The sequence below is a fragment of the Parus major genome, chromosome 2 (genome assembly GCF_001522545.3).
Source record: "Parus major isolate Abel chromosome 2, Parus_major1.1, whole genome shotgun sequence".
Taxonomy (NCBI): domain Eukaryota; kingdom Metazoa; phylum Chordata; class Aves; order Passeriformes; family Paridae; genus Parus; species Parus major.
Genome location: NC_031769.1, coordinates 72,773,388 through 72,917,566, shown reverse-complemented (window position 1 = coordinate 72,917,566; position 144,179 = coordinate 72,773,388). Strand labels below are relative to the sequence as shown.

Sequence of the window (144,179 nt, the reverse complement as noted above, 5' to 3'; positions counted from 1 at the left end):
GAGGTTTAAAAGCTATAATAGATGAGTGAGACTTAGCTGCTTTTAAACTTCACCAACAATTATTAGGAAAGAAAAAAACAAACATCACTCGGTAGATTCGAAGCAATTTTCTTGTTTTGTCTCTTCTAGGTTATGTGATTTTTTTTTTTACAATATCTGCCCTAGAGTTGTGAGGATTCTTCTACACTTGCATGTGTTGCTGCTCCAAAGAAATCTTATTAATCAGAATACTTGTTGAACTAGCAAGAGTGGAGTTTCCTCTGAAGTGTACTCATCTGAAGTTCATCTGATAAGATACTATATCTAACTATTCCAAAGTCCAGAAAGAGAGAAATCTGATCCACATTTTCATTCATTATTTGAAAGTTGCATATGCATTCTTGCATTTTGTTTACACCCAAAGTTATCATTCCTAGTTGTCTTTAAAAATTGCTTTAAAAATTGAGGACTGAGCTTTTTGGTAGTAAATATAAAGCATGGATATGTTAATATTTTCACAATTAAAAGAAAACATAATATACCATGAAATTTTTGAACAGAATTGGTAGCATTTAGACAACTTGGATTGCAGAGTTTCTACTAAGCTTTTCTTTGAAACAGCCATAGTATGAATACTTGGTTGACTACCAGAATCATAATGCCAGTTTTAGAAGTATTACAAAATTCTTCTAAGTTTTTTTATTTTATTTTATTAATAACTGCATGGTTAAAAGTGGCTATAAAAATACTTAGAGTTCCAGACAGGAAAATCTGCCAGTCTTTAATTCAATCTGTTATAGGATGGAGTAATTTTGTTCATAATCTCTGTGACTTAAAACAAGTCATCAAAAAGTGGAAAGAGATAGGATAGGTACCGGGTAGACTTTGTGTCCTCCTTATTTTAGTCAATAAACACTTGTGGCATCTGTTAACATCAGGTAGATCTGGTGTTCTTTGTTATGACTTAAACTGGTGCAGCTGTGAGTGAGAGACTGTCTTCAGAATGTTTGCTCATCTTGATACTTAGGTCAATGAACCTCAAAGAGAGAAAGAGTCATTAATTTTCTAGTTCTCAGCAATGTAAGTTTGAGCCTCTCCTTTCCTGTCAGAATGGACTGCTCAGCTCTTATTTTCTTTTCTTCTTAGGGGGGAAATTCTGTTTATCTTCCTCCCAGTTTCCCTGATTAGCACAGAAGTAAAAATAAGCTTCTGCTCTGTCTCTCAGAGACACACAAATGTGTCATAAGGGAGCAAGGTGCCCAAGAAAGAAAGCATGGAAACTGAAAGTGTCCATTTGCATACACTACGTAGGTCATAGCAAATCTCTTTTCAATGACTTTTATTCCGTAAAATTGCACAGATATTAAAGTAGGAAGAGAAAGAATTATCAAGCCTTTTCCCAGTTGAATGTGAGCACAGAGTATGGTTCACTAGTTATCCAGGCAAGGAAGATGAGCTTATTTTGACACCTGCTGGAAGCTTAGATGACACCTCAAAAATTATATTTACAATGTGATTAGCTACATGTGCCTTTGCGAACTTGGAAGTGTTGATGTGTGTGGAATTTTACCATTCTGCCACTATATTAGGTAGATTGGATTTTGGACTGGACTGGATTTCATTTTTTATGGATCCAAGTAGTACACATTTATGTGAGCATACATCAATACAAATGTGTATAACAAATATAGCTTCAAGTCTATTGCTTCGCACCTCATTTAAAAGCTAAACTCGGGTGTCATATTGTTAGATTTTGTTGACATCTAGTGGCCACTTGAGCACATGCAAGCTGTTTAATTTTATATATGCAGAAAGAAAGTTTGTGGCTAGAGCAAAAAATATCACAGCACTCTGTAATTATTATTTCATTTTTTTTACAATCCATAATTGACTTGAAAATACTTATGCTATTTTAACACTCCTTGTGATTGCTTGAGACCTTCTTTTACAGTTTGAATAGTTCTATTCTTCAGACTTGCTACTTTTTGAGAACTGAAAGATGGATTTTAAGTAATCAAAGCCTCTCTTAAATTCAATGCCCAGTAGAATTTCATCCTTCATGGTGTTTAGCTGTTTTAAAAATTTTTTTCATTGATATATTTTTCACTTCAGAGAAGATGTCATTAAAGCTCAGTTTTAGTTTTATCCCATTTCATTTTAACCATTCAACAAAAATGATTATCCAGAATTTTCCTCAGATTACCTGCAAGGCCCTTAGTAGGTGGCTGAAAGGACGCTCAGAGAAACTGCAGTTTATTAGATCACAGTCAGAGATATTGGTTGCTGTCTATACCTCTGAAACCACACCTAACATTTTTACTGTTGGGCATGATGAAATTTTTCTCAAAACATAACTGCAGTTGAAAATCCCTATTGCCTCTTTTTTACTTTGTTTTTGTGGTTTTAGCTACAGAAAGAACTGTTGGCTTCCTGTTTCTCTTATCTACAACTTACACTGTTAAGCTTTTAATGATTTCTAACCTTTAACAGTTTTAAGCAGTTGTGATCTTAAAAACTACCCCTGAATTATCATCTTAATATAAATATTTACTCCACGGTTATAAGAGATTTATGTCAGGGATCCCTTTCAAAAATTCAGATATCTCTATCATGTGGAGTCTCCATTCAGTCTTTCATGCTTTCATTTTAAATTTACTTCATAAGAATAAAGGTTATGCTTCCATACTCTTCAATGACATTGTAACAGCTATGGTAGAAAAGAGTAAAATTTTAAGTTGTTTCTTGTTACCCAACTGTCTTTGAAAAGCTGGGAAAAAAACCCAGTCTGGTTTATGTATTGCTGTCTTTCTGCCTCCATCAAAATATGAATTTATTTTATAATTAATTACTTCTTATATTTAAGACGACGGAATATCCAGGTTCTTTGGGAAATAACGTGTAGCAACCATATATGAGTTTTAAGTGCTTTTTACTTGAGTAAACAGTTTGATTATTCTGGCACTTCATATAGTCATGTAAAACTTAGTGATGAAGGGTTACCCTCGTTACAGAAATAGAAGCTGCAAAACTTCTGTTTGTGTATTTCAACCCTTTTTGGTTGTGTAACTTGCATTTATCTTAGCTCCTATGCTTAGCTGAGTATTTCACAGTTACTGTTTGCCTCATATTTAAATATTAGTCAAGCAGATAAGTAACACCTGTTTAGTATTGGAAAGGGAGTGATAATACCACTGTATAGAATATTTTGGGCCAGAACAGGTAGTATATGGTTTCATAAGAAACACTGTTTAAGCAATTAATTACTAAGTTTCATGTTTTTTGTTAGAGTAAGTTAAGCTGTGGTTTCTAGAAGGTTGTTTAAGGGAGTCATTGCTTCTTTAAGAGCTGAAGGACAAAACCACAGAGCTCATAAGAGAGTTGGAAGTCTCAGGAATGGTATTGTTTATTTAGAAGCAATCTGTGGAATATTTGTTATGATTATATATGCTGGAAATAATGGTGGTGATAGGCTGGTTCAAAAGGACCAGCCAAGTTATTACAATAAAGTCCTCAAAGGTCTGTGCAAGCAACTACTGAAAATTCACCAGTGTGTAGAACCTTTGAACTCAGATTTTTAATAGAGATTGCAAACTCCAGTTTTTCTGTGCTTTGTTTCTATCTTTCTTCACATTTTCTATTTTTTTATTATAATACAACCTAAATATGGAATACTATATACATAGTCATACTGACAATACCATCCTTCACTACACAAAGAAGCAAACAGACAAAATCCTGGTTTTGTTACAGCTCATAGACAATACCACATGCTCCTGATCATCCAGAATGGAAACCCTCCCCACATGTGTCATAGGCTTGAAGAAAGATGAAAGCAGCTTGTTCTCTGGATTAATATAAGTAATTTATATATAATGGGAAGTTAGGAAATAAATAAAAAAAAGTGTTTGAATAACTTGTGCTTTTGTAGGTGCCAATTAATCATTTGATTGCAGAACTCCACTAGTTCAGAAGTTTAGAGGTCAGTGCTTATCTTGAAATTAATGAGACTTAATATATTATTTAGTAAAACTATTTAAATAAATTTTTTCTTGCTTAAATACTTTTTTTTAAAAATCACATCTTTAGATGCAATTTAGTAAATGACAGGAATATTCATGTGCTTGATATTTTTTTTTCCTATCCTTTTAGAGCATTTTTGCTCTAAAGCAGAGGTTTTTCTGAATCCTTAGATATCTTTTGCAGCCTATTATCTATGAACTGGAAGGGAAATACTTGAGTCCATTTACATTGTTTTCTGTGATTTAAAAATATATGTATATATTGCTCTCTTGTTTTCTAACTCTGTTCAAATTAGGCCTTGGATGTGCACACATAGGCAACTAGGATCCTTCCCACAAGAAAATTACAGTGATCTAGCGTGTTGTCTTAATTTGTATTAGATTACAAGAGGTTTTTTTTAGTATGTCAGTGGACAGAATCCCATAACCAAGTAACCATTCTGTCAGCCATTACCTTTTTACTTTCTAAGGACCCCTCCCAAGCATTCTCTGTAAGAGAGTGGGCTGTGTGTTCTGAATCCAAAGTATTTAAAAGTTCTTCAAGCTCAGCATAAACTTATTTTTGTTACTATTTCAGTTGCTGGGCTTTCTTTCTCTATGACCCTCCAGAATTAATATGTTTCACATGTGGATCACAAGATCACAAGTGGCTTTCCACTTGTTACCTGAAATCATGCTGTTACAGCTGGCAGAAGTTTGCTGTGCTGTCCTGGAAATTCAGATCTGGCTTTAGTCAGACGGTCTTCTCCATAACAAGTCACATAATTTTTATTTATTTATTAATTTTTTTTTAAATTACCAATTTAATTTGGATCAGTAAGCTGGTTTGCTGAACTAAATACTTTTGAAGTTAGTTAAGAGCATATCCTTTACCATATGATGACACTTCTTGGTTATTGGGTTTTGGTAGTAAAATCTGATCTGTAATTTTTCTGACTCCCTTAGCTTTCTGACTTGTCAGACCAACTCTGTTTACTTTCTTTTGTCTTAACAGACACTGTACATTTAGGCTATAATTTCTGTTTTGAAGAACGTTCTGATGCTGTTTGATGTTGCTATAAGCTGAATGAAATTTCAGTGTAAACCTAGCTTCTTATCTTTATATTTTTAGTTACTGTAATTACCTGTGTCATTCATCTGTGACTATTCTGAAACTTCATAAACAAAACTATATGGTTTAATACAAGCTAAAATCATAAAGTTTATCTAGTATTGCTCTAAATCCCAGTATTCTGGAGATATTGGAGCAAAGCAGATGTCATCTAACATAAATACTTCACACCTCTGTTAAGAGATAAAGTAGGAGGACATAATCTCTGAAACTTCACATAGGGTCTTAATGTATGAAGAAAGACATATATATTATAAAGAGGCACATATAAGGAAAACGTGCAGTGGAGAACATGAGTCTGAAATAACAATAAAGCATTTCATTAAATGAACTGTTTTGCTGTAACTCTGATAGTATTTGAATAAGCACTTGATCACTAACTCCTGCAGAGAATGCAGTATATGAAGGAATATATTGAACTGTCAACCAGTAGGTACAGTGAAGATGTGTGTCGTCTAACTATACCTGATACTTGTACTTAACTAATCAACAAGCCAAACAATTTGTAAAAACATTTCATTTTGGAAGGGAAGGCATAAGAGCATTCTTCTTGAGAATTAATGGAACTTTCAGTGCAACAAATTTATTTATTGGATGGTAAATATAATAATAAAACTATAAAAGAAATGTAATTTTTCTGTAGTTCACCCCAGCAATGCTAAAGAAAGGAGTCTGAGACAAGAAAACTATAAGGCAAAACAAGATAAATCTATCCTCAAAAAAATGTTTTCCAGTCTTGTCTGTGGCAGTGACACTTCATTTCAAATACTTAGAGGCTGGTAGGGTGTGGTGTGAAATTTTAACTTTAAAGTACTCCTAATGGAGTTTATCAGTGGTTCAGAGATTTGGATTTTTTTAATCTTAAGTTATTTTAAGGTGTAATTCCCCTTTATTTTTAGTATTGAGGACAAAACCATACAGGAATATAGTATTATTACTTGTCTTAGCTTTTTTTAAGTTAAGAAAAGGCTTTTTTTTATATGCTTCTTACTCTAACCAGTAGACAGTGATTATGCTTCCAAGTTAAGGGCATACTTCTGCAACTATCAGACTACAGGCAGTTTCACATTAGGTGCCCTACCTAGTTTTCTTTGAACTCATTCCCTTACCTTTTAGTCAGTGTTTGTTCAGTTTTACTTAGTGTTTCTCTTCCTTCCTGGCACCACCATCGTCTTTGTGTTCATCAGCTAGTACCTAGTTTGTGCTTAACCTACAAGGACTTCCAGCAGAGACATCATGCTGTAAAAGAAATATTTGGCATCCTGGAGTCAGTAAAGCCACTTGGAAAACGGGTGGGCTAATTAACATTAGACAGTTTAGGCTTCTCCTTGTATACTGTAAAAGTTTTGTTAAACTTATCGGGTCTGGGAGAGAGGTGTGTGTTTTTATATGTTTTCTGTATTTTTTAGGTTGGGGGGGGTGGGGTTTGTGGAGTTTCTTTGGAGGGGAAAGGGGATGTAACTTAAGGAACATAAGGATACTTATTTTCATGATATAAGAAAAGGCTGCTGCACTACCTAATGACATCTCTGATTAAATGGTTGGTGGCAGATGAGGACAAAGCATAAGAAATGTTGCATCAAGATACATCAGTACTTCTTACTCTTTGTTATTACAAGAATGTATACAGATTTACTGAATAGAAGTACAGATATCTTGCATAAAATTATATCCTAAATACTTCAGCATTATGTTGATTTTTGGATTTAATTAGGATTCCCATAAATACTGACCAATTACTTCAATAATATGGCATTATCTGTGATTATATCACTGCCACAAAAATATAGGTCCTCTATTTCTCTTAAATAATATCACTTTGGCATTTCTGTACGTAGATACCTTGGTCATGTTTAACAATGAAAAAAAAAATTACCTTAAATTTAAGGACTAGCTTGATCTTATGTAAATGAAACCCTGACTGTCATTGTTTAAGCCCAGCCTGCAGTGCAGCCAAGCCCCAAGCAGCTGCTTGCTCAGTTCCCCACCAGTTGAAATGGGGAAGAATTCGAAGGGTACAGAACTCCTGGGTGGAGGTAAAAACAGTTTAAAAGGGAAAGCAAAAGCCATGCAAACAATCAAAGCAAAACAAGGAGTTAATTCACTGTGTCCCATGGGCAGGCAGGTATTCAGCCACCTTCAGGAGAGCAGGGCCCCATCACACGTGATGGTGATTTGGGAAGACAAACACCATCACTCCAACTGTCCCCCCTTTCCTGCTTCTTCCCCACACTTTATACACTGAACATAATATATGATACAGAATATCATTTTGGTCAGTTTGGGTCAGCTGCTCTGGCTGTGTCTCCCCCCAGCCTCCCTAGCACCCCCAACTTCCTCACCAGCAGGGCAGTATGAAAAGCAGAAAAGGCCTTGGCTCTGTGTGAGCCTTGCTCAGCAATAACAAAAAACATCTCAATTAACAACCTTGTGCTCAGCACAAGTACAAAACACAGCCCCATACTAGCCACTGTGAATGAAATTAACTCTACCCCAGCCAAAACCAGCACACTGACATTTCGACTCTGTTCAGCAAGTACTGACATGTTACCTGTCCTTTATCTAACTTTAATATCTCGGATGGAAGACAGCTATTTAAAATTACCATCTGAGAATGAGGTAGTGCTCAAAAGGATAGAGGTTTTTTTTTTCATTAGTAACTATGTCTCTAACAAGTAGACCATTCATTTCCTGCAGCAAGATCTGTGGTACAGCTCTAGTAAAGATCCTAAATGGTGCTATACCCTGAGTAATTCTAAAGAGAGGCTGCAATTGAAAAACTGTGTTTGGATTAAAGTATTCAGTAATATGAGTGGCACATCCTGTTCCCTACAGGAGAGACCTCCTCGTGCTCTCAACTAAATGAATTTCAGTAGAGTATGATTTTTTTCCCTATATGACATGTTCCAAAGCTTCAATGAGATTTGTTTTTCAGAAGAACTAGAGTATATACTGCATGTTTAATGTTAAGAGAAAGGATATATTGTATTCCTTGTAGCATGTTTGCTATATTACAGGATAGTATTACACACCTGCTTTGCTCTTCAGATCCTTTCTAACTATATCTGACATTCTAGAAAAAATTCACTTCATCATATGCATGTCAGCCTATATTGGGAACAAAGGAGCTACATCACCAAAACATAAGCAGTTAATTAGAAAGTTACAAGACAGAAATATGGATATTTTCCCAACACTATACACTTTGTAGCAGCGGCTAGGTCCCATGCTGAAACCTGGAGGCCAGTAACTGGTTGTTGCTATTGCTGCAACAACCAGTGGGGTATGTTTTGTTGTTGTTTTGGGGTTTTCTGAGGAATTTGTTTTTCTTTTTGTTGTTGGTTTGGTTTTGGAGGGATTCAGGAAAAGGTAGACCTTGTTAATCTACTATAGAGTATCTTCTCTGAAGAATTATTGATTCTATGTGCACCAAAATGTTTGATTCGTTGAGGTGTATATTGCAACAGTGAACACACCAACTTTCTGTTTAATTCTCAAAAATTGGTAATCTGGGACTTGTGCAGTTTTTGCAGCTGAATGTGTGCCTATCTCTATACATATCAAGGATCATTGTCTTTAGAATTTTTAAAAGACTGATAATTCAGGAGAGTTTCAAACTTCAGAACAAAAATAGACTGTCATTAATAAATAATACATACTGTTAATAATTAGTTCCTATGCAGTATCCATTACTGCCATTCCATATAGAACACAATTAGTCCTTTAAGACTTTGTCTGCAATGACATAAGAGTAAACTGCTTCAGGGAGTTGTTGTCATAAAGTTAACTCTGATGGCTGTGGTGCTTGGTGGATTTGGCTGTGGAGATAAAAGTAATGAGGCTTGAGAGCTCTCAATAAGGGAACTGCTGTGGGCTATTACTTTATTCCCCACCTTTCTTGTTTCATTGGTTTATGTTCCTCAGTTTCCTACAGAGAAAAATAAGGAGAATCTATCTGCTTCTGACATAGCTCATCTTAATCTTTTTGAAGAGGTACTCATTCTGGAGTCATTTGTCATTTGTCATTTATTTTCCTCTGTTCTGCAGGATCGTTTTGTTTGCCCCAGACAACATTCTACAGAATGTTTTACCACATATCTTTTCACTCATCCTTGTTTCTGATCTTGAAGATTTTAGTAGGTGCATGCTTTCCTGTACCTTGTTTGTACAACTATCCCACAAGTCCCTAATTGTTTTTGTGGTTGCCTACTGTTTATACTTAGTGGCATTACAGTGTTAATGAAAGCTTATGTACTGTCACCACTAATACATATTTCTTTGCCTTGGTTCAAGGAAAGTTGTGGTGGGTTAATCTTGGCTGCCTGTCAGATGTCCACCAACTTGCTCTTTTAATGCTTCCTCCTCATGCTGGGGAGAAAATACTTTGAAAACGTTCATGGATTCTGGAAGGACAGGGAGATTACTGTTTTGGATTAAAAAGATTCAGCTTGAGGAAATTAATTTAATTTAATGCCAGTTAATAATAGAGGCGTGAGAAACAAAAACACAACTAAAAGCACCTCTTCCCATCCTCCTTCTTCCCAGACTCAACTTCACTCCTAATTATCCTACCTTCTACTCCTCCCCAGGAAACACAGGGAAGGATTGGAGATTGTGGTTAGTTGTCAACACTTTGTCCCCATCACTCTTTCCTCCTCACACTGTTTCCCTCCATGTGGTGTCCCTCACACAGAGTACAGTGCTGATATCTGCTCTGACAGGGGCCTTCACAGGCTGCAGAGGGACAACTCAACACTGCCGTGTTCTCTGAGAGCTGCAGAGGAATCCCTGCCCCATGGAGAGGACTTTCTTCTCTTGCTCTTTCTCCACTCACCTCAGAGTCTACCCAGTTGTTTCTGTCATGTTTTTACCACTCTTCTTTTGTAGCAGTTGTACAGAATTTTTTACTCTTTCTTAAAAATATTTTTGTTGGGAAAAAGAAATTGTTACCACCACTGTTGATTAGCTCAGCTTTAGTTGTCCTCCTCTCACAGAAGTCACCCCTGCAGCTCTCTTCACTGTCAAAACCTTGCCACATAAACCTAATACAGAAGAAAATGTCAAATATAAAGTGCTTAATCTGCTTCTGCTTCAGGGGTGCACAATGCTTAACTGAGAAGATAGTCAGGACTCAAGACAGAAAGTCACTATTAAGTAGTTACTGAACGTTACATCAGAGAGCAGTGAGCTGACAGACCTGATTGATTTTCTTTGCCCTGAACTCAGACAAGAAATGTGAAGAAGTGTGGGAGCAAACATAAATACTGTGGCCTGCACTTAGTGTTCATTTTATTTCTGCTGAGGATCACTAAACTTTGCTTCTACCTATGGAAGTACAATAGCCAGTCTGTACAACATAAAAAAAAAACAACCAAAAAACCACAAAAAAACCAAACAAAAAAATCACATAAAGACAGAAAAATTGGATCATAGAGGTTATGGGAATTTTATCATCATTTTAATTATGTGATGGAAAACATATAGGACTTTCCAAATAGTAAGAAGTAAGATAAGAACTGCATGTAGGATTTGTTTGTAATTCTGCAAGATCTAAAAATTAAACTGTAGTAGCCTTTTCTGGCTACTGCTTTTCTGGCTATTCACTTTCATTCTATTGGGTATTTCTGACTAACATTGCTTGAAGTTTTCAAATTATTTTAAAATAAGTTGCACCGGGAATCAGTCATTTAAGAACAGAAAATCACACTAGATGAGGAATTGGGCTGTATGATGCAAATTCTGTGCTTATATTTATCATTGGCTGTCCAGCCTTTAAGTGATACGAATATATACACCAGTCAGATGTCACCACATGTCTACTTTATCTCTTCAATGCCATCTTAAAGTGATTTCATCTCTATTGTAATTAGGTATGTTATCCTATTTATTCACTAGTCTTCATATGGTGTTCGTGATTTCACTTGTACTGAACTGAAATAACTGAATTTCTTTTCTAGAACTTGGAAAAGCAAGAGTTTGCATAATCAGATGTCATACAGCACTCTTTCCTCTTTGGTGGCTGTGTGCCTTTACAGTTTGAGAAAAATCTGTTCCTTTGGGGACTTGTTCTTTTTGATGCAGCTGTTTATTCAGCCTTGAATTTACAACAGATATGCATCCAGGAGCTTTATTTTTATGCCACAGATAGAAACAAACCCCTCTAAATTTTTGCTCTATTATACACCAGTATTTTAACTCTTTTACCTTCAGATATTTTCAGACTTAGGAACTATTTGATTACATTGTAGTTGATAATTCAGTAGTATCTTCTGATTCTTGTTTACATTTTTTAACACCTTAACGGAATTTGTAGGGAAGAAAATCTTCTCTATTTCTTTCCTTTGAAGGAAAACAAGTAAGGATCTCAGATGCTTTTATAATTAAATTAGAATGTAAATGATGTATGCTTTTTATGACATGTTCTTAAATTTTCTTATTTCTATGTACACTGTAGTAAAACAAACATACATACCCAAGGGAAAAAAAAAAAAAAATCACTCTGCGTAAGTCACATTTTGCGAGGCCTTCACTTAAAATTTAGAGTTTAGTAAGTGTTGCTGTAGCTAACCTAGTTTTCCTGAATAAATTGTAAGTTTGAGCATCATACTCAAATAGAAATATTTGCATCTGCAAATAGGTATAATCCATTTACTAGAGAGTATAGCCAGCTGTTCTCTGAAATCTCACTGTCCCATATGCAAATGTAAAATTTACTTGCTTTCCTTTGATGTTGCTATTGGAATCTAGGAGGTGTGATAAACTTGAATCAAAATGCCATGACTGTGGAAAACAGTAAAGTAGCCAAAGCTGTTCTGGAACAGAATAATTAAAGGTAGTGCTTCAAAATGAAAGGTTGAAGAGAAATGTTTAAAATTCCTTCCATCTCTGGAGGGAGAGGGATTGTCTTTAGTTACTGGGATAAAAGATAACTGTCTGTCATGGTTTTCTGAGTACTGAATGTACTCAGGTGGATAGTTAAGCCTTTGGGGGATAGAACAGGGTAATCCTTAGAGGTTCAAGTTTTTATCTTTTCACATGAGAGCCTGAGTAAAATGTCTTAATATAACTTTATTGCAGTATAATGGCAAATAATATATAAACTCCCCCAGAAAGCTTTATAAAAAATATGCAAGAACATGCTGCTTGGCTCATTAAGAGAAATAATGATGTAGAAGCATGTTATTAAGCTACAAACAGAACGACTGCTTGGGTTTTTCCCCAGGATGCATCTTTCAGGGAACAGCTATCTGCTCTAGCCAGGGATCCTCCACAGGCTGCAGCACAGATACCTGCCCTACCAGGGGCCACAGGGACTTCCCTGCTTGGGGATTTAGCTCCAGCTGTTCCATGCAGGGCCTGCCTTGGCAGACTCCTCAGTGCTGCCACTAGCACATGGGCACTAGCACATGACACAAAAACTTGTTTAATATAGAAACCTTTAAAAGCCTTCTGAAATTGCAAACTGTGGTTTTAATACATTTTTCGAAAAGGTTGGACATCTTGTCATTTCTTCTGCCCTGTTTTCCCTGTTTTTACACACATGCTTGCACTTTCAGGGTCTATTTCAGAACTTTCCAGAGATAATTTTGGATGTTTTTGCCAAGTATAATAGATTGTTACAGTTTATGTTAGCCTTTGTAGATTCACAGACTTTGTAGTCTGGTGAAAATGCTTCTCCCTGTGTGGTGGCTACTCCAGGCCAGACCAGTCCTGTTGTGCTGTCCCTCATTCAAGTGGAACACTGCTCACCAGGGCTGTCACTTAGCCCTTGTCACTCACAGGAGAGTTTCAGTGCTTCTCAGGGTGATGTGTGTTGTAGAATGATAAATGTACTGAACCATTCATCAGAAGACATGGGATATGACAAGAACGGGAATGTGTGAGAACACAGGGAACAAATCTTTTCTAGCACTGCTATTTTTTGCATGCTATTTATGTTCAAATGAAACCTGTACTTAGGCCTTCCTTAGTCAAATACTTTATTGTTCAGCGTCACAGCTTAATGAATGAACAGAAAAAAAAATTAAAAATTATCAGGTATGTTTTGTCCATTAGTTCTGCATCAAATTCAACAGGATTAAGAAGGATCCTATTATATTCATCTGCCACTTCATTAGTATGTCTTTGTCACATTATTCAGCGTGTGCATGAAATACTTCTGGATTGTATCTGTCATTAGCAATGCTGAGAACTCATACAAATTCCTGAGCATTGTTATTTTAAGTACGCATTAATGCTTCTTGTTGAATGATGGCAGTGACTGTGACAAAACATTTTCTTGACAAGCTAGTAGCAAACATATAGTGCTTCTCAACATTTCTTATAATTGCTGTAAACTAAATTTTGGTGTATTCACAAAGGATGTTCAGAAACCTGAATTCTGCAGGGAGATTTTAAGCAGTCTATAAATTTATTGTGTTTTTCTTTTAGTTAAAAATGACATCATTTCATTGTAAATGTATTTAAATCAAAAGTAGATTTTAACTAATAAAAAAATAAGGTACCTAATTAGTTTGGGCTGAGAAATTGAAATTATACATGTTAATGTCTCATTGTCAATTCTGAAGCCTGTCCTGCTAAAATACTTTCTGTTGACTACTGTTCCTACTTTAAAAAGTGGGTTGAATACTCAATGTTCTTGTAAAGTTTATAACCAAAATGATGGAATCTACTTTCCCCAAGTATTTTGTTATAATCAGTTTACCTTCCAGTACTCTTCTGTTCATACTATAGCCACAGGCTATATGGCTATAAAGCAGGATCATATTCCTGCTAGGAAATATGAAAACTTCTGAACTACTTTTAAAACACCTTTTATATTAAAATACTAATACATCATTTAAATTAATATTTTTAAAGAGCTACACGAGAAAATAACACTAATAAAAGTGCTTTGAAATTCTAACCTTCATGAAACAATGCAGTGCCAACTGACTGCCTTTGAAAAATATACTTAAGAAATAAAAAAAATGTGTTTCCAAAATGAAGTATTTGATCTTCAGAAAAAATGTGCAGAGGGCTTTAGTATCAAATCAAGACAGCAAAATGTCTTTTCTGTCCTTGCATCACAGTAATTCCTTTCTGACTGTCTCGATTTTATCTGTGAAATAGAGGGAGAAAACTGGTTGCCGCATCAGTAACCATCAGTTGATTTGATACGGTGGAATAAAAGACTTTCTGAGAGTAAAGGATGAGACAGATAAATTGAGGAGGAAAGCAATAGCAGCATCTAGAAGAGCAAGCACAAAGTTAACAACGAAATTTGGAAGCAAGAAAAACTGAAGAGTACTACTGATTGCACGATGAAAAGTGAAGAGCAAAACTGCCTACTTCTGCTTCTTGAATCACTGAAGAATGTTTTTAGGCACTGTGGCTTCCTTTTGATTTCTAGTACTACTTTTTTCTGTGAAAATTTTTTAATAATTTGGAGAGAATAACAATTTTCTTAAGGAAAAAATATCAATGTGTGCATGCAAAAATACGAGGATATCTTTCAAAATATATTTTTTTAAAGTTTTGCTGTCTTAAAACTATGTGAAGCCTGTAAGAAAATTTATTTTTCATTTTTGCATATATCCTTACTGTTTATATGACCCTACAACTTATCCCCCTTCATAAAATGCTGTCTCTTCTCAGTAAGTCCTCCTAGATACTAAAAGCTGCTCACAGTTTCTGGTAAACCAAGCTGATCATGTCCTAGAGCCTCAGCCACTCCTCACATGGTAGGTGCTTCAGCTATAAGGTGCTTGGAAGCCCCACTGCTGAACCCAGCACAGTTTGTCAATCCTTGCCAGCTAGGCATAGAATCCAGATGTGCTCTCAAAAGTGCTGAAGTGAGGGTGGTAATCCTTTTTCTTGATGTCCTAGCTGTGCACTGATGGATGTTTTCCAGAGCGCTACTGGCCATCTTGGCAGCCCTCACTGCTTTGAAGTCTGAGTATATATTTTCTCATGCACAACTCAGCTTTATTTTATGATTGACTTCTAGTAATAATACTTTGACTTTTACACTTTCAGGATGACTATGACAAAAAACATTCTTTTAGTCAAGAAAATTTTGAAATAGGACCCAGTTATGACTACCCTTTTCTGTGTTATAAGGGATTCTAATAATAGTAGACATATGACAAAAGAACTTCTCAAGGCCAAGAAATGTGTTCTTTGTTTACTTAAACACCTTAAGCATGTTCATTTAAACATGAACCCATGTAGTACTTTGAATATGAAAGAAAATATAACTTGAGATTTTTCGACATCTCTGACAAGTGATATTAGTCACTCTTCTGAAAGATTAGATGTGGTGCTCTCTCTTTCTTGTCCTCTCACTTTACTGATGCCATCTAATTTCTCTTTGCATTTTCAAATAGTGTCTGAACTCAGACTCTATTTCCACTGTAGAATCAGTGACCAGTTTAAATGCAGTTGAAATGCAAATATTATTTTAATACCTTATAAAGGCTGGAAAAGTGTTAATAATAGGTTCTTAGATTGTAAAAAGGTAAACAATTTCTGTTGCTGGTATTCCAATATCTGTTTGTTTGTAGAAATGTGGAGTTAAAATTCTTGACAGGAACAAAGTTATTGTTATTTATCTGTAGAAGGATGTCTCATATGCTTTGCTAATTTGCCTTGAAATTCTGTGCCTAATTATTTAAACTTTTAAGTTGCCACTTACAACTTAATTGCAATTAGCAGAACTTTATCATTGTTACAACTTATTGCTACCCATATTCTTCATTCTTTCTCCAGATGCAGCACCTTTACTTGACTACCTTTTACCAAATATTATTATTTTTTATTAGATAATAATGAGTGCCAAGGTGATATGTTCATTTTACATATTTTACTTCTAGTTTTTCTTTGTGAAGTAATGATTACAGATATCAGAAAGATTGTGCAAACTCCTGATTACTGATCATCCCTCATATACTTAAAAGCATGGGCTTTTTCTCCTTTCATTTTCATTGCTCATCTTTGGATTTGCTGACTCTTCTTTAGTAATGCATCCCTCCAGATTATAGGGAAAAAAAAAAAGATATATTTTCCTTGCATTTCTTTTCTTTAGTTAGCATATTTGTCAATGAGCCAATGAGGATTACCAGGTCTCAAGGAGACATGAGCAGTTATTGGTTGCTAGAAAGGTATTTATTGTATAAAAGCATCAGTCTCAAAGGCAAAGTGCTCAGAGAGTTAAAGTCTTTGCTAAAAGCTTTTGGTATAAAGTCCCAAATTCTGAGCAGCAGCTCTCTGGTATAAAGTCCCAATGTTCTGGGCAGCAGTTTCTTGGCATGGAGTTCTGTTGTCCTGGGCTGCAGAAGCAGTTGCAGTAGCTCTTCTTTTTGGTGATGATGATGGTGCTGCTGTTCTTCTTCTTCAGTATGTGTGTGTGTGTGTGTGTGTGTGTGTGTGTGTGTGTGTGAGAGAGAGAGAGAGAGAGAGAGATCCCCAATATAGGGGATTAAATTCATAAATCATTCAATCAGCTAAAAACATGATTCTAAACCAAAACTTTCTACACCAATTGAAGCTTAATTCTAACATGCGAAAGCAATGTTGTTTTTACCTAAATCTTATATATAGAGTATTATCTCTTTAAGTGAATAATCCTATCTGTTCTATCTAAGAATGCAAGCTATATTTTCATTATGTCTAGAGCTAAGTTGAATCTGTGAAGGGTATTATCACTGAAATTTAAGCTAGGTAATAAGGCTTTTCACTAGCTAACACAGACTCTTAAGGCATTTAAGCTATATTAAAACTTACTTAAAACTAAAACTTTTACTTTATATCTGTGCCTTAATAGATTTAAGTTTCTCTAAAGATTTTAACTTTAAAGGTTTTTATTCAATCTCTGGATTTCTTTTTCTCCCTGAGGGACTCAGGGAAGCTTCTGCTTCTTGCATCCCAACACAAACTGTACAACACAAAACACCCAAAAGATGACCATTGCATCTTCTTTTATAGTTGTTACGTTTATAATGTTTGCTGTGACTTCAACTCCTCTATATCAACACTCTTGTGGTGGACACTACTTGTGTGACAGCCTGCCTGGTACTGGGTGTGACATTTGTTTTCAATTCTCATCAAGCTGAACAAAGACACCAGTCCAAGTGTCAGGAAACTCATGCTTTTATTGCTTAGTCACCTTAACTCCAGCAACCAGTCCACTGTTTTAGACTCAAATGTGCTTGCTAACTAGCCCTTGAATTTTACAACACAGTTCTCTAAAGTGATGCTAACAAGCCCTTAGTTTTTACATTACAATTCAATAAGCTCTCAACTCCCACAGTAAACTTCTCAAAGGTGCTGGATCACAATCCACAATACACCTTTTCTCAAAGGTGCTGGCTAATGAGCCACAACACACTTCCAAAAATTCCTGACTCCCACAACAAACTTCCCAAACTGGGACTATCATACTCACACCCAGAGGAAGGAAGAGAGGAGAGAAATAATGTTGGAAAAGAAAGAAAGAGGACAAAGGAGATCATCAATCCTTAGACCCCACGAAGGTCCTACTGCATGAATGGTCTGGAGCTGTGGCATCAAGACAAGGAAAGAAAAAGAGAGGGAAAAGAGATGGAGTTACCCTGGCACATGCCTCTTATGTAAATTAGAGTTTTCACGACATTCATTCATGCATGTGCAGACAGCCCTTTTGTGCCTTTCAGGAAGTCAGTCAGGGTGAGGGGGGAACACAGGAGTACAAGCCCCAAAGCAGAAAAGGAAGTTGGCTCAGAAGAGTGTGTATGTGGGATCCTCCCTTCCAGTCACAACTTTCCTGTCACAACAGTCAGAAAGCTTGAGACAAAACTTGTTCATGCATGTACTCCACAACTTGAATTTCAGCTTCTGTGAAAGGCTTGAAAATTTCTCCTGTGGTGAGAAATGGACCCAAAGTATCAACTAATTCTCTTATTTCAAAAGCAATGATGTTGATACCAAAGAGTGAGAGGAGACTTTCGAAAATACATTAGATACTTACATGCAGAAGAAGAGGATATAAATGATAATTTGGAAACATAATTGTTGAGATTATTGGAATTTAACCACTTTAAAAGTATATGAAATTTTGACTGCAAAATACTAGTTGACAAAGCTAATACTTCAAAAATTACCTGGTCTGTTATACTGATTTGCCTGTTGAATTAAGGAAGTGCATTGGGTCTGGCTGAGCTGGAGCTCCTTTCCCCACAGCAGCCCTCACAGTGCTGTGCTCTGCATCGGGAGCTGGAAAGGTGTTGATAACACACCAGAGTTTTGGGTACAGCTGAGCAGCGCTGGCACAGCATCAGCGCTGTCCCTCAGCATTCCCCACATCAAGGGGCTGGGGGTGGGCAAGATCCTGGGAGGGGACACAACCAGACCAGCTGACCTAAATTAACTGGAGGGGTATTCCATACTGTGTGACAGTATCAGCTCATTTATAAAAGCTAAGGAAAGGAGAAGGAAGTGAGGGCATTCACTATTTGTAACACTTGCCTTCCAGAGAAATTGCTGTGTGAGCAGGAGTCCTGCTTCCCAGGGGATGGCCAGACATAGCTTGCTGTGCTGATGGGAGGTGGAGAGTAAAACCTTTTACCTCTTTTTTCTTTGTACTAGCTTTCATTTTTGTTTTAGTAAATTTCCTTATCCTAAACCAAGGTTTGTTTTTTTTCCATCTTAATTTCTGTCCTGTATCCAGCTTAGAAGGGGATGTAATAGAGCAGCTTGGGGCACACCTGGTTTCCAGCTAAGGTCAACCTATCAAAGAAAGTATAGATGATTTCAATGTAAGTCTCAAATCTGTATCTTCCATGGCTTTATGCAATTAAGGATTCGTCTTGGCTTTATTGAAGACAGCAATATATTTGAAGACAGCATCAAAGGCAGTGTGATTGATGTACTTAAGAATGCTTCTAGCTGGTACAAATTTCAGCATGCACTTGTTTGATTAAAATGCAGCCTCATTCTTGAATGTTATAAAAATTTTAAGAAGTTTAATTAGAAGTGTATAAATTCCAGCATCTGAAGAATTTTTTTCTTCATTGGAAGTCTATTTTGCAGTATAGTCATGGATCATTGATATCACTGCACAAGGCATATTTGCAAAAGAAGGACTTAGTAATGGATAAAGTAAGGGGAATTTTCAAATAGTATTTGAAAGATTAAATTCATATTTGCAATTATTCTTTTTTTTATTTTTTTTTAATAGGGGAAATCAAAGTGAGAGCTAGATGTTTAAGGCATAAAGCCCTCAGCTTTAATTGTGGAGGGGAAGAAATTTCTGTGTGGTGTTGGAAGAAGGTGAGTAATCTGGATTCACTTCCGCAATTCATTTTTTTTATGTTGTCTATAATAAAATTAAAAAAATCCCAACACTATAGTGGTATATGACTGTCTACATATATATATATTCAATAAAGTAAATACATATATATATATATATATATATATATATGTATTTACTTTATTGAATTTTTTTTATAAGATTCATTCATAAATATCTACTTTATTTTGTGAGCAATGCTTGAAGCACCTTCATTCCAGTTTGTTTCTGTTTGGAACTTTGCATTGAGGAGAGAGCACACTAGCCAAAAGAAGGGAAACTCTGGTTTCTGCAGGTCTCAGGGTAGTAGTAGCTTGCCTAACCTTCAGAGAGGCATGAAAACTAGGATAAATAGTAAAATGTCTTTTTATCTCTGTGTACCAGGCAAAAGAAGTATTTCCCTTCAGATGTGAAAAAGAAATCATATTTTACTGATGAATTAGTTTCAAAATGGTAGTGTTAACTTATTTTCTTAGAAAACCTGCAGCAGCATTTGTAGTCTGTTCATTCCAAGCATCCTTGAACACTCCAGTTTGGAGTCAAAAGAAGAATCAGAAAGGTATGTCATATAAAAAATATTTTTGTCTTTTTTTTTCTTACTTATATATGTACTCATAGTGCAATTTCTTTTCACTGAAATACCAAATAAAAGACATAAAACCCAAAGATAATTATTAATGGAAGCACTTAAATGATTAAACATAGGGTTGTATAAAATATATACAATTTTTAAATCCATGCTGATAGAGGAAGTGTGTTTGTGCTTTTGTTTTTTATGCTTTTGAGGTTTTGAATTTTTGAGGATTTTTTTGGTTTATGTAGGATTGCTTACTGTTAATGGTATTCAAAATTCATAAGTATCTTATAGGCCAAGCTGAAGATCTAAATCTGAAAAGCTGTTACTTGCAGAAGAAAAGTCAGTTTCAGGAACATCTAGGAAGCAGTTTGCATCTACAAACTGCCTTCTTTAGCAACCTTCCAGGAATCCTACAGAGATGAAGGACATCTTGACATGATTAATCTTGTAACTTCAGGAAAAGTAGGCTGATAAAAAGGATCCAATTGTTTCTAAAAAAGCTTCAATACCACAAAATGAATAATGCCAGATGCCTGCAGAAGCAGTGTCCCCTCTCCATAAGTGAAGAAAATTCTTTTGTTCTGGGATGAGAGCAGAGTTGCTGAGAGAATCAGAGCATTTAGGTTGCTACTTTTTAAATTTACATTTAGTTTTTCATGGTAGGTTCTTATATGACCAGTTAAACGTTGTTGAGTCCACGTAAAAGATGAAGCTGTATTCAGGAGGTATGATGTTTTGAGCAATCTCAGTCTTCATGGTATATGAAACTGCTGTGGCACACAAGGTGAATTAATCAAGAGCAGGTTAAGTAGAGCAAGCAATACCAAAAATCCTCCTTCTGGATACTGGATCTAGTGCTGGCACAATCTTCAGAAGAGTGTTCTAGCATGGTGTGCAAGGGAGTTTCATGAACGTGGGAAACCTGAGAGGAATAGAGAGACCTCCCCAAGAGCCTTCAACTTACATGAAGAAACTACAAGCCTGTCAGTCTGACCTCAGTCAGAAAGTCAGAGAGTGTCCTAGAGCATGTCATCATGGGTGCCACTACATGACACACACAGTACAGCTAGGGCACTGGCACAACCAGCATGAATTTAGGAAAGGCAGGTCCTACTTGACCAACCTGTTCTCCTTCCATGAAAAGTGGCCATCTTAGTGAACGAGGAAAAGGCTTTGGATGTTGTCTACCTGGATTTTAGTAAAGTCTTTGCCACTGTTTCTTACAGCATTTTCCTGGAGAAATTGGCTGGTTATGGCTCAAACAGATACATTGTTCGCTGGGAAAAAAATGGCAGAGTGATTGATTCCAGAGAATAATGGTGAACGGACCAGCTGTTGTATGGTCACAAGTGGTGCTCCCCAGGTCTCAGTATTTGGGCTAATCCTGTTCAATAGCTTTACTGATGATCTGAATGAAGGGACTGAATGCATCCTAGATAAGCTTGCAGATGACACCAAGCTGGCCAGAAGTTTTCACCTGCTGGAGGGTAGGAAGGTTCTGCAGAGGGATGCGGACAGACTGGATCATCAAGGGCCATTTTTCAACAAGGCAAAGTATGTTTATCACTCTCTACCTGAAACAAGGTCGTAGCAAGGTGGGGTTGGTTTCTTCTCCCAAGTAACAAACAAGGAAATGGCCTCAAGTTGCAATGGGGAGATTTAGACTGGATAGTAGGAAAAGAATTCTTCACCAAAAAGGTTTCCAAGCATTGGGATAGACTGCCCAGGGAAGTGATTGAGTCACCATGTCTGTTTAAAGGATATGTAGATGTGGTACTCAGTGACACATGGTTTAGCAGTGGACTTGGCAATGCTGAGTCAAATGTTAGACTTTGATGATCTTAAGGGTCTTTTCCAACTTAAATGCTTCTATAATGTTACTAGATTAACAGGTCTGGATACCACAAATATATATTTACTGATGGAATAATCATGGCGCATGTATGACTGAAGATTCTTATACTCTGCTCCTCTGTACTGTGCTATTACCCAGAAAGGTTCTCAGGATGATAGTCTCTATACCAATACAGCTGAAATGCATAATGAGACACTGATGCTAACCTAAAACACTGTTTCCCATCCAATGCAGCTCTGTTCTTTCTTAAGGTTAATATATTTGCTGTAGACATGTCAGCCTCTGCCATATTCCATCCTTCCATTTTATTAAAAAAAATAATATCTAGTTAATTGTTGATTTAAAGTTTTGCTGGATTTTCTACTGATACATAATTTATGTATGAGTAGAATGTGTACATAATGTGTATATAATAAATGTGTATAATGTGTATATAAATGTTATATTGTATAAATGTTATAAATATGTATATAAGTGTATATAATAAATGTGTATGTGTTATCACTGTATGCGAAGGATGTGACCTTACACAAGGAAAACTGCAAGGTTATGCTTCAGGTTAGCACTTTGAGAAAGCTTTTTTAACTGAATAATGTTTGCTATTTTATCTTGCAAACACTTTTCCTGAAAGGATGAGGTAACAGAATGGCAGTGTAAAACTGTTCTATGAAACCTGATGGTGTGCTGTAAATGTTTGACCTTCTATCTTTTAAGCAACAAGATACTCCAGGGTGTGATGTTGAAGAATAATATTAACACAGCTCACTTATACTGAGTTTAGCATGCATGCTGATATCATACAATAATGGGCACCCTGGAGTGTTTTATGGAAGTATAAAATGACAGATAAATTGTTACAGGGGATTTCTTATGTCTATACTTTAAATAATCAGCACAAAGCTGTATTTAAAAACAAAACAAACAAAAAGCCTACTTAAACATTAATAGCTCTTAAACAAATCCAAAAGTTTTAAAATTATTATTATTTATATCTATTTGTTGGTTTAGAATAGGAAATGTTGCCATAATCTCTAATATAAATATATAATAGTAAAGAATGCCTGTCTGAGAGAGACTAATTGAAGTAGATAAACTAGTTAGTTTTGTAAATAAAGCTAATTTCTAAAGAGGATTAAAGACTATGCAATCACTTTGCTTCCAAGTTTGGGTATTCTCAAACAACTTAGTAGCACAGTAACAACAATTTATTACTTCCCAGTGTTTTGTCGTAAATGTATATTTTTATCTCTTTCTTGTGTTTTACTATGTCCCTTAACACCATTGCTTGATGGTATTTTTTCATTTTGCCTCTTTTGCATGTTCTTTTCATGTAGAATTTCCCTTGCCTCTTTATATTGAGTAAATGCCTTAATAAGATTTAAAAACAATAAAAAATATATTAAAGAATGTAAAGAACCTCAGAAATTATTACATTGGAAATTACATGGAAATCCTTCCTTGCAGAGGTGAAAGGGTCTTGTGCTTTTATGCTGATGCCATTGTCTTATTTGCAGACCCGGCTTCTTTGGGAGTACTATGTACCAAATTACAAAGATAGTTCATGTCTTGTAATTGTAGGTACATATATGCTCAAAAGAACAGAAGGACAGTAGGACACCTATTGTTAGGGTGTCATAGCAGTCTGTGTGTGCTCCTGTGTGCTGCAACAGCCTCTCCCTCACCCACATGAGCTCTGATAGTCTGTACATAAAATTAAACTTTTCTGAGCATTATTAGTTTGGAATAAGCTTTACTATCTGAAAGCTTACTTTTAGTGGTTGATTTTCTGAACTTTACTGCTTTGAACCATAATTCTAAAATTTGTACACTTTTTAACCATCCCTTAGGATTACAATGTTAATGAAAATATTACAGGAAATATCATGTGTAAAGCTGGGTAAGGAACCCAAGGCTAACTTAGGGATAATTGATCACTGTACCAAATCAGTCTATATGCAGATTTTGGAGCACCTAACCACCTTCCTATAATGCTGTTTGTAGTTCACAAATCAGAAGGACAATGCATGTGCAGTGGAGGTGAGGGATGTTCTCGTGTTGCAAAAGGCAGGTTCAAGAAGTATGCCATGCAATTGTAGCAGAGGGAACCTCAGCCTGCTATTACTGATTCTTAGAATCATTACATAGTTCCAGGCTGGTACACTAACTGAAATGAAAGGAAACTGGGTTTACTGTCCGATAAAAAACTTTAAAGAAGTAAACTTTCTTCCCAGTAAGAGAATTTCCATTAACAATAAGAATTTATCCTTCCCAGAATAACCCAACAGTCAATAACTTATTTCCATTCTGAGCAGAAATTTTGGTTATTCAAACACTCAAATATTAATTTGAAATCTGGTATACTGTCTGAGGGAAATGCATAAGATTTTCCTATACTTTTGGGTTTTACCTTTCTAAAACCTCTGTTATTGTTTTGTATGACTTCCACCTGGCCAAACAGAAATGCATTTCTCTTTGTTGATGAAGAATACCTTCATGGAAGTCACATTCTTGCCTTAGGAAAATAAGCTTGATCACACTACTTTAAATGCCTGGCACCAGCCAAAACTATGCAGTGATAATCTTGCTTGCTGGTGGAAAGATTAGTAATGCAGTGCTGTGGCGAACGGTAAAGGTAAGAAGACTTTCAGAAACTGTGAAAATATGCCCCAGGAAAGAAAAAGCAGAGAACTTAGACCTAGCTGCAGCTGCAAGGTCTGAAAGTAAAGAAGATACAATAATGCAATATGAAAGGACATGAAAGAATAGTTGAGTTTTTAGGCTTGGCCAAGATAGACCTTAAGACTGCAGAAAAATATGCTTACCAAGACAGTAGAAAGTTTTAAGCTTAATAACAGAGTATGGTGTATTAATAGAAAGCAAACATGCAAGTATTGTTTGAAGGTGTATGTATGTTTCCAGTGATTGGATAGAACAACTGTCTATAAGCTTTAGCAATATTCTATTGGCTGAAAAATTTACAAAATATTCTGTAACAAAGAGATCTTAAGCTGCTCGTGGCAGACATGAGCCATCTCCTGTATGTGTAGCTGAGACTGGTGCCCAGAATAAACGCTCGTGATTCGTCACCTGGTAGCCCCATCCCATTTGTGAAAAATTAACCTCCAACACAGGGCTTCTGTGTCTAAGGCCCCTTCCAGCTCAAACCATTCTCTGATACACATTTCCTTTGTGGAAACAAGAGAGTGAAGGTCTCATGGGCCTTTGCAGATCTCACTACTTAAGAAGCATTTTCAGCTAATGATCATGCCAACAAGACCAGCACAACTTTCTTAAGAAAGAAGCTGAGTATTCCTGTCAGTCTCTGTACTCCTTATCAGGAGGATTTCAATCCTGTTGTTATTTACCATGCCCTGTTTGTCTGACACAGTATTGGTGCAGAATGAATTGTACAACCTAAAGGTTGTATAAACTCTGACCCATATGGGGAGAATTCATATCAGCAGTGTGACACATTGCTGCTGCTCTGTATTCTCTCCTATAGCTGCAGTAACAAACACACTGCCACTGTTCTCACCCCATCCAAGTATTCTGGGTTTTTTCCGCACCACCAATACCTTTGATGAAAAGACAGTTTGCAGAAACATTAAAATTGCTGTTCCCTTCATAAGGATCTCTGAGATAAACCTCTGCAAAATGCATGCCCTGAAGAAGATATCATATTTAATATGTTTAATCAAAAACATGTATACATGCATACATGCATGCAGATTTCCTGAGTTAGCAGAGAATAGTTTATGATTAACAAAAATGCAGTTGATTTTGTTTATAGAGCTGTAATTTGTCTTACTGATCCAGTATGTGCACACAACCTTTAAATTCCGGATCATGTGGTGGTACGTATTTGATTTAGATTTTTTTTTTTTTTTTTCTTTTTCGTGGGGGAAAATGGAGATAGGAAAAGTATTTCTGTAAAAAATTGTAAATTGATTTCTGTACAAAAACAGTATAAGATGCCTTAAATATTATTGAAGTATGACTGTAAGACGTTTGTGCAGATAATATGGACGCGTAAGTGAAATGAATACAAGTTGGGAAACTTCAAACAACATAGAACAGAAAACTGCATTAGTGAATACATAGTCTATTCTACTAGTACACAGAATGTATCCACCCTTGTTCTGGTTTAACCAATGCTCCAAAGGAAAAGCCCAAACAGGTGAAAAGTTTAGATTGGATTGGGACTGTGAAGCTGGAGACCACAGCTTTTTTATCTGATGACCTAAAATAGCTGCAAAGTTTAAAGCTAGTGCAAAAGATTTTTAAATGGGCCAAGTGCTGCAGAATTAAATAAAAATACTGTGATGTATCAATTACCAAAGCTGGGTTATTAATTTTATTAAAACATATTTTTATTATAGAAGAACAGATCCCTATGCAGGTCAGGTGTAATCAAGAAAAATTACAATTTTCTGGAAAAAGTAGGATGGTCTGACTCAAAGCATTTCATTAAAGGGACAAGACCTTTTTAAATAAGAATGAGAATGAAGACAAACATGAAATTTCATTACTAAATGATAAATGACTTATGATTGATTTAGTTTCCAGTACTCACACATTTCAAAATGTCACATTTACACTAAAATGATCTTTTCAGAAAGAATACGTGGCATGTATAAATATTTTGCTAAATGGTCTCATGCTTCACTAAGTTCTCTCCATTTGCGGTTCATTATTTTGTTTATTTAAATGACAAGTGGTATACTAGGTTTTTTTAATAAAACCAAACAAAAGTCCTCTGTCTTTTAAGATATGAAAATAAATTCTATAATGCAAACTATAATTAAACAAGGATAAAAAAGAATTAGAATTTTGATTCAAATGGATTTTTTTATTTGTTATTCAGGCCTCCTAACAAAGATTGGTTAGGGGTTTTATTGTTGTATGCTTCTGTGGTTTGGGTTTTTTTTAACATGAAAAACAATGAAGAATTTTTTAAAGGAAATGGTAGATTTTAATATAAAACTATGTCACATGAATACATTTGAGTAACTTTTACAAAGCCTTTCAGCTTGCATGCAAATTTCTCAGCATCTTGTGGTGTCATGTCACTGAAAGGTCATAGAATCATTTAGTTCTACTTTCTCTGACAATTTTTCAATATTATGTTCCAACAGCCTACAATATTCTGCAGCATAGGGCACTAAATAGTAATGTAGATTTATGTACTGCACAGGGAGTGGAGAAGCAGGAGAAAAACGTGCAGGATACTACACTATTTTTATTTCTTCCTTTAATGCTCATTTGCTTATTAGCAGCAAATCTATCACTACATCTGCAAAGAATTTTTAGGTTTTTTTAAAAAAAAATAATTTAAAACCAGTATTATTTTACCACAAGCTTCATATTTGAAGTAACGACAGAAATAAACCCATAGATTTTGAGAGAGAGAAAGGCAAATTACGCAAAATGTTCTGACTGCTGTTCAGGCACCCACCAAAAAAATGGTTAAACACTGCATTCTTTCAGGCCTACAAATTTTAAATTTCAGTATATAGGTTATGAAGCAACACACACATAGCTGTTCTTCTTGGTGAGCACCTTAAAGTATTTTAAGCAAGGAATCGAATTCCCAGAGGAAAGAATACACATACCTGAATTTATCACATGTATTTGTCCTACAGTCATGGAAGAGTAAGGTACTTCCTCAGTGTGATTGATTGCAACATGGAGTAAAGCAAATGAAATATGATCAAACATGTCCTAGAGAAGTGGTTTTAATATACTAACTATAAAAGAAAACTGTAAGATTGCCTCAGGTGAGCAACCAAAAATAAGAAAAATAAATTATAGTCCTCTACCTTATGACCTTATAATTGGCTACACAAAAAAAAACCAAAAACAACCAAAACAAAAAACTGACAAAAAATCCTCTAATCCACAAACACCAAACACTATTTGTAACACTTGGAATCCTTAAAGAAAAAACAATTCTAAGATAAAAAAGTTTCTGTTGTAATAGCAATTTCTTCTCTGTCTTCAGCCAAGGTAATAATATTATTTGGGTTTAGGTGACACTGAAAAGGAAAATATCCAAAATAGGATAGATTCTACGAGCAGGTGTAGAAACAGAGCAATGTAGATTTTATGATAAGAAGAAAGCTTTTACAATTAATGGAAAACTATCAAAATTCAAGTATTAGGGGGGAAAAAAACCCAGCTACTATTGCCTTTTAAATCCATTCTCTTCATATTTAAGATCAAATTACAAACTCCTGCAAAATATATTTAAAACATGTATAGAAATCATCCTGTAATCAGTGCATAAAAAAAAAATCAGTATTTGGTTATAACGACTGGTTATTTCTAAAATTCCAAGACACCAAAAATTATTGCTCTCAGATTTTTTGGTTATTGTTTTAGTATAGAAGTCACATAAATCATGGCTTTAGTTTTTTGCGTAATAGTACTTTGTAGTGGTTTTAAAGCAGTAATTAAAGAATTACTAGAAAACTTACCTATTTTTTGCTGTGAGATATGGATTCGAACAAGAGCAAAACAGGCTTAAAACTTAAAAGGAATTAAGAAAGTTTATTAACAAAACTACAAGAATAAGAACACCAGAATATACCTCCAGAAAACCCTTTTATCCCCCACTACCCACCATTCCCTTGTTCACATGACAACATAGAGACAAAAAATTTGGAACTTTGGCGTTCAAAACAGATCCAATTCCTGCTAGAGTCTTTTCATCAGCCTTTGTAGAGAAACAGATGTCTTCTTCTGCTAATCTATGTTGTTTCTCACAAGAAAACTATTTCTGTTATAGTTTTCTGATGTCAGCTGCCCGGAAATCCTGTCATCAGTTCACTCTTCCCATTTCACATCACTCTGAGGTGTGTATAGATCAATGAGTCTAGGGATGTCATTTTTAAGGATGAGTTATTCAAAGGCAAAAGTTCTCTTCATCTGTCTCTGTAAGCTTTCCTGGAAACAGAAGTTTTCTCTTTGCCTCTACAAACCTACAAATCTTCAACTATTACTTATCCCCCCTCTGTTCCAGCACCTCACTGTATCACAATTACTCCACCTTTTGCTCAAAATCCACACTTTGAACACTCCATTCCTCCCAACATACTCTGTCATGAATTAAAGGAGTTTTTTCAGAACACTATTGTCCATCTCCATAGCTTTAACAGAAAAATATTTCAGCTTATAAAGCATCTCCTTATTCTCTCTTCCCCATCTAAAACTTAACTGTTGATTGTCTCTCTCTCTCTCTCTGTCTCTCTGGGAAAAAGGAGTGATCTGTACGTTTTATCCAGGTAGTAACAGAATTAAAGTCTTGGAAAAGCTGCAAGTATTCATGGTGTCAGGTTTCAGTCCAGCATCAGAAACTACAAACCAAGCCAGGCCGGCTGGCTCCGCTTCTCTCCCCGACCCTCCCTGAGGCCTTGTCTGGCCTGGAGCGGGGGGAGGAGGCCGAGACAGTGCCTCGTTACCTTTTCAGAAGCTGGAAGCCAAAAAAATCAAGAGAAGTCTGGCTTTACATGTTAAGGTGGTGTTCACAAATTGATCTCACTTTTCAATGGTCAAAACTGCTGTCAATTCTTAGAAATGACCAATAATTGGTCAGGAGAAAAGGCTCCCATCAGCCTCCAGCAGCTTCAACTTCCTTAGCTCCCAAAGCTATCTTAAAGTCACCCTATGATATACTTCTATAAGTTTTATAGATAAAATACAAAGTTTTAAAGCTCATACATCTATAAATGTCAACACACAAATCAAAACTTCAGCCTTTATTCTTTTTTCAGTGTATACTGAGACACTAAGCTTTTTAATGCACAAGAGTAGCTCAGGAACATTCTCAGCCTTGAGAGTTCTTGCCTCTTGTGCTTCCAAACCATCAACTTGCACTCTGATTGCACATTTGGTAGACAGATGGGAATTAATAGTAACCTTACTTGATAGAGTGCATAGGTTAAACAGAACTGTTCTTTGAATTTTGCCTTGCTCTGGTTAGAGAGCTGTGCTGGTATTCTGTTCTGAGGAGGAGTTGCCCATGATTTACCTAAATAAAAGCACAAATTCTGAAGTACAGATGGACTCAGCTGTGAAAATCAAATAAAAATATTCATTCTCCAATGATGAAATGTGCATTGCTACTCACCATTTAGATGAGTAATTCAGTGTGCAATAAAGACCAGTAATGTGATGAGTAATTTCCAGATCCTCTTCTTGTTACTTTAGATGGTAACATGTTATATTTGCAGCTATTTTCTAGTAGCCTGTATTGATGTCTTAAATAGTTAGTAGATATGGTGTCCTGGCTTAGGGCAAATTTTGGGAGGAAACCTGTGAATGGGGACCCTCTAGAAAATCAAATTCAAGTGGCCCCTCCCCCAACTGGTTAAGGGAAAGATTTTCTTGAAGGAAAGTGGAAAAACTTTCTTTAACTTTTTAAGGTTTTTGTTTAAACTTTTTTTTAACTGTTTACTTAACATGCAAAGTATTCACAAGTATAAAAATTTAAAAATCTTAAACAATAAAACTTCTAGCTGTTCTGAAGAGATGGCAAATTCAGAAAGTCCTTGCTGTGGGGTTTGCTCACTCTCTTATCAGTCTCTCCTCCACTGGAATGACTTGTCCCGGGCCCCGGTGCACTACAGGTGTGAGCTCCCGGTGTTTATCTGGGTTTTCAGTCCAGTTCAGGGCTGACCAGTTCCAAGAAAAAGAAAAGCCGCAGTCTGGGGAACTTTTCTGCCTCCACTAGCTTAAAAGCAAAGGAGAGCTCTGTGCCACTGTCTGTCTGTGCTGCAGACCACGCAGGTCCAGGGAAAGGATGCGGGGGAGCAAGTGCAGTTTCTGAAAACAAACTGTGTGCTTCTTTTTTCCCACCTTCCTTCTTGGAACCCGTCTTAAAGGTACAAAACTTAATACCCAGCATGAACAGAACAGATAAGTGGGAATACAAGCATCATAAAGTCACTCCAGGTCATATGGCCATGAAAAATTTCAGTCCTTAGTAGAAAGAACATGCTGACATGCATTATAAATGCCCAGCCCTGTGTTTTCTGTCTCTCCCATTACCCTTAGCTCTGTTCCTTCCTATCACACCAGATGTGTTTGGCTTTCTTAAAAGCTGTTTCCTGTTTTATAAGAACTCAAATCCTTCCTGTTCCTGCACTCAATATGAATTTCTGCTGGTTTTGAGTTCTTTGTGAAGACTAGGGAATTTGAAAGGTCATTTCTCTTTGGAGGCATGAATTAGTTTTGGGTTTGCACTGAACAGTTAATAAAATTCAGAAAGAGTCATGTAATCTGTGTATTTTGCATGTATAACAAATGAAAAAGGTAGGAAATTTGTTCAGAAATATTTAAGGAAAAAAAAAGTTGTATGGACAAGGGAGCAGTTAAGACTAAGTCACAGAACCACAGAATCACAGAGTGGGTCAGGTTGGAAGGGACCACAATGGCCATCTGGTCCAACCTCCCAGCTCAAGCAGGATCATCCTAGAGCACATGGAGCAGGATTGTGTCCAGATGGTTCTTCAATATCTCCAGTAACAGTGACTCCACAACCTCTCTGGGCAATGTGCTCAGAGTGCTTCCAAGCAATCCAGTGACTGGTCACCTGCACTGGAAAGAAGTTCTTCCTCTTGCTCAGGAAGAACTTCCTGCACATCTGTTTCTGCCCATTGCTTCTTTTCCTATTGCTTGGGCCTCTGAGGAGAACCTGATTCCATGCTTTTGACAGCCTCCCTTCAGAGACCTACACACTTGAATGAGGGCCCCACTCAGTCATCTCTTCTTGAGGCTGAACCAGCCCATCCCTCTGCAGGTATGGCATAGAATGTTATCTTCTGTCCTGGGAAAGGGAATGAGAAATATGAGACAGCTGTGGGTGAATGATGATACCTATTCATTTCAGTGTAGCTTTACATACCATAAAGTATAAGGCTAACAGAAATAAGGAGTTAGCCAGAACTTACAAATCTATCATTCTAGAGCTTTAGGTAGTACTGAGTTCTTCAGTGGAACCCCAAAATATTTTGAGACCAAAATCTGGACTTTTCCAGTTTATAATGTGCCATATTTGCAATTTCTAGTCAGATGATTATATAACATATTAGAACAAAATATCTAGCTAGGCAGTCCCTGCCTATTCAGGGATCACCGTGCTTCTAGGCCTAATTTCAGTCTGTACAGCTTGTGTCTGGGTTACTGCAAATTCTGGAAAATCCTCTCGATTTGTTTTTCCTGTCCCCACAGCGGCCTGCCTATGTCTTTGCATGAACTGCAGTCTGGCTGCCTGTGAATTGACTGCTTGCTGTAACTGGCAATGTGGAAACTTCTCCTCTGGTGCATGTTCATTAATCCCAGCAATTTCACTGCCCTCTTTTCGCATCTATCTTGTCTGGTCGCTCTTCTTAAAAGAACAAAGCACATGATAAGAAGCCAACACATAGAAGAGATACCATTCATCAGGCTGCTGCTGCACATACCAAGTCTATAATAGTTAAGGGTTAGAATTCCAAAGAAACACATAAGTGATGGAGAGTAGGGATTCATTGGAAACAAGTAAACATAAACCAGTCAGATATTAATGTCAGGCCAAATCCTGCAGTATCATTGGTGAAAGGCTTGACTGAATGTATCTGGAAAGCTAGGATCTAGCTCTTGTGTAATATGGTTTGTTTTCTGTGTTGCAGTTTGAGTTATATGGATAGTAAGGTCTGAAAAGTTGTTTGATTTTTAAAAACGGTTTTCAGAGGATTAAATCAGTTGCTGCTGTATTAGCACAGAAGATTCATCTCAGAATCCTTGGAAATTTTGCCTGTGTAAGGCCATGAAATTAATAATGCTTTAATGCAAACACAGAACTGTAGAAAAGGTCAAATTTTTTTTTATTTTTTTTATTTTTTTTCAGGTAACAGCAAGTCCAGTATAACTAGCAAAATAATTCTGCCAGACAGATAGGATTGTCTGAAACCCATCCTCTTGCCAATGGAACAGAAATATTATGATGGTGCTCTTCATAATATAATTAGTGAGAAGCATTCTGTAAATTGCTGAAGAAATCTTCTGTCACAGTAGTGTATATTCCACCTCATAAAGCAGGTGGCATTTGGGCTATTTTCTGTGAGGGATGAATGTCAGCAGATAGACTGATATAACTAGGGCTAATATGCACAATGATGATGATTTAGCATGTTGTGGTTTTGCTGTAATTACTTGGTAGTAGTAATGTTTTGTATCAGACCACTGCTACCTTTTTATATTAGTTTGAGAAACTTCTCTTTTTATTTTATTTTTTAATTGAGGCTAAAATAAAATTTTCATAGGTGTGTAGTAATGTTGCTTTACACAGTTTGGATCCCAAAACAATTGAAGAAAGTTGGGGTTTATAATTTACAGTTTACTCTTTGGCATTCCATTGTGTTTATTTAACCATGGGGAAAGGTCATAGAGAAGAAATAGAAAAGAGAGGATGGCAGCAGTTATAAAGCAACTTATTGCTGTGTCAAAAAATAGTAATTGTCATAGGGGTCTGTCTAATCACTGATATTAGTGCATGCATGCATACTGTTTTTATTTTCTGTGAGTGCTGAAAAGGCAGCACAGTCCTCTGATACATTTTTATGGGCCTTTCAAAAATACTAGGTTTTCTGGTAAATATATGGAATTACTTTAGATTTCTACCTTTATTCTTGATGTGATTTTGATAGTTTGTTTGGGGTAATACCCCTCCCTACCCCACCCCCCCAGTTTGATGAGTTATATTGGAAATTATATGGAAGGAATTGTTTGTTTCCTTATTTCATTATATTGCAATTATTTTAGCAGCATTCAAGTAAAATATATCTGAGTCAGGCTAAGACTAGAAATACAGAATGATGATAGAAAGTAATCTACCATAGAACAATGCTAAACAAATATTTCACTTGTTTCACAAAATAAATTAAATGGATACAAAAGCAATTCTCTTTCATCTATGATTTCACAAACACAGCAATTACAGCCTCATATTTGCCTCATGAAACACATGATGCTTTCCATCATGGATTTTAGCCTGCATTAATCAGGGTACAGTTTTGCCTTCAGTTTTTCCTATTTTTTTCTGTTAGTTGCAATTCTTTTTCTCAAAATATACATGTATGTTGTTTATTCCCTTTACTGGAAATAATCTGCTGACCTTAAAAAAAGATGGCAAGTATTCATAGCCTTCCCTTTTTGCCACCAAAAGAGTTTCTTGATCAATTCATGTCTGTGTCTGTGAGTCTGTAAAAAAAAGAAGGAGTGCAAATATGACAATCTAATATGTTTGCACAAGTCTCTCTGTGTGTTTCGTTGCGTGGTTTGTTTTTTTCCTGGGGAGAGCTGTGTTTTATGGTTCAGTTATATTTCCTTTGCCACAGGCATCCATTTTGCTCTAAAGGTAAACCTCAGGATTACTTTCTCTGAAGTCTTCAGGAGCCACTGAAATGCTAAACACTCGGAATAACTGGGAGAAGTAGACTTAAGCAAAGCATGGTATGAGATGCCCTTATGAACCTGTAGGTAAGATACAGTGTCCTGAGGGCAGGGCTCCTCTCGAGGTAAGGCACCACTGGGACTGTGTTTGTGGCTGTATTGTTGTCCCTCAAGAGCAGAGTGCAGGGTGGGATCTGATGCTTATGGCTTTGTTATCATTAGCAGAAGGGCTGTGGTGCCCTGGGACCTGTGGGACTGGAGTCTGGCCCTGGCCTGGGAGGTGCTGGCCAGCCCAGCTGCTGGGGGTGGGTGACTCTCACCTCCCCAGTGTGAGCTGGGTCTGCACAGTACCAGCAGTGGTGTGGCTGTGCTGAGGAAAAATGCAGATATAAACCCAAACAAGCCCAAGGCTGAGCAGGAAAAAATCACTGACACTAAGCCAGCAGGAAGAAACCCTAACCATGAACCTCTTCTATAACAGACTTTGAGTGTGACCTCCTCTGCTTCCCCTCAAGGGCTGTTGTTTGAGGAAGACTGAAGCTGCTCGCAGGAGAATCCAGAAGGGCATTGCAAAGGTGACCTTAGTACCAACAAAAAGAGGTCAGTATTAGCAATTGTTTTGTATGGTGTTTTTGAAAAGCATATTATTAATGAGGACTTACTCTGGTAGCTGGACTGTGAATAATAGTGTTATTGGACCAGTCATAAATGCAGTGGTTTTGTTAATTTACTAATGCTTTAAATACGCTGATGATGGTTTTCTCACATGTTTTCACTTTTTGTCAGCAACAAGATTCTGAGTGTACCATTATCTAGTCCAGCCATTTTAGGTTTAACTGAAAAACTGAGTAATCTGGCTTATATTCTAGTGAAATCTGACCTTCGAGTTTGAAAGTGTTTTCTGTGCTCATTATACAAAAGCAAGTGTCATGGATCTTTTTCAGGCTCCTGAGTTTCACTGCTATAATCATGTAAAGATCCAGTGAAACTTGTGCACTGTTCCACACTGGTGTGTCCCCTCTTGAAGTGTGAAGTCCTTTAGAGGAAGAGAAGAAAATGATCTCCTATTAGATTATTCCAGAGAGATTTTACAAGTTTAGTACATTTTCATATTCTTCTGTCTCAAAAATGTATTGAGGCATCCTGAAAACCTGTGAATATGCCTTTAAGTGTATTTTAAGTTTTCCTTCGTTAGGAAGGGAACTGCTTTCAGTATTCTGAAACTAGGAATGGCAGTTACACTTTCCTCTCCCACAACATATGGCACGTTGCAGTTTCTATCCTTTTTTGTTTGTTTGTTTGCTTTGTGGATTTATTTTTTTGTTTGGCTTTGTGTTTTTGTGGGGTTGCTTTGGTTTTTTTTTTGGAGGGGGGATTGTGGCTTTTTTTGTTTTTTTTTTGTTTTTTTGTGGTGGTTTTTGTTTGGTTTTTGTTTGGTCTGTTTCTTTTTTGTGTTGTTCTGTGGTTTTGTGATGTCACATTTCCATGCTGTGCAGATCTTTATCTTGTTTCTCTTTGGCTTTGCATTTATGAAATATTAGGGTATATTAACATTTAAAGTATTTAAAGCATTTGAAGTTGCTTTCTGTGGAAAGTATTTTTGTCTTTCCAGTTTTGTATATATTGGCTTAATCTTGAAAATAAAGCTCAGGAAGAAGTTTTAGATATCACAGGAAGTGCAATTTTATTGCAAATTTATTTTTTTTTTTTAGTTTATTTTTTATCAATTTATCATTATTATTTATACAATATGTTTTTATAAGTGTATAGACAGAGGGAAGCTGCCTACTGTGTTTAAGCAAGGGAAGAAATAGCTCATCAAAAGCTGGTCGGCAACATTTCTTGTGAAGATGATGATTTTTATATTAGACTGTATTAAAGGAGGAAAGGAAAATTACTTTGAAATTTATTTTCTAGAAATGATAAAATCTTTTGGGAAATTGCCTGAATATAACTCTTTTTCTAGTAATTATGGCCTCAACCTCTTGAAGCACTCTGATAATCCTCAAATGAAATTATTTTCTCAGACTAGGACATTCCATTCTAGATTATTTTCCCTAGAGAACCTCTGCTTAATATTCTTCAAAAATAAACTTTGGTAGAGAATTTGCTACACTGAAAATTTCATATAGGAGATCTGTCTATAGATAAGCCTACTTTTGATGAAAAAATCCATCAGGTATGTAAGAAAAAAATAAAATTGAAGCAAAAAGAATTTTATGTGTCTATATCATCATATTTCAGTTTCTTATTTTTCAGTATTGTCACTTTTTCCTCAAATGACATATTTTTCAGATACTGTTAGGGGAACTTTTTGTGTTTTAAGAACATGTGTGCATTCCTGAACTCATTAGTCTGAACTTTTTTCAGTCCTGATTGTAGGTGAGTTCATGGTAGTGTAGCCTTTGGGAGAACAGTTTACTGTGAGTAAACAACTCAGTATTTATAATAACTCAACTTGATGCATACGAGCGCATTGTTCCTTCACAAATCCTTGTCAGAATAATTCTGGAAGTATTCCTCATTTCTAACCAAAACAGTCACTAAGCTTAAGTTTGGGAATGAAAACATACTGCAGTTCCTATGACAGCAGCTAAATTAAAAAATAACTCTTACTCCTAAATGTTTGCTTATTGGATGCCTATGAAGGTTTCTTAGTGACTCTCTGAAGGTCATTACAAACTTCAGACTTGGAGAAATGATGGTATTATAGAAATCCTTCTGTGGAAAGTGAAGTGAAAGGCTGTCTTTATACAAGGATACTTGAAAAAAACCCGGAAGAGGAATCTTCTGATCTAGGTTGTCTCTTAAGTAAAGGTGACTTTTCAGTGGTACTGAAAATGTGAGGAGAGACAACAGAATTGTGAGTTTTCATTGCATTTTGTCTGCATAAGAAGGATCTTATAGGCATATCTACTCTACATGAATCTCTCCATTCATGTTGCCATTTATTTTCATGACATAATTGTTCACATTCCACATTTTTAAGCGATTTAAATTTGTCTACAATGAAACTATTCCACATGGAACAGGCAATAGCTATTGTGAACTTTAAGCCTTAGCTTTTTCTGACCCGTAATGTCAAATTCATTTTTTCTTGTGACTGGCTTAATAGCTTAATGACCTCGAATTTCAAGAGGAAATGGGAACCATTCAGATCCTGTATAGATAAATGGTCTTCTGCTGACCTCTAATGGAGAAGATAAATCTGAAACTAACTTGTAGCCAATTGCATGTTCATAGCTCAACAGAGCAAGAAGACATGGTAATAACACTGTGATAATACTGTCATCCAGTTAAAAGCAATTATGCTATATGATAGAATGTGAAGAAAATTATGCTAGAAAATAGTAGTCCAAGAATTTACTTGTTTTGCAAACTTAAATCTACTTTAGATTGAAAAATCTGTTCCTCCTTTTAAAACTTAGGAATTTTAGACAGAAACAGAGAATTTATGAGCTTGTGTACCTGGGTGTTGTACTAGAAAACGTTTCACTTTGTGAGCTGTTACTAGTGTGGAGTTAAAGACAAAACAAGGTAAGAGTTAGACTGACAGATTAAGCAAGAGGGTCTTCATATGGGGTCTTCAGCATCTTTGTCATTAATTCATAGGTGTAAAACATGGTGGACGACATAAAGAACATGCATGGAGTACCAATTTTTACTTTTAAATTGTTTTTTCAAGATCAGAAAGGAATATAGTATTGTAGAGGATAATCCTGTGGCAAGTCCACCTCCATGTGTAGGTATTCTAGAAACACAGAATAGCTGAGGCACCAGAAGGCCTCTGCAGATTATCTAGTTGAGGGAGTTTAACCTCGCTGATAGCTAAGCCCACATTCCTTTTCTCATTCATTCACCCCAGCAGGATGGAAGAAATAACTGAAAGGGCAAAAAGGAGAAATTTTGTATATTGAGATGAAGATAGTTTAACAGGTGAAGAAACAAAAATAAAAGTAAAAATTATACAATCAATCAATATCTTCAATCAGCATACTGATGCCCAGTCAGTCTCTGAGCAATGGCTACCTTGAAAAAGTACCCCCACCCCCATAGTTTTATTGCTGAATGAGATGCTATATTGCATGGAATAGCCCTTTGGTCTGTTCAAGTCTGCTGTCCTGATGTGTTCCCTTCTAACCTTTTGTTCACCCTCAGGCTACCTGCTGCAGGGAGCGGGGGGAGGAGAGAATAGAGCTAGAAAAAGCCTCAATGCTGTGCAAGCAGTGCTCAGCAATATCTCATGTGTTATCAACACTGTGTTGACTCCATATCTATACCTAGCACTGTAGAGACTGCTATTAAGAAATATAATTCTGTCCCAGTCAGTACACTAGCCACAACCCCGTGCTCAGAGCAAGGGAGCCCAGATCTAGACAAAACATTGCAAATGTGTCTCACCAGGGCTAAGCAGAGGAGAGGAATCACCTCCATTAACCTGCTCCTGCAGTAGTCCAGGATGCTTTTGGCTGATTTTGCTGCATGGACACATTATTGGCCCGTGATAAGCTTTTTTCTCAGGACCTCAGGTCCTTTTTTGTGAAACTGCTAGTTGGTATATCAGTCTTCCTTTTTAACTGGGTACAGCTTACCTGCTTTATGCCAACTGGTTTTGGACTAATAACCTGATACAACTCCATCAGCCTCAACTTCTTGTTAAACTCCCAGCAACTTTTTAATTTCTTGGACAGTTCCAGCAACATTTTCAGCCCTTTAACTGCTCCAAGAAGCAGACAACATCTTGCCAAACAGCACATGTACTGGTTGACTTCACACATAGCTCTGAGCTAACCAGAGTGTGAGTAGCAAGTGTCCAGTGAAAAGAAACCCGGCTTTGGAGGAGTTTCTGTGGAGAGAGCCGTGTATCACACCGCAAAGAAAGGCGGGTCAATCTGACTCAGAGGGAGCTGGCAAGGACAGGAAGATTTTCTGCTTTGAGACACAGAGCAGGAGTCCATTTGAAACCATACTGCATTAGTTACTCTGCTCACAGAACAATTTGCTAAGCTGGTAGCATATATAAACTTTTATTTAAGTGAAACTCGATGTTCTGCTTTCACTGTAAAGAGTGACAATGCTTCATTGACTCCAGAAGATGGTGCTCTCTGCATTTATTTTAGAATTTATTATCCCAGAAACAACAACTATCCAATTCAGCTTTCGTTGGTTTGTAAATTATTGAGGATACCTTTGCAACAACATCTGCTAATGCAGCCCTGCTCCTGAAGCTTTCACATTTACAAATAATATGCATAAAATTTTCCACACGGGAGGTTAGAAAATGCACAAATATTCGGGTAATCTTACTTTAATATAATCTGATGTGCTAAACCAATCTCAGAACATACATATTACATTTTAAAAAGACAAATAACACTTGATTCAATCAGTAACTTCAAAGCTGATTTTTTAACAAAAATACATCTAAATTCCACTGTTGTGATGATTCTTTATGGAAGATACAGGGTCTTTGCTATAAATATTTTATATGGTTATAGAACAGTGTACAAAATACACATATATGTTCTGATGTATTGTATGAACTGTAATATTAAAATAAGTATGATAAATTATGCTTATCAGTTCTGAAGTACATCCTTAAATTTGTTTCAAACTTCATATTGCTGAGGTGTTTCTGTATTTGTCATTGATTTTCTGCTTCTGTACAACTAAAAGCAGTAGCATTTTATAGCTTTTAGCATTCTTTTCATTCTGTTTCCAGGGAAGACACTAATACAGCCTTGAAAAAACTTTAAGTTATGTATACATTTTACATGCATATTAGAGTCTGTGAAATACTGCAGGTAATACACTTTGTGCAGAGTGTCAGAACAGATGACAAACTCAATCTGAAAAATGCATTGCATTGCTTTCTGCCTGTAGTCAGAACCATTTCTGATCTGCCTCTCAGGTACAGGCATCACAGGTTTACTATTTTGTACTAATTTGGTTTCCTGGGGTAAACCAAAAAGTCATTGTACTCTATATACATCTGTGCCCCAAAATTGCTACTGTGTCTTTAAAGAACTGCAGTGCAGCAGGAAAAAGAATGGTGAGGTCCAGGATGGTATCACGGCCTTTTTAAGTCTGCTCCAGCAGGCAGCTTGAGCTCTTTTGCTGCATGAATGTTGCTTCACTTGTTTTTCATCTTTGCCTTAGGCAGAGCTGTCTCTGGCCACTTGGTTTGGGTCTTGGTTTCTTGCTATAGAGTCGAAGCAGTGCAGGCAGAGGCTTTTCCTTTTTGGGTTTTCTTTTGTTGTTGTTTTTTTCGTCTCCAAGAGACTGCCTTGGGGCAAACCCAGCAGTTTTGTATCTGGTGGATATTTGCTGTTATTTCTTGACTGTTGCTTTTTCACTTGTTAGTAAACTGGTAGTTTTTCACTTACAATAAGGAATGTGTTCATTCCTTATTGGCAGAAAGGAATTGGTTGAACCTATGAAGGGAGGCAATTCATTCCAAAGTGTTCTCTTTTAAATGGTCTCAAACCAGGGCATTTGGACATTTTGATACAGTTAGTGCTGTGTTTTCATGTCTGGGGTTTCTGTGAGAAAGCAGGAAGGTGTGGGAGTAGGATTCAGAAAAATTGAGTAAGGAATGCAGGAAGTGGAAAAAGAGATGTGTGTATTATAGACCAGAATTAGAGAGTAGATGAAATTGGAAGGTATTTTCCTAAATCATCTAGTCAGACCCACTATTCAGAGTAAGGTTGACTTTGATGCTGGATATGGCTTTTTGGTTCAGTTAGGTGGCTCAGATTTCTTCAACTCTCCCTGAGTAACCTGTTCTGGTGTTTGACAGACATTGTCAATTTCTTTTTTGAACATCCAGCTGGGATATCAGTCATTGCAGTTTTACCCATTGGCCTTCTTTTGCCAAGGACAAAATTGTGTATTGCCAAGAAAATTCTAATTCCAACTTCTCTGCAGCCATACACTGAAGTTGAAGACAGCAGTAAGATCCTCTTTTAGCCTTTCCTTCTTTGAGATGAAAACCTGAAAATCTCCTTATCAATACTTTTGTGTCCCATATTGCAGTCCCAAATCATCTTGGTGACTGCTATCTATTAGGAATGATTGAAATGTGAACCTCCAGGACTCTCCTGTGATATTCCACATTTCTCATATTGCTCTGTTGCTATTCTTCTGAAATACACACACTTAATTTTAGTATATCTGTGTAAAATACTGCTCTATCGCATGCACATAAGTTCTCTCCACTGTGTAGACCATGGCACTGTTTTCTTGAGTTCTTGAGTTCTTTAATAAAATAAAAATCCAAATGAATATTTCTTGTCAGAATTCTCTTTAGGACTTGAGTTGCATGAAATTAAAATATGCTTTATCAATACCAAGCAACATTTTTAGTTACTGCTTTAAAATTCAAAAAGACAGCAGGCACTTTAAAAAAAAAAAAGAAAAGAAAAAGAGACAAGAAAGAAAAGTCTCCTTAGTTATATAAAAGAGGAGTTTTTAATTTACTTTGCATATATCTGTGTTTAGAGATGTATAAAGAATCAGCTATGTCAACTTGTTTAGTTAGAGTATTTCTAAATAACTCTGGGTAGCCCACGCTAACAGCTATAATCTGAAATACTTCTATTCTTGATTCACAGGATATAAATGAGTAATGAAACATTTAGGTGCTGTTTTGGCAGGTAGGATGTACTTATCACTGATGAATAATAGTAGGAATGGCTTCCATAATGGCTCAGTACATAGAAGAAATTATTTTCCCCCCTATTTTTTCAAGATTATTTCATCTCATATTGTGACCAGAAATCAGAAATTCAGAATATAGAAATTATAAAAAATGTTTGCACCAGAAATTTCTATGCAATTTCCAGTGGCTCAGGGTAAGCTCTGAGTTGAGAAACAACTTAAAAGATTTTTTTGTCCAAATCACTTCATGCATATTGAGTCTCCGACTCCAATGGAAACTGAATTCCCTGCTTCTTAACTCTCAGTATATTTTTTAAAGATCTTTCAAGGTTTTCATTGGAATAAAAACACTATTTTTCTTTATTTTTCTTACTCCTCAACTTTGCCCAGGTTTTTTTGTTTCCCAGAGTTCATGTGTACAACATCAGACTCATGGTCAAGGTTAACCTGACCTCTCATCAGGTAAAATTTGGATTGACATGACATAGTGTATATAATAAAAGGCCATATAGGAAAATCTTCAGAAAAGAATATAATCATGTATAACAAGAGTTTGAAGAATTAGAAATGGAGTGATCAGGTTGTAAATTATGCCTGGTATTTGAGAAGCTGGAGACAAACAATGCTGAAAATTGTAGTTCATTGTAAAAATCTAGAAGATTTAGGATGGCTTAAATGAACTGTGTAATTAATTTTGAACCACTTTACCTTTAGACCTCTCTTGAAACTGCTAATTCTCATCAAGCTGTGGTAGCATAGCCATTATTACTTTAAGAAGTCACCTTCTTTGTGAAAAGAATGAATTCCACTAGAAGTCCGAAGTGTGCCACTTCATGGTCCAGCAACTTAAAGTGACTCAAAAATTTGTGTTTTATAATAAGGACCAAACATTTTTTTTTTTTTGGTGCACAAAGCTGATTTGCTTTGAAAAATTAACAACTTTGTCTAATCCATTTTAGAAACATTTTATTAAGTTTCTGTGTGGAAGAATTTTGCAAATCTTAGTCTTATCAGTAGTATTTCAGATTCAAAAGGAGAGGTATCAGAACATCCCTTCTGCTTATTTTGACAATAACAAGGAATATTTATTTTGTACAGGACAGAGTTTTCCCAGTTTGGAGGAGAAAATTGTATATGTGACTCTTAACTATTCTAACTCAAAAAATAAGTCTTGAGAACTGAAAGAAACAGAAGTATAATAAATGTAGGAACTAGCATAATCTATCTGTTGGCATAATCTATTTAGTCTCTCTTTTCATTCAGTGGAAGGAAGCCTGATAATTCAGTATGAATTGAAAAAGCCCTATAGTTAAGAAAAAGTTTTTGTAACAGATTTTGGATAGTGAAAAAAAAAAACACTGAAATGAGTATATTAATAATCAAAACAATGTTTCACTTATCTGAATAATTAAAATGAATAGTCTTGATTTTGATAACAAAAACAAAACTAACACCACGTTGCATTAAATAGATCAAAGAGAATTCAAGAGTATCATTTGGTCTCCCACAGTAACATAAATACCTCAGTTCTTTCAATGTAAGTAGGTTTTAACTCTTATAAAATTGAGATACATGTTTATAAAATATTATTATCTGAAACCTACAATTAGGAACTAATGAGTTCTGTCTTTAGAATCTTCAATACTGTGAAAGATTGTTCAAAAATATTTCTTCAGTTTGCTTAGAGAAATAAATACTTCAGAAACCATGTCTGTGGTTAGCAAATTTGCCCATGAAAACCTATTTTGTAACATAAAATAACAGTGAAAATAACAATGAGATAAGATTAGGTATTGTTTAAATGACCTTTTTAATACCTTTTTTTATTCAAATTACCATAGACAGAATAACAGGCCAAATGAATCACAGAGACTATTGCATATATCTTTTATTTTATTTAACTCCTCAATGAAACGTAGACAAGTATTTTGAAAAAGCATTTTAAATTATTTAAATGCTGCATTTAAATCTGATTAAAAGGTTTTTTAATAACTACCATGTACTGTGAAAGAGTACCACAGAAATTTCTTACAATGATTTCATGAACAAATATTGACATTTAATTTTCTTTCTCTTATTCCTCCAGTCTGCTAGTTTTGGACACCCAATACTATTAAGTTTTCTCATTCTTACTTTAGATATTAGTCTGGAAGTCTGAGCATTATGCAAATAGAGCAAGGTGATAGCTCCCAAAATGGCATGTTTACAACGAGTTGTCAGACCAATAGTTAACCATTAAGGTTATATATCTTTTTCCCCTAGAAAAAACATCTTGCATGTGATAAGGTAGATTTTTGCTGAACTTTAGTATCTAGGGAAATAAGTCCTTCTTCAAACTGGAAAATGGGAAACTGATTCTTTCTGGAAGATGTTTTTGTGGTGTGTGTGTGTGTTTTTTCCTGGTTGTATGAAAATGTTCTCATTTTATCTTTATATAAATCTGTAGACACTGAAACGAGAATGCAAAACTCTCCAGTATCATATCCTATATCCTAGATGAATTTTGAAAATTAGTTCCTTTTTACATGAAGCAGTCTGAAAACCTTTTTTGAAACTAAGATGCACCATTAACGAAGGGAGGAGATGATAGATTTCAGCAGATGAATATTTGACCAAAACTGCTCTGAGCTTTAAAGCTTCTCTAAGGGAGTGGGATTCTCATCTGACATTCTGGCGACTTTCCCATTTCTTGTCAGGGAATCCTGTTTTTTAAACTTCCATCATTAAAATGGAGATAATTAAGGATGAAAAACTTTCAAATAGACTTTAACAGAGACAATTGTTTGTCTTCTGAACTTTACAGAAATTTCTTGAAATATGATTGTTCATACAACTTGTTCTATAAGACTGTATTTTATGTATGGTAATATGATTTAATTATATATCTGGATTTATTTTGAGTTTGAGGAATTAATTTCCAACTCTGATCCTCTTTTTTTTAAAAAAACCTAGCCATCTATTTCATATCATTGCTAATTAATGATTGTTATTTGCTCTTATCTAAGCATAGTTACATCTTTTTTTAAACAAATCGTGCTCTATTTTGATCCTTTTTTCCAAATTTAGGAATTTCCATCTGCAAACATAAATATTTTCTGCTCCTTTCTCCTTGGTACATTGAATGCCAGACCTTACAAGACCTTACAGAGCTGACAGAAGCTTGCCTGATACAACCATACAAGTTAAGAAAGACTTTTTATCAGAGTTTTGAGTGTTGCCATACTTAATTTTGTTCCCACAATATGAGTATTTAATTTTAAATGTACCTCTCCATTACCCTCGAGAGATTCTCATAAGATAGGATAGAAATCTTTCCTGTATTTGAAATACACTACACCTATTTCTTCCCAAACCACAAAGATTTATTCTATAGTAGTTTTCCAGTAATTACTTTTGTTAAGCTGCCTGGTTTATAGTGCCTTGTGTCCTTTTCTCCTTCTTCTGTAAATATTTGTCTCCTTCTAGGCTTACTCCTTGTTGGTTCTAAAGCTTAACTGATAACAGCTTTGAGAGAGTCTCACAGGTTTACAAAGTAATTTGTGGCAATTTTCATGGTTTCCAGCTGATCAGAGAATATTTACTTTATGTAAACAGTCTATACACCATTCCTTTAGTTCTGTGTTTTATGTTCTTTCCCCTTTATTCCTTTCATTTATGTCAATCATTGTTCTGAATGTCTGTGATTTAGATTCCGGCACAGATAAGAGACTGATGTAATAGAGGACACTTCTAAATATATTTCCTTTAACCAGTGGATGAAGCTCATTATTCCAGAGACAAGCTATTCATCACAATTTCCCAAAACAAAATATTTTACTTTACAAGATTTTTAAGTAAAAGCCATTCTTTGCAAATCTTTTGGTCATGCCCTTCTGTTCCAGCCTTTGCACAGATCTGTCCAATCTTGTACTGTCCCATTAGGAGCCATAGTCCAAATTGTCAAGAGTCTGCACCCTTTTATTTCTCTCTCTGAGACACTTCTTTATGACATACCAAAAAATTATGTCCCCTGAAATTTACATATTTCTAAAGAGGAGACAAACTTGAGTCTATCATTTCCTTTGGTCTCTTGACTTCTCTTGCTGATTCTTTGCAGTTAAGAAATTTGAAGGAATTCATAGTAATACCAGAGAATTCGTTTTTGAGCAGTACAAATACTGATGACCAGGTATCTCCTCAGGTAACTCCTTTCAGCTGAGTGTTTATCTCTGCTGTAGATCCATTTTGTGGATCTTTAGAAGGCAAATCCATGCTTCTAAGATTTTTTGCTTTTGTTTGTTTACTTATTTTCTTTGAAGAAGTTTCCACATAGGGTAAAAAGGAAAGGCTGGTATCACTAATTCACTGAGAAGACACCATCCGTCATTTATCTAGGCAATACGAAACTTCATCTGGTCATCATGGGAAGAAGTCTTTCAGCTCTGCTGATAATGTTAGTTTTTAGTCATATAATTAGTCTTTTTCAAAACTAAAATTAAAGGAAAAAAAAAAAGATATACTAAGTGCTTCACATTTTACTTTCAGATAACCTGTAATCAGATTTCTGTTACCACTGGACAATTTACTCTTTCTTTCTCTGGATTTCCTCTTGCTGCTGAGGAGTTTTAAAATGTTTTGTCACCCTATGCATCTTTCAAGGAACATAAAAGGTTAATAATAAAACTTTATCTCGTAGGGTTATGTGAAAATATATGTATTTTAAATAAAAAATTCTCAAGGCGTAGTACTAATATTGTGCAAATATTTAGAAGTTATTTTATGCTTTTTGTGTTCTGTGTAACACTTCAAGTAAGACTTAAAGATGGACAGTGAATGTGGAAGATAGAAAAATCTGAACAAGATGAAAGAAGACAGGAGCCTTGAAAAAAACCCAGTCTGTCACATATCAGGTAATAATTGCTATATGTAAATGTGTATGCAATAGGAATAAATTAGCATTTCTGAACTTTTGAGTGCTTGACTTGAAACTTTCCATACAATACTTTTTTATATAATGTGTTTTAAATGTTAGTGTACTTATATATTGTGGAGTTTTCATTCACATTTGAAGCAATTTTGATTTTGTAAATGGCAGTCTGGCTCCTGATTCCAGCACAACTTTTGCCATTATTACAGTTTTGGATCTCAGTACAAATGAGTTACAAGCCAATTACCTTGAAAAAGAAGGAAACATAATGGAGAATGATATCATATATGAATTTAAGAAGAAGATTTTAGAAAAAAAAGCATTAATATTTTAAACCAGTAAGAGGAGATATACTGGCCAGAACTGATTGATTTCTACACAGGATAAATAGATAGAAGCTTCAATAAATAATAAAGCTCTTTGACCCAATATATAATCATGTATTTGGGAAGCAAATTTTGAATCCCAAAACTGCCATTGTCATTTGAAGTCAATTAAATACTGTTAAGATTATTTAAAAATAGATATATTACTTTCTTGAGTAATTTTACTCAAGGAGCCTTAATGTGTCTCTTATGCTATATCAACCTATTTTACTTAGGAAGATATGTTTTCTCATGGATTTTTACCTTAGTGAAAGACAGGTGAAAAAGATGTTAAGAATGCTTGGTCCCTTTCCACAACAGATGTAGGGTATCCATGTGTAGTAAAGGGTATTGTGAAATTGAGTATATTCACAAGTGATATGAAATTAAAATCTGGATTAAAATCTTACAGAAAGGTATCATGATACCAGCTGTACAAAATAATAGTGGAATTCAGTTTTGCTGACTGTACTTTATAAAGTACATGTATAAAAAATTCCTAATGTTCAATATGTTGATTGCTGCCATTATTTAGGAAAGAAATGCAGAAACCACCGTAAAAACACTGTAGTCCAAACACTGTTTCCTGTTAGCAACAATGAAAAACAAAAGCAGTATTATGAATAATAAGGGAAAAGCTGGGTAACAGACAAAAAGCACATTCTGACTACATTATGTCAAAAATGAAGTGCCCATTCCCTTCACATTGTATAAACAGACTTCCATATGAGTAGGAATTAGGTAAGTTTTGTGAATAAGCATCAGCAAAAAGGGCAGTTGGGGAAAGAAAAGAGATTTAGAAGGACAGCTAAAAGAAAGAGCTTGGGTTTGGCTGCCAAAAATTTAAAGAATCTCTAAATTTAGGAATGAAAAGAGCTAACTGCTAACTGAGAATTAGACTCCCAAGTATTTAATGTTCCAGATACGATGACAGTTTACAGCTACAGCTGATGCTTCTCATGAATGACAGCAGCTGGTTTGCAAGGAAGGGAAAGGGAATATTTTGTCAGTCAGGATTGTCATTGAAGTGAATATTTGCCTTTCTCAGAGGTTAAATGCCTACAGAAACACACTGCTACATGTGCTGTACAGATTTGACAATGTAGGTATTTCTTCCAGTACCATTTCAATATGACTTCCATACCACTAATAATTCTTACATGGCATTTCTCAGACAGACATAATGCAGATACATAAGCTTCTAGGCTGTCTATAGATGCATCAGTATCAAACAACAGTCAATCAACTGTTTCCTTATTTTATATATTTCCTATTTTATTGTCATTATCCTGAGAGACCACCTCAGAACTAAGAAAATAATTTAGGAAGCTAGTTCAGTTTCCAACTATATGATATACATCATATAGGTAGGAACTATGCTTCATGAAAACAGAAGATAATATTTCTAGCCTACATAAGTAAAAGTGAAGTAAATCTACAGATATCTAGGAGTGTACAATGCTAGATCTGAAAGCATGATTTAACTAAAATTAGAGGGAATCTTTTTAAAATTTGCTCTGGTCTTATTTTTAGTGATAAGACTATGGGCTCTTATTATATGCAGGATATTTTGTCCTAAAGGTTCGTATCTTGAAGAATCAGATTGAATACATCGATGAGTAAATCTTATGACTCCCTTGGAACAGAGAAGGTAACAAACCCCATTGAATGACTACATAGTGAATTACTGCTGTTGAAATTTCTATATGACTGTTGTTGGATGGGTACAGTATAAGGTTTTGTGAATGGCCTGAGCTGTCTTTATTTTAAGGCTTTGTTTATTTTGGGATTATTCTTGTTACCTATCCTCATATCTTGAACTAACAAGGCAGAGACATTTCAGGGATATATGGTATGGCTACATTATTATTACAGTAAAATAATGTAATGATTCTTAGAAATTACAGGGAGAATTTATACATAATTCATTTCATTAAAAAAGGGCTAGTTAAGGACAATTCCTGTGGCAGATGAAATTCATAGGTAGTTCTGGCTGAAGGGTTTTATCAGGAAGGAAAAGTGGGAAGAGGGTGCTCACAGTTGCCTCAGAATTCTTTGATATCTCCCTGTGTACATGGGTCCACCTGCCTTGGGTTTACAGTCACAATTCACAGGAAGATATTTGACAAAGCTTTGTTCTTTTTTAATATTTTTCTGATGACAAGGCAGGACTATTTGATGATTTTAGAATAAAAAAACTGAAAATGGGAAGAATCTGTGACTCAATTCTTACATGACAGCTGAGCACCACTTAATGTAAGCATATCTGTGAGTAACAGTGGCAATCTTCTCTTTATTGCTTTCCTAGAATATGAAGCTTTGTTCCATATCCCCAGTATATATCACCAATTTTACATCTTTCAATATATTAACTATTCTATTTAAATGGTCTAGAAATTTATTGTGAATGGAATCAGCAGTAGTCCCATCTGCCCAATGAGAAAGAAATGCATTTTACCTATCTTGAGGTCTTAATTCCATTTTCCATGATGCATTTAATGTGATTGTCATGACTTTGAACAAAATGTCTTTGTGGAAGGACGTGCTTTTTTCATAAGCTGTTACTACCTTGTTTTGTTGATCCTTTTTTGCTGCAGTAGGGATGAAGAGAATCTCCTCATCCTGGAATACAATATGGGTATCACATGATCTCTAGGTGTAAATCCATTTTTACACACAAATGTATGTATTGGGAGAGATGGAATAGCTGACATTCAGGTGCTTAAAATAATATTCAAGAGTTAGGAGAAAGAAAAATGATTAAGTCAACAAATTGACCTAAAATGCATATTACATTGATTAACTTCATAGATACTTGAAAAAAAAAATCTTTTGGATACTCTCCACAGGACATTTGATGGAGATATTTAACTCAATGAGGTAATTCAGATTACTCTCTATTAGTTAGCAATGATTTTCAATGAAGTCTGTATCCTTCTGTTAAACAGTTACTCAGGATCCACCTTTGCTGAATGTTGAGATTCTGAAATAAAGTTAATTATTCTGTCTAATGAGTGTTGCAAAGGCCTTACACAAACCTGCATGAAAGTCTTGTAAGTGTGGCTGGGATTGTATTTGTTTATTTAATTATCCCAGGGCATATATATATATAATATATATATATATTTATTTTTTTTTTAAGGGGCACAACATCTGGACATCAGTAGCAGACAGACTGCCTGTTGTCCTGATCCAGCTGCTTTCTTCTGGCTCAGCCTGAAAACTCAGGAGAGAGCACAAGTAGGGATTAATGAGCTGTTTTCAGGGAAAGCAAATGCTCCAGGGAAGGTAAGTGACTGGGTAAGCAACAACACCATAGTGTAAGTACAAACTTACACTGGCAGTGGAAATAGAATGCAAAGTTTCTAGACAATGTTAAAATGATTATATAAGAGCAAACCTTTATTTGAAGCTTTCAGGTACAAAATATGGCAAAAACCACACCTCAAATCAGATTAGTACAATTTTATAAGATTGGGAAATTAGAATATTTAATATTAGAATATTTAATATTGTCCAATAAGAGGAGCAGTTGGTTAAGTAATTTCCCCTCTGGGCTCTGGCCTCTTGGAGCTCTTCACCCAGTCTCCTACCTTACCTTTATTATGTCTGTGATTATATGGTGGAAAATAAAAAGTCCTTGGTGAAATAACAGGCAAAATTAAACTAAATTTTAGACATGCATCAATATGTGTCTGTTCACTGTGGGAAAGAAAGCTGGAAAAGCACTAGAACTTATACTCTATATGTATACTTAACAGTGTACAAAGCTACAAATACATGAAGAATATATCAAAGCTAAAAACTTAAGGCACCACTTAGACAGTTGCAAAAAAGTGTAGAGAGTGGAGCAACTTTATCACAGATAGATCTAAAAAGGAAGACCTTTTATCTGAGGGCACACCGAGATTAAATTTTAAATACTGTTATTTTGCACTTCAATGAAGATGTGTAATTATACTTACTTTGAGCTCCTTAATTTGGAGGGATTTTGGTGTCAAAGTCTTTAATTAAACTTATTTCATGGAGTCCTGAGAGTAGCTAAAAACCAAGAGTTCTTTAGGTTCATCATAACTAGAATCTTCTGAATGACCCTTCAAACAACAGAGAACAGATTCATTTGAAGCTGAAGTGTAATTCTAATCTGATGCTAATTCTGAAAATTTCTGATTTTTTTTTTATATAAATCAGTTTTTTTGCAAATTTGTGATTTTTTTTCAGATAAAAATTTCTCCTCAGTGAATGATACTAAATATGAGGTTTAGTTTCAATATGCACTAGTATAGTTGTAATGACATAAATAAAATCTATTAAGGTGGAATTTTGGAACTACTGGTCTATACTTATCTATCTTAAGGGGAAGCAAAATTACATTTCACAAAAATGTGTGCATAACCTTGAACAGAAAAAATGCATTACGATTTTTTGTTTGTGTATAAAAAATGTATTTAGGTGGCCTGAAGTAGTAAATTCAAAATTAAATTTGATTTTTAGAAATGTAGTACAGATATGGAACCTTGTAAATCAAGACTCTTTATGTGATAGATCTGAGTACATTGCACAAAAATTATGCAAGCAAGAAACTGAGAGCTATTTTTTTTCATTTTAATATATAAAAGACCAAATATAGGTTTTGATGTAAAAGCTGTTAACTCTTTTTTGTTAGTCTTTTTTGTTGTTCTTTGTTAACTCAGCTAGTTAACTCTTTCAAAATGTTTTGCTAACAGCATAAACTACAAAATAATAACTAACAACTGTACCTTTTTTTCTCAAGTTATTACATATATATCTTTCATGGATCAATATATGATGTGTCTTTTGAAAGTGCTCTTAGCTATGTCATTTGAACAAACATTCATAATTCTTTTCATGAGGTGCTGCCTATTTCAAGAATCTATGTTAATACCTTCCACTGATTTGTGGACTCTGGTAAAAGATGACTTTCAGTATAGGCTCAGTTTTTGTTTTATTTTCTTCTAGCCATATGTTTACTTCATATAATTAAGAAAAGCAGAGGTAAAGATTACAGACATAATTTTGTATGAGTGGATGAAAGAATATCTTTAACCTAAAGTCAGTCCAAGAAAATTAGCTGCTTGACATCTAGTTAGAAGGGCTGATCAAACAGTGCAGGAAAGGTAATATTTGTTCAAATGCAAATGACATTTGCTTCTCTAAATTTTGATTAATCAATGTGGTCATAAGGATGTATTCTTGATCTCCAAATTCCCTGCTGAATAACTATTCCTATATAATTGTGCCAATATCCAATGACAGTTTGGAGTTTATGGAGATTTTACAAGCACCAGGGGCTTTCTGGGAGACAATAAATGTATGAAAAAGAGGTAGTCTCTCTTTAGTGATGGGGAAGTAATTGGAAAGATGAGATTGTTAATGAACTTCTAAAGTGTAGAATAAAATTAAGAAAATAGCAGAATATTCAAATATTAAAATGACAAAATTGAAAAGTATAATCCAAAGCAAAAATGGCCAGATCTTCAGGTATTTTGTAAATCTCTGATTTTGCATATATTCTGTGAAGAGCTCTTCTTAGTGGACCACAAAACAGTGATTTGTGTGAAGTATAATAGTTTATTTTTATTTGCTGATGTATTTAATTGGAAATTAATATCTAGTTCTTTGCCTATTGCTTCAGTATAAGTGATTTTCATTTTTTACAGAGGAGAAAAGAAAATTCTTACTTCTTTCTAAATCTTCCAAACTGGGTAATATATATATTTCACTAGTAAATGTAATAATTTATTTATTTCTACATCTATTATAAACCCTTAAGTATATCTTCTTTGGCAGGGTGCACACCTCACCCATAAAATCCAAGCTGTTACTTTATTTGAAATGCATACCCCCCTACTGCTTTCACATGGGCATAAAATAAAGCCCATCCCTGCTATAGGATATATAAAAGGGAATAGGGGTAATGGAAGTTTCAGTACTCAGCCTATGTTTGGCTCTTTGTTCCTCAATGTTCCCTGATCTACTTTTGCCCCTTGCCTTCCTAATTTGGTATTATAAATAAATGATATCTAACTCCAGCAATTCTTTTGCTTATTCTCATTCAACATACTATGCAAAATCTATTCCTTTGTTTGCTCTTTGCTCAGTAAGAAAAATGGGTGATCTTTGGACAATTAGAGTTTAACAGCCGTAGAGATTTATTTTACTGTGGATACTCCAATCCCTTAACGTTGCAAAAATCCATACCCAGAAATTCACATACCCCAATACCTTAATTTTGCAGAGACCAACACACTATTAATGTTTGGGTTCTTCAAATTATTTGTGTGACAGAAAGAAGCTGTGAACTGTGATCAAAGTGATCACTGCCGTGGGCATCTTTCATATTACCCCTGCCTTCAGATTTCACCATGTCTTTCTTTTCATGGCTGGGCTTGGGTGCACTCAGCTATAAAGAAACATGAAGGTTCAAAAGATACAGAAACAAACCTGAGACTGGAGAGTTCATGCATGCACAATGTATGTAAACATACAGCAGTATCCAGTATTGCTGCATCTGGAAGAACAAAGGTTACTTCAGCAAGACTGAATTTTTTTATTCTATCATTAGCAACAATTCCTTCTGATCATAGCAGTCTGTATGTTGGGTTTTTTTTGGTTTTTTTTTGTTTTGTTTTTAAGATTGTTATGTATTTCTATGCTTTGAGATACTCCACAAAAAGTAGATTTGGCAAAGTTCTCAGTATCGCTTTCCCAAACCCCAGTTTGTTATTGCAAACTTACCTCAGTTTGATTTACTAGTGTGATTTATTTATTGGTTTTGTGTCCGTGGCATCTATAATTTACAGTCATTCTGCAGGCTGGAAGATCTCATGACAATATTACATCGAAGTCAGTTTGAATTAATTCATTAGTTAAAGAATCTATCGTAATTTGATTTCTTTTCAACAGTTGTCAGTGATAGTGTCTGATGCCAGCTAATCTTGATTATTAAAAACAACAATAAAAACAAAAGCTAATGGCTAGTTCAGTAGAATTGCATTGCTTAAGGCTTGCAGCTGATCTTACAGCTAATAATATGAGTGTGTTGCAATTAGTTCTGATAGATGTTCAGATTGCATTTCCATGATAAGGGGAAAGAAAAAAAAGAAACAGAAATTTGACTTTATAGGCTATTACTCATTATTCAGGCAATGGCAATAGTTCCTTTAAATTAAGTGGTCAGGTTCTGCATTGGGATTTATAAAATATGATCTTTGATTATATATGGACAAATCAAACATGCTGAAACCTCAAGACTGTAATGTCAGGAACAAATCCCAAGACATATAGAAAAAGTATGGTTTTTGTTTAGCAAACAAACTATTCAAATCCCAAAGCCTATGTCTTTGAATATTTTTGGTGTTTAAGATGCTGATTAGCCTTACATTTTCCTTTGCCAATTAGTATTTTCCTTTGTTTCAGAGAAGCCTGTTCTTCTTCTCTTCCCTTTGTGACATTGTTTCTCCAATCAAAGAGTTCAGATGTTTAATTATTCAAGGACATTTTCTCCAGACAGATATGGAATTGCAAGTTTTCTGCAATAATATACATGCAGGGCTGACTTCTGCTCATGATAAATTAACGTAATTTTGAAATGGCTTAATAAGAATAAATTATATTCAAATAGGAAGCAGTAGAATTTTTAGAGTATTACTCCCTTTACCACGACCTATCTACACTGAAAACAAAGCAAAAAAAGCATGAATAACTTTACTGAGAGAGATTTTTGTTTATCCAACAACAATTTTCATGTGGCACAAATACTGCACTTTAGCTGTTTGTACAATTACATGCTAGCATTATCTTGGATGCAGAATCACTATCCACAGCTTACTTTCTCTAATGAAAAGTCCTGGCCACTAAACTGGCTCATCTGCATTTTTTATGACTATGCAAACTGTCATAACTTAAAATAAAACCAAAATAATGCAAATAATGCCAGCAAACCAAAAGGTTTTATATTTAGAAATACTTAAGTCTAGCTCTAAGCTGAAGAAAATTCAATTCAAATGTTATCACGATTTATATAGCAAATAATTTTTGCTTTTAAGACATTTATGCTGCACCATCTATTTTTTTTTGCATGGTATGCAGATGGCACGGAGGTTTCAGATATTCAACAGACCAGCTCCTGCACACTCTCTGTTTAAACCTTCCCAAGTTTAACAACAACTGAGGATCCATTTTGCTTGATCAGGCTCTCAAGGTAAATGGTAGGATTTATTTTCTACTAATCTACATTGTATGCTTTTCTTATCTCTATTTGTCTGTGATGAATTTGGAAGTTATTCTGAAGCTCATTGTAAAATTCACCTCATTTTTAGGAGTAGGTTCATAATCATATAGTTTAGCTTACATGAAAATGACAAGTTCAATGAAGTGCTTTGGCTAATATTTCCAGATTTTTCTGCCTAAGTTATTTCACCTGCATTTATGGACTCCACATTTTTTCTAACACAGAAGGAAGGACCACCTGATTTTCTGTTTAAGTTAAAACTTTTTTCTCTTGAAATAATAAACTGAGAATAATATAAACAACAACAACGAAAAAAAACAACTGGCCATAGTAAGCCACCCTTGATTTACTGAGGTGTGGAACATAGTTACCAAGGGAAATGCTTATCTTACAATATCTCATGTATCTTTCAGGGATGGCCAGGTTTGAGTAAAGTTTTCTTTGTTTAAAGTTGCTGTCATGTAAAATTAGAATGGTTTGAAAGTAAATTGCATTTTGTAAGCAGTATCAGTCTGCCCATAACAGGATGAGTACTTCTAATTCACTATTGTGAGAGAAATTCCTAGATATCTTTTCATATTACTGAAAATCTGAATCTTATAACAATTTTTTCCAATCTTTTTTCTTTTCCCTAGATTGCCATTTATGTTATAAAACATATATATATATTTCTATATGAATACATGTGCAGGCCTCCCTGCCCTCAGATCACCCATATATCTAATTTTAATGACATTCTCTTTGCATAAAATAGCTACTGGGATGGTGTGAGAATGGCATGGTTTAGATCTGGGAAGGATGTCTATTTACCACAAGAAAAACAAATATGTGAAACAGTAGTAAAAATTCTAAAGTTTTCATGCTGTATTTCCATTAACTGATTACCATTTACCAGTGGTGTTTGTTTCCAGAAGGTGCTGAAGTTACTTCCAGCAGCCTGAGAAGGTGCTGGTATGTAATGATAAAAATACTACACCTGAGCAGACATTCTGTTTCCTTTTGGAATAACAGACCAGATGGCTTGGCTTACAAGACTGACTCAGGCAGCAGTAGCTGCAATAGATCTTCAGGTGTTATAAATTTTGACACTGTGATAACCTGATATTTGAAATCTTGCTATGGTATTCAGAAATGTTTAATAAAGTAATTCAAGTGTATTATTGGACAGGTCTCTTTTGGCCTCATTTTTCTTCTCTTCATTCAAGCTCATTTCATCTTGTTTGTTCTCCACCACCACGTTTTTGGTTTCTTTTTGTATCCCAGGACTGAAAAATCAGATGCAAAACTTGACAAAGGAAAGATACTAATGAAACACTTTACTACACTGGATTTCAAAAAGAAAGTGAAAATGTGAAGAATGCTTCCATTAAATATATTTTTCTTGCACTAATAATAAGGAAGCAGGATAAACACAGCTTCCAAACATTATTTGAAAGAAGAAAATTAATGATTACAGTATTACAAGAGAATGCATGGTCTTACTGCTCTTGGGGTTTTTTTCCAATTACAGAATGCTTAGGTTTTTCAAGAATAAAAACAAATTAAGTGTGCTTGTCTTGGCACATAGGGAACATAAGGCAAATAATGTGGCAAATATTAATAGAAAAATTCTGAAGACTACATTTTCTCATTGTGTGCACCATCACCAGTGGTCATTTCTCTGGACGACAGTTTGACTCAATGGCAGGAGGACAACTCCTGATTATTTTCCGTTCCCTCCCGCCTTGAAAACAAGGGATTAATTTTGGAATTTCATATTTGGGCTTACTACAATTGATACATTTTAGAATGTTGATGTGGGCTAGATTTAGAGAGCTCAGTATCTATCTTGATCACTACAGATATATCTTCATTTTACGTCTTGGAAACTCCTCACTTACCACTTCTTTTAGTAGTACCAGTTGTTGCCTTTTTCCCAACCTGGAAATGCAACTTGAGATAATTTTAGCAAGGAGGTAATATAAAAGAGGATCTTTAATGAAAGCCTTCAGGGGCAGTCTGGAAAGATGTCCACAAAAGCCTGCCCCAACAGAGATGAGTACACATTTATAGGTTTTAGGAAATCGGCATAATTGATAAAAAGCACCAATTAGGAGGACAAGTGGTGATGCAATTCCTCCCCAGTTCAAGCCCCTTCTCTGGAGTCCCCACCTCAACACTAGCTGTACCTTGTCCATGAGAATGCATCTCAAAGAGTTGTTCTCAAGTTCGGTTCCCAGGAAGAACCAAGATAGCACAGGGGCCTTGTACCCCCCATGGCTTGGAGCTCTGGAATTTGTTTTGTCTTTCTGCCTAGGGAAAGGCCATGGAAAATTACTGGAAAACTTAGCTACTAATACAGTAGGGTACAGAACTACAAATAAATGTTTGAAAAATATAGAAAACATATAAAAGGAAAAAAAAAAAGGCAAAACCCAAACCAGCTTCACAGTCATTGCCTATCTGTAAAGACTGATAATGCTCCTTAGTTCTGGTTGGTAAAATACTGTTAGTTAGAGCTATCTTTACCACTTAATTCTATTTTTTCTGCTAAAATAACTTCTCCTCTCCCATAACCAATGTGACTGTACATTACCCACTTGAAGCTGTAGCAGTTCCAGTGTACAATTACGTTCCTCAAAATCACCCTGATCGTGTATGTCAGTGTTTATCTTTTTAAGTTCTTTTGTTTGTTTCTTTGTTTTTCTTTCTTGCATGTAATCTTCTAAAACTGTAGCTTGGAGTTTTTTGTATGACAGAAAGAAAACTTCTACTTGGTTTAATATTCTCTCTAGTATGTGATTTCCAATCTTCAATAATTAATCAATAGTTTTATCACAACACATTTCCTTAAGTCTCTCAAAGGTAAGAACAAAGTAAAGTTTTGGGAAGTTTTGTTTTGGTTATTGGAGAGGAGAAGACTTTGAGGTATTTAAAATACTAAATAAACTATTACTTATGTTTGGTCCATTGCTTCCAGGAAGGTTTTTTGTGTTGTACTTTATGTATTCCTTCATGTGCTCTTGGTTCTATAAAGACACTAATTAGTTGAAATATATGTCTAGCTGTAAATCTCTTGCCATGTCTGGGGTGGGGAGAAAAGCATACTGTCTCAATGGACTAGCAGTTTGACTATTAAATCTATTGACTCACATAATTGTACTTCTATGAAGAGACTCCATTATCTCAAATTTCCATGGAGATATTGACCTGATTGTCATCTTGAACAGCAATTGCAACTCCTATATAACAGTAAAAAAATTTTAGTAATACGCTGTTTAAATAAGGAAAGGGGAAATAAAGCTTGCATGACAGAGTAGATTAAAATTTCCTAGTATGCAGCTAGAATTGTATATGTGCAACCTGATATAAATGCATAATATGGAACAGAAATGAGTACTAGTATAATTGTTTGAAGTTTTGAGATCTCCTCTGACCTACATGTAGCTCAATCAAGTATTGTGCGTAGAGTAATTATCATGTCAGAGTCATTAAATCTTCAAATTAAGGCTTTTGCTTCTTTGAACAGAAGAATGAAATCTTTCAACTGATGAATTCATTAAGTGACAGTTACCTCCACACGTCTTTCTTAGAGGGTATCTTTTACTTGAGGAAACCAAAGCTTATAAAGTATATGGATGTCCTCAGGTGACTTTATCGTCCTGGTATCCCTCCCAAATCTGTCTCTGATTTAAAGGAAGACAAGGCCCTGGGGTGATTTTACTGTGGTCTTCCAGTACCTGAAGAAAGCCTGCAGGACTGAGAGACTATTTACAAGGGCATGTAGTGACAGGACAGTCACAAAGGGGAATGACTTCACACTGAAGGAGAGTAGGATTAGATTAGATATTTGGGTAAAATTCTTTACTGTGAGAGTAGTAAGTCACTGCAATAGTTTGTCCAGAGAAACTGTGGATGCTCATGCCTGGGTGTGTTTAAGGGTAAGTTGGATGGGGTTTTGGCCAATCTTATCTAATGGAAGGTCCCTGCTCACAGCAGGGTTGTTGGAACTAGATTTATGTTGGAACTAGTTGGAACTAGAACTTTAAGGTCCCTTACAATCCCAACCATTCTATGATTCTGTGGTTCTATGAAAAGAAATTAAGACATACAAAGAAAACCTACTGAATCAGAAAAAAAATGTGATAAACAGTTGAAGATAGGTGGTATTGAACATAGAACAGTAAGAAAAGCTGATTAAGGATGTTTTAAATGAATGATTGCTGAACTGAGGTCCCAGAAGTAGAATGTGGACAACATTATGATAAGATTTTTTAAGATTGCATGGCAAGGTCGTCACACTGATTTAAGCAGTATGTGAATTTGCTCTCTACATTCCATCCTCTGGGACTCTTTTGGAAGACTAAGACCTTCCCACCAGTAATAATAGCTGTTTTCCTACATTCTGCATTTTGATTTCCTGTCGTTTTCCCCCATTGCTTTCTTTTTCTTCAAGTTTCCTAGCCTTTGGATTGCCAATGTTGCTGAATAAGAAAAAAAATAATTGCTTTAATATCTGACAGTTTCACTTTAGGCAAATGTAGAAGAATTTGAATAGGAGAAAACCAATGGTGTTATCTATAACAAAAAGCTTTTCTGAAATCTTTAATCCCCTTATGAAAGTTACTATATTCTTGAATCTTCAATTTTGGTATGCTTGTTAAGTCTATGATTATGGGAATATATCCATGAAAAATTCACTTAAGGATTGTCTAGGGATGAAATATATCTACTGCATTAAATAGTTTGCATCATACTGCAATAATTGCAATGCCCTCATTTTATCTGAACTTTTTTTCCAATCTGATTATAATTGACACAGAAAGTTGACCAGTTTGCAGAGACTATGCATTATACTACATGAAATGATGTAATTAATCTTAAATTTTACATAGCTTATCCCTACTGTCAGCTTTCCTTGTACCTCCATTCTTCACAGTGTTCTGATCACCAGTCAGCAAATTTGATCCAGAAGTTTAAATGGAATTCAGAACTACAATGCTTAAGAAAACCTTAAACAGTATGTCTATCCAGAGGAAAAATCTACTTGTATCATATGTCTGTGGAATCCTGTCATTGATTTAGTTATGCAGCTTTCCCCAGAGAAGTTGATTTGTGAACTTGACTACTTTATACATCAAATACTGCATTTTAGAAAGGTTCTACATAAAACATTTTATTGAATTTTTAGCTTGCAAAAAGCACTGTTTCCAGTATTATTATTATTATTATTATTATTTTTATTATTTAGTGAGTAGCCCAGATTTCATAATTGTCTAGCTCTCCTTCAAAAAAGAAAAGCCAACCAAACAAAAAATCCCCAAACAAAGAAAATAACCCCAACAGAACCCTCCCAGTTTCAAAAACCCCACTTTTAAACTAGCAAGAAGACACTGAACATGGTATACAGTGATCTTGAAAGTGTAAAGATGAGGTGCTGCATCTGAATTGAAAGATGCAGGCATCACATTTTGTTTTGAAGATAGACTAGGTTAGGGCTGCTCTTTGTGCTGGGTTCTGAATTTTTAGCCTAATTCTCATCAAAACTCTATTTTCCCCAGATGACAGAAAATGTTTGCCCTTACATTCTGGTTTTCAATGGAGCAAAGAAATTGCAGGAGAGAGAGCAAGGATCTTTCAAACAGTAAAGATTCAAAGCATGTAGTGCTTTGAAAATCAATACAGCAACCTTGAACATGGGATCTTTGTGTGAAGAGCTAGTGCAAACAGTTCAGTAGGAAGAGAAAATGCTAGATAATGATTTCTAAACCAGACATACCCTACATTCCTTTATAAAACGGGATATTTGGATAAACTACACGAAAAATGCTCTCAAGCAAATGGAAAAGAAGCATGAGAAAAGCACAGAAACAGGAGAGTTGTCATGAAGAAAAGAAGGAAATTGACCGATGAACAAGATGAAGAGTTGGGATGAGGCTCCTTTGTCTATGCATGTGTAATACTGCTACTTGATCAGAGAACTAAAATAGTAAAAAGATAAGATAAACCCACATTAAAAATAGCATATTTATACTAGAAGAAAACAGTCTTTCCTTCACCTTGTCATTCTTGCTTCCCGTGCAAAGAGAATGCAAACATTTTGATCATTGTTGCACTATGCAATAAGACAGGGACCTACCGTGCAAACCACATATCAATTCAGACTTCTTTTCTACTGTGTTATTTTCATTTTTTTATATAGAAATGTAATCATTTGCAGGAGCAGCTTCTGCATGCTTACATATGTGATAAAATTCTTGGCTGTGTGAAAAGCAGGCAAATACAAAAACCATGCCATTGCATCTGGCACTATGTTTCTACCCTGCTACCCCAAAATTGTGTCTATAAGGAATATCTATGTTTCCTACTGCCAATTCATTTTCCTCCCACTGATTGAATAAGAACAACTCAACAGAACAGTGGGAGGAACAAGTTCTAATTTCTTCATTATGTTACAGCACTGATTGCTCACCTGTACTACTATTCTTTTTCTTCTTGAAAGCAGAAACGTTTTACTAAAAAATTTGAAGTTATTTAGCATATCAGTATTTTCTTATGATTCTCAAAAATCAAACGTGCTAATCTCTGAAAATAGATTCTTATGTACTTTATTAGCTGGACTTCAACAGAATTCATTAGATATAAATTTTCATTTTCATCATTGGTAGGACATCTATGGCAAACACAACAGAAAAAAGAATTTAAAATTAGCTTCTGTGTCTGTCAGAAAAAATGGCATTAGAAACCATACATTTTCTAGTGTTTTCAAAATGCCAGTATTTTAAACATATTATTAATTCTTTACAATCTCTTTTATAACTCATTTTCTAAAACATGAGTTCAGTATTTGATCAAACTGAACAGAAGGCTGTTATATAGCACATCATGTACATTTTAAAGCTACTCAATGATGCAGTAGTAGATGAGTTACACATTAATATTCACAAGGATGTATCTCCTTAGGAAAACTAAATTTTCATAAGGAAAAGATGATGTTTTTAAAAATGCTTAATTAAATTAAATTAATTTAAATGTGATTTTTTATTATTTTTTCACAATTTTTTCATTTATTAATATTTATTAGAGCAGGATGGTATGTTGATATAAGTATTTTATGTTAGAACATTTTGAAGAGGTTTAAATTAATGTTATATATGAAAATTTAAAATTTGGACAAGTTTATTAAAAGTTTGAAATATTTGTTTTTCCAGCTGAATGAAGAAAGAAAAAATAAATTGGTGTCAATGTAGTGTAAGCACAATTTAGCAACATTATTCTCCTACTAATCCAAAAACACAACACTGTACCAGCTGCTAGGAAGAAAAATAACGCTGTCCCAGTTTAAATCAGAATGGTATCCATCCCTAATTGTATATCATTTACACCATGCCCACATCCCATTTTTCTCTACATCCCAGTTAATTATCGTCACTTTTCCCATCTTTTAATATAAACATACAATATTGTTTTCTTAGTCTATGTATTATCCTACTAAAGCCTGTTGAGTTCATTTAGTCCATGACTTTGGGCTTCATCAGTCATAAAATTTCAGGGCATGAAAGATGGTCTGTGATGCTGGATTGTTGCAAGCTGAATTCAGTTCTGATTCCATCACCATTGCACTTGTCCAGCTCCATCACAATTTATTCTTCACTAATCTGGGTTATTTTTACTGTAATACTCTTAATATGGTCACCATGGAAGTAATTATATAAAATGGTATATACCAATTAACAATGTACAATTAATTCATTTTGTCTTCTTACCCAGAATTAAATTTCCTAGAGGTACACACTGAACTCCTGCACTATTCACCAAGTGCACCCAGGCCCTTGAAAAAAAGCAATCCCACAGATGGATGTACCTTTGCCTGAGGCAAGAATAATTTAGACTCTTTTCCCCAGTCTATATTTTAGTATATATTGGAGGAAGTCTGTTCTTTTCAGTTTTGATTGGGCAGGGCCAGCCCAACTGGCCTTGTGTTGTGTCTTGTGTTGACTAACCAAGTGGACTTTGCAAAATGCTTATCCCAGTGTTTGAAGATCCTACCACTCGCTGCTCCCAATAGAGTTTTTAACAGTCAACTTCATTGCTGGATTTTCCCAGAAGATGTGGTATATTTAGATTATTCTGCCAGCATCTGTCAAAATTTACAGATTTGAAAACCTTCATCTAGAGAGAATTATGTACCTATGTAGTTGCCTGGCTGTCAGACTGAGTTAATAATGGCTAGGGCTAGAAGATTCTCAATTAATTGCTTTGAAGATATGCAAAATCTGTTACATGTAACAAAATTCATGTTTGGGGCCAGACATCATCTGAAAACCAATTTGAAATTGCAACACCTATAAAAATTAGCACCAATCATTCACACCTGAAATTCAAGTTCTGAAGTTGTATCTGCCTTGATCAAATGTTTTCAGTTGAAGAGAATAAAAAGTTTTCTGCCAGATAAAAAAACCCCAAAACAACCAAACAAGGCTGTGTTCTTTTCATATCTGTCATTATCCACACTACTGATTCTTTGGATTCTTGTAGCAGAATCGCATAATCACAGAATATGCTGAGTTGGACGGGACACACAAGGATCACTGAGTCCAACTCCTGGCCATCCCCAGGAGTCCCACCATGTGCCTGAGAGCCTTGTCCAAATGCTTCTTGAGCTCTGTCAGGGTTGGTGCTGTGACCAGCTTACCCGGAGAGCCTGTTCCAGTGCCCAAACACCCTCTTGGTGAAGAAATCTCTTCTAATATCCAGCCTAAACTTTCCCTGACTCAGGCCATTCCCTTGGGTCCTGGTCACCAAGTGAAGAGATCAGGGTCTGTCCCTCGTCTTCCCCACACTAGGAAGTTGTAACTGCAGTGAGTCACCCCTGATCCAGGCTGAACAGACCAAGTGACCTCAGTTTCATGATGTCACCCCATTCACTTACAGCCCTCTGTGTCCAACCAGTGAGCCAGTTGCTCACCCATCACACAGTCTGTTTATCCAGCTGTGTGCTGGGCACTGACTGAAAGGATACTGTGAGAGACAGTATTGAAAGCTTTACTGAAACCCAAGAAAATTACTTCAGCTGGCTTCCCTTGGTCAGCTAGGTGGGTTACCTTGTCATAAGAAGAAATCAAGTTTGATAAGCAGGCTCTCATGAAGCCATGCTGTCCGTGACCAACGACTGCACTATCTTTCATGTGTTTTCAATATCCCACAGAGTAATCTCCTTCATAACCTTACCAGGCGGTGAAGTGAGACCAACAGGCCTGTAGTTTCCAGGCTCCTCCTATTTGCCCTTCTTGAAAGTAGAGACAATGTTTACTAGCTTCTGATTAGCTGGGACCTCTCTGAAGTATGCAAGTTCAAACCTGGCCTCAGAGCAGGTCTACAGGCAATTTCTCAGCCATTTTCTAGCCTGGTGGCAGAAATGTCAGAAGAAGCTGGGTGGTTACAGAACATCCATTCTTGGACGTTCGGGGTTGGTAGGATAGACTGGCATACAGTATCTGCAAAAACTTGCATTTATTATCAGGAAGGATCCAAAAAAATCATAGAAGACAGATTGCTTTCATGTCTGATCCTCTGATGAAATGAAGCAGTGATGCACAATTTTTTTTTCCTGCTAATAAGTCATTTGTGATGTATAGTACTGAAAACTTGACTCGCCACCAAAGTAACTACTATTAACATGCAGTTTAAAACCAACATATTTAGATAATGATGTGCTGTTAATTTTAAAATATAGATTTTATTATTCCTCAGATATATTCTGAGAGAAAGAGAACATTATATTTGTCTGTGTCCATAAGATAAGTCTGCCATGTAAAGGCTGTTGTCTCAGGAGTAGGGTGATGCAATTACCAATGTGAGGCAAGCTGACAAAATCTGACATTTTACACTGGCGTGTGTTCTTGACTGTGTGATTTATTTTCATAGTCTGCAAACTATCAAATATCAAAACACAAATAGATTGCTTCATTTTGTTTGACTGTGGATTGAGGAGGAAACATACTGAGCAGGAACTTGAGGGAAAATATTAAATAATTTTTAAAAATATTTTACATGAAAGCCTCTATGGAGAAAAGAGAAATAGATGAAAGAGGGGACTAGAATGGCTGAGAGGTGTTGAAGACAGTTGTAAGATGACAGGTGGCTGGAAAAAAAGAAAAGAGGTTTGGGGACACCCATATGAGTAGCTGGAGAAGAGGAGGATTTGAGAACATGAGTGCAATGATGGAAACACTCCAGAGACAGAGAGATGGAGGACCAGGAACTAGGATCTGTCAAACAGATTCTGCTGAATATGTGCCTTCCTCCTGGAAACTGAGCAATGAGGGATTTTGTTCCTCTGCTGGAAGGGGAAGATTCATGTTCATGAATTCAGTACTAGGAATTGTAGATGTTCAGATAGATGTTCAGGCATCATTATGTGATGCAAAGATCTGAGCTCACTGTCTCTCCAATAATGGGATGTTTTGGCTGTATGAGGTGTATTTTCTGCTGCCCATGTGAGCCATCATTTAGGGAAGCTTTTTGTTTTAAGTTAACAATGACCACACTATGTCAATAATCACACAAATGTCACCTGAATGCTGACAAAATGCTAGCCTTGCATTAAATAGATTAAATAGGCAAATGCCGATCCTTTGCCCTTGCAACAAGTATTGCATAACAAGAACACAGAAAAGCTGAAAAGACAAAATATATTGATTGTGTAATCATTAATGGCCATAGTAAATTTCTTGTGTAAGGCAGTTAATATGTCAAACAATGTCATTAGACAATTTTACTAAGATCTAGACATATTCTAAGTTCTGGTATTTTTTTCTGAGAAGAGTAAATGAAGATCATATACAGAGAAAAACAATGTTTCTACAATGAAAAAAAGGTAATACGGGCAGGAAAATTCGGATGGCAAATAGCAGTTAAAAGGTCAGGCCAGAGGCACATGAAACAACACAGGGTCACATTACAAGAGAACATGTGAGAGGACAGAGAGGAGGAAGCTGAAATCTGAAACGAGAGTAATAAGGAACAAAAAATTATTTAATGGAAAACAAAGGAAAAACCCAAGGAGATTTGCAGTGTAAAGAACGAAGAATGAAAATGCATTGTTATTGGAAAATTATTGGAGTAATGAAAACACAGAGAAACAAAATATTGTGATAGGCAGTACAGCAGTGTTACTGTGGCGTGTAACTGAAAGGAACACAGAACAACTGTTAACTGTTGTTGAATTTGCCTTAACATTTTCTTAGAGGACAAGTGGAGAAGCTAATTACCCACATGCAGAAGGGAGTCATCTGAGGCGTAATTGTGGAGTACCTGCCTCATAAATACACGGAAACCCAAGATAAATAGTGCACATTGCATTGAGAACAGAGTATTGAATTAGATCATGGGAGCAAGCAGAATATGCTAGCAGAAGACTAGAGCCAGTGAAGGAAAAGGCAGAATTGATACTCATTGTTGCACCAGCTGTTGAAACTGGAGTCTTTCTACAGGCAGCATGTGTTGAAACAATGAGGTACCAGAGTGCTGTGGTCTCTTCCACAGCCCCTACACTCTCACTTATTTCTGCTGGCTGCTCTCAAATATTTAGTTAAAGTACCTTAAATTCAGTGCATTTTGAACCAAAACACACCAAAACTAAATGCCTCAGTTTAGTCTTATTATTTGCAGTTGATATGAAGTCTCACAATATTTGGAATCAAAAAACTTTTTCTGTCTGATACTCAGACTTTGAGTTTTGCTCCACAGCTACACCACAGATATAGTTTATAACACTAATAAATGAAAAAAAAAAAAAAAAAAAAGGGAAAAATTACATGTTATTTAAAAACAGCCTAGGTTTTCTGTATTCTATATATCTATAAACAAAGCCAACACTATCAGTTGTATCCTTACTTCAAATACAGCCTTTAATGTTATGGGTTCTTTGAGGTATTCTGGGAATAAGAGTCTGAAACAAAGTAGGTGTCTATTTCCAGGTCTCTTTAGTTTCCCAGTGTTTTATAGTGTAGTATTTTATCTTACAGATAATTATGAGTAAATGTGTTTCAGGTTTAGCAATAAGAAATTTCTTTGAGAGCATTATGAGCTTAAAAACACTGAAATAAGAAATATCCTGCCATTTCTGTATTTTGCAGGGATTTATTTCTGAATCCAGAAGACTTTCATTTCTGATAGCTATTAAAAGGTGATATATATGCCAAACACATTGTATTCATATTCTTGGGAATTAATGAGAGACATTATGTAACAATGTGTCATACTGTCACAATTTAAATTTTTTGAATATTTTTTCACTGCACAAACTGCTAATTTCTAGGCAAACAGCTGCATTCTGAATTATTTAGAACACTTGTTCTTTAGCTAATTGACAGTTAATTGATGCTTTGAGAGACCATCAGCTAAACAGTATGTAAATGAATTTAGGCCTTGCTTCTCATGGAGACAAGAGACAGCTTATGACCTACTTCCACCAGGGCAGCTACTCTCTTCACTTGCCAGAGATAGGCTGCAGAAGTTACTTCATGTAGAGCTACCTCCCTAAAATATTCTCTCTTCTACTAGGAACTTGCAGTTCTTCTTCCAGAGATGGTATCTGTCTTTAAAGAAATGACTGAAGTAATCAGAGAGCAGCACATCCATTTATGAACTGTCTCACTTTACTTGGTATTGTTTTATCTCTCTCTCTCCAAATCTCAGATATATATATAGAGTTATGTCTTTGGACCAAAACGATACAGCACACAAGAACAGCAGATTCCCAACTGTATTTTTGACTAGTGAAAAAAGTAATCAATTTTGTACTTCTAATGTACTGTGTTCTTTTTTTTCTCAATTTTCTTCTGAATATGTTTTGGTAGTTGGAAATAACCTCACCCAGCTTGAAACATTGCCTTTCCTCTTATAGAGCTATAATTTTTATTTTCTGTATTTCAACACTGGCATTTACTACAGTGCCCATCTCACTGCCAGACTTTATTATTCCCTTGAGATGTTACACTGCTGGTTTCCTTGGTCACTCACTGATAAGGTGTTGCACAGGACAGCAAGGTTTATTGAACTGGAACAGAAAAAGCAGAATCAGGGACTTGTAACTCAAAAAGAAAACACAATGCATTTAACTTCATGGGGTACAAAGAAGCCACAGTAGTTATGCAGAATTTTTGTAGCCTTTAGGATTTGGTCTGGATAGGACAGGAGTGTAAATATTTTCCTCTAGATGGCAGGTTTTGGCAGGCTTTGTTTTAGTCATGTAAGTAAATAGAAGGTCTTTCAGGACAAATTACCTAGTTTAGTCACTAATTTTATCCAACTAAATTCTTCCACTACCCCAGCTGTGTATGCATGCATGAGTGTGTAGACCCCAGTGTCTATGTTAAGTCATGAAAATAAGGCAGTAATTTAATATTTTGTAGATAAAGTTCTTAAAAGCATCTGCTAAAACTTTATTTTATGAAACAGATTAGGAATATCTTTCTTTGAAATGTACATGTAACTTACGGTCAGAAGAAAAGTCAGATGAAATCCTAGTTTTCTATCACTTTCTTAAACTGTTTACCTGCTTATTAACTTTTGAAAGATAGTTAAGCCATATATCACAATCTCCAAATTAATCACTTTTTTGCAATTGCATCCCAGAGAATGACAGGGTGAAAAAGGGTGAAGCAACTGCTTTGGAGCCTTCAGTTACTGCTTCTCAACTCACACATCTTTGACATATAATAATTCTAACTTTTAGGGGTTTGTCTAGTCTAAACATATGTTTACATATAATGGGGAAAACAAGGTACTTAATTTCTTAAGCAATGTAAATGTTCTTAATGTTCTTTTTAAATTAAAATGTACTATATATTTACTCCTTTGCTTGCCACTTTCTTTGTGCATAACTAGGTTTTTCTGAATAAAGGTATGTGTGTGTAAGGAAAAGACAGTATGAGGCAAAGCTTGGCATATGGAACAACTGCTTTTTTTTTTTTTCTGAAAGGAAAATAAAACTTGAAATTAGGATTTATCTTTTTGTGAGACTCCTGTGACATTGTCTTCATAGATTATTTGTGAATGTGAAATGACACTGATAATTAAGTAATATATTGCCAGCATTTCAAAAATCAGTATTTGGCAATATTCATTCCACACACAGTAATGAAAAATTCAGTCATACAGTTTGCAATGCTCCTTGAATTAGGCACAATATTCACATCAGCTTTTTAAACAGCGCAACCAGGGAATATATTTTCTAGACTCTCTTCAGCTGCAGAAATACATCATGACTGAACTGTCTCTTATACACATCTGCAACCAGGGAATATATTTTCTAGACTCTCTTCAGCTGCAGAAATACATCATGACTGAAATGTTGTTGGAATGGATACTAATTGCTACACTTGCCACCATTTCATGCAGTAATATCCCGTGCAAAGTCCTTTGTACTTATTTATCCAAAGTATAATTTTCCATTCACTGCCAATAAGCAAACCCACAGTTCCTGTAATCGCTAAACTCTGGACCTTTGTGATGGTACAGGAAGATATTGATGTTGTTTTCAGGCTCCCCAAGAATAACTGTGAGGAGTCTAAAGAATGTGTTTCGAAATATTGACAGGTTTTCGTGCAAAATTATTGTATTCAAGAAGAATTACAGGCCACTTTTTAGAGGACAGAGAAAAAGAAACACCAAAATGTTCAGAGAAAATACTTCACAGTTTTCAGGGAACAAAACATTTACATAATATCTTTACATCATACAGTGCTCAGTTTTTGTGTTGCCTCCACATGTGAAACTGCCTTTTCTCAAAGTTAGTTTTCAGTAAAGTGCTCTCTTTTTTTCCAGTTTTTTCTCTAAATGCAGGTTCCATAAGTACAGTTATCAAAAATCACATTGTCAAAAATGGTGTGGAAAGTAAAAGATTTGTTGCTAACAGTACCTTGTTTGTTCCCTCTAAAATGTGATGAAAATTAGCAAGTTGTAAAAACAAAATTAACTGCTCGTGGATTCTCATCTTATCCAGTAAAATTTTCTTCTCAGGTAAGATTTCTATGTGTGATGGTAATGCCTGAATGGGGGAAAAAAATAACAGAACTATAAATAACATAATATCTGTAATTTTGTTCAGCAAGAGTTCTCTTTAAAGACTGCTATTATCTGCTGTCCCATATCATAAGATATGTACTTTGGCTTATACAAACAAGCACTAACCTAAAAAAAAAACTGAGAAAAAGAGGAGTTATGTCTATTGTTTACTGCTGTGAAACATGTACAACCTCCCTTGTCACTGCAGCCAAGTCTTTGATCTCTTTTCTGTCAGAATTATTTCCTGACCCTGAGGGTAAATCAAGAGGTTTTTTTGGAATACCCAGATGTATGCCAAGAAACACTCAAATGTTCAAGATATCCCTGCTACTGGTATAGGGTAAATGTTCCACATAGATTATCTCTGTATACTGGGTTTGTGTACACAGTCTATTTTTACTTTAAAATACTATTAATATTTCTTTGGGATATGTTGAATTACTAAACTCTTATTTGAAAAGAGATATATTTGAAAAATTAAATTATTAAATATTTAAATAATTAAATATTCACCATCATCCTGTACATAGCACAGTACTTCTGAATACTTAAAGGCATGGAGTAATTGCAGGTTTTGACAGATTCACTTTGTAATTCTTTACTTTTATGCCATCAAGGAGCAATAGTTTAGCCTGCACTCATGATGACAATATTTAATGCCTCAAAAAAGGCATTACTTGTTGCTATCATTGCGTTACCTGTCATCTATCACAAAAATATAAACCCTCATCCATGAGAACTCCCCTCTAAACAATTTCTTACTTCTACCTGTTCGTCATATGCTATCTGTTGCAGGTTTTCTCTTGATATTTGAGAAATTGCCACTCACTCTGAAGCAGAGATTACTCCCCAGCAACCACAGTTTTACTCAATTATTTTAAGGCATTATGTCTCAAGGTAACTAGATAAAAAACTTTGCATGTGAAAGAACTCATCTATTCTACAGTATATACTGAGTCAGTCAGTATATGAAACATTATTTTTATTAAAATCATGGGGGAGGGGAGTGTTTAGATCACTTTTCTAAGAAAAGTGATCTAAAATGTTTTTACTGTGCACACAAGGGAAAATGAGTTAGTTCCAGAAGACTGCATGAGCAAAAATTGCTTTACCAAGTTCACAGAAGTTGCTGCACTGCATGGAAACAAGTCACGTGTCTAGGAGTAAGAAAATCCATATGAAAATTAATGTTAGCAGTTAATGTGCAGTAGGACTGTTTCTTTGCAGTTTCTGGCTCAACATCAGTTCTATTGCCTGTTTCACAGTGCTTTCAGGGACTTGGCCAGTGAACAAGTAGAACTAGGAATTAGGGCACAGGAGGAGGGTGAGGAAAGGACGTTCCAGAAGATAGTGAGCATGGAATTAAAAAAAGGCCTGTTGTCCTGCAGGTCTGAAAGACATGGCATGTTTGCCCATTATACAGGTGAATAGTTAAAATCCTGTAGAAATACCACTGTTGTCATTGCAAAAATACTCCAGTTCCCCAAAGGCTGCACAATTAGAAGATAAATGAATCGGGGATTTTGTCACTGTTTTCGTAACAATATTAATATGCTGGTGGCTTGAGTGGTTATTTTTTGTAGTTTATTTTTAATACAACAAAATTATACTGTTGAGGACAAATACAGATGATTCTTAAAAGCCTTTTGAAACAGAAAAAGGAGTGTGATTGGTCAGTTATTTTATAGATACTTGTAAGTAAATTAAAGACAAGATTTAGGCAAACACAGGAAAATACTCTGCCATTGTAGTATTTCTGGCCAAACTGTAATTTTAAGCCCATAAAATTTTTCTTGTTATTGGATTACCACGATCTATGCCAAGCAGTCCAAGAATGTAATAGCTATCCATCTTTTCTTGTATACATATAATGGTTGACTAGTTGAACTGGGAATTAGGTTTGAACTCAAAGGCAATGTAGTTGTAGAGGCTTGTCTAAGGACAAAAATGCAGCCTAGAATTAAATTTAATTAATACATTTCTCACCAGTAGTCTTATGTAAAGCTGAGTGTGAGGTGCAGTTTAGTTGCTGGCATGAGCAGAAATGCACAGTAGTTCTAAGCAATCCATGAGGGCAACTTTAACTATTTGTATTTCTAGTGAATTTAGACAACTATGATGTAATTAGGGGTATTGGGATTTTAATAGCCCATTCTAACACCTCTGTTTTTTGAGTAGGTTTTAAAGGACTCTTTAATGAGCATGAGTGCTCTCAGTCTGAATTTTGTTGTCTCACCCCAAAGTCAGAATTTGAATATTGTCAGACAGCCTCTGCACAGTATTATCTGCTACCAAAAATACTAGTAAGGTACTCTGTGGGAAGAGCACTGCTGTTAACAGTGCTGAGATGTCCTGATAAATACCTTTAAAGGCTGAAAAAGGGCATAACAAATGGACTGTAACTTTTTTCTGATTTTATAAATCTACATGTTCTCATCATATTTGGCATAATAATCAAACTAATAAAGTTTCTAGCTCTGAAGATGATTCTAGTTCATTGCACTGGAATGGCTGAATCCATAAGCTACCAACTAAAACTAAATCATTAAGTAGCAACTAAAATGAAATATGTTTATAAAGCTATTTTCAGGTATTATCTAATGGATGCTTATCTTCATACCACATCATCTTATTTTCTCAGCAAATTGTTTTTAGGGGATATGTGCAGAGAGCACTTATAAAATTTAATGCAATTCAGTGTAATGAAGAAATTTGCATTTGAAGCACAGTCACTTACAAATGTTATGGGACAAGCAGCATTCTATTAGAAGGCATTTCAAATGTTTCTGAACAGCAGCTGAGGAGGATATTTCCTGATGTGGTTCTATTACTACAGCACATTTTCTCTTCATCTGTAACTACTTTTTAAAAATAGAAAAGGCAAAACGGAAACTTCAGTTACCAGGAAATACAAAGAACCTCAATTCATCTTTTGAGAGAAGTAATGAGCAGAAGGCTGCAGTTAGTCATCCACTAAAGCTTTACAGTGGAGAGACTCTGATAATTTGATTGCTCATTTTGAAAGAGAAGTCCTCCCTGTCCCCAGAAGGTTTTTTCTTTATATTGGCAGCTCTGATAGGTAGTTTGTTTCATGAAAAAGAGGAAATGAATCATGAATCAAAAAACTTTCTCTGTCAAGCTCTCTTTTCCCATCCTCCTTCTGTTGCTGCTTCCACATTTTTTCTTGGAAAGGATCCATTACTCTTCCATTATGATAGCTTAAGGAATCAGACTCTATGTATGACTAGTTTATATCAGTCTGTCGTAAGTCATTCTGAGGTAACCAGAATGCCAGTGTAACTTCCATGCAGTCATTTTTTAAATTCCCAACAGTATCTAATAATCTCTCTCTTCTTTATGCCCATTATGCACAGGAGCATCTTTGGCTTTACTTTTGGTTTTGTTTTTCTGATCTACCCCAAGTTGATTTGTGTCCCAGAGCCTTATTCCAATGGTGTATTGTGGCACTCTGCCACATTGCATCTCTAGAAAACTATTGCCATGCTGCTGCCACTCTCAGAGAACCACTTCCACTAATGTTTAAAAATACAATAAAAATGTATACATTCTCTGTAACTCATTTAGGAAAAAGAGTGGACAAACCATCCTATATCACTCAGAGAAAACACAGGATTCTTTGATGAGGAGTTGAACAGAGACTCAGGCTGTGGAATTAGATTAATTGCGCAATGCTTTTTGTGGAAAATGATTGTTTCATCTCTCTGATAACAGCCATCTATCTACAACTTTCTCCCTACTGATGGTTTTGAAATTGAATGTAGAAATTTGCTTGCCTTCTTCACCATTTGGATGATGAACTGCCCTCTGTTGACCATTGTAAGTGACAGCTAGAATTTTAACCGCATCCCCATAAAATTTTCAAACAGAGAACACTTCTTCCTTAATTCCTGCTTGATTCCTCCATGTATCTACAACTTAATGAATCTTGAAAGACCAAAGAAAGGAATTACACTTCAGAAACTGAGGTTACAGAGTATATTAAAGGATCAAGATATCGCTCGGGATATAGAGTGATCAGTCCAAAATGGTTTGGTGCTTCTGAATTTCATCACCTCAGGAGAATTATAAATCAAAGACATCTAGCTATAAATGTGCAGTATGGAAGGATATAGACTCCACAACAGTGTGCTTCATCAGCTTATTTGGCACTGTGGCTGAGGTGGAGTGACATTACATAATTTGTGATGACTTTGTTCTGACATTTTCCCATCATAAAGGATTGAGGGACCAAAGTCACAGAAATGTCATCGGTGATAAATTCAAGCTAGACTTTAATCTTCCTCACTTGAAGTAACATCAAAGGGGAATAACACAGCCTGCAAGATACTTTAGACAACTTATTAAAAAAAGAAAAAGAACCACAACTGACAGATTGAGTGAAAATTGCATTGATAATTTAAGGTGCATTTTCCTTCTGAGCATGTAAGGGCTTCACATACAAAGGCTCAAGTTAACCAGAATGTCAGAAAACATTCAAACCTCTGTAATTTTGCAGTGACTGTATCTGCTGTTTACCTAGCAGACTTAATGTTAAATGTTAAAAGGTCTTTGAAAAAGCAATCTATTCAGTACCTAATTTGAATAATAAAAACATAGTTATTATTGAGAAAAATGCTGCTGATTGCTTGTACTTGAGATCTAGACTCTAAAATTATACATAAGACCTATTCACTTTTTCCAAGAAAACTTGCAAGACCCTAAAACAGAAGTGATGTAGTCTTTGGGCCCTATCATAAACCACAGATAAAGACAGGCAACTCCAAAAATTAATTGCTTCATAACTCGATACCAGTAATTCTTTAATACAGTGTAATATTTAGATTTCACTCTTCCCTTTCTATATTAAAAATTGTCTTACTTTTCAAAAATAGGAATCACAATCTATGTATTCATCAAATTCTGTTTTGATTAGTACCTGGACAAAATTTTAACCCCCTTTCAGTCATCTGGCATATTTATGTCTTGCTTACCTCGTTTCAACAACTATGATCTTAAATCCAACAGTGACTAATGCGTTAAATTTAACATCATAGGATTGCTGGTGATCAGATGGTGAAGAATTGGGAATAAGTATTAATGCAACACTGTCTCTAAAACAATGACCTCTATAATAGTTTTTTGCAAGTGCTGCTCGTTTTTTTAAAAATATTAGAATTACAGTATAGCTAGACCATGGAGTGTTCAAGAAGACTGCATTTATTTATTTTTTTTATATATTGCAGAAGTCTTTGAGGGAGATGCCTGCAGTATATCAGATTTGAGCTTTGTGGTTTTGGTTGGTTTGGGGTTTATTTTGTGTGTGTGTGGAGTTTTTTAAATTATAATTTCCAGTAGAAAGTGATAGGACATTGTTATATCATTTTGCACACAAGTTAAAAAAGGTCTGTATTTGGCCAATTCAAAACTGGACTCAATTTGAACTCATGACCTCATAACCCATGAGCTCCAAATCCCATTAGTAAACTTGCAATCCATGTGCTTTTCTCCAATGTATGAGGTTTTATTATACTGTACAAGTTCTTTTGCTAAATGACCTATATTTTATTGTAAAGAAATTGTTAGACCCAAGGTTTAATATTAATATCCCATTTTTATTTCACTAGCTCAGTTCCAATTATTTCCTTTTTTAAAAGTCAGTCTCTGCCAGATTGTTTTTCGTTTTCTTTTTCTTATGCTAGAAATGTCATTTTATTTTTTTTTCAGATTTAGAACTGTTATTTTAGGAGATATCCTGGAATATACAGCAAAAACCTTATGGAAACCTTCAATGTTTTTCCCTTCAATTTCATAACAAGTTTGACTGAATTGGAATGCAAAAGCACAACTACCTCATAATTTTTTGGCTCTTTTTTTTTTTTAATACACAGTAACAGAGGATAGTTTGATTGACATATCAAGCAGCAATTCCTTCAAAAGCGATGCCATCTCTGTCTCTGTAAAAATAATGCAAGTTCTGAAAAGTTATTGACATTTCAGCAAAAGAGATAGATTTTGAGTTGTTTGCTAGCTACGTGTCCTTTAGAATTTTTATTTTTTTTTTTACATTTCATCAAAGGCAGTGTAATTGACCTTAGAGCAATGGATAAAGCCCATCACCATCAATTGACAGAATAATTTTGTCATGTAATGGCTACTGGTCATATAGTGCTCTTTCAATAACACTTTCCTTCATTTAAAATCTGTATCAGAACTCTTGACTACCATCTCAGAAAGAAGTTTTCCCTTCCTTCTCTTCTGGTTCAAGAAAAGTGGCAGGTACATTGAAGCTAAAGTAGTAACATAGTAAAAAAGAAAACAACAAAAATAGTTCTTTCACCTGGGGAAAACACTATGTTTTCCCCATGTTTTCAGGTACCTGTGAGCTCTGTGTAGTAAAGGAATAGTGGTAAGTTTTTATTTTACTAATCTGCTTAAAATCTTGAGAGAAGAAATGGAAAAGTCTCTTCTTCTGGTTTAAATAACTGGTGCATAATAAACTGGTGAATAAATAACTATATTCTAATATATTAAAAGCTGTTTTCCTGTGATGCAGAAATTATGTCTGCAAGGATGTATTGGTGTTAAAAGGAAAAGACATTGATGCATTTCAGTGAGGGAAGGCTAATGAAATAGTAAACATATTCAAGCAGAAATCATACTTCTTCACACAGGCTAGTCTAGAATGTTAAATCTTTCTAGAAGAACATAATCACAGATTGATTTGGGCTGAAAGGGACCTTAAAAATTACAAAATCCTAGAATGGTTCGGATTAGTGGGTGTGTTAAAACCATCTAATCCCAATCCCCCTGCCATGGACAGGGGAAGTTTTTGCTAGTCCAGGTTGCTCAGAGCTACTGACAGCCTTGTCTTGAACATATTTAGGAATGGGTCATCCACAGCTTCCCTGGACAACCTGTTACAGTTTCTCATTGCCTTCAAGGTAAAGAATCAGATTTTTTTTAAAAACAGATAGAAATATCTATTCTAAACCTGCCCTTTTTCCATTTGAAACCATTTCCCTTGTCCCATGACTACTTGCCCTTGCAAAACATCCCCCTCCATCTTCCTTTTAGGCTTCCTTCAGTTACTAGAAGGCCACAATTAGGTCACCCTGAAGACTTCTCTTTTCCAGGCCGGACAAACCAAATTCTTTTAGCCTTTCCCCTCTCCAGGGATGTAATGTGACATATTCCCTTCTTTTGAAATCTTGTGGTGACTTTTGTTGATTGTTTTCTTTGCTGTTAAGAGGTGTCACTGGTGAGATAAATTCACTTTCTTATTTTGGTATAAAGCCCAATTTCATTGTCGAGAATTCATTCTGTCTGTTAACAAAAGCTAAGGCTAATAGCAAAGGGAATTACTCTAGGAGACAAATTTTTAGCTAGAAAAATGCAAGATCATTTTTGAAAATGCTGATATTTAGAAGGAATTAAGAATTTTTCCAGATACATGGAATATAAAATATAAAGATTTTGTTGGATCTTCCATGCTTTGGGAAAGAAAAAAAAATGTCTCTGAATGATTTTTCACTCATTTGAAATATTGATATGTAGCTTTTTTAGTTCTTAGATATTTTTTCTTCAGTGATCCAGTCTATGACTGCCAACAAGACAGTCTTAATAAAAATAATATATACAATAGCTAATGAAATACTCTCATTCTTCTTTGCAATTCATGTCTTTTCAGTAATTCATTCTTCATATTGTACGTCTCCCCATCAGTTCACTACACAGTCCTTCTGAATTGGTTATATTTACTCTATTTTAATTCTGCTTCCCCTCCTATCCTCACCATTATCATCTCCCCTAACCTGAATTGTACACAGACTATGCATCCTAACTTGTAATTAATCTCTTCTTTAAGCAAATAGCTTTTCTGTTCAGCCTCTGCTTTCCACAGTTGCAGTAATTGCAGTAATTTCTTTTCATGCCCTAGCATATTTTATGACTTCTTGGCAATGATTATTTGAACATGGATGTCTCCTAAGAATTTCTCCCCTCCCTGATCCTTCTTGGACTGTCTGTCCCTGGGCTAAATCTCTACATGGTCACAGCAGTTGCCTCATCAACTCATCTCACTCTGACAGATGCTGTTTTCTTTGTTTTTTGTCTACGATGGTTCTTCAGTTCCCATAGAAACCTGTTCAGATGTACAGTCAATTCAGCTTGATATTTTAGCTTGCTGTTCTATGGGGGCAGAAGTGGTACCTGCAGGTGGGAAGACTTCCTGTGCCTGGCCTCATCATGAGGAAGAAGCATGCCCTGCCATGAACTCAGAGGGGGTTGAGCCCAGAGTAGCCAAGAAGTCCTCAGGTTCTGTGAAGTTCATTTCATTTCTTACATGTAAGCCAAATCACAATTCCTATAAACAGTAAAATTTTGTAATGATTCCAGAGCTTTCAAGTTTTGATAGCAGCTGCAGCAATAACAGCTCATTTCATGCCTTTACAGGGTTTCTTTACAACCACTATGAATAGAAACTGGTTTTTTTTTTTTAAAAAAAAAAAAAAAGGAGAGAACTTTCTCAGAAATCAAGGATTTTAGGTCTCTCCTTTCTTGTGAGAATTTCCTATTTGTCTCAGGTGAGAAGGATAGTGCAGATCTTTTTTAATGTGCCAAGTACAGAGGCAAGAAGTGCAGTGCAGTGGAACATCATATATCTTTGCTATGCAAAGATGCATAAGGTGATATATGTGTCTTTGCCAAATTCACTTTTTTTCAGAATCACAGCCAATTTAATGAAATTAAAATAAAACATTTATGAACCTGTAAGTGTAAGTTAAAACACGTAAGATTTAGTAGTTTCTCTACCTCAGCTGATGTCCTTGCACATTGAACTTCAGCAATTCTGTCTTAATGTGGTACCAAATGCCACATATCTTTTTTCCCATGACTAACTACCCTGCTGAATGTCAGCAGACTTGTACCTATGAATGACATGATAACACTTGATGCCCTGTTTTTGAATCTCTCAACATTTTAATGCTGTGTGAGTTCTATGCACATGCATGGTGCTACAAATTAGTAATGATTTTTAGTCTTCAGGAATTTATTTTCACATTTTGTTAAAATGTGATTAAAATATGATAATTATGAAGGGGAGGAGGGAAAGACTTGTATCTAGAATAGACTGAAAAGCATTTATCACCTGCTTATTGTTCCATCTCTGGTTTGAATTTTGTATTCAACACACTGTGAAAGGTGATCCTGAATGCATATAAGCAGTATTGCATTGGCAACAAATATAAGATGCAATTAAATAATTTTTTAATGAGTGGTGCTTGATAAGGCAGGATACTCGTTCTTATTCAGGTGCCTGTTCCTTTTTTTTTTTTTGATTGAGGTGTTTCAAAGGAATTTTTGGATGCAGAATACACAATGAGGGCATACACACAAAAGTCCCAATGAATATAATCATCCTGCAGTTTCTTTTGTTGCTCTTCTTTTCAAAGGCTTCCATATGAAAAACAAACAAAAATATCATATTAATATCTTGTTTCATTTGGCCCAACTGTAGCTGTCAAGTGAACTGTTGTCTCACCTGTGATCCTTGCTTTGTAATTAAAATTAGTTATTTTCAAAAATCCATTGATCTCCTGAAAATAGAAAGGTGATGCAAGTTCAATGATGGAAAATAGGAAACAGTAGGTGCATGTGGTGGTTTAAAACCCACCTGGAACATTAAGTCCTTTCCCCACCCCTTCCAGTAATGGAGGGACACTAGGAGAGGTTATAAATTGGCGTAACAATTTATTGTACAGAAGAGACAAAGTGTGTTTTACGCACTGAAGGGTATTCACCACTGAATGTTCCCCCAGGCAGCACTCAGTGTGGTGTCCATCAAAGACAATATGGCAAAAAAGAGAAGCTTCAGCAACTTAACTTCCCCCCCACCTGTCCAAATACAAGCAGAAGCAGGAACAACCCAAAACCTGGAAGCCAGTTTGTCTGAATAATGAGTCCTTCTGGTGAAGTGTTGTCCAGCAGGGCCCAGGCCCCACTGCTGCTCTCCAGTGTGGCAGCAGTAGCACGGTCCCAGATCCTCTCCCCCTGAGCCAGGCAAAAACTGTGCATGTCCTCCTTTCACCTTTGGCATCTCCCTTTTCCCAACACCAGCAACTCCCTGCCAGAACCACACCTCCAGCAATGATACTGCTGGTACGGAATTAAACAGTGCCAGAAACTCCACCCCACTTTTTCACTTTACCCAGGACAATGCCTAAATTTCTGATGAACATCTGCAGATCTTGAAAAACTTGCTTATAGCAGCTGTCTCATTTTCAGGGCATCTGAGAGATAAAATTATAATTTCTTGGTTTTATCTCCTTGACTGCATGAGACAAAGCACTTCTGGGGTTTTATTTGTCTGTTGGATCCTTAATGGTGAAATTATTGAAAAAAATATTAGCTACTTAGAATTCACCAGTATGTATTTTCTTAGTGCAATTTTAAATGTTTCTTTTTCTTGTAAAAACTAAATAAGGGAAACTAATGAATTGGTGAGAATTATCCTGCATTAGACTGTGGATCCAATTGCAGGAAAAAAGTTGGATATTTTTTCTCTTATAAGTTGGTAGGTGTTTATGGCCATGAAGAGAAGTGGACCAAGGAACAGAAAGATTCTAAGTTCTTGTGCTGGCTCTGGCTGGGACAGGCCAAATTTATAGCATGCAGCTATTGCATATATTATATATATATACATATATATATTTGTTATTTATTCTGAAAACTGTTAATAATACAGGGATGCTTTAGTTACTACTGAGCAGTAACTAAACTCTGTGTAGGAGTTAAGGCCTTTTCTGCCTCTTGCCCCACCCACCAGGAGCAGGCTGCGAGCACATAAGACTGTGAAGGGACAGCTTCACACATAAGCTGGGACAGCTGACCCCAACTCCAGGGATACTCCAGACCATATAATATCAATTTCAGTATATAAAGCTGAAATAAACAGGAAAGGGGTAATATTCAAAGCAATGGTCTTTGCTTTTCCAAAAAGCTGTTATGCGTGGTGGAATCATGTTTTCCTGGGGATGGCTGAACACCTGCCTGCCTGTGGTAAGGAATAATTCCTTACCACTTTTGTTAAAGAATTAATTCCTTGTTTTGCTTTGCTTGTATGCACAACTTTTGCTTTCTCTATTAAACTGTCTTTATCTCAACACATGAGTTTTCTCACTTTTTTCCTTCCAGTTCTCTCCCTCCAGATGGGGAGTGAGTAAGTGGCTGTGTGGTGCTTAACTATGCTAAACTATGATAAGTCTCCAGTACTTCAGTACCTTAAATATTTGGGGATATTCCTTTGCTTTGATTATGGTTTATTTTTGACACTCTTGTAAAGACTGTAAAATTAATTAATAAATTAATTAATTTTCCTCTCTCTTTTGACAGGATCAACCAGTTCACTGCCTTTCTAGATTAGGTCTTTCCTTAAAATTACATAAGGTCTGTGGAGTGAGAGAAAATGCCTCCATTCTTTAATGAAAAAAAAGAAAAAGTCATGAGAAGTGCACACGCAAAGAAGCAGAGGTCTGAAATTGAGATATTTGAGGAAAAAAAATAGGAGTGGGACTTTTTAAGGGGAAAGAAAAGAGGAAAAAACAGTCTAGGTTTTAGGGAGAGGAATAAAAAGGCAAAAATAATTTGGATATTGGGAACTGAAATTTAATACAAGTGGATGATCTGAAGTTTGTTAGAGCAGAAAGAAGCAATGGAAACATATGCATGGAAGGGAAGTAGCCTAGGAGAAATGTCTGGAGGGAAGAAGTTATTAGTGTTGTTGGGTCACAGCATGAGTCTGTCAGATGTCACAGTAGGAGAGAAATAAAGGAAAGTGTATTTGTACTTGAGGAGCTGGAAAATGAAATATGTGAGCTTCTAGAGTTATGAAGAAATCTCTTATACAATGTAATAAGCAAAATTGTTCTATCCTGCTGTATTTTATTGCAAAATTGTTCCATCCTGCTGTATTTTATTAAGGATCATATATATGCTCTAGTGAGCACTTTCATCAGTATTGTGATCCTCCCAGACTTACTAACAAAGCAAAGGGATACCACCCTTCCTTGAACAAACAACATGCTATAGGGTTGTAAAGACTTTGAAGACGAACAATAAAAAAAGCCCAACCTTTTTCTTCTGTGATTTGTAAAATAATTCTGAATTATAGTCTAGCCTGTTACAGTTCATTGAGTCACCAGTCCATCACTTGTCCAGATGTTAAAAATTAAAAGTTAAGGTAGCATTTATTTGTTTTTCTGTTAGATGTCAATGATGTCAGAATTCAACAGGAAAAAGAGGAAATCAAATATGCAAAGAGGTTATACAGACATAATAATTACCTATTTGAATCCGGTAATCCAGTCCTCATGCCTTTCATGACAGATATTACAGGTAGCAGTTTAACAAACTGGAAAGAATTTGTATTTGTGAAAATTTAGATCAATGTTTTAGATTCTTTGCTAGTAATTTTTGTTGCCATTGTATTTGATTGCTTTACTTAAAATTCAAAATTATTGCCAAATTAAAAAAATGTCTGAGAATTGTCAGCAATAAGTTCTTTTTTATCTTCTTATTAGTATTAATCAAAATAGAATATACTTTTCAGATCTCGGTTAATAAAATGTCAGTTACATTGGAAATGCTCCTGAATAAATAAATGAAAAAAAAATTAATTCTAGTGGACTAAGGTATTCAAATGTATATTGATGATTGAGGAGTAAGTGTACTGATGGAAATTACACAATCTAATAAGTTCATGCAGATGCTGTATGCACTGGTGACTATTACCTTCCTACTACAGCTTTAATTCATGGATAATAAAAAAATACTCCCATGTTAATTTTTCATACAATAGTTCACCATGTACAATATGATTCTTTACTCTGTTCAAAGGTTAAAAATTTTTTTAGCATACATTTCAGTTAGTAATCTCTTAAGCAGCAAATGAGTCCAGGTTAAGCATCGACTTTTTAACTCTTCTGGACCAAATGAAAATAAAAACTCGATATGAATGTTAAATAAACTAATTCTAGTTGAAAAAATGTTTGTGTTTAGAACTTAAAACATCTACTTCAGTATTATATTACTCAAATGAAGGTAGAACTTAACTTCTGATTTAAGATATAGCACCATTTTCGATGAATAAAAATATTTAAACTGCAGGTTCTTCCATCTCAGGTGCAAAGCTATTTTCTTAGTACTAATTATATGCATCCAATCCCCTGCCATTCAGTCATATTTCCAAATCCCATGTTTGCTGGTTTTATGTGTTTATTTCTCCTTGAAATTTGGAGATGTTAAAAAACATACAACTTTAAAGACTTTCAGCAATTTGGGCAATGGCAGCTTAAATCTCAAAGTTTATACATCCCACAATTACTCTTGGAAGAGGTCTTCTAAAATGTCACTTCCGGTGTAGTTTAAAAAGGTCTCAGAGCTTAGATTTTCCTTTTCCAGCTGTGACTTGAACATAGACGTTTTTCTTTAATATTTTATTATATGCATTATCATATTGAGAAAAAAAAAAAGAATCAATAGATAAGGATAACTATACTATATCCTACTGTGCTATGAGGTGCAAATAAATAAGCTCAAGGCTGCAATGAAGAGCTTGCAAAGATCTTTGCAGTTGGAAATTTGAAGCAAGAATAAATGTTTCCTTTATACAACATTTAAGCTTGTAGTTATGTTCCCTTGTTACCATCAGGAGGAAAGGAAAAAGTAAAGATTCTGTTCTCATCTTCCAATTACATGATAAAGATGCTAAAGACAGCCCTTTGAGGCTTGTTGAATTGCTACTTAGCCAAAGGGCTAAACTAACACTAAGATTTGTACCTCTTTTTTTTTTTTTTTAACCAGTAGAATGATTTAGATGTCAGTTCACATGAGAGAAGTAATTTTAATTTGATTTAATGAGTCTTGATACTCAAAAGCTTTAACTCTGGCATATTTAAGAGAAAATAATGCTTTCAGTATCTGTTATTAGAGTTACTTATTTACTTGAACTGTGAAGACTCATTTTTATCTGAATCTTCCCATCTCAGCAAGAATGTGGTCATTACAATGTTTGCTGCACACTGAGAATATACCAGACTATTTGTACCCCTTCATCTGAGATGTGAGCAAAATGCACCACTCACGCATTTATGTTCCCTCTTAGCTGGCAGAACTTAATGATACCTGCTTCAGTCTCATGATTGCTAATGAAACAGCATGAATTCTGCATTTCTTATGTCAAGCCAACTTGATGCAATGCTGGTATTCTTCCTTCACTCTAACTTTCATGTGAAATGTATTTTTTCACAAAACAAATGTATCACAAAAGGCAGCCAGAATAGCTGCAGAAGAAAAAAAAAATTCAAGGAGCTCAAATATATACTTTATTATTAACTCTTGTTTTGACAAAGCCAAGTGCTTTTGAATGAGAAGGTGGGAAATACAATTATTTATCAGAAAAAGATTTCTTCTAATATTGTTGGCACTTAAAAAATAAAACCTCTGTTCTGTGTAGGTTTAAAGCTTTTGTCTTCATGTACTCCTTGTTGATAAATATTTTTTTCTTTTGATCTTGTTCTATGATCATTCATAAGGTTGCTAAACAAAGCATGTAACACTAGTAAGGTCACATTGAAGAATTAGTTTTACAGGCAGTAGCTAAATGCTTGTTGACCTTGCACAAAAGAAAGCAGGAAAAGTTTTTTCATTAAATGAAAAAATGTGTGGTGCTGTGGAAGATTACCTGCAAACATATACTTACCATTTCTCCAATTATATTTTCAGTAAAAGGAACACTTAGAAAAGATGGAAAGTGGTTGACTGTGGAAATGAATACAACATAGCTAAGCAAAATTGAAATGACTGTAGTACTTCTATTACTATTTACCTTCCTACATGATTTGGTACAAACACAGATGCGATGTGTGAGAGAGGTTTTATTTGTACATTAAATAATAACCCAGAAATTGTCAGTATTAAACAAGATAAAACTTCTAATAAAATTACATGTCCTCAAAGTACAAAATTTATTGGTTAAAAACAATCATCATGTTTTTAATAGAAAGGGTATGACTACCACAAAATCCCTTTTATATCCATGCTTGCAGAATTACATATGTAGAATATGCTTCATAGTAAATACCTGAAAATATCTCCACATAGCTGCAACTTTTTACTCAGAAGTTAATTGAAATACCATGGGGTATCTGAAACATGAATTAGTTTATAAGTTTTTGTGAACTGGTTAGGCTCATAATAAGGCTTAGAGCAGTACAAAATGTACCATTTACATAGTTTGTTCTGAATAAATACTGTCCTGGTAATTAACTCATGAACATACAGGTCCAGCAAACAATTACTTTTTAATATGGTGGTCATAAGCATTCTCAACCATGTAATATACAACAGTTTTGTCTTGACATCTATAATCAGAGAAAATTTCTTGTAATTAAATTTTAATGCAGCTAATATACCTACATGATAAAAATGCATTCATTAAGTATGCCAAGACCACAGTGTTGATGGAAATAATATTGAATAATTCTATCAGACAAATTTAAGACCATAAATATAATAAATAATATAAATTATTTATTTATTATATATTATTATATAATTATAAATAATAATAAATCAGAATTAGATACATCCTTACATAATTCATTATTAAATTATTAATGAAGTTACCTCTTCCTGGATGAGAAGGATGCCAACCCATGAGGTAATTTAATTCAACAGAGATCACTTTAGTATATCTTGTTAGAATTAAATTTCAAATCTTATTCTGGAGCCAATAACTTTGTCTTGATCTGGCAGAATATGATATACATTTATAACCTCACATTTTCAACAAAAGACAGAGATCCATTAAAAATGGAAAAAAATAGAAAAAAAGGAGAAAGTTAGAAACTCTGTAAACTGATGTAGGCGTGCACTAATTTAAGTTCTTTAGGCTAATAAAGAGAAGTCTTGATCAGGAAGAGCATAGCAAGATTTTAAATGCGTGAAGTTTTCTGGTGCAAAGGTTTGCTTTTTTTGGTTTCTGCTCACATATAAAGTAGTATGCTGAAAAAATTAGTTTCAAAGATAAATGAAAAAATTCCATAGTTTACTGCATCTTGTATTTAAGATTTTCATTTGGGACTTAGGAAAATTCCAAGATTTACTACTGGACACACTTCTTTTAAAACCTTGTAAAAACTACTTAAAGCCCACGTTAAAGAGTGGAAAAAATTGAAGTGATCTGTACGTAATTCATCTCTGAAACTCATTTCATCAGGCAACTACTTGACACAAACAGAAATTATAAAAAATAAATGTGTATTTAATGGAATGCAGTAGTTTCACAAAAGTTTGTTTAAAGTCATGTTTCTGCCAGTATATAGGTGATGACTGTTACGGCCAATCCTGTTGTCTTTGCAATTTCCAAGAGATTAACTACCAAACACAAAAGTTTCTTTTCTTTTACACTGAATGCAGTACCAGAAAAGAGACTTCTGAGTAGCACTAGTGGATAAAGTGGTTTTTTTCCTTCTTTGAAGGTGTTAAAAATATACAATGGAACATAAAGAGAACATGTAATCAACAATTTTTTTCATACATTGAATCACAGAACAACACTTCTGACTAAAGCCTGAATGGTTCTGCTCTTAGAACTGAACTTGCACATGACAAAATACAGTGTGTTAGCTGATGGGACTATACAAGCAAAATTTTGCACAAGCTAAATATTATGTATAACAAATATTGTTGAACTGAGAGTGACTGAAATGAGAGGAACATGTTAAGATCTTTCAGAGAATCTAGGTTATAATTTCAAAGTGGTACAGTAAGAAAAAATGCTACTCAGCTCAATTTTATTTAACAGAGCTATTTTATTTCAGTAGTACATTATTAAAAGTAAACCCAAAACCAGCCTGGGCAATGGTATAACAATCTAAGGAAGCAAATAAGAAAAAATACTTTTTGGTACAACTCTAAAAGGATAACTGATGCCTTACTGTTTTCTAGTTGTGGTGCCCTTTTCTGCTCTTTAATAGAAAAAAACCAGCAGAATTAAAAGGAAGATTTGTGGAAGAATTGTTTGTTTTTATCATGTTATTTAGAGCACATCTTTTGTAAGCTATAAAGAAAAACACCCAAAAAGAGTACAAGAGGAATTTTGATAATATTATCTCTGTGAAAACTAATGAAAATAATAGTTGAAATTCAGTATGGAAACCTCAACTCTCTGACATCAGAAAAAAAAATAAAAAATTGGAGTGCTAGTTGAAGAACTCTGCTACAGGAATATGAATAATTTACAATATTTTCCAAGAATAAAAGAATGGCAAAACCCTAAAAGCTGAAATTCAGCTGACACTGAAATTCACACAGCAGGATTGCATCCTGCTCATATCAGTTCGAAATAACATTAGGGCTAGAAAAGGGCGTACTTCAGTGTTTGAACTTGAAATATGATAAGGACTCTAGGAATAAGAACTGTAGATGCATGGACTTACTGCATAAGCTTTCTCCCAGAGGCAGTGTACATAAAGATTTTAGAGAATGGTTTCATAATGATCTGATAAAAGTAAAGGTTTCTAGTGTTGAGGAACATTATTATTTAATGCTTTTATTTAATAGTAAGTTTAAGTACATTTCAGAAGGTAATCAGAACACTGTCATCTATCTCAATCTTAAGTGCTTAATGCAAACTTATTTAAAAAGTCAAGACTGTATTAAAAAAAAGTCAAAAAAGCAAATGGAGAAATACTAAAATACTTTGAGGTAGGATGTAGCTGGAGTTTGCCAAAAAATATTTAAAATTATGAATTTGTTATTTACTTTAAGACAAAGGTACATAAACAAACTTTTAGTTGTGCTGAAAGATTGGCATTTGACAGTTGGACTCAATAAAAGGATCAAAGTTTTTGTAGAATTAAGCCATAGTTTTTACTGTGTTTTGTTTTTTTTTTTTCCTAGTCTCTGCCTTATTTATCTAATTTCTGTGCACTGTCACTCAATATTATCTTTCCTGATGGATTTAGTTCTGCAGTCCTACCCCTGTTTGGATTTAAATGTAAATGAACCATGTACTTCTTTTTTGTTTCAAGTTCACCAGTCAAACTTGAGGTAAACTGATTGTAAATAAAAGTAAATAAATTTTATTTCACTGTTCGATGTAGTGATCAAAAGACATAGTGATCTATATATGCAGATGTGCAGCTTTCCATGCCCACCCCAGTCATGTAATTTTTCAGGCTATTGGATAGGTCACTGATAATTAAGGCATGACAGATTTTAAAACTGCATGTAAAATGCAATTTAGAAAATTATGCTTTTTTGACCTAATAATGTTACATGCTGCTTTATCATTTTAAATGCTTTTGTTGTCTAGCAAATGGACATAAATGAGCAATTTAACAATACATTGAAATATTTTGTGCATGATGGTTTACTTCATCTGTAAATTGAAATGTCAGAAATGTTTCTACTGCACATTTTCAAAAGTCACAAGTGATTTATTTTAGCTCTTATTTAAAAAGCTAAAAATGAACAATATATTTCTGAAAGATATGAGGATGCAGCAAAATGCCTGTTTAAGCTATATCAGCAGTTTCATGGATTTGGCAGATCTTTGCAGTCTTCTGTGTCTTTCCTGCTTTATTTTATATCTTTATGATATCAGTGGAATATATTGTGAAAAACTGCAGAATTCTATTTATGAACTCTGATCAAGATTATTAATTATAGAATGGGTTGGGTTTGAAGGAATCTTCAAGATCATCTAGTTTCAATTCCCCTTCTGTGGGCAGGGACCCAGGTTGCTCAAAGCCTCATCTAACCTTGCCTTGAACACTTCCAGGAGTGGGACACTGGCAAGTTCTCTGGGCAACCTGTTCCAGCGTCTCACCACCCTCACAATGAAGAGTCTCTTTCAAATATTTAATAAAAACCTACTCTCAGTTTGAAGCCACTTCCCCTTGTTCTATCACTACACTACATTACAAGCAGTTTCTCTTCAGATTTCTTTTAGGCCCTTCCTGGGGACCCCAGTCTGGACACAGCACTCCAGGTGGGGTCCCACCAGAGCAGAGTAGAGGGGCAGAATCTGCCCCCTCTTCCTGCTGGCCACAATGCTTCTGATGCAGCCCAGGATCCAGTTTGCTTTCTGGGGTGGGAGTGCCAGTTCCTGCCCAGTCTCTCATCCACCAGAGCCACCAAGTCCTTGCAGAGCTTCTCTGGATTCATTCATCCCCCAGCCCGGACTGACACTGAAGGTTGCCCTTATCCAGGTACAGCAGGGTGCACCTGGCCATGTTGAACCTCATGAGATTCCCATGGGCACAATTCTCAAGACTGGCAAGGTCCCTCTGGATGGCATCCCATGCTTGAGGTGTGTCAACTGCACCCCTCAACTTGGGGTTATGTGCAAATTTGCTGAGGGTGCATTTTGTCCTTTGTCTTATGTCATTGATGACATAAATAAATAAATAAATTACTAAATAACACTGGTCCCAAAACACACTCCTGAGGGGCACCTGTCATCACTGATGTCCATCTGGACATTGTCATCAATGTTTTATATGGATGTACACCAAGTTAGTATCTGCAGTTAATACATGGAGCCCTTTGCTTCTTAGCTGTTTTTTTTAATTTTGTTTTGTTTTTTTTTCTTCAGACAAGTCTTTGGAAGCAGCTCAGAAAGGGGCTCAGAAAGGTTCAGAGCTAGCAGAAGAGAGCTGTTGCTGTAAAGCTCCATTGCTGACCTCCATTCTAACCAACAAGCTGTCTCCATTTAAGGGGAAACTGTTTTTTCAAGGGGAGATTGTCAACAAATTGATTAAATCTAGTAATGATTACATCAGGTTGCCAATCAAGCAGAGGCAGAGGAATGGCAAAAAGGACTGGAAATGAATCTGTGATCATCAGTCATGTTCAGCAGTTAAGGCTGAGGACCACCATCTGCATCCAGAAGAGAGCTGGGGAAGGAATTCTACAACAGCCACAACACCAGTGCACACACTTTCGGGCATGAAGCCCTTTGTCCTAGAAGGGTCTTGCATTTTTGCCATCAGGTGAAAGAGAATAAACATGTTCCTCACTAGCAAATCTTTAAATGGCTACTGCAGGATACTCCACCATATTTAGCCTGACAGTCTTGTACCTTTATTTGTTAGGTTTCCAGGTAATTCTAGGTAGTTGTTTGGTTTGCATCAGAGATAGTGGTGCCAGGTGCTGTTGGAAATATTTTATAAGTATGTCCATTTCCAGCTGTCTTAAACTTCTGCCTTCTTTGTTCTAATTCTTACAAATAACTTATGTTTTCCCACATGCATTTCCCACCCCATCATCCAACCCCTTTGTTAGTTCTCCCTCTCTATCTCCTTGATAGACCTCCTGTAAGTCTAGGATCCGTAGACCAGTATGCACCAAACATGACATCAACTGAATGAGTGCAACAGTCGTGTCAATCCCAGAATAATATTCTGATGGATCATAAACAGTGGTATTTCCAGAAAAAAATGCAATTTGCATTGATTTGTCATATAGTGAGTAGTTAAACTGAGTGTATAATAAGTGAGCAAGAGATGTTTTCTCAGGAAATGCAGCTGACAGGAGGATGTGAAATAATCTTCGGAAGGAAGTGCTAATTTTTTACACACTTATCTCCATTTTTCCATCATCTGCAACTCTAGGATCCAATTTATAGCTGACATTACTGCTTGCCATCCAAGTTTTACTATAAAAATAAGCAGTTTCCATTTTTTTCCTTAGCTGCTATATTAGATCAACATTAAATGCAAATGTTTTGTGGACCCACGGAAATATGAAACAGCCACAACTTTTTCTAAGCTGATCCCCAAGCCTTTTTCTTTATTTTAATGCACAGATGTGGCATATTGCTTTTATGTACATGAGTTGTTTAATTTAGTTTAATCCCAGGGAGAAATTTTTAGATATAATAAAGAGAGACACTTGCCATTTATGATTGTGGATTTAAACCCTACAAAATTTTCAGTTCAAGATACAGTAAATATATATATATAAAAAAGAGTGATAAAAGTATAAGTTTTAATTTTTCCTGATTCTTATCTGAGTAGTGAGTTGAACCTGGCCAGTGACCAAACACCCTCACCACCTCCTGATCACTCTCTTCTCCATTGGGCTGGGATGAAAATCAAAGTGATAGGTCATGGATTGGGAAAATGACACTTTAATAAAGAATGAAAAAGCTGTGTTTGCAAGCAAAACAAACTAAGGAATTGATTCACTATTTCCCATCATCAGGCAGATGTCCAGCTACTTCTGGAAAGCAGGGACTCTGCACCTGTAAATGTTTCCTCTTAGGAAAAGAGCCTTCCTTCCCCTTTCCCTAAGCTTTTGCTGCTGAACACAACATTTTATGGTTTAGAATGTCTCTTTAGACAGTTTGGATCAGCTGTCCTGTCTGTGTCCCTTCCTGACCTCTTCTGCCCGAGTGTGCTTGCTTTAGGTCAAAAGGCGGGAAGACAGAAAGCCTTGATGTTGTGTAAATACTGTTGAGCCAAAATACTGGTGTGTTACCAAGTTTTAGCCACAAAGCACAGCACCATGTGGGCTGCTGTGAAGAAACTTAACTCCATCACAGCCAGGCCCAGTACAGAGCATATTTTTCTGCTGAAATGCTCTAGCTATACACTTGCTCTGTAGTCTGTGTCTATGAAGATAAAAACAAGAGGATGACATTTAAAGGCAGCAGGGACAAGTGCAAATTGTTTATTCCTTCCAAATAAAGTATTCAGTAATTTTATGTAAATTTGTTTTGAGTATATTAATCATACTCTTGCTATGTGTTTTGCAATGCAGAATTAGATTTTGTAAATAACAGTGTCATTTACTTCATAGCTTTATAATGTATTTTCCAATGCATGTTGCATTCGTTTGCCCTTGTTAGGCATATTATTATTTGCCTACCAGATAACATACAAATTGCTCAGGAATTTATTTCTATTCTGAGATTAAAGCATTTGTCTTATATTCTTGATCTCAAATTATTATTTATCACTTGTCCTCTGTTTCAAATATATGAGAAGCAATATTTTGACTTCTTTTCTTAAAGACCATTAGCTTATACTGTATGAGAGTAATCCCCTTAATAAACTGATAGTTTCATTTTATATTAACATTCTCTCATTTGAAACGATACCTATTTTACAATCATCTTCTGAATGCAGTCTAGTAGATGTCACTATTATTTCACAGAAATGTTTCCTTTACATCTCTGTTGTTTTTGTAAACCTGTGAGTGCAAATATGTTTCTCTAAGAAAAATCCAGTACTGAATATTGTTCTCATGTACTGTAGAAGGAGGGGGGTTTCTTAAATTTATATTTCCACTGAAAGTAAAAATAGTCACATTAAGAAAAAAACCTCCTTAAGTGGAGCAGGATGGTGTATTACAGAGACTGGCTAAGTTTAATGTATTCTGTGGAATATTGGAATCATTTTACCTAGTAAATATTCTAATTTTTTTAAGCCAACTATAATTATCCATAACTAGATCTAGTGATGCTTATTTACTTTTTCAACTTTTACTGCCATTAAAAATACTCCCACTGAAAATATTCAGTTTTTATACACAATAGCTTTCAATAACATACCATTCTCTCTCCTTTTCCTTCATGTTTAAGTTGCCAGCACTTTATGGACTGGGCGTCATAAACTCTCTGTAACTGGATCTGATAGAACAGGAACAGATAGATTGAACCATTTTATTGTTCAATAAAATATTTAAAAATATGGTTTAGATGCCTGAAAGTGCCATAATCACTACTCAACATTTTGAATCAATGATCTCTGGATTTGCATGTCAGTTTTCTGTAGTAGCAGTAGTAAAAAGACTGAACATTACTCAGTAATAATTTAGTAAGTAATTGTATGCAAGTTAAGTTATACTTTGGGAGAGATCTTATTTTATAGGAAGGAGGATCAAAGTTCAAAAATCTAAACAGGGTGAGCTCTTGTAAGCCATTTTAACCTGCTTTTCCAGAGGGGATGTATACTCAGATAGGGCAGATGGGAACATTTCTAGAAACATCTGTTGTCCATCATTCTTCTGCTCAGCAGCCCAGATGCTGTTGACAAGTTGTATGTAAATCGTGCTGACAATTTGTTCAGTGTTTTTCCTGCTGTGACTGAGGTTGTTCTGGTCACACATCTATCAGATATACAGGACACTGGTCCTGAGAGAGTGGCTCCAACTGTTTTGTTGGTCAATGAGCAATGGTTGTCATTAAATCAGTGAAAAAGTTTCCCTGTCTAGAATATGTGTCTGTCTTTCAGAAGGAATTGTTACCTCTTTCCCCCATTCTGAGTGAAAATGAACTTTAGATACTGATTGTTATGCACACTAGAAAATTCTAAATTGCTTTCTATGCCTTTTCCTCTACTTTTTTTAGTGACATTGGCAGATATTTCTCTACCCTTGTGTTTTAAAATTATTTTCATCTCAAGCATGTGACATACAAGTGGGAAATTATGCATACATTTTTGTATAAATGTCAGGCTTTTTAGTTTGGAAATGCTGCTATAAAATTTTTACATTGATAGGAAGGTGATTTATACGCCTTCTCAGGCTTAAAATTACATCTTCCTAATTTTTTACCCTCAATGAATCAAAAATATTTTTATATGTTTTAGGGGCAGGAGTGGAAAGAATGTTAATTTTTTTTTTTAATTATAAGTTCTCCAAATAATGAGCTAAACCATTTTAATAGGTCAATATAGATTTTAATAGGTCAATATAGAACTGCTATAGACTGTTTAAAAACCTTTATGTTGTCAGTGAAAAAAAAGTTATCCTACTTAAAGACACGGGAATTTATTTATGGATTTCTTAAGAGACGGGTTATGCGTAGTTCTGTGTGACAAATAAGAAAGCCTTGAAGATTAGTTATGATTTGGTTTAGTATACTGGCATTAATGGATTGTTGGTGGGATTCCCTTGGTCAAATGTAAATGAATACAAGTTTAGGGTGGAGAGAGGAATCACAGAAAAAACATTATATAATGATCTCTGACTGCTCCCTGAGAAGTACTGAATATACTGCTAAATTTATGTAACCTTTAATGCACATTCCAGTAAACTTGCAGGAACATGTAGAATATGAAAGACAGAAAACATTGCATAATTATAGACAGTGTCGCTATACTGAATTATATCTAGTCTTTATAATTAAGTTAAATTTATGTAAATTAGACTATACTGTTATTAATGTAAATTTGCAGTGCTTCTCATTTAATGATATGAAAAAAAAAAATTTGCTTCATTCAGAAAGATATTTAGAAGGCCAGAAAAAACAATCTCAATAGTAACATAGTCCCTAAAAGTTCACACCAACATCCTTGAAGAATGCACATACATGGGACTAATATATTTTTTACAAAATTCACTCTACTTATTTACAAACTTTATTGCAAGATGTTGAAATTTTTTAAAAAGATAAAAACTGGATAGTTTTAGTCCAAATTTCTCTAGGTTTATTCCTCATATTTATTTTTGTTATTAAAAATATTTTTATCAACAACGCCAAATCTACTATTTCTAAATAAAGATTAACCGGTTCTAAAATAATTCTAATAAAAAAAGGTAGAAAATAATGCTGCTTATTCTGAAGTGCCACTACATCATTGCTTTCCACCATGATTTTAATGGATTTAAAATGTCACTAAAATTATTTATTTTGTAAATCAAAAATCAATAATGATTTGGAGTACAGCTTGCAAGAAAATTAGAGGTAAAATATCAGGCACTTTATACTTTGTGACAGATATTTTTCATAAATTTATCCTTTTAATAGAGTATTTCATCACACTGAATAATAATATGTATGTGTAACAAGATACACAACATAAATAGCTCTTGAGATGGAAGATTAATGCAGCATTATTGCTCTGTATCTTGGTTCTAAGTCTAAATGACATACATTATCAGAGGTCTGCATTCTGAAAACTTTTCTGAAATAAAGAAACCATGACTTCCTATGCTTCCAGCTCCAATCAGACATAATATTTATATTTCAATAGTAACAATAATGATAACAATAATAATAATGAAATTGTAAAGGAGATTGAAAATAAACTACATGGAGCAGTGAAGCCTGATTTATTAGATTTATGAATGACATATAGTGTGCTTTCTGTACACATTTCTGTAAAATGGTGCAGAATACCATGCAATAAAAACATTAATTCATTAAAGAAGGTAGAAATTGCAGTAGACATACAACAATTTGTGAACTTATGTCTAGTAATATACCTAAAACTAATAATTTAGTTTTGTCTGGGAAGATAAAAAACCAAACAAAAACAGCCTAACCAATAAAAACAAAAACAAAACCCACAAACAAAAACAAGCCAGGAAAAAAACAAAACAAAAGTTTAGTTAAAAGTTAAAGTTTATTTGTGTGTGCTTCTAAGTAAAGTGACTCTGAAAGATTTCACAGTTTCTTTGTGAAATTCCTTTATTCTTTTTTTACTGTTCCAAAAACTTATTGTCACATCTACTGCCACTCATCTGACCTCTTCAAATGACAGAGCAAAGGTATTTTTACAGTCTTGTTAAGAAACCAGCAAGCACCTTATGTGTGTATATTGGGTTTGTGTGGCTGGGTTTTGATATCGTAGGGACTGCAGAGGTAGCCAGAAACAGTGTTTGTGTCTGTGTCTCTGTCTCTGTCTGTGTCTGTGTCTGTGTGTCTATGTGTCTGGTGTTTGTGTCTGTGTGTCTGTGTGTGTGTGTGTCTGTGTGTCTGTGTGTCTGTGTCCAGATGGCTCCTAGCAGACCTGCAGCTGGCCAAGGCAGACCTGATCCCCGACAGTGGTAGCGCCTCTGTGATAACACTTTTAAAAAGAGAAAAAAATTATTGCACCAGAAAATCTGGAGCCAGAGAGGAAGGGAATGGGAATATGTAAGAGAAACAACTGCAGACACCAATGTATTGAAAGAGTAAAGCATGAAACAGCTCTTTCAAAGTTGCTTCTGTCACTTCTGTATTCTATTGAAAGGGTGCTCAACCAATGTTATCAACTGCGTACACAGCAGCTACAGGCTCTATTGTAAATGTGGACTAAGTAAAACATTGTGATTTTATTTACCTTCAAACTTCTGTTAACATTTAAACATGGCCATGAGCTGTCACTGGCATCTCCAATGCAGGTACCTCTTGCAGCAGAGCAGAGGTGAATTTCACAGCAAGTGCAGTAAACTTCTAGAGCCAGGGAAACTGCAGAAGAGCACTGAGACCCCCATGGAGACAGCAGCTGGCCCTAGGGTGGTGTCTGAATGTGAGCAGAACCAACACTGACCTGCTGCTGCTCCCTCTGTCTCGTATGGGGCCCATAGGGCGTGCCAGTGACCAGGAATGTGGTGAACAGGGCATGGCGCAGCAGCTTGCTCAAGTTGGTGCAACGGGGAGGGCTTGTCTCTCATCATCTGGGACCATCTAACAGAGGCGGCGACCAGACCCAGAATTTTGTGACAAAGGGCACAAAGAGGTGTTTTCATCAGCAGTCTGATTGCTGTACGCTTTCTCAGCTATGGTTTTGGCAGGCTGCAGAGTTCATTCTCCTGTGCACTGCACTAGCCATGACTTCAGAGGCCTACAGCCAGATCTGTAGCTCTCTAGATCTCAGGCTGCCCATCACGCCTGACGCCTCCCTGGGCTGACGATCATTCCTTTTGCAGAATGTGTGCTGTTGTTGCTGAGCTGTGTTGTAAGGTGAAGGAGCCACAGAAGGAAGTTAGCAGGCTGTAAAGGATTTGTGAGAAAGAGTGAGAGAGAGGTAGGCTATCCTGTGAAGTGCTGCTGTCTCAGGAGTTTCAAACCTCCACTGAAGTGGAGACACGGGTGGACTCAGAACCCTGTCAAGTATTTAGTGAAGGGTCTGCTTGAATATGAAGGCTGGAAGCTGGTCCCTGCCCATACTAGGGGGAAGACTCCTACTGCTGAAAACTTAGAATCATAGATCCAGTTCCTTGGTATCAGTGCAGAAGTTAGGAAGTACATGTAATTTTTATTTGAAAACTGCAAAAAACCACTAGGATCAGGATCTAAAATCTAAGACTTCCCCTCAAGGTGATCAGTTAGTTACAAACTAAAATCCTTTCTTTTAAATCACATAAATCTTTCATTTCTCTCAAGATCAAGTACTAGGCAAGGAGAAGAAGGGATTTCTTTGACTGGTTGAAAACCAAATCAAGTCTGGTCTTATTTCCTAGACAAGCAGTGCAATGAATGTATGTTTTTGTACTTTTGCAATTTGAAGACCTCATGTATTCTGAGAAAATTCAGTCAGTGTTGAGGACTTGCTATAGATCTAAGATATATCATTGCTATTTCTTTATAACAGGAAAGGTAATTAAAATAAGTCACTGCTTGAAGATCAAAAATCAAGTAAATTTGGTTTGGAGGCTTCAAATGATGTATTTCAACAATGATATCTAAATGTTGCCCAACCCTATGGCATTATCTATGCTGCTTCCTCAGAAAGACTGAAAGGCTCCTATAAATACCCAGCCTAGGATGCACTTGTGAAGGAGGTCAGTCCCCAGGTTATTTCCACAATAAATACCTGGATCATAAAATGGATTCATCTGCATCCTTTCTGCCATGTTGAAAGTAATTTTGTTTTAGAAACTAAAAAAAAAAAAAGGAAACTTAAAAATGTTAATATATTCCTTAATATTTTTGCAAAGCAATGACAATTTCCATTTTCTTCACCCTGAAATATAGGGCAGTTGAATCAAGAAAACTTACCAGACATGTTAATATCTGAAAAGACATACTAATGCTGATATATAAGCTAGTTTATAAAGATAATGACTGGCATTAAATAGTTCCAAATAATTATCTAATATTCAATCTTTTGGCTTATAGTTTTTTGTTAAATTTGTAACATCTTCTTTTAAAATTATTTTAAATCGCATTCATGTAGAAGTCAGGGCAATTTTATAATATTTTATAATTTTATAAAAGTGTTAATTTCATGTTCTTTTAGGATACTACTGTTAGTTGGTGATTCATTTCTTCAATATAGCCACTGTCAAGGATCTCTGTAAGATTGACCATTACTTGCTTTTTTAAAGCAAGCATTGCTTACTTTTTAAAATATTTTTTCTTTTGCCCCATCCTTCTATAGTTCTATAGTATACAGGGTATAAACTTTGAATGACTTTAATTGTTTGATTCTATGTATGATACAATAAAAATAAAACTAAGCTGCAAAGGGAAAAGAACAAAGGAAACAATGTGTATCTATGGAAGATGGATGAAATAAGGTTATTTTTGTTTTTTAAATGAATATTTCACAGCTGATCTATATTAAACTTTAGAGCATATTCCAGTCTTGATTTTGGTATATTATTCATTTTGCTTACTTTTTCTCCACAGTCCTTTACCTTGTAAAATATTCTTACTATAATACCATTTAGTATTTAGGGAATTGGTCTTGCAGCTAAATTTGAACCCAGAGTGCTTCTTACTCTGCAAAGCATTTATGCCTGGATTTGAATATGATAGGTTTGAATTTGTTTTCTAGTTCAGACCAGGTCCATTACATCCAGATTACTTCATATTTCTGCTGTGACATTAAATTCTTTGCTGTAATGGTGATCATTACTTGAAACAGTTTATATAAGTATCCTTTCAGCAACACAGTTTTTAATTTCAGTAATGTATTTTTTTCCTAGAGATGAATGCCAAAGTCTTTATTTCACTTTGTTTTATTGTCCCTGTGAAGGAAATGAAAGCATTTGGGTAATCATTACAAGTAGCCAGGCATTTATCCTAACAGTGTGAACAACAGTAAGGTTTCCATTTGTTCTCTTTCTAATCATTTTTCATTTGTTCTCTTTCTAAAATATTTAGAAGAGTTTTGGGGGGACAGGAATATTTTTAGCCCAATATGGGACATAAATGATATAGGGCTAGTTAGGAAATACAAAATTGAGGTTATAGATCAGGACTGATGACAGTAATAAGATTCACGAAAGTTACTTATTTTCTTGCTTTGGATATATAAATGGGGAAAAAAATGTACTATTTTTAGAGGCATAAGTCTATTTACACATTTAGTAGTTGCTGGAACACGAATACTTCTTATTTCAATTTGGTATGGAGTTTTTACACATTTTCCTCTGGAAAGTTTGGTAAAAAGGATGGTCCAAATGAGTTGGACCAATACAATCAGATTATCACAACTGTTCCTATTGGGAAATGTACAGTGAAAACAATTTCATGCAGATCTTGTTTCAATTAAATTTAATTTTTTCCAGGAATAACACTGAAGGTAAGAAACAGATGGAAATGTCAAAATGGAAATCCATGGACTGATTTAGTTCTGTGTGTCTTACTGAAGTATGATTAACAATACCAAAGTTCTCTAGAAACTTGTGACATTTCTTGTTGCCCTCTTGATGGGGAAGGGAATTCCTGTTGTCATGTCTAATTCATATTGAATGAACCCTCCCACCAAAAAAGCCATAAGGTCAACAGCTCTCTTAATAAAGATAACTTTTTTGGGTTTTTTTCATATTTTATTTAGGAAAGCACAATTATTATTTTAAAATAAAATAAGTTAGAAGAATGGTCTTTGTGAAATATTCTCTGAAAGATAAACAAAGGAACTTGAATCCAGAAAATGGATATTTAAAACTTAGAGATAATTAAACTTTTAGTATTTGTTCTAAGTCATGTTTAGAATGGTTTCAAATTAATTTTGGTGGGAGACCAGTATGATCAGAAATCTTTGATGACTTTCTTAAAGCAACAAGAACTAAGAGATCAATCTCAGCCTTCTACCTTTCAGTTCCCATTATAGCTTTTCAACCCATGAACATGTAGAACCAAATTTCTCAAAGATCTAAAAGTCATGGAATTAACTTCACAAAAAGTTGGAACAATTGGGAGACAAATAAAAAGGGAGAGAGCTTCTGTGATCTCCAGAACAATGCATGGCCTGTTGCTTCATGTCTGTTGATCAGGAAAGAAAATGTGGATACTTTGATAGAAATGAGTGGAAGAGGTATTGGAAGAAATACAGGAAACATAAGAAGGAGGGACAAGGTCCCTATAAAAATGGAGAACTATAAGTAATTTTGTCATCTCTAGGAAATTAAGTTTAATTATTTCATATGCCTTGCAACAGCTTCTTTATTGTTAAGAAAAAAATGTACTGGGGCTGCTCTGAAAAGTGAAGTCAGTTACAAGAAAGATTTAATAAGACAGGTACCTTCCACTTCATGAGAATCATTTTATGACCCTGGGCATCCAACCATGATTTTCAGCGGTGATTACTCCTGTTGTGATCTTTATTCTTTTAATAGCCAAGGACCTAATGGTCAGTAAGTACTAAACACAGCCTTTGAAATGTACAATTTTTTATTTTATTTTTATTTTTTAACTGAGAGACTATAGGTAGAATGTTTATTCCTTTCAGCCATTGTCATGAGAAAATTAAAAAGGCTGGTTGCTGTCAGATAAACTATGTTGAGCTTTTATATTCATTCTACAACTGTCTTGTTTAGTAATTAGGATTCTTTAATTGGTGAAATATTCCCAGGAGACATGGTTGTACATTATACTACCTACAGCTACACTTAACAGCTATCTTCCCTATGTTTTCTTCCTGATTATTTAATTTCTATAATAAATAATTAAGTAATGCTCAGATTGCCAGTGTAAGGAATTAATAGTGTAAGCTAGAATATATAAACTTAAAGTGCTGTTTGCAATATAAATGGGAAGACAAAAACAATCACATAGGATTTCAATAAGTAAAAAATTAACAAAGAGTGAAAACATTACTAGTGTCATCATATCTAGTCAATTATCTATCAGTCTATAAAGCTGCACCATAAATTTCTTAAGTCTCATGAAGAAAAAAAAAAAATCAAAGTCATATCAAAAGTAATACATTATTAAATGGAGTGCAGTGCTGTCCTAGGTTCAGCCAGAACAGGCTCAGTTTTTTCAGGAAGAAGGCATGGTCAGACACAAATACTTTTTAATGCCACCTCATGGGATGAGATGCAAGGGGCAGGAGTAAGGGACTCACTCCAGGCAGGAAGGAGAAAGCAGGGTATTGTGGGGAAGAGCCAGTCAGCATTTTGTCATAGTTTTTCTAAGTAAATAGTTTACTTCTCCTATGCCTTTTGTTATTAGTACACTTGCTGTTACTGTTTTTTATCTTATCTCATTGCTGTTTCCAGTAAATTGCTCCTATCTTGACCCCTAATTTTCACATTTTAGAGACTCCAGTTCTCAACTCCATTCCTGGAGTGGGAAGGTGGAGGAGAACAGGTGGAGAACATGCAAGCAGCATCTGGTTTGGAAGAGCCTCGATTGCAGAGGGCACTAACACGCAAAGAGCCATTCCTGGTTACAAGTACAAACACTGCAAGTGTCATCTTACAAGTACTGGAAGTCTAAAATTGATGTCTAATGTTTGTTAATGCCATGCTTTTGTGTCTTTGTCATTGTTTTTTTTTAGCAATATATTTTAAATTTTAGAATGCTAAAACGTGCTACTGCTGTCTAGTCTCACCCAGCTGTCTTCTTTGACTGCCACAAAAAATTCTCACAGAACTTCAATATTTCTGTAGCCTGAGTTTTGTGTATTATTTAGTATAATATTTCATATATTATATATGTATATTTTATTTCTCCATACTTACAGGTTAATATAGAGAGAAGAAAAATTCTGTATAAATAGGTACAAAGGGAAATAAAAACTTAAAAAATCATTAAGATGCTTAGATTGATTGTGTTTCTATTAGTTATATAGACTTTGGTCATAATTGTGATGAAGTGAAACTGTTCCATATATGTTGTTGAAAAAGGTATACTCATAAGATGCTTCAGGATATTCTGAATATCTCTATTTTATTCTATTCTGGTGATTGTGCTTTGATTTTCAAGTAATTTCATTTCAATATGTCATTGCTGTATATTTGTTGAATGTGTGTAATGGAAATAAATGTATTTCCATCAACAATCTGGTTTTGGAAACAATTACTGGAGAAAAGGGTTCTTTTGGAGATAGCTTTTAATGGAAGTTTATACCCTGAATACAGATCAAGTAAGTGTTTTGGCCAAACTAAGTGAACAATATGTGCTATTCTTAGGGGAATCCCTCTGTTCCCACCTTTATAAAAAGAACCTTTGAAAAAAACATGTGTAGGATGTGTGGTGTGGAAATCTGTTTAACAACAAGCCTTGTAATCATGTACTCATTATTCAACCACCCATTTTGCCTCTAGAGGCACAGGAAACAGGCTCCTACACATCCATTCAGGAAGGATGACATTGTCTGGAAGACTCTTGCACTATATGACACTGTATTACCATTTTCCACAAAGAAATATTGCAAAAGATTGGCTTAATTCTTAGAAACCTGGAATTTAAATACTTCTAATCTGTAATAAACTAATAAGGTTTATATAACTGTGAAATGTTTCTCAATTTTTTTTTTGATTGCTCCCACTTAATAACAGGAATTTTTGCAATTGCAATTTTTGTTGCCCTTATTTTCTTCTAATTCACTGTTCTGCATGAGTCTTGTTTTAAAAAGCCTGGTTTTGTCTTCTTTTACTATTACTATTTTACTATTAAAAGCCTGCTTTTTTTTCTTTGCTCTTATTTTTCTTTTTTTGTTTATTTAAGGCATACTCTATCATATTACTTTTTCATAGAAAAAAGTTAGAACTGTATTTGAAACTGGAGAAAATGTTAAATTATTTTCTTTTTATTATGAATAAAACATGTGTGAAGAAAGTTATTTAAAAATTAATAATCTAAGATATCTTGTAGTATAAATATTCAACAACTATAAGGATGCTGTATGACTCCTTTATTACACATAATCACTAACATCTGTATGCTGTGCTATACAATGTTCATTGTAATGGCCTATTATGCAGTCAGAAAAGTTCATACTACATTTCCATCTTTTAAACATCTTCTACATATCTTATTTAAATGTAGTAACCATAACAGAAATGTTGTACATATGTTATTTATATTGTGATAATCATTAGAAAGATTATTTCTATTATAGATATATAATTAATATATCCATGATAACTGAAGTATTTTTATATTGAGAAAAGTGCACAAAGATGCCATTGTAATATACAGTCTTAGCATCAAGTCTTTTCTTACATATAATATGTATATATATTATTTATATATAGTATAATTTCCACGGTGTAAAAATAAAAATAAAATTTTGTTTCATAAATACAGCATAAACATATTTATGCAAAGTGAAGGACAGTTTGAAAGAATGCCTACTAGCCAACAAAATTTAAAAGCTCCATGTATAAAGATCCATGCTATGTTTAGGTACATATTCTCACATCTAGATTTCTTCATCAGTGAGAAAATTTCCTAGCTTAATAGATTTGCTTAGTTTGGAAAAGACCTTTAAGATCATCACGTTAAACAGTTAAGGATGCACTGACATATCCACCACTAAACCATGTCCCTGACCTCTATATGTCCTTTAAATGCCTTAGCTTCTTTGGTCCCTGCCTTGAGATCCATCAGCTCAATAGATGTGGGAAGAGAGATGGCCAATGAAGACCAATGAAATGCTGTTGAGTACCTCAGCCTTCTCCTTTTTCATTTTCTTTGACCTTTGATTTTACGGCTGACATACCTGTAGAATGCTTTACTATTATTATTATTATTATTATTATTACTGTTATTTTTATTATTTATATATTTTCTTGAGCTCTAGCTGTGCCTTTGACTTTGTGGCTTTACTCAGCCATGCTGTTGTATTGCCTTCCTTTTCTGATTTCCTGCACCTGGGCATCAAGAGCTCTTGCACACTATGGAAAGTATCCTTAAATATCTGCCATCTCCTGTTCTCCCTAGTCTCTCAGAGCAGTTTCCCTGGGGGTCTTATTGACCAGCTGGAAGTTTCCTTTCCTAAAGTTCAGGGTCCTGACTTTACCCTTTGCCCACAACTCACAGGTCTGTGCGTTTCACCAGTGCATGATCCCTGCAGCTCAAGCTCCCCCAAACCTTGATGTCATTGATCAGCCCACTTGTATTACAGCCATCAGGTCCAGTTGCATCCATTCTTGTTGGGCTGTCTACTTCCTGGCATAAGAAGCTATCTTCACTTCAGGAACCTCTTGAACTGCCTACAGCTTATTGTGCTATTTTCCCAGAACATGTCAGGATGGTTGAAGTCCCTCACTCAGACAAGAGGCTGTGAATGTCCAGCTTCCTACAACTGGAACAAGACCTTGTTAATAGGCTTTTCTTGACCAGGGAGCCTTTAGTAGACACAAACAATGTTCTCCTTCTTGCCTCAGTCTCTGGTTCTTCCTCATAAGTTTTCAACCTGTTCATGGTTGTTCTACAGAGACAGCTTTTTGTATTTCTGTTCATTTCTTGATGTAGAGGAACACCTCCCCACATTTTCTTCCTCTTCTGTCCCTTCTGAACAGCCTGTAGCTACTGACAGCCAGACTCTCATCTTCGTATTCATATCATCAAGTTTCAATCATGGTATCTAGGTCATAGTGTTCTAGCAGCATGGTGGCTTCCAGCTCCTGTTTGCTGACAATGCTGCAAGCATAACTCTGGAGGCACTTCAGCTGTCACCTTCTTAGAGGAATGCACCTTAATTCCTTTGGGGTATTTCACCAATATTTCCCTGTTGGTTCCTATTACTCCATCAGCCCCTTGCCCATCTCTGTAAGATGTCAAGTCTGCTCCAGTGCACCCAGCATGACTCAGAGCAGTAGGCTGAGAGCCCTCACTAGCAACATGTCCCTTTAACTTTCAAGGAAGGTGATTCCCATAACTGGACATCCAGTACTCAAAAATATTTCACAGGCATGAAGGAACTGGCTATATCCTGACTTTATATGTCAGGTGTATAATAGGTATAAAAACCTATTCTTGGAATTTTTCTAGATTTTTAACAATAAAAGGAAACATGAAAAGAAATATGGAATGTGAAAACTGGAATACTGGAATGGAATAGATTACTCCAATTGGAAGGAAACTACAGTGATCATCTAGTCAAACTGCCTGACCACTTCAGGACTGGCCATAACCTAAAGCATGTTGTTGAGGACAGTGTCCACATGCCTCTTAAACGCTCACAGGCTTGGTGCCTCAACCACATCTCTAGGAAATGTTTAAGTGTTTGACCACCCTTATGGTAAAGAAATGCCTTCTAATACTCAACCTAAATGTCCCCTGGCACATCTTTTTCTTTCCCGCACACCCTATCACTGGATCAGAGAGATCAGTACCTGCCTTTTTCTCCTCAGGAAACTGTAGAGAATGCTGATGTCAGCCTTCAGCCTCCTTTTTCTCCAAGCTAGGCAAGCCAAAATATCCAGCAGAGAGAAGCACTCTAACTAGCCAAATTTTGTTGATTTGTGGAAATTTTTATGGCTAACATGCCATATTTTACCAGTTTGGGTAGCCCTCCAGTGATGCTTATCCACAAGCAAGGTGACAGGTAACCTTCCTGAAACAGCACCTTTGGCCATTGACAGTCCTTCCCCTAGAATATGGCTCTTAAGACCTTGGCACCTGTTCATGTGTCATGCAATTAGCATAATTTTAGTAGCCCTTACACATCCAACACCTTCTGTACAGGCAATTTTGCACATGGACTGTCAATTCAATGGGTTTCCTTGATGTCAAGTTTTTGAACATGCACTGAAGAGGTGATAAGTGGAAACTTATATCCCACACAGAGGAAGAATAAGTAATATTTTGTTCTGGCTTCACATTTCATACTTCTACGGGTTGACAGAATATAAAGACGTATTGAAAAGTGCTTACAGGTAATTGAGAACTACCTGACAGTACTGCGGAGATAAAGTCAGTGAATATTTGATTTTTAATCTAAAGTATGAATTTTTGTAATAATACTAAGGAAACTGTAATCTTCCCACTTATATATACTAATATCCTGATACTGGCAAACTGTGTGAAATATATTTTTGTCAGACAAGGGATAGTGGAGATTCTATGAATGGATAGTTGCAGAAACTGCCTTAGAAGATAATAAATGAATCTAATTTTAAAGAGATGCTGAGATGATCCTAAGTAAAGTACAAGCTTAGCCTACTTTTTCTCTCACACTTTACTTAGAATGCTTTGTGCTAGCTAATCAACTGATATTAATCATTCAGGTACCATGAAACACGTACAAGCCCTAGGGGCAGTACTGTTACATTTATCTTATTGTGACAGAACTGGTGCAGAACTGCCTTAAGTTATCTGTATTCCTACCGTGTGTGTAATGTCACCTGGAGCTACCCCATGAACATGTGGCAGACTAATCAATTCTGTGAGCTTGCTTCTTCTCTCCTTGCTGGTGCAGGGAGTGTAGAATGGAGGCAGAAAGGAAAAATTATGACTTTAAAGTAAATGTCTCTGAAAGGGTGGAAAAACATGGAGAACTCTCATACGAGCGGGAACTGTCATATTTCTACCCTATGTAATAAATGAAAAGCTAGAGGACTTTCCCTTCCTGCCTTCCTGCCTCCCTCCCTCCCTCTCTCTTTTTTTCTCTCTTTCTCTCTTTCTCTTTCTTCTACTGATCACTAAGCAATTCCTGTAAATAATTGTTCTTTTTAATTTTCCTACTTGGTGTCTTTTTGTGAAGAACAGGCATTTGAAAGGGTTTATATTTACTCAGTAAGGTTGACAACAAAAGGTTTTCACTACATGGATAAACCATTTAGTATTTTAATGCATTTTATTTTTACTGTCTCTTCCTCCCTATATATTGAATGGGCCAAAGTACATGGAAGCCATTCCTTAACTATAGTGTGTCAAAATGAAAAACCTAGCTTGAAATGACGCACATGAAAACTCAAATTTTAGTGATGTTTTGCTATTTGGCTTGTTTGACTGTTTTCTCCATTTAATTATTATTAGCAATAAAAAAATGTAAGCATGTGAAATTTCCCAGGCTTTTGCCAGATGAAAAGGTGTGGCCTTGCTCGTATCAGTTCTAGGTCAATAATATTCTGCTTAGAGCCTGACAAAATATTATTTGATGTGATGTGACCTTAATGGGTTAGAAGAGTGTTCTGTCCCCTTGTGAAGGTTGTATATTTATTTTGTTCTTCTAGTACAATTTCTTGTTTCTCAATGTGTTTGTTCATAGACACACAACTTGATAAATCTGCCATCTTTTTCAATTCTCATATACATTGGAAAACTGAAGATGTATTAATCTACAGCCTGATTTTAACATTCTTTTTCCTTTATTTGGACTTGAAAATCAAATTACAAGTACTTATACCTTACTCTGTTCTGTAATTCTCTTATTTATTGTTTTTTGGTCAGAATAATGTAAATTTATTGCAGAAAGTTATGAGTCAAGAGAAATCTTCAGACTTGTAGTCCTAGAAATTGCTTTGTACAGTTATAGAAAAGTTTTGGTGAAGAAGAAAATTCAAGACTTAACTCACAAGAATGAAATGAGTAGAAAAAACTGAAAGAAACAAGAAATTTATTTCCCTTGCAACAGGTTTATATTACTCTTTTGAGCTATTCCATCTTTGTGAAATTGAAATTTCTTTTGATGGTGCTTTTTTTTTTTTTTTTTTCCTAGCTTTAGCAGAATTAATCCTGATATGTGGTAAGTTAAGGGCAAGTAAAAATCACATCCTAAGATATAATTTTCGAAGAATAGCCTGATAAAGGTATACTCTGGCACTTTTAGCTTCAAAAAATAAAGATTTGGAAACAAAAGTATCATTAAAAAAAAAAAAAATTATATATATTTATTGGAGAAATTAAAGTTCCTTCTAATTCAAATAATGTGTATCAATCACATGAAAATTCAAAACTCTTTTGACTGTTCTAATTACATATACTGTTCCTATTCAGATTAAGGCTTCGAGGAAATATTTAGATGCTTCTAATTTTGTACTACTGGATTTAAGTTAAAAACTGAAGGTTCTTTGCCATATAATAATCTCATTGCAATCCTTGGATCTATGCTGCATAGGAAGGAGTGGTATGGTTTACTAAAGACCTGCAGTCAGTGGAGAGGAAAAAAAAGTGCATTAGACCAGAAATAGTAGCCTCTAAAGGAATTGTGCCATCAACACAAAAAGTATAAATGTCATATACGGCAGAGTATTTGAATCTTGTACATACAAACATACAAAACCCAAAATACTGTAAATGCACACATATAAAAACAGTTTAAAAATAGAATAAAGCTGTTCATTAAGCGATGCTTAAAATAAATTGCATCCAAATAACTAATATGTGCTACTTTACTACATGGCAAAATGAGAATTGTCCCTGCCAGAATTAAAATAGATAATGACTTTTTTCTAATGGCTCATGCAGACAGATTAACCATCCAAAAATTTCTCCTAATTCTTCTGGTGGACCTTGGTCTAAATCAGAGCATCCTAATCCTGTCTGCCACCTTTTATATTGTAATTCAATTCATCTAGTTTCTTCATGCTTAAATATTTCTGAAAAGTTTTGCTTTATCTTCACTTGAGAGAAAAATTAAATATTCAAAAACATACATCAAGCTGAAGCCTCATTTTGAGATTCTTGAAAAGGCAGCTTCTCCTCCAAGGAAGTTTTATTCAAACACTGAGTATTTTTGCATTGCAACACATCTTATGTGAGCTAGCAGATCAGGTCCTGAGTTCTTCTTAATCTTCCTATAACTGTTCTCAGATACAAGCGTGCAGCCATTAAAGTTGCCTTCCAACAAAACAAAATCATGTTTGCTTCTGCTTGCTACCTTTCCAACTGTTCTATTGATGCTATGACTTTTTCTGACCCAAAGAGGAAAAAATAAAAGATCCTGGTTGCTGCAGTTAAATTATTCTCTGTTTGCTCCATTCCTCAACAGTCAGGTTTAAGTGTCAGAGCTGGCATGTAGGAGGTGTCAGAATGTTGCAGAATTTCAGGAAATGCACAAGAAAACCCTGTGAAGAGTAAAACCTCTGGTTTTGGTGTCAGGAAGCTACTAAATGGGCTCACCAGTATTTTTAGCCATGATTCATTGCCCTGTTTTTTTGTCAATTATTAGTCTTACATAAATAAACAATTTTGGTGTGGTTCAGACTTCTTGTTTGTTCTGTGAGTATAAAAGGCTCCCATAAATTCCTCTTTGATTTCATCAGACAGAAGAAAACCACACACCAAACAATTCAGTACTTTTCCTTTCCTGATAACACAATGAAGATAGTTATATTGACATCTTTCCTATGTTCATTATTGCTGTCATTCTCCTGAAAGGTTAACATCTTCATGAACTCATCTGGACTCATTTAATACACACAAAAAAAAATTCCTCACTTCTATCTGTGCAATGAAATTAAATCATATTATACTTCAAATTCTAAAGTCTTTGTTAAAAAAAAACAACAAACCAACAAACCAAAATTAAAAAAAATAAAACCTAAACAAAATACTGAAACTCATTTCCATTGTTTTTCTGAGTTCTGGTTTCCATTTGTGTCTGGCCGTCTTATCCAGTGAGACTAAATGCAGACATGTTTATGGAGTAGGCAGGAGTGAAGAAGAAAGAGGAGTAAAAACTATTCCTGTCCAAAATCCAAACAAGAATATGCTCACAGGGTTCCAGATAATAATTAAACTTTGGTAAAAGTATTGTTTAAATAAAAGCCGTGGTAAAGTGTTTAAGAGAATACTCTGATTGGGGTAGCTGTAGGTGTGTGCTTTAATTCACCACCTTTAGGACTCTTCTGGCTCATTCATTTGTCAAAGAGATACAACAAGGAATGTACCAAAAAAAATTGTTCATCACCAATCATGTACAGATGCCTAATGCAGCTTTTGTCTAAATAAAATATAAACTAATTAAATAAATATATATGTGTATATAAATATATATATATATAATTTTATTATACAGAGGTGCCTATATATAAAGAGAAAGTGGAAAGGAGCCCATAAAATTTTAGGCAGTCCCAGTAGTCAAGATAATAATGACCACCATCCAAAAGGCTTTGGATTGTCACATTATTACCAAGTTTTAACATCTACTTATGCTTTATTTCATATTTTAAGAGTCTTAAGTTGGCATTTGGACAATTTTCAGGATACTTCTTGTATGCCTCACATTAAGAGAGTAGGTACTTTCCAAGGGTAAACACTTGATAAAGTTGATAAAGTTGACAATAGAAGCAATGTATAATGAGCTGAGAAAATTCATAGGAAATGTCAGGATTGTCTCTAGGACCCTTGATCTTGTTGTCAGCTGAAAATGAGCTAAGATAATTCTACTAATTGCTGAAGAGATACTTCAGAGAGTTGCACGTTATCACTATAATTTCTTTTTCAATCTATGCGAAATGCATGCATGAAGCAGCACGTGCACATAGACTTGTAGATCTAATGGGAATACCATCACCATATGGCAATTTTCCATTACTTCTAGCTTTAAATACGTAAGTACAATTCTATCCCTGTCTGCTGAAAGGCTTCTCACAGTTGGAAATGCAGAATGATGTGACAAGAAGGGCTGGAAAGACAGAACTCACAGCTGGAACCTGAACAGTTTGAAAAAAACAGGTTGGACCTGGTCAGCTTAATTACTGAGTTATCTATGTTTCATACTTGTATAAAGTATCTTTGTATCAAGAGTGACCAATAACTTTTTATTCAGTAATAAAACCCAAAAGAAATCAAGATGGAACATTTTTACTTATAAATAGAACCAAACCATAGAATCACAGAATTCTTACGTTTAGAAAAGACCTCCATGATCATTGAGTTCAAACTTTGACTGAACACCCTAATGCCAACTAAACCACAACCAGCCATGACCAGTCTTTAACACCTCCACTGGTGGTGGCTCTACCACTTCCCTGGGAAGCCTGTTTCAATGCTTAACCATCCTTTCAGTGAAGAATTTATTCCTGATGTCCAGTCTGAACCTCCCCCTGGCACATCTTGGGACCACTTCCTCTTGTCCTGTTGTTAGTTTCCTTTGAAAAATTGCCAACTCCCACCTGGCTACAGATAGCTGTAGAGAGTTATAGGGTCTCCTCTGAGCCTCTTTTACTCCAGGCTCAACAATCTCAGCTCCCTCAGCTGCTCCTCACAGGACTTACTCTCCAGACCCTGCATCAACTCTGTTGTCCTCTTCTGGACATGATCCAGCATCTTAATGTCTTTCTTTTGGTGAGGGGCGCAGAACTGGGCACAGGACTTGAGGTGCTGCTTCAGCAGTGCTGGGTACATGGGGACGATCACTGCCCTGCTCCTGCTGGCCACACTACTGCTGACACAGGCCAGGATGCCATTGGCCTTTCTGGCCACCAGGGCACAGCTGGATCATGTTCAGTCAGCTGTCCACCAGCACCCCCAGATTCTCTTCTACTAAGCCAATTTCCAGACACTCTTCTCCCAACCTGTAGCATTGCATGAGGTCGTTGTGTATCAAGTGTAGGACCCTGCACTTTCCTTTTGAACTTCACACCATTGTCCTTGGCCCACTAATCCAGCATGTCCTTATCCCTCTGCAGAGCTTCCTGCAGCAGAATAACATGCCCACCAATTTAGTGCCTTCCTGCATGGATGTGCTTGATCCTATCAGACAGATCATGGACTGGCCCCAATAATGAGCCCTGGGGAAACAACACTTTTGAATGGCAGCCAGCTGCATTTAACTCCATTCACCAGGCAGACTAAATCCACAACTTTTCCTTTATCCACTAGGCAGGTAATGAAGTTTTGTTTACTTAAAATCTTCCAAATATCTATTCCAAACTTTTTCAGCTACAAACAATATGTTGCATCATATAATTGTTTTGTTGATTTGGTTTGCATGAAAAAACACAACAAACCTGTCTACAGTTTAGTGTCTCAGAACATATTTTATACATACATAATAATGACCCAATTTTCACATTCCGGTGTGGAAACGTTTTTCCACCCTCACCCTGGCAAGAGAGCAAAAAAGTTAATGTGAATCCCACAGAGTAACAGGTAGATGAGGCCTCTGGTCACCAACATCCCTTGTCCATACATTTAGGAGACATTGTGTTTTATCACTAGTTAAAGTAAACCTACTCACAGGAGTATTGTGGTCTGCCAAAAACAAGTTTGGAGGAAATATTTTACATAAGCATTTTATATTTTTCTCTATGCTAGTATTGTATGTTAGTAGATTCCATGTGCAGTTGATAACAACTGCCCAAGTCTTAGCCAAAATCTCCAAAATTACATAGAGGAAAGAAAACAGCATGCAGACAGTCAAGCACTGCATGACAGCATGCACAGCAGTGGGTGTTTCACAGAGTCAGAATTCAGTTTTTGACTTTCATAGAGAAGAAGTCCTATTTTACAAGACCATGCCATCCACTTTATATTGCAAACCCTCTCACAGTCCCTGGCAAATAAAGACCTGTGAAAAATGTGTGAAATAATTAATTAGCATGAAAGTAAGGAGCAGTTCAGAAGGTATAAGATCTGCAGAAATCAGGTGACAAACACATTTTCAAAAGGGTTAAATGAAATAACAATCAGTGGTTTTCAAAGAAAATTGCTGGCTATTGCTCCCGTACAGTGGATTCTGACAACAAAGGATATTTTATGAAAAAATAAAAATAAACACCTTTCAGGTGTTTATCTGAAAAAAGTATGCCAAAATTTGAATATTTTCTGTTAAAAACCCAAAGAAATTAATTTGAAATGTGCTTGCTTTGCTTCAAAATTTGCATGGAAGCAAATGAGATCAGTTACATTGCTGGAAATGTACGAAGGCAGAAGCTGAATTGGCTAAATCAGGTGTTTTATTGCCATGTTTTAGAAAGCATTTTAGAAAAGATGAGATGCTATACAAAATTATATTTTCTCTCAGCCTGTAAAATATGTGTTCCATAGCCTCTAGCAGCTGATGTAGCTTCCTTAGAGAAATAATATATCCTACCTTTAATACTGCAAGTGCTATAGTAAAGAATGCCTCACATTTAATGAGAAAGGGACAAGACTTCAGAAAACCTTTGAACACTATTGCATCTTCATACTTTGTTGCTTAAAAAAACAGTACAGGTGCTTTGCACATTAAGTGAACCTTCCCAAAGTTTTTCCATGGAAAGAATGAATAGTCATGGCCTCTGGCATCAGACATTGGATAATGTGGCTGGCTGAAAAAGAGCTAAAACTGTTCTGAGACTTCAACACAGAAGAGATACTACAGAGCCACAATTTTTTTTTGCCATATTTACAATTTATGAAAATATATTGAGAGGTTCCTAACAGAACATCACTCAAAGTTGTAGTGTGGGGTTGGGATGTGAGATTTCTTTTCTTTGCAGATAGAATTGTGTCATATGAACAACAAAAACAAACAAACAAACAAAAAAACCAAAAAAGATCATTCTGACAGATATTTCTTTAGTATGTAAAACCACTAAATGAATACCTGGATTTGGTCCTTTTTCTAATTCCTCCTGTTGTTTTATATTTTGCATTGATACCATTACTACAGGATATTTAGTCTTGAGTATACTTTAAATAAAAGTCTTAAAATAATAGAGTTGAAACAACAATTATTACAGCAATATAATCTTTCATGCAGAGTCAGTAATGCCATCATTATGTGATCGAGTCCAAAACATTAAGGTGAAAGCCGTTTGGCAGCATTTTTGCATAATATGCCTCTGCTTGAATCACCAGTCCAGTTCAAAAAAGATAATGTTTGAAGGGGGGGGGAATGGGGGAAGGCAGATGAAAGACACATAAACCAAAATAGGAGGATTTGAAGCCCATTAAAAAAAAAGCTTTTCATATCCGAATGTCGAGTATTAGATTTGGTTGTGATTTTATTTGTTTTCAGTTGGCACATCAGTTATACTGAAAAGAACTATAAATGTTTCACTATGTACTGATGCGTTATCCTAAAGTAAAACCTCACTAGATTAATAAAACGTACAATAATAGTTTTAGATATGCTAACATAAACATATTTTAATTCTCAATGTAACTCACTTTTTTCTCACATGAAACAGTGCTGAAGTAAAACATTATACATGGGAAGTTGTTCACTTAGGCATGAAGATTAATTGTCATCAATTAAAATAATGGTTAATTTTGTATTTATAAAATTAGTTTGTCTGGAGAAGAAATTTCAAATGCTCTAATTTCTAGTTCGTGAGCTATTTCCTATATATCTCTTAGTGAGATAGTAATATGTATGTCCTGTGTAGTCAGAAATCTACATGACATGTTTCTTGAGCTATTCCATCTTTGTGAAATTGAAATTCCTAATGATGTGCTGAAATGTGTCAGATATGTTTCAGTAGAGAGACATAATCAGAGCTCTCTTATCAGAGGGGGATGATATACCTTTATTGTGAAAATGTTATGGAATATACTAATACTTATGAAAAAAAAATTCTTGTGTTCCTGTACACTTTTAAAATGTGTCTTCCTAAAACACAATATGCTGTTAACATGGGAATCAGGAGTTCAGTTTTATACAAGCTCTTGGCGATATCACAAGTCCTAATTTTAAGTAGCTTTATTTTTCTTTTCTTCGTGCTGTAAAAATATCATTGTTTCTTGCTGAATATTTGGCTTTCTATTTAAGTATACTCAAGATGATATAACTGAAATATGCTGATATTTGCATATCATCAGGAAAGCAGATGATATCTTGCAGAGACGTTAGAAATACAGAGCTTCTCACTGAAAGTCAGAAATAGTTGGTTGTATAAAATGTGTTTTAGACAGCTGTATCTTGAATCCCTCCTGAATGGCTTAGTTGATATTTTTGAAAAGTATACATTTTAGGAGGAGCACCGGCAAAGATCCATAAATGGACCATTTTTTTATAAATCCCGCCATTCTTCCTATGTCTTCTGGTTAAGAAGTACCTGTAAGCAAATATATTAGAAACAAGCAATAGCTGTGTTCTGCCATTAGCATGTATATCTGATTCTCAAAGTAATTGTGAAATATTAACAATGGAATTTCCCTGAAATATAGTAATATTAGGAAGAGATTTGGGTCATGTTCAGTCATAGTAATGCTAGGCAGAAATATAGATAATTTTAAGTCTTAATTTTTTGAAAGCAATAAGTAAAAAATAAAGTTTTATATTTCTTCTAGTTTTTTTTTTTTGTTTTATGAATTAGGGAAGGGTCACAGACTTTGGACTTGAAATTGTCTTTTTCCTAGTCCTGTTTTGCTCCTTATCCATCTGGGACTGATGCCCTTAAAGGAAATTAGTGGTGATTCTCTCCGGAACTACACCAGGATATAGTAGTAGAATCTACTACAGCTTCTTTTCAAATATAAACCCCCTCATGCTCAGTACACAGCTTAGTTTATGTCCATGTCTAATGAAGAAGAGAGTTAAAAAATCCACAGTCCATTGTTTTTCTTTTTAAAACTCTGTTACTGTTCTTCTGTACTGAAAAACTAATGAGGGAAAGGTAGATTTTCAGAATGAATAAACAAGCTGATTTTACCTTGTACATACCGGTTACTCAAAACAAATTTATTTTAACAGAAGGTTTTATTTATTCATATGTTTTTATCTTTTAAAGTTCTACTTCCTTGATTGTACATGACAAACCCCACTATAGTTATGAAAGAAATGAAACACTCAGAAGTCATAAAGTAAATGGTCCTGACTAACTCAAATTGGCTGCTGCTGAAATTACATTAAAGTTGTCTTATGACTTTAGGGTTCTACCTTCTTTAACATCAGCAGAGGAATATCAAGGTGCCAAGAGGGACAAGGGCCTAAAAATATTCAGGTAAGCTGTGAATGGCTCGTTTGTGCTTATCTGAACTGAACTGAACCTGTTTGAGGTACATCCAGTGGCAGAAATAAAGCTGAACTAATGATAGAAGGAAACATTGGCCACTTTTTCAAGTAATACAACAACATTTTATTTCTACATTATTTTAATACTTTTTCCTGTAATAACACTGCAAAAAACTCCCAAAATATTATTCAGCTTTCATTACTTTATAAATAAAAATTAATTTATATTCAACTTCCAGTGGCAGCACAAATTTCTATTAATCCATTTCACAGCATTTGCGTGCTAGACAAAATCTAGACTGCTCCCCTCTCATGACATTTTACTTTTTAACATAAAATGCTTTTTCCTTTAATATCTTATGTAAGATAATTGTGCATTAAATGGCTTAGATATATATAAATAGCTGACAGTGGCCAGGAGAAATTATTTTCTATGAGCTTAAAGAGATTTTATCTGTGCATATGAATGTTGATTACTATTGCTTTTACTTACATTAATTAAATTAAGGGATGCAATCACAGAAATATTTTGTTTTCATTGAAATGGGCAGACCTGACAAATAGCTACAAAGTTGAACGTTAACGGTGCAGATTTTTGTATGTTCTGTGGGTTGATTTGTTTTTCCTTACATAAAAACTTTGAGAAAGGTTTCCCCTGTTTTTCAGTTACAGGTCTTCGAACTTACTCTCAATTCTGGTTTTAGGCACCTTCAAAGAAGCTTACTGACATTCATTTTAACATTGTTAAGGCATTCTTTGTGTGGTTTGTAACATGATGTACTTGATGCTGAAAGAAATAACATCCTGTAACGAGCATGATCAGGCAGGTTTGCAGCTCTGGAACTACAAAGATTTTAATTTAGAAAGGAGATACACAGGACTGTTTGCTTGCTGTCTTAGTCAAAAACCAGTTTCAGTTTGCAAGCATGTTTTACATCTGCAAAAATGTGTACTGAACCAAATGTAGAAGACTAGAGCACTTTATGAGGGCAATTTCACAGTAGATGTTTGGTTTTATTCTGACAGTTCTTAAGAGTAGGGGTAAGGCCTGTCGTGTTACTCAGAATATGCCTATGAATAAAATGACAGCAGTAAATCATATTCCTATTTGAGGGTTTCTTTACTGGAAAATTGCTCAATCTACTTTTAAGAATATTTACAATTATTATTCAATCATGCATTTACCCTATGAACTGGAATTTTAGGGAAATGGAATTTGCTTTTAAGCCTCTGCTGATAACAAGGCTGTTTTTAATGTTTTATAATTGAAGGTTTGGGGTATTTTTTTTTCCTATTTATCTATATATACGACAGATGAGAACTCTGAAGTTTTACTAATATTAATCTTAATAGAAGATTCTACTTTTTTCCAGAAACAATGATCTGGCAGGCCCTTGTTTATGGTAAACAAACATTTCCTTACATTTTAAATAAGATAAAACTTCAAGGAAATCTTAGACCAGTCACATTTTCAAATTTTATGTATGAAATTGTTCCTTACTCATTACAATACATGTATAACTGAATTTGTAAGGAAAAATCTGATTAACTTTATCACATACTAATGAGAATAATACTCAATAATAGTTAACAAAATTAAGGTTGTAAAGACAACTCAGAACATGCTGTTATTGAGGCTGTGCTTATTTGTTTATTTTTTTATTTTATGTGTGTGTTATAGGTGAGTTTAGAAAATTTTTTTCAGTTTTTTTTTTTTCTCTGATGAAGGAAAGCTGGCCTGGACTTCATAGTAACTATTGACTTTTTCCAATGGGTAGCCAAATATTTGATTTGCCTTATTCTCATTAGAAGGGGCTATCAAGTATTTTGCTTTGTATTGGTGGTTTATGGGTTGTTGTTTTTGGTTTTTTTTGGTGGTTGTTGTTCTTTTGTTTTATTTTGTTTTGTTTTGATTAGTTTTGTTTTGTCTGGCACTCCAATTGTGCTTGCCACTATAGAAAACCAGTATTTGACTATTAATTGGGCAATAAAAATCCTCATAAAAGGCTTATTTAAATGCTTTTTAGAAATAAGGCCTGAGTAATAACTACCAAAGTAATAAAATACCTTCTAGCTGAGATATGTAGCTGTGAGTTCTTGGTTTAAAGGACTAATGGTTTGCCACAAGCTTGGAGCTCAGAAATTCAAAACTGTATAGGTTATGGTTCCTAGTATTTATTTTAAGACTCTCCAGTAGAAGTAGAAATAGAAAACTGCTTCCTTGGGAAGTGATATTCTATTTGAATATTTTTACCACAAATGACAATCTCTGTATGAAATGAGGCAAATCTCTACAGAAAATAGTCGTTATACAGTAGCCTCAAACTATTCCCACAACAAGTCTAGCCAGTGTGGAACTGAGGAAAATAGAGCAAGGAGAACTAAAATAGGGGAGTATAAGAGTTACCACAATACTTGGAGTTTATGGAAATTTGCAATAAGGAGGAAGATTAGATTTTTCTCTCTAGTGCACTAATATGGAAGAAGGCCAGATTCTGCCCTTAGCTACAAAGGACTACAAAGGAACACTTTTTTACGAGAACTGTTTTTCAGATGATATAATTAAAGGTCAGAAGACAACCTTCATGATTTTCTTTTTTCTGTCTTCCAGCCTCATTTGTACCAAGGATGCTCAGGTCACTGTTTTGAGTTGGTGATGCAGGAAGGTTTATATATCTTTGGTATAAAAGTTTCTCTGCTGGGAGTGTCATCCAGAAAGGTTACTGTGACATTTCCAAAATTGTGTCTTATTAATAGGAATGAAACATGTTTGTTTCCCTTTTCATGCATCAATATTGTGTATATGTTTATCTATATTGTGTATATGTTTATCTAGAATATGCTATATATATATATGGAATATTGATGTTAAAAATAGTATTTTCTTTGGATTATAGTTTATTTTGAATGAAGAGCAGTAAGCAAAACTACTTCACAAACACGAATAATTTGGAGTTGATAAAGAAGTTGGGCAACAGTTTCCTTCCAAGGGAAGTTTTCAGCAGCCTCTGAGTTATAAACAAGTTTTACCAACTTCCATTACTAAAGTGATGCTTATGGCAGCTAAATTAACCATAATACTCTTGACTATGTCTGATGGACTTGCATGTACAGGGAAATATTTTAAACTGCAATTTACCTATCATCTCATTAAACCTAGTATTTACTAGCTGTTATACCAGCCATGTCTTAGAAAAGTACCCACTAAATTTTTATTGAATAAATTTATATTTTTGTCCCACTTATATTAAAGTGTTACGGTAGTGAAGTTGAAGGTGAGTTTAGCTGAGTAAAGGTAAAACAAAGCTTTTCTGTCAATACTGTCTAACATTTTTCTGGTCTACTTCTCTTCTGGATACTGTTAAAACATTTTCTGGCATGACAATTTAGCAGCAGTTAGAGATATAAAGAAAGACAATCAAAGATTTTTGATCCATTTGCATTGAGAATTATATGGTGGGATTTGTTTCTGGGGACAGAGGGAAGGTCATAAAAATGGTCATTGTAACAGAAATCCAAATGCCTAGATCATCAAAGCCTGTTTTTGATGGTGGCCAGGTGTGGGTAGTTAGGAAGAGTGAAAACCTAAAGTAAGCATGTAGTGATAATTACATATAAAAGTTTCTTCTATAATCACCAACAGTGCAGAGTTGTTTGGCTTCTTGATTGATTATAACTTACATGGAGAGACTTTTGAAACATTTCCTTCAACAATTCCTTAGTCCATTTAAGCAAAATCTTGCAGCAATGAATTCCACAGTCTTAAGTGTGTTTTGTATCTTGTGTGTGTTGCGAAAAATAACCTCTTTTTCTTCTTGAATCTGGTATTCTTTTGTTTTTATTAGAAGATTCCTGATTCTGTTATTGAAAAACACAGTGAATATTAGATAATGCATATAATTCATGTTTTCATAGACATCTATCTCCTATCACCTGGAAAATCCCAGCCTTCCTTGTTCTTCTTTATAAAGAAACCATTTTCTGACTTCAATCATTGCTTATCCTTTTTAACTTTGCTAGATGGAGAATACCTTGTCTGGGGGAGGATATGCTAATGAGAGCAATAAACCTTCAATACAATGACATGACAGTCTGTAGGATAACGTTTTTTTCTTCTTTTCTTACTAATTCTTAATATATTATTTCCTTTATGTACTTAACACTGAGCTAAGACTTTCCCACAATTAGCTTTTATAACTACAAGATCTCATTTGTGAATAACCATCTTGTACCACTTCATCAGTTCACATTCTTTTGAATGGCCTTTTTATTTACTGGTCTTCGTAACAATCTCAAATAATCTCTCATATCCATTATTCATTTCATTTTCTAGATCAAAAGATCAGATCTAAAATAATTCCACTTTTGTCCATCTTCTATTAGAATTAGTGAATATTAACTTTAACTGATTTTTCCGTAATTTGTTGAGGAGAAGATTTTCTAGTTTAAATTCTCCAGAAATGTTGATGATGGACCTTGTCAAATATCTTCTGGAAAGCTAAGCAGACTATGTAATCTGAAGTTCCCTCCTCCATATGTAAGTGTGACTGCCTTGATCCACAACATGCAAATAAAATCACTGTGGATGGCCAAATCTTAATTTCTGTCCTCGTGAACAGGCAGGTTATCACACAATCCAGAAACCAGAAAAAAATTAAAAAAGAAACATTGATTCTGTAATTTTTTACAATTCTGGAATTACGAGGATGAAATACACAATAGTAACATGCAATATGATGGAAATATTTCTTATGCATATATGTTAAATACACTGAAGTTCCTCTGTAAATTAAAGTTTTTCAACAATGTCATGACTTCCAAATCTTTTCAGGTGTTCGTGATTAGTTAATTTGTATTTGCTGTAGTTTCTGTGACTGTAAATTTGCAAGTCATGCTACCTGTTTGATACATAAAAGATACTTTCTAGATTCAGTTGCTGATTTTCCTCTGACCCTTCAGTGAATATAATAAAACTAGAATTTGTTCTGCTTCTGTCAAAAAATTTTTGCTAGAAGTTTCCACACACAATACCTAGACATGGGTGCAAAAATATCTATCAAATGTTTATCTTCCAAAACTTAATCAATAAACAAAATACCATTTTGCTCACTTTAATGGAAATGTACAAAATTATTTTGCCAAATATAAGTTCAAAATTTCTACGATTGCTGGCTTGTAGTCAAAAAATGAATATTTCATGTTTTTTTTCAAGTATATTTTTATTTTTTCCTTGTTTATTGGGGTTGACATCAATTTAGAGACAAAGAATTTTCTCAAAAATTAAATGCTTTTTTTTGATTTTTTGGAGGGGAAAAACCCAAGAGAAACTGACATTCATAAAAAAAATATTGGTTTAAAAACTGTCATTTTGATTTCATGGTTGACTATATTCTTTTAAAATAGAAACAAAAATAGCTGTGAAGAAAACAAAAGAATTTTTGAAATTCTGTCTGGCTTATTATATTTGTGAATTCCCATGTTATTACTTCTATCTTCTGTCATGTAGAAAGTGACTTTTCATCCAGCTTAACCGTATTAGAATAGAGTTTAAATAATCTGAAAAACTGGAGAGACAATACAGAAGCCCAGAATACTTTGTTGGAAAAATAAAAGTTGTATTCACATGTCTCCTTATATTTCCAATTATCTCCTTATGTTTACTATTTATAGGATGGCTTTGAACATAATAGATAACACTGTTACAAGTAAGTGAAATTGTTTTAGCTTGAACATGTATTTGTGCATCTTGCTATGAACAGATTACAGCTGAGTGATTCCTTTGCTGTTCAAGTGAGCCTGATAATGATAACACAGTGTTTAAAGGCTTCTGGTAACTTTTATTGTCCAGTCTCTAGTTCAAGTTATTTGACAAAAAGTAAGTAAAATTAAACTCTTTATATTATATAAGATGTATGTTAGTAACTAGCTTCCTGAAAGGTTCATTGGTTTTGTTTTTGTTTTTTTTTCTTTTCAGTAGTTAGTGATGGGGCAAAGGAGAGTATTTGTTTTTTACTCAATATTGGATAAATGTAGAGGAACACTGTCAAAAATTTTAATTCTGATAGAATAAGGGCAAACCAGTCTGAAGTAACCTAGAGAAATGATTGCATTTAATTTTCTCCATCATTCATTATGATTCCTGTGGGTCCCTTCCCACTATTCTGTGATTAGTGTAACAAGCAACTCTGTAGCCATTTAAAAGTGTTTATGTAGTTAACCCAGGGGGAGCAAATTATAATAACAGGTCTGAAGGAAAATGTAGCAAATTTAGTCCTCTTTCTTCCAACTTTGTGTGACAGGTAGAGCAGGAAGAATTTACGAAGTCAAGTCACATTGAACAATGAGTGAGAGGAATGAAGGGTAAACTCTTGACAGACAGTAACACAACCAATAAATAGTTTGGCCTGGCAATGGTATTACATATGACTGAAGGAGAAATGAGGGAAATATGATATATTGTACAGTGAAAGAGTGAAAAACATCTGCATTTACAGAGCTGGAAGCTGGTGGATATTGACCTAATCATTTGTGAGGATTTTGTTGGTTTAAGTGCTTGTTTTGTTCTCTGGGGTTTTTTTACTCTCCTTAGACTGTTCCTCCTACCAACCCTTTTCCTGAAGACCCTGTGAAATTTTACTTTTTACATTATTGCCACTTCCATAAGATCTCATGCACCTCAGCTTTCATAAAATCCCTTTAAATATATTTTTATTTTACAACAGACTCTAAGAAATCACTGTCTACTGCCAGTGATGTCCAGTGCTATCTTAGTTTTTATATGCCTCTGACTTTTTAAATGTTCATAAGATGTCTTGTTGTAAATAACTTGCAAGTTCCAACTGAAATATTAATGTATTTTCTTTGTTTCTGTCGTCTTGTGGCATTTTTGTCTTAAAAACATACAGAAAATTCATTCAGAGTAAACAATACCATGATTTTGTTTACTACATGTTGGTATGTTTTGTTAGTTTTCATCTGATTTCATGTGGCTAAGCTTAGGAGACACTACTTGGGAAGCAGGTATCCTGATTTACATTTTTTCCACTTTGAGTTGTCTAGGAGTTTTACTTTACAGTTCCTCACTATTTTAAGGGTGCAAGAAAACATTGTAATAGTGCTCTTGATTCCTAAAATTTCCTAAAATATACTGAGAAACAAATGTTCAATGATATGGCAAAAAATAAAAAAAAATATTAATTTATACTATTTATATAATAATGTTAGTAGTATGTTTATATATGGATATATAGTTTCAGAATGTGTACTAATGTTTTATTTAAACATTAAGGATTAAATTTTAAACATGAGATTCAAATTCTGCTGAACAATTATAACTTTCCTCAACATAGTGATAGAAAAATATTTCCTTATAGTGATTACTTGGAAATTAGTACTGTAATGCAAATCAAGGTTATAGAGCCTTATTTGATGTTTGCTGATATAGACAAATAGTGAAGCAGATGTATTTGTTTTATCCTTCTGGAAACAGACTAGAGATTTTTACTGAGTTATATGTAAAAGTGTTATCTGGACCTGTTTAACCAATTTTTTTTTTTTAGCAAAGAGGTGAAAACCCAGATGTTTTACAGCCTATTTTATTTTCTGTCCTAGAATGTACTCAGTTAAATAAGTAGGGTGTCACTGATCTCCTTCTTGCTGTAGACAAAATTAGTTTTAGAAGAATGTCCTTTGTCTATTTATGTACTTAATAGATAGATATTATTTGTTTGTTTCTTCTTATGGCATTCTGTTGAAGGACTAATGAGCATTTGGAAGAAAAATATTAGGTCCTGTCCACTAGGTGATCATAAAGAAGATCAACTGTTTCTATCACCTGTAAGACTTTCAAAAAGCTTTGTAATGCTGCTTATGTAAGACATTTCTTAATGTTCTCAGATGCATATTCTATTAAGGAATATAAAAAATCCTTAGTTAATAAAAGTATTATTGATTGAAATGAAGAAAAATCCATAATATTCACAGTTTCTTAATAGATCAAATAGTTTAACTTGATATCAAGTCAATAAAAATTTGGTCTCCATTGCACCAAAATAGATTGCTTAATGGTAGAGTATTCAGCTTTCAACTTCACTGGGTTTTATCAGCCCATTAAGGAGAAGAAATATCCAACTAAAAGAGAATGCAGCATCCCACTTTTCAAAGGACTAATATATTTTCAATATCTCTTGGTTTTATGCAAATAATTAGCCAAGAGAAAGAGAGAAGGAATAAACCTTCCCATTTGTTTCTCCCACAGTAGCTAATACAGACCTTGTAACATACTGCTTTGGCTCTGAAATTATTTAATCTCAGCAGCATTTCAAAATTGCAATGCTTGTCCAGTACAAAAATTGTGTAACCTAAAGATTAAAGGAAGAGACATTTCAAAATGTTTTTTGTTTTGTGATAGCTAAAGTATATTTTTAGTTACAGTTGGCTAGTTGCTCAGGTTTTTTTTTAATAGACTAGAGAAAACTCAGTAAATTGAGGGGAGGGGATGCTAGTTTTTGTGACACTTTCTCAGCCTTTAATTGACAGCTTTAAAGGTGGTTGAAAAACGGCACAGTGTTTGTCAGGAAACGATTTGTCTTTGGAAAAATAGAGCTTAAAAATGATTGCGCTTCTTTTTAGGCTTTATCTGTTACACTTACAGATCACTTCTGATGATATGACTCACAATGGAGAACTATAGGACAAATAAACTGAGATTTTGAAACTAATGTTATGTGTTTGGATAGATAAATTGTGCCAGCATGTTTTTAGAATAAGACTATTTGAGTTGACACAATATAGTAATTCATACTTCTAGACTAGAATGTTACTAGTTTAGTCAAAAAATAAAACAAAAGCAATTCTCTAAAACATTGAAAGTAGGACTTTTGAGCAAGCAAGTAAGTGTATCACTTGTTCCTGTCTCAGTGAGCACAAGTACTTCAGACTGTGTTGTATGTATGGACGATTCAGCACAGAAGTATTAGCAATTGGTTGTGAGAACTGGTTACTGGAGAAATTCCACTTTCTTTTCAAGCTTGAAACTCATGGCCAGAACAGGCAGGCAAGCATTAACATAGTTGTAAAAACTGGTTTATTTTTTAAAAATAAATACAAAAATATAAATATAAAACATTGGCAGATAGAATTTGATGAAATGAAGTTGCACAAACTTTTTTTTAAACCAGCTGCATATTACACTTATTAACACCACGTGTACATTTTGTTTTATTTTAATGTACAGAACAGGACATATTGGATTTTTTTTCTTCTTTGCCATCTTAAAAGCTGCACTTGCAGGAATAGGACATGTACCTAACAGAAGCGGCTTGTACATGAGGTTGCTTAAGGGATTATCACCCTGTTCAAATTTTTGAAGGTAAGATATTTTTTAATTTACTTACTAAAATGTACAACACAGAATTTCCATAGCTTTGGCTCTTGGAAGTTGATTAAATAAAATGTTGTATATATTCCAAGTGGCATCCTACTAGAAAGAATGAATGACATTAATGGACAAGTTTAAAACAAATTTTAAAAGGAAACCATTGTGCTGAGTGGCAGGAAAATTTTCCTGAATGTTAAATACTGTTGAGTGCAGAAGGTGTCTGTAAAATTACTTCCGCTCAAAGGAAAAGAAAAAAAAGTAGCCTACTGTAGGTTAAGAAGTGTCTTTGTCACTTTCTCCTCCACCGTACATCTCAGCTAGCTTATTAAACCGGGGCCCCCACTCTCGGAGGTAATCATAGTTTTGGTCTCCTTCGGTAGTACCTGACTCCAAGGAGCTCAAGGATTCAGCTATGGAATCATTTCCTTCATAGGCATAGGTTGCAAGCGAGTCATACGGCGGCGCAGAGGGATCAGTGTCATGCTCTTTTAGCCTTTGGTTAATGAAATCTCGGACATCCGTGTTGTCTGGTGCCGAAGGAGTCCTCCGTGGCACAAATAGCGTTTCAGGGATAATGTCTCGTCGAAGCTTCTTATCTTCGATAGCTGCAGGATTCCTCAGTGTGCCGATATCAAAGGCTTGGGTGTCCTCCTCTCCACCACCTTCATCATTGTAACTCACAATGTTGTCTCTGATGTCCTCTTTAGAGAGGATCAAAGGCTCCTTCTTTCGTTGTCTCTTCAGAGCAGCAAATAGCACCACTATAACTTAAAGAAGGAAACAAAGAATGGGTAAAGATCTCTATTTAACAATTTCTTAGCAGCAAATACACCAGGTACAAGAATTACATTTCAGCTACACTTCACCAACTCATTTTTTTTGATAACTGGATAAACACCTCTATCTGTGTAAGGGTAGCACAATAAAGTCTTTATCAAAAACCTATTTTGTACACATTGTGTGCTCTGCTTTACAGGACCATGAGCTTGCCGGCATGTTCCTTCTGTAGCTGTAATGAGCTTTAAAATAGCCAGGTCTATTCTGAAGATATTTTTTCCTTTTTCAGGCTCAAAGGATATTGTTAAAAAGTGGGTTTGAGTTGAATTATAGGTCATTAAGTGTTATTCTGAAAACCACAAAATGGAGGCTTTACAAAATTTTCCTTTTTTTTTTTTTTTTTCATTACAGCACTGAAACCACTGGATAGACAGGGCTTTGATGCAATAAAATTACTGCTTACTGTTATATTATATGTGAAATATATACTGCATATTGATTTTTAGTAGTTATTTAAATGAAAAAGAGGCTTTTCCTCAAAAAAAAATCTAAAATGAAAGGCAGTAAAGCAATTTTTGATTATACTATTCATCCTCTCTGAACTTTCTCTTTTTGGACAACTTAATGAAAGAACATAAATGAGCTTCTGGTAGCACAGTGATAGTTTTAACAGTCTGGGTCTTGAATACTTTAAAATCAGCAGATAACGAGGGTTTGCCTTTGTTTTTTTCCTTTTTATTTTAAGCTGCAGTTATACTCTTGCAAAATCCAGGATCATTAATTCTATTAACCTGCATAATTCTGTGAAACAAGTCAGGCCTTAAATATTTTCTCCTGGCTGGGGGAAGATGCGTTTCTCTTCTTACCTAGCAGGATAATGATGCAGAGGAGAATGGCCACCAGTGCCCCCGTGCTGAGGCCGGCAGGGAGGAGCAAGGCCTCGGCGCTGCAGGACTGCATGTTCCCCCGGCTGTCACAGGCACACACCCGGATGGTCAGCGTGCCCGTGCTGCTCTGGATCGGGTAGTCGTTGTCCGAGATCACCACCGGCAGAAGGTAAGTACTTATTTCATGCCGACTAAAGCCATTCCTTCTCGTCAAAATCCTGGCAGTGTTATCTAGATCGATTAAAAGATACCGCTGTAGGCTATACGGACAGAAACCATATCACTTATAGTAGATGCAAATCTTTGTATTTTATATGACTTAAAAATAGTTCCTGATATCACAGTGATATCTCTGTTTTTCTAGCAGCATTGCCATTTGATCAGAAAGCTATTCATAAGTTTTTAGGTACACGTGGCCTGCTTCTCTGTGCCTCTGCACCACTTTTGCTCATGATTCAAAAGAGGATTTCTCACAACTTAAAATGTTTTATAGATTGATGCATACAGTGTGTGACACAGTTAAAGTTCAGGGCTGAAACTCTGAAACGCAACGACCAACTGAGGAAAAATAACCTTCCACTTTGTGCAGTTCAACAAGTACTCTGTTCTGGAACATTCTTCCCATGAATCAGCTGTGACAACACCCACAGGAATACTATCTGTCAACTCTGTATGAGATTTGCTACACCAAACCACTTTCAACACACTGTAGAACAATTAATTTTGTACCTTAACGCATGAAGTAGAGCTTTTTTTGGATAGAAATTGTCTTAGGAATTGAGAAGATGTGAAAGATGGTAGGTATTCCTGCACATTTTTGCAATGTGAATTTACTAATCTGTATCTGTAGCAGACACATCTTAGCTGGGTGCAGGATACTTCAGCATCAAAAGCTGTCCACTGAGTGGCCAGAGGGAAGGGAAGGAAGAGAATGAAGGAATAACACAGAGACACTATTTCTTATACTGTTAGAGCCCCAAAACTACAGTGGGAGCCAACTCCAGAGTTCATAACTTTTTAGTCCAAAAGAGAGAAAATACAGGTTTAGTGTGCACTAAAAGGAAAATTTACTTAATATCTGTGGATTGCTTGAGGTTGGCTGTGAGGTTAGCTATCTTGACAGTCAGCTTCAGGCACAACTAAAATAACCCATGTGCAAATAGAAAGAAAATAATTACAGATAACAAAGAAATATCAAGATATGTACCTCTCTGTATTCAGGACCTAGTCATCAAGATATAACCTTTATTTAAAATACTAAATCGTGTATTTTTTCATAGACTTCAAGATGCAAAACACAAAGTTTTTCCTTATTGCTTCCCTCTGCTGGTTTTGTGTATTTTAACACTATTTGTTGTCATTCAGTATCAAAAATTGCATGTCTTATGGATCTTTAAATACCTCTTCTGCAATGGATTTTATAAGGTACCCAAACTATTTGATTTAATTAATTAACTTTCCCTACCATTAGAAACCTTTTTTCTCCTGCTGTTTGTAGTCTGCTACATCCTGGAATATTCATCAGGAACAGAGGATTATGTTGCCTTTGACACATTTGAAGGCTGATACCATGTCCCCTATCATTTATTTCTTCTGTAATCTAGAGTCCTCTTAATTAGTCATACTAAAATGAAGGCCAAATTCATAGTCTCATTTCCCCAACAGAGGCTTCTGAAAATTTTCTCACATAAAGACAGATTGAGAAAAGATCAAAAAAAAAAGCCAAAGTGGCTCTCAGAACCATTATTTTCATTAATGGTCAGAAAGAAGCAAAACAGAAGGCCAGGGGAATCAAATCTATGTGACAAAAAGCTAAAGTGAAAAATCTTAACTTATCAGCTGAAGGACTTTTTGAAAGCTTTTTTTTTCTTTTGCAGTCAAGTATTTCATCTGTCTCTTACCCCAAGCCAACACATTTCCGATTTTCTTTATATTTTTTTTTTTTTTATCACATTTCTGCTTCACTTATACAGATAAAAATGTAGAAGTCCTAAACCTCATTCAGGTAAAGTATTCTTGATAGTAGCAACTTCACAGCTTCTCTACATATTGATAGACATCAAAAGCAAATATATTTCAGGAATGTAACCAGACAGAAAAGATAAATCTCCTTCCTTGGAACAGGCATGAATTTTACCTTCGTTATCCTGAACAGTGAAGTTAGGATTAACAGCAGCTAAACTGAAGAAGAATTTTTGTCCACCAAGAGGATCATCTTTGTCTACTGCACTTATGGTTTGAATAAGCTGCAGGAAAAAAAGCAAGCAAACAACAACAACAAAAAAACAACAAACCCAAATACACCTAGGTTTTTGATAGAGCTGTCTGATCAAAGAAGATGAAAAGCATTAGAATAGCTTAGCATTCACACATATTGACTTAATATTTATTCTGCAAAATATAAAATCTAAACAAAAATGTTCAACAAGTGTCTTATGTAAGTTTTTTTGAACAAGAGCATCTGTATTTTTCATTTGGTAGTACATGTGCACCTATATTTTTGTAGCTACACAGTGGACAAAACTTGCCAAAAATAATCTTAGCTGTAGCTGGTCGTTTTTATACTTCATCTTTGGTTCATTGTTTTAAATTCAAATCAACACCTAATACAGTATTTCACATGACATTTTCTATTTTCATGATAAAAATGACATTTTGTCAAACATATTTTTGAAAGGGAAGTTAATGTTTCAAATTACATTTCAACATTAAAGCATTTTTTCTTAAACATGATTTTTCTATTTATTACTATAGCAGAACACAGCAATATGATACCTGAGACAAAAAATGCCAGTTAGATTTTATACATATTTCAACTCTTGACTGAATGTGCTTCAAAACATTGCAGCACACCCTAGAGATCCACAGCTTCGGAGTGGGATGAGAATCTGGCATCATAGTTCTCAAAGTTAACTGCACCAGTGCTTTCTGCAATGCCTTCAAAAGATTTTGGGTATTTTTGGGGAAGGTAATGGCAAGCCATTTATGAGCACTTATTTACCTTTCAGGTAAGTGACTATGTGGCTTTTTCACTGAAATTTCTATGCCTAGGAGTGGCAAAATATTGTTTCTCAAGCAAAATGAATGTTTAGACTTTCATTTTGACTTTTTTTTTTGCCTGATTTCAGTCTGGGGCTTTTTTTAATCCATGGCATATATTCTGAATTTAAGTCTGGATTTAGTGCATGCATACTTGAAGGTTCAGTTACGTTCTTAAGTTTAACTTCCAAATACAGATTAATCTTTGGTCTAGATAATTTTTACTCTTCATTTCTTAGCCATAATTTTTAATTGCACTGCTTTTTCAACCATGGAATTACATCTAATTTTTAACACTATTCCTTCCCTGTGGTGTAAACCCTGTTTGGTTTTCCTCTTACAGTTCTTCCAAATACAGCCATTTCTCTTCATATCACAGCTTTTGTCAGGTCTGATCATCTTTTAACGTCATCATCTGCTATGCACTCCTGTTTGCCTTTAAAAAGTCATGACTAATTCCCAGCCTCTCTCTTGTCTATCCAGAAAATAGCAGTAAATTTCTTGATGAGGCAAGGATGGGATTTCTTTTAATATAGCAGCTTCCTTGCTTTTTCAACAGAAAGACAGAGTTTTGTCTTTCTCTAAATCTGTTTCCTTACATAATCCTCCAATAACTTTCTAAATTAATAAAACTGATAATGCAAGCATAGAATATTATTTGCTTCTGAAGAATAAGTATTTTAATTATTTAGTGAGCTATTAGCATATGAATTTTCATAGGTATTTACAAAATTAAGTGAAAAAAACACTAGTTTATTTTACTTCACGACTAGAGACCCTGAATAGGGTTCAGTTGTAGGTGTTAGGCTGATGAAAATCAACTGATATGCTGAGTGTTCATACTCATAATTTACAGAGAGTATGTAGAATTGAAAGCCTTATATTGCAGTCAGAAAACTGTTTCCTGATAATATTTTTTACCATTTTAACGTGATAAATCCTGTCTACATGTGTTTTCAAGAATTTTTTTTTCTCTTATACCTTCCAGCCATGGGAAGTTCCAATTACCTTGTAAATAGGGGTATAACACTCTGAGTTGTTTCTTTCTAGAAATGCCACAAAGCAGTAACTGCAGGAAAGCCAAGGGTGTTACTCTGTATGAAAACATCAGGAAATTAAGGGCCCAGTAGCAGCCATGAGGTTTGTTAGCCACTAAAAAACTGATAAAATAGTGGAAACAAGTATGCTGTATGGTCTGCTTATTCCAATAAAATTCATCTTTCTGCTTGGTAGGACCTCTGCAAGCATCAGTTCTATCAACTGTTTACATAGATGTTTTCTTCCAGGATATACTATATATTTGCTTTTAAATTTAGGATATATAAAGAAAATATAATGTGCTATTAAGAATAAGAAAGTAGAACTCTTTAGAAACCCTACATCAGTTTTCAAAAACCTTCTTGCCCAAGTGAATAAAAGAAAACCTCTAAGAGTTTTTGAAAAAGGTAAGGCAAAGACAAAATTCTGATACTTGTAAAACCACTGGAAGATATAAGCCTTATATATATATATATATATATATATATGTATGTATATAACCACAGATCTTAGAGTGAAGAAACTAAAGTAAGAATGAATCAGGGAAACTGGGAAAGAAGGGGAACAAAATTTCAAGAAAATTGATCACAAATTGTCATTTGTCAAAAGAAAGAGATGCAATAAATAAAATAACACTTCAGGATTAAAGGGTTTAAGTAATTTTTATAGAAACATCGTAAAAATAGGAAGGGAAAATTGAAAAAATTTCAAGGACTTTATTTTTTCAGTAGATATGAATTTTAGCTATTTTAAGAAAGCCACTTGGTGAATATAAAGAGGAAATTTCTGGAAATATGAAGATCCCAAAAGCCATGTTTAAGCAAGATTACGGTGAGAAAAACATCCCTGATAAGGATTGTTATATGGGTCAAATGAGCTGATAATATGACGAGCAGCATAAAAAGAATGGGGTCAAGAAACGTAGTGTGTTTATATAATCTATACTGAATTTAGTTATTGGAAAAAGGAAAATGAACTTCATCATTCCTATTTTAAAATGTCTTTGAAAGAGAATCTATTATGAGCTAGACCTATTTACATAACATTTGGCCATATGAAAAAGGAGCGGGCATGTATGGATTTGGTAAAATGAAGGCTGATAGCAACAAGATAATAACAAGCCATTTAAACATCGCAGTACTTGAGTCAGGTGGGGGCGTCCTGGTGCTGACAGTGCTGGGGCTGGGCCGGGGCTGGGCCCGGCTGAGCCCCTCAGCCACGGGCGGGCGGGCGAGAGCCCCGGGGAAAGCCTGGCCAAGGGAGGGCAAAACGCTGCCCGGCAGCCAGGGCTGAGCCAGGGGAACCGAGCCACAAACAGCCCTGCGAGCCCCGGGGGGACAGCGGGAGCGGGGCCGGGGCCGGCAGAGATGGATGGGCCTGCGGCCAGGGAGAGACCCCGGCCGGGCCGGGCTTTCCCTGTGGTCGTGAAGGTGATCCCATGCTGCAGCAGATTTATCGTGAAGGATTGCAGTCCATGGGGAATGCTCACTTGGGACAGGGAAAAGTGTGAGGAGAAAGGGGTGTCCAGGAAAAGAAAGTGGAGGGGTGAAGGTGAACCTGGGACGAAGGGTGGTATTAAGAGAAGTTGCTTTAGTTCTCTCTTTTTTTCTCACGATCCTACCCCATGTTTAATGGACAGCATATTAAATTAATTTTCCCCAAACTGTTTTGTCAGTGATGGTAATTTTTATTTTCCATCTTTTCTCACCCTATATTGTTGAGAGGGGAGGAAGTGGTTGGGTGGACACCTGGCTGCTGACCAAGGTCAACTCCTGCCTTCTTTCCTTTTGGCAGATCATTTAGAAATAGAGAAGAAGTGTCCATATTCAGACATCTACTATAGAGAAAATTAATATTTAGAAAAGTTAAACTCAGCCTCCATGCAAGATCTCTCTAAAGCAGGACCGACTTCTGCTTTCTAAACTGATTCTTATCTTTTACATTAGAAGATCTTTGGAGGCTGGCAGCTGAGCTGCCAGACGTGTGACAGCTGGGAGCTGACAAAACCAGTGGGATTCCATCTGTCCAGATGCCCAGCTCCTGGCTCTTCTCACCTGGGGGCGGAGGACAGCTGAACTTCTTTGGTTGCAGGGCTGCAGCAGTCTGAGCATTTTGCAGCTTTATTTCCCTGAACTCCTATTGAGTCAGCCTTGTGTAGGTCACATGAACTCCTGTGTCCTCTTTATGCCATCACACCAAGACTGTCCTCATTTTTGGGGGGGTCGAAAGAACAGCAACCACCAAAATAGCATTCTGCCTGAGGTGCTGCTTGTGTATGGCTTGAGCTTTTTGAGACAGGATATTTGCATGGTTTGTAAGTTCACGGTAGGATCTGACATCAGCAGTAATAGCAAGCAGGAGAACAGTCACAGGCCCTTCAACTCACTCAGATAACAAAAGTCACATCTCTCTCTTGCTATATATTTGCATATATGTGTACGTTTGTATGCGTGAACTCATGTACACTTCCCCAGGTATCATATATAGCATGTGTGCGCCTATATATATGTATTCATAAAATTCAGGTTTCTGTACAAATTAAGTAAACGAAAAAGTATAATATTCATTACAATATCTGTCCTTAGTAGATGGGGAATACTGAAATGAATAGCACAGAATCTGTGACTGATGAAGCATCATTCAGTGACCTAATAGAAGATATAAATTTCATGGATCAAATGTAATTATGAAAACCAGAAGGGGAAGAAAAATAGCAGAAATGTGGGAGGAATCAAGCTCAGAGAACCATGTTCAGTTTGGATTGATTAGATTCTCTCAGGACAGATTGAATTGGAAAAATAAGAAGTCTTATTTATGAGCTGCCAGTAAACAAGAAGAATATAATTGCATTCAAATAGATTATTCATGTTATCCGGCATTATATTTTTTCTCTTTCTGCAAATTGTTTTCTTTAAGCAATCATTTGCAACTCAGATTTTTTTACAAAATGTTTATATTTATGGCCCCCTGAATAACTTTGGCAGGTTTTTTCCGATAAGGACACTATTGAGCTCTATAACAATTTAAATAGCATTTGTGGATGTGAAAACTTATTTAGCTCCTCATTTATTAGTTATAAGTGATTAGTGCTATTTTATTCAACTTTTTAACTGACAGCTTATTATTATTGTAACTAATGAAACAATGCAATGTAGAAATAAATTTTATATTTAGTTTTAAATTATACTGACTGCAATAGTCTAGACTGCGTAGAAAAACCGTTCCTTAAAATACATTTACATGGAAATTTAACTGTTCTATTAATATTTCCTGTATGCTCTAGAACTAGCAACCTGCACAGAAAAAATTCAGAAATCTCAGATGAGTAAAATGTGTGGATTCATGCATTTATGCTTTTTTTAACATTGAGGGGTTTTTTTGTGAAAGTGGAAGAGGAAAATTCAATGTTGTTTTACAATTCTTAATCCATTTGTCATATTGAAAATGATTAAAATATTTTTTTAGCATATATAGTAGACAGTTCAACTGTCCAAAATTCTCTGCTTTTAGCCAGTGATTTCTCTTTATCTAACAGCTTGAATTCTCTTGTGCCTGCCACAGCAGACAAATGCACTAGCTCAGTACCTTTAGATATTTTATGCATTATAAATTTGAGCCTCAAATTCTTTGTTCTAAGTTCAAACTGATGTCACTTTGGAAGGAAGAATGGCAACCTCAATGTGAAATTTGCAGTATAATCTGAATGCTATACATGTGGGACTCCAATGGTTAAGACAAGCTGGCACTTTACCACATTCTTTTCAAGTGTACTGAGAGGGTTGCATTGAGGTACTACTGCTACCATTTTAAAGACTTTATTTTTGGCTAATTATGCTCTGGGATGTGTAATAAGAAAACATTTTTTATAGAGTTATAATAAGCAACTGCCTATTGGGAATTAGGAATTAAGCAGTACAGTCATTTCATTTAAATTGAACTACACATTGTGCAGCCTCTAAGAAGCAAAAGAAAAATATTATGCTACCATTTAAAAATGTATTTTTTCTTTTCAGAAACTTTTGGTGTGATAATGAAAGATGAATATAACAATTGAAAACAAAAAGTGACAGATTTTTTTTGTTTGTAATTACCATTAGCATGGATTGAAATATATCTGAATTTTTCAATTGGAGAACTATTGAAAATACAGATCAAACTTTTTAGTTACATATAGTGTTCTACTTTGTGAAATTAAGGACAAAGTGAATCATGGCCATGTCATGGACATATCTCATCAGGATTTAACAGCAGTACAAGGTTAGGTAAGGAAAAGTGGTGACTGAAACACTGATGTGTTTCTAACATACTGAGATTTCATGCTTAAGCCTCACTTACAGAGCTTCTTTGCTTTCATTTTTAACATTTCAAAAGCTAATTTAGATATGATTTTTCCTAAACAATAGTCAAGAATGACCTATAATTGAGTGCTGTAGTGAAACTGAATAGTGGGAAGTGTTTCTCAAAGGCATACCTGTCCAGCTCTTGCATTTTCACAGACAAAGGTGTCGTAGAATACAGCAAACTGTGGGGCATTGTCATTAACATCCAAAATTCTTACATAGACAGGAACACGAGTAGTATCTTTGGGGTTATCTGAGAGCAGAAGAGAGAAGAAGCATGAGATTATTTTTATATTAAGAGTTCTCTGTTGTCTTCCAAATTTCATGAGCAATACACATGAAGGATGAAGCTTGAATCTGGTCAATGTTTAGTGTATAAACCAGTAACAAGTCAGAAGCAGGCCTTCTGAAAAAATAAGGAAATTATTTGTGTGGAGTAAAAAAACATGAAGTACTGGAACAATTAAGTTTTTTTATGAAGATAGGTGGCAGCAAATGTTAATAATGTATTCAAATATTAGGTATGAAAATTAGGTAGGTATGCCCACAACTACAAAAACAAATTTGATCACTTGGTGGGCTCAAGGTTTTGTAAGGCTTTGATCTTTAATTTTTAAATTTTTTGTGATCTAGTTTGTTTCACAGAGAAAAGACATCATTGACTTCGTTCATTGTTGATTTTGGTTGGCATGGAGTTAATTTAGTCGATAACATGCATATATATGAAAAATTTTCAAGTTGGACTTTCCTATCTGGCCCCTTGAAGAAATTCCAACAAAACAAATGAAAGTACTCCTCCAAAATTTTAGTAAAGAATTTATTAGAATAAGATTCTTCTATGTTTAAATTTCCTTTAAAAATATGAATGTAGATTTTCACACCTTAAGCTCAGAAACAATAATCTTTCCCTTGCCAAATACCAAGATCCTACTATTACTTAGGGTGCCCTCTTGTTAGCATAGGTTAATTCAGGAATACAAGTGTCCCTGTTCTCACTTGCTGATTTTGTTGCCATAACAAAAATACTAAATAATGCCTGGGTGTAAAAAAGTGCAGCTGTTTCTTGCAATTCTGCTGTGTGGTAGATAAGCACTATATGATTTTTCAACATTAATGGAATGGGGTAAGTAAAAACAGTAACAGATTGTTCCAAATTACTGATTTTCCCCCGTTTTCTTCTCTTTCAAGTAAAACAAAAGACATTTAGGAGCAGCTGGAATTGCATTGGCTTTTTATCAGTAACACCTTTGCTAAAGAGTGTGATGTGGATCTTTTTTGACATCCTGAAGTCTTTAAAATTCCAGGTTTAGGACACAGTTTTTCATAGCCTTCTGTATGTTCGTACTAACTTTCCAAATCAGTTCTAACACTGTTTTCACATTCTCTCATATTACACAGGTAACATTTTAAAATATTTAAAGATCTGAATCTTCCTCTTCACTTCTTTCTCCAAAAGAAACGTATCTCTGTGGAGAATGCTAGCTACTCCAGATATGTCCACAATGTAAATTTGCTCTAAGTTTCCTGACAAGGAGATAGGTTTAGCACTAAGATCTAGTCATACAAGATGCTAAATTTCATCATTATATAAATCTGAAAATAATTTGTACAACATTGGACAGCACTCTGAATGGTTGCAAATGCAGGACAAAACATCAAAGCATCACAAAAAAAAAAAAAAAAAAAGTTTTTTTTAGAAACTAAAACCTACAGGTTTTTTCAGGTTTTTTTGAATGTATAATTGGCAGGACACAATGTTCCATTTAGTCCTCTTTAGTGTAGCTCTTGCCAGCCACGTTTCACTGCTGATCAGTATTTTACTTTTTTTTTGACTGATACAGAATTAGCCCTAAAAAAATTAGTGATTTTGAGAGGAAATGATTCTTAGTTGCTGATTTCAAAGATCAGACTTTGTCCCTTAGAAAATTCTCTGTTCATTGGTAAAAGTTATTCTCAATAATGTAGTAGGTTTAGAAGGATATCTGCTGTTCTCTGTATGCTCTTAACATGAAAATATTTACTGAAAGATGTTTTAATGGTCCAAGAAATGCTAGAGCTTCAGGACCGAACTGAAAGGAACTTGTAAGATATATTGGTTCCAAGAGCTGTAGGTGTAGATACAATAGGAAAAGATATTTAAATTATTTCTAAGAAAATGAAGAGTATGCTAAACTTAGCTATTTTAACAACAAAATCATGCTATTGTCCTCCAATAAAAGGAATATAAAGAATTGTTCCACTCTTATTATTTAATTGGCTAACATTTCAGAAATAACTTGGACATAAAAGGTCAGTGATGGAGGTAGGTGAGGAAAAGAGCAATGAAGAGACAGCTGCTGTTAGCTACCCTGCAATTCACATTTCTAGGATATCTAGTAGAAGGGGGCAGGGGTACAATAAAGGAGGGGTGTTATCATTACAAAGCTGCCACTGTAACTTTACAGGCTAAGGAAAACTGAAAGGAAAATGAAAAACCAAATTAGCTTACTAATCTCAGCTGCTATAACACTAAGATTGTGCCATTGGGATATCTCACGGTCAAGTGGCTTAGAAGTATAGATGGACCCATTTCCAGAATGAATGTTAAATATCCTGTCAAGGTCAGTGTGACGATCCAGAGAAAACCTAAACAAGGTAATGAAATAAAAAGTATTGTCAAAATTACAGCAAGTCAAAGAAAACATATTTCACAAGTCAGTACAGGTTTTATGTTCTACATTACTAAAGTTAGTTTTAAAAAGACATATATTTAGTTTCTATAAATACTTTTGAAAATTCTGAAGATTAGCTCCATAGAATAAGAAATTAAAATTTGAATTTTAAAAATGTGATAAAACAGTGTAATATTTGATAACTGGATCTTTTACAAGAATATTGGAGAATTGTTTAAAAAAAGCAGAATTTCAGTATATTAATTAAAGAATTTAATCCTGAAAGGAAAATGGTCTTTGATATACTGTTTCTTCAGACTGAGACTGACAGCTAATTTACAAGCTGTTCAACAGTATTGCTTTACACTCTGCTTCTACTGTTTAGGATGTATTAATTCACTAGAGATCAAGATAAAAAAGAACTGTATAAACGTGTAAAATATGCAGAACTTTAACTTTTATGCACAGATGTTGAAGGACCTTGTATATTTCTATAGTTGCTATACTTTTGGCAGGCAAGATGTTCACCAACATGATATGGTAATGTCAAACCAACATCAGAAAATTTCTCTTTCCTCTTTTTTTTTTTTTTTTTTTTTTTTAATATGTAATATTATGTTGCCTTCAAACTAGAATGGAATCTTTCATGTGTAATTAAATGTAGGATTTTGTCAAATACAGAATGATTATCAGAATATGTGTCAGAATTGGGCCAATTTTTTATAGAGTACATTTGTATAGTACAATAGAAACAAATGTTTATGTTTCTATAAAAATTTATGAGTGATCTAAACTTCTCATCAACTGCATCTGGTTTCACTCACAGAACTTAACTAGACTGAACCAAATAAAAAAATGCTGTTAAATGAAAATAATACCTATACATTTATTGGTGGCTGTTGTTTGCTCACTCCACCATACACAATTGCTGTAAATATAAAAGAAAAACAAATAAAACCCCAACAAACAAGTCAGCACCAAAATGAATACAAAAACAAAAAAAAAAAGAAATTAGTGCAGCCAATGAAAACTTCTGATAGTGCAATAAAGACCTACTCAAATATTTTTACTACTAGCTTACTCTAATAACTCTTAACTAGAATAAAACAAAAACCTGCTATTTTCTAGAAAAATTATGTTTAAGACTACTTGGCTTATATGATAAGCATTTCCTCTTCATACATGATGTTAGTTTTATTGAAGACTAGAACTTGTTTCCTCAGCACTCTAAAAGCTTTTCATAGCGTGAAGCAAGAAGAAATCCTGATGAGCCTACTTGGAATCAAGTTTTCTATGAATTGAGGCACTGGAAAATACTTAATATAAAAAAAATATAAATGAATATAAAAATTGTGTCTCTTGTGTGCAAGTAAATTGCTGTTGCCTGACCTGTTTGTAGGTTTACAGATAGCAACATTCTCAATTCTGTGTATCTCTAAGACACTAATAAATAATAGAAAAAAACCTCTATGTGAAATTAATGTTGCCTTGCTATTTATCTTAATTTCTTTAGCAAGTAATGTGTTTACAGACATTGAAGTATTACCTTATTGGACTTGAGGCAGAATCAGGATCCCGTGCCATTACTGTTCCTATTATTGTTCCCAACTCAATATCTTCATGCACCTCAAAAAGGTACGAGGACCTGCTGAAAACAGGAGGTTCATCTACATCTTCTACAGAGATTTTCACAATAGTTGTGTCTTTGAAAGGCCCAAGGTAATAGAAACGGGGATCCACATGGGTATTTTCAGCTTCTACTTTCAAAGTATAAAGTCGTCTTGTCTCATAGTCCAGTGGCTAAAAATGAAAATTGTGGTAAATTTTATTAAATTAGATTTTCATATTGACAGATGTTGACCTATGTACATAATGGAAACTGAAGAGGGCTCAAGTGTTATCAGATCCTACCCTGCAGTGTGGGAACAACACTGAATTGATGTTTTCCCCACCACAGGAGTCACTTTGTCTAATAAGGAATTACCATTGTTTTTAGAAGAAGTATCTTTTCCTCAATATTAATTAAATTATCTCAGCATGAATGACAAAAAGATTTCCAGTGCAAATTAACCAATTATTCAGGGAATTTTGCAGCTATTTCACAAGAATATGGATTTGAAACAATCATACAACCATTTAAAATGATTGAGATACTGACTGGAAATACAAACATTCCAGAACAAGGTATTCAACACTAATATTTCACAGGAAATTCTGTAAAGTCCTGGATAATCAAAATGACCAGAGTATTTTTATTGTCAAGCCTACATAGCTGGCCTTAAATACCAGGAATGTTTTAGGTGTCTTTTGAGGAAGGTGTCTCTGTATCTAGAGAAACAGTAGGATTTAATCTTGTTCCTTTTCATTTAATTTAATGAACCCAGCATCAGAGGTTTTTTTTTTTTTTGAAAATATATTTGACATTTTTGTCAGCAGTTCCTTTTTAAAATGGAAGGAGGAACAGTTCATGGTTATAATTAGAAATCATTTTGGATAGAAAAGAATTCTATTCCTTCAAATTTTTCTTGCTGTCATAGATGAAAAGTGTTAGCTAATTAATGATTCTAAGGAAATGAGCAAGCTGAAAATCTACCTTTCTGACACAAAGAAGTCTTTATTAACTCCCACAGATTCTCAGAGAGATAGAGAGGTGGTGGTTTTCATTCATCAAAATGGGTGGTTGATAACTGATTTTTTTTCTGCCTGGCTGCTTTTAAACACTAATTAATGTTCACTAAAGATGCTGAAGTGACAGGTTAGATATTATACCACACTATTCAAAACCAGTAAGATGCAGTCCAGTAAAAGAATGAGTTTCCCCACTGCCCCAGACATGTTTTTAAAAAGTAGTCAGAGCAGATGGGAGAGTATCTACGAATACAACTGAGAAATGCAACTATTTAACCTAGATCTGAGGCTATTGCTGTGTCTGTAAAGTGCATCATTCAGCTGTTAAGGGACCCTGGCTTCAAACCTAAAAGCAAAGAAGACATGGTAGTCCTGATTTATTCTAATTGATTTAATCTGGCAGAATGTGCACCGTGAATATGTAAACTTGCTACTGCAACATTCACATCCAATTTGGACATCTTCTCCAGCTACAGTGCAAAACGGGGTATGAAACATGTGGATTATAGAGGCATCACATCATATTTCAGCACATCACACATAATTCAGGACATCAACAGTAATGAACAAAACTCTTGCCCAAATATATGAAATTGTGGAAAATCAATTATTTTGTCTGTGAGAAATTGTATAGAAAAATTTGTATAGAAAAAGTTCTTTTACAGCACATAATAAATTCAGACTTAATAACTTACAGGCTTTGAAAAGGAACACAAGCTATTTGTAGTTATTCACCACTGAAAACAGAAATTACAATCAAAGTGGATAAATAATAATAAAAAAAAGAGACTATTTTAATGAATCAATGAACTGAGCATTCTCATCTCCTTCCTTGCTTGTTAGTGCTGTTGTCTGTGGTATTGAATAAACTACTTATTCATGACTGAGAAAGCATCCTGAAAAATGCAAATTCTGTCAGACTGCTAATGACAAAATCAGAAGATCTTGTTCATTAGTATTTATTGACATTTTTGGAACTGCTGTATTATAATTTAGGAAATTTCTTATGCTTGATTCAGCTACTAGACTTTTTTCAAGATGCTATTGACTTAATATAATAGTCTGTGTGAAAATCTGAAGCAAGCAAGAAAACAGCGTCTCAAGAGAAGCCTTCACAAACTAGGAAAAGTAAAATATAAGACCTCAAACTTTGTTGTTTGGTTTTTTTTTTTCATTTTTTCCCAGATAAACAACCACACTGACTATGTTCACAGTAAAACAGAAATTAAAAAGGAAGACTCTAGCAGAACTTCTCTCTTCCATGGTAAACATTATCAAGGGATGTGGAGATATCTTTTATATTGCTGTTTATTTCATTATTCCATGCTTAAGGACATTTGTTTGGAAAGCTAATAAAAACAGTGCTTTATGTTAAAAAAGGTGCCTAAACTGGAGTTCATCTCAAAGTCCCAAAGACAAGGACCAAGAGACTTCTGGAAGGGAAATTTTTGTGGAGTAGGAGAGTGGCATTTCTACTTTTGAGATCTTAGACTTTGAAGACAAACATCTGAAAGTGCTCTGACAATGCAAGGCAGAGGGCAGAGCTAAAGCTAGCTCTGGGACAGTAACACCTTTATTACACACACACTGCTCATGTGGCAGCCCTCTCACATTGGAAACAGGAGCAAAACCATATAGCTTGCAACTCATGTCTGTGTTCTGGCATATAGATCTCATGAGAATCTCACGGAGAAGGAAAATCTGTGTCTCTAGATTAGACTCTCATTGTGAGTGAGCTGCTGATTGCCAGCTGAAGAAAACAGGTTTCAGAAGTACCTTGGAAGCCTGCATTATTATCTCTGCCTCACAGAGATAATTAGTGCTAACACATTGCAGCTGGTCCACCTTTTCATGCTTTGCTGGCAACAATGCTTTAAACCCATGCTGCATCTTAGATATGGTCACCACCTTTTATTTCCTGTTCATCTTAAAAGGCAATAGTACCTTTTGGTCACTGATGGGGGATGCTTGCAAATGTTAAGCAGTTAGCATGTGTTATCACATGATGTAAGCAATGAATGTTTGTGACATAACATTGACATCAAAATCATTTAGTGAATGCTGTTAATAGACACCTTTCGCACAGTGATGATGCCTTCCTGTGTGTCCTTCTGTGTCACAATATCAAACATATCGGTCCCATCGCCATCTATAATTCTGTACTCTACTTCTGCATTTTTTCCAGTGTCCGCATCTGTGGCTTTAACACTGCCAATGGCTGTTCCAACCGGGGAGGACTCAGGAATGCGGAGATGGACGGTACCTGTCAAAGAGACAAAGATCCATTCAGGACCCCCACAGGCCAGGACACATGCATGAACTAACAGTGTGACACAGCTGATAACATAATTTTGTGTGTTTTTTATTCTAGAGAAATTGCCATTTAATACCGAGATGAGAAAATACGAGGCAGAGAGCAATCCAGAGGAAAGCTTTATATAGAAGACTTAAAATAAAATTGTACAAAAAACATTCATAGAAAAGTAGAGTTGAGAAAACATTCATTGAAAAGTAGGGTTATTCTATCTGAGAGAAGAATCAACTATATCTGCACTCTTCTTGCCTTTCTTTTCCTTGTAATTTTCTTGTCCTCATTTTCTTTCATTCCTGAAATATCATCTGGAAAGACTGCTTTGTGTTATTGCCAGGTTTCACTCTTCTTTTTTACCCCTTAATATCTAAGGACAATCTTAGAGATATATTTTACATGTATTTTATCATGGAAGCAATGTCAAAAATAGAATTCCTTGATTTTGCTGGCCAATTCTATGCAAGAGACTGACATTTCAGATAGTATGATATCCTATTAAATAAATTTGAATAACACATTAATGCAGGGGGAGGTGTTTTAAAAATCTACGAGCAGAAATTGTGCCTATACTTGGTAAAGTAGTTAATTCATACTTAAATAGGCTTATGAATATTGCAATTCTTGGTTTGTACTACTTTTCTTATCTCAGTTATATCCCTTTATGGTAGTGTCATACAGATGATAAAATACGTAGGAATCAACCTGTCATCATTCAGACATTCTGCAGTAAACTGAAATAAGTATCTTACCATATATTTTAGCATTCTGTGTCCTAGCCTTAGTGTGAAAACTGTAAATAAGGGTTAAGATACTTGATCC

General features: G+C 35.1%; 1 protein-coding gene and 1 long non-coding RNA gene across 11 annotated transcripts in view; one reads left to right on the top strand and one right to left on the bottom strand.

Annotated features, from left to right (window-relative positions):
* The first annotated feature begins 31,295 nt into the window (after window positions 1-31,295).
* Window positions 31,296-102,212, top strand: LOC107200844. Of its 7 annotated transcripts, XR_001519795.2 has the most exons (7): window positions 31,296-31,648; window positions 34,227-34,368; window positions 34,797-34,881; window positions 46,730-46,829; window positions 50,354-50,499; window positions 55,324-55,435; window positions 56,377-56,612. It is a non-coding gene; the product is annotated as an uncharacterized LOC107200844 (long non-coding RNA). The 7 variants fall into 7 exon arrangements; XR_002001404.1 differs by lacking the exon at window positions 31,296-31,648 and having other exon boundaries at window positions 33,733-34,341; XR_002001403.1 differs by lacking the exon at window positions 31,296-31,648 and having other exon boundaries at window positions 33,733-34,368.
* A 23,160-nt stretch (window positions 102,213-125,372) lies between these two features.
* CDH10 (cadherin 10) overlaps window positions 125,373-144,179 on the bottom strand; it is a 94,092-nt gene continuing 75,285 nt past the window's right edge. For all 4 annotated transcript variants that reach the window (XM_015619544.3, XM_015619542.1, XM_015619541.3 and 1 more), the window contains exons 6-12: window positions 143,125-143,312; window positions 139,968-140,221; window positions 138,259-138,395; window positions 135,902-136,023; window positions 129,491-129,599; window positions 127,333-127,584; window positions 125,373-126,456 (exon numbers count right to left, since the gene is read on the bottom strand). In XM_015619544.3, the coding sequence (XP_015475030.1) occupies window positions 125,963-126,456; window positions 127,333-127,584; window positions 129,491-129,599; window positions 135,902-136,023; window positions 138,259-138,395; window positions 139,968-140,221; window positions 143,125-143,312 (1,556 nt within the window). In that variant the 3' untranslated portion in view covers window positions 125,373-125,962. The remainder of the gene's footprint in view (window positions 126,457-127,332; window positions 127,585-129,490; window positions 129,600-135,901; window positions 136,024-138,258; window positions 138,396-139,967; window positions 140,222-143,124; window positions 143,313-144,179) is intronic.